The sequence below is a fragment of the Castor canadensis genome, chromosome 9 (assembly GCF_047511655.1).
Source record: "Castor canadensis chromosome 9, mCasCan1.hap1v2, whole genome shotgun sequence".
In the NCBI taxonomy this organism is placed as follows: domain Eukaryota; kingdom Metazoa; phylum Chordata; class Mammalia; order Rodentia; family Castoridae; genus Castor; species Castor canadensis.
In genome coordinates, this window is record NC_133394.1 from 118,061,676 (window position 1) to 118,205,854 (window position 144,179).

General features: G+C 35.6%; 1 long non-coding RNA gene across 1 annotated transcript; it reads left to right on the plus strand.

Moving 5' to 3' along the window:
* Positions 1–4,585: 4,585 nt before the first annotated feature.
* On the plus strand, positions 4,586–66,926 carry LOC141410771 (uncharacterized). The gene is made up of 3 exons (XR_012435554.1): positions 4,586–4,633; positions 5,625–5,706; positions 66,695–66,926. It is a non-coding gene; the product is annotated as an uncharacterized lncRNA (long non-coding RNA).
* The last annotated feature ends 77,253 nt before the right edge of the window (positions 66,927–144,179 follow it).

Sequence of the window (144,179 nt, forward strand, 5' to 3'; positions counted from 1 at the left end):
AAAAGGAATACTGTGGATATGTAACAAGGACAGAGAGGCTGAAAATGCCATCTCTTCTCTTGGGCCTGGAGATACCTGCAGATGCCTATGGATAATGAGAAGCAGGAAAATAAAATTTGCATCTGTCTCTTTTGCTCTGAGTCATTCTCAGAGCAAAATCCAAGATGTTCAGTCATCTTGGATTCCAGGATTCCAGGAACAACAAGTCTGATGGATTAAAATCTTATGAGAAGACTCTAATCTACACCATCTCCAGTAGCCGAATGAGTTTCTTATCTCAATGCATCCCATCTGATGAATCCTGAAGACCTCATCAACTAAACAACAGTATGACCAAGACTAATGATAGCTATGCATGTTCCTGACGCCATCCCATTTCCCTATGTAATAAGTCTTGTCAGTATCACTGAAGACAAAGCTACGGAAGCTGATCTGCTTTGTCTTCCCAGTATGGATAGACTGAAAAGTCCTTTCCTGATTTTCACTATTACTTTTTCCTTTTGGTCTTTGACTGAATGTCTGAACTGATTTTCTGGGGCTCCCAGAATCAGGCATCTCTCCTACAACTCTAAGAATCGATACATCCCACAGATGAAAAATAGCAATACTAAAATACATTACATCTGTGCAGTTAAAGGATAGAACAATATGAATTGAAAGTTGTTGAATAATGTGGATGGGAGGGAAAGTGTAAGGGAGAGTAACAGAAGAGGATGAAAGCTTACCAAAGTAAAGTATACTCACAATAGGGTACATAGAGAAACCCCTTTAGAAATTGACTTTGGAATTTATACTAAAAGAATTATAAAACAGGTACAATGCGTGTGTAAGTAACTTGGTGTGGGGGGAGGAGTGAATGAATGAGATAAAGGTGAGGAAATACGGTTGATGGACTTCATATATAGACATATATATATATGAAGTAGAATGATGAAACCTCTTGCAATCACTTTAAATGGGGTGGAGAGAGGGTAGGGGTAAGATGGTAGGGGAGTGATCTAACCAATGTACTATACAAGCTTATTTGGAATTGTCACATTGAATCCCTGCCCCGTACAATAAATATATCCTAATAAAAATGGGAAAAAAGAACATTTCTGCTTCCGTATATCCAAATATTAGAAAATTTAAAGGTTCGAGAAATACTAAATTTTAATGAATGGCAGCTAACAGTGTACATGTTGATCCTCCTTGGTTCCCAGAGTATCACATGAAACCAGTAACAATTGCTTCAGTTTAGGAATGTTTGGAGTATCTTTACACACTTGAGTTAAATTCAGAGTCAGGTAAATCCATCACAGGACTGGGATTCAAATATGTGAATAATTGAATAGCTAGAGGAAAGGCAGACTGTGAGACAAAGGGTTCAATGCTTTGGAACGTTTCTGGGTGTAGAAAAATAATGATGGAATAACCATGATGTCAAAGAGAAAGATTCAAAAATAAACTGTACTTGGAGAATTGTGTTTAGAGATGTTGCTTATCCTGTTCAAGTAATGGATAAAAGCTATGTATAAATGAAGGTCAGACTTAATTTCTAGATAGGTTGCTAGAAAATCAGTGTTCAAAAATGAAGAAATACTGGAATCAAATGTATTGGATTAGTAAAGATGGAATAAAATTAAATAATACCTATTTAAAAGAGGTGCCATGAAAATACATATTAAAAGTTGTCTCAGATGCTAGCAACTCATACAAGAATCTACATGACTACATGACTGGGGAATTTTGAAATTAATTTCAAAATCTATCCTGCCAGAACATTTCTACCAAGGGGATATTGTTCCTCAGCATGCAGATACTGGGGAACATATTATTTGTCAGTTCATAGGACAGTTCCTTATATTAATTTCAAAAATATCCCAAATGTCCAACATACACTGACCCTGTGAGCCATCTGACCTCATCTTTGAAATCAGTTGAATTATGGAATTTGCTTGAATTATAACATCCATAAGTTTCTCAAAACAATTTTTTATTTATGAAATCTTCTTGAAAGACTGGAGATTACCTTTTCCTTTTAGAACATCATTTCCTTTTAGAACTAAAACAACACTAGGTTGTAAGAAACAAAGAAACAAGAAAGGCCCAACTAGGAGAACAATTTAATGTAGAGGTGACTTAATGGAATATGCTTCAGGTGTAACTGCTTATGTGAGAAAAGAAAGGAAGGAAAGAAAGAGAGAGAGAGAGACAGAGAGAGAGAAAGAAAGAAAAGAAGAAAGGGAGGAAGGAAGGAAACAAAGGGAGAAAGGAAGGAGGGAGGGAAGAAAGAGAAAGAAAGAAAGAAAATGAGAATCAAAAAAATAAGCGCATAATTATTTTGAATTGCATGATATAGTTGAACCTGAGCAAAATAAAAAATTAAATTTATAAACAATTTATTTGAACTATTTATATATAGGAGGAAGGACTATTTAATACTTTAGTTCTATAAATTTAACAAGAGGGCAATGCATATTGTTGAAAATTAGGAATTATTTTATTGCTTGTATAATATGATTTAAGATATTTTGCTATACAGTGATTCCTGGTGAGCTACTGAAGAACATGGCTGCTTTTCCATGAGAAGAAAAACAGAATGCAAAGCAAAATCATGATGTAAAATTATTATTCACTTTAGGTTTCTGGAGACAACAGCCAAATATTACTACAGAGAATGTGAAAGGTAAATAAGTGGAAGGAGAGAGAGTGTAAGTAGCCTCACAGAGGCCGGACAGGACTCTGGATAGTTATTATTTCCCTTTTCTTCCTCTGAGTGGGGACAGGATCTGGCCCATGTTGACCTTAGGTTTGATCACTGAGCCCAGGATGTTGAAAATAATAAGCTATGGTGAGTGCAGAGATAATTCTCATTTACTCTACACTAATTTCCCTGGGAGGCAGAGAACTTTTACTTGCTCATCTAGAAAAAGTATTGAATTAAATATTATTGGATAAAACATGTCTATTTCCTGTTTATTCTTATAAAAATGCATAAAGGTAGGCATGGCCCACTTAAGTGGTGATATCAGTGAGAAACTGAATCCATTGTGTCACGCACCTGGTTTTGCACTGAAATCAGACATGAAGGTCTGATTCACAGACCATCATGAGTGAGTATCTTCCCACAGATACTCACAGCCAAAGTACAATCCATGTCCCTCCAAAATATTTTCTTTTTGTACTAAGATATTCCAAGAAAGTATCACCCTACTCCCCTCACAGTGAAGGAAAACCATTCTCTAAACATTTTGCCCATAGCTAAGTAAGTTCAAGTCAAGGGTTAGAGATAGGATTTTCCACACTATAGGTACCAATAACATATGCATAAGCCTGCACACACATGTACACTCACATTCTTTATCTAAGTCTATTAATCACTTGTCATTAGATCATAAGGCAAATCTAGTTAATTTTTGGCACAACCCATCAAGATTTGACTACAATTTTAAAAAAGTTAAAAATGTATTCTACTACATCTAATAGATTTAGTAAGAAAGTATTGAATTATAAATTAAATTACTCAGGAAATAATACTACTTTTGTATTAGATGTTTTCTGTAGAGAATTGCAAACCAATTTGTCAGTAAATTCTCAACAATAATATAAATTGAATGGCTATATATATGCAGCAGTGAATATGAATGATATCCACCAAAGCTGTTAACAGTGAACGTCAGAAAACCCATACAAATCCATTAATGCCACTTCATCACATTTTCCATAAATGCAGAATTCTTTCTTCTACACAAAATTTGTGTACAGTTACCTTAGTTCTCCATTAATGTGTGGACATTTCCTACTGGTTTCCAATGGGCTGTAATTTAAACATACACATATCTCGCGTAAACTTGAACAATTTTAAAAATTGCTTGTCACAGAAAGGAAAACCTATTTTAGAACAAAATATATTTCATATAGTCAAAGTAGGCTGTACCTGAGTTTATGACAATTAAACTAGAAGAAAAAAAACTTCAAACCAACTAAAAATTTATGCAATAACTTTAGTAGCACAAAGCCATGCTTAATTTCCTAATTGGTATTGGTACTATGTTTTAATATTTTTATGAATTTTTAAAACTTTCCAAATAATAACTTAGCCATGTTTATTGCATAAAAATGAAAAAGAAAAGTGATCAAATACAAACAGTCCTTAAACATTAAAAGTGTTTTTCATGAAGTAAAGATAATTTTTTAAAGAAATTTAAAATCTAAGTAAGCTTATCTTTGATCTGTGGATTCCTCTGAGGCATTGTAGCAATCCTCATATCTTCTATGACACTGAGTTTTATTCATGTTCCACATAGTATTTTTTGTTCCAAAATTCAATTTATCAGCCCAGATCTGTAAACTTGGTCTTTCCAAACAAAAACTCATTCCTTGCCTTCAGGTGACTTTCTCAAAGGAGTTGTCCTGTTGCAGAGATAAAAGTTGTACAGCATGTAGCTAAAGTCATTTCATAGCTCAGCAATGAAAATGCACTAAATTTCATTATTATGTCATTGTATTTATTAATGTCCTTTGGAGACTAAGGAACAGTGCCAGGCATTGAACAAATGCCACATTAGTGGACTGATTTCTATTTTGGTCATGCCACATCTGAGTTTCCCTCAGAAGCCCTCGCAAGAGATCATGCCTACCCGTAAGCTACGTGAGTACCCTAGGCTCAGATGTTCCCCAGTGTTTGCCGAAATTTAGAAAAAATACAATTCCTCCTTTAATCAAAGTCATGTATTTATAATGTAAAGAGTTTTGCTCTTCTCTTTTCTCTTTTTCTCCCATTCTATGCCTTCAAGTTTTTCTTTTCTACCAGACACCCTTGTGCATGTTCTTGACTAAGGTGAATTTCTATCTATTAAATTAAAACTTTTTGCTCTCATTATTGGGATGTGTGTGTGTGTGTGTGTGTACTGTCATTCACAAATGTACCTATATACATGTATGCATACAAATACATATATATATAATTTTGTGTTATAATTTATTTGTAACCTTACTTTTTTGTTTTTTAACTTGCCTCTATATTAAGGACCTTTCCCTATAATACATTACATATGATCATCAGTAGGACACACCTTTAGCAAGACAAAGGCAATCATGAATGTAACACTTTCTTGAGATCAAACATTATATTTACTTTTCCATTAATTTTATAAAATTAAGAAAGTATTGACACTAATGCCTGATTAATATTGTCAGATACCTTTCAGGTACACAATTATTAATTATATGTTGATATCATAAAACTATTTGAAAAACATCCTTAGGCTATAACAACTGAAATTGGTCTTTTGTACAGCTTTTGACTTTCTCTGGATTGTAAACATTGCACTTCTCTGAAATTTTCAAACAGTGGCATTTATTAAAATTGATATTTTTAGCAAGACCAGAAAATGAAAACACCTATTGGGAACATAATGACTGAAGTAAACACATTTTTTACAATAAAATTTCAATGTCTGGCATAGCTCATTTACCATTCAGACTTTATTAAAATTGGTCACTGGTAATAGGTGTGATCAGGCAGAAAAGGTTAGATAACAAACAATCTTGACATCTCAGTTGTTCAACATAAGATCTAATACCTATTTGTATCCCCTATAAATCAGTTTTTACTTTTGTGGTTTTCACATTTACTCTAGATCTGGAGGACCTAGGCAACATCTGGAAAGATGTTCATGACTACAGCAGAAGAAAAACAGAACTCTGGAAGGCCTTGCAAAGGTAATCAGATATTCTACATTTAAAGTGGTATATGCAAGCTCTACTACGTCTCCTTGGCCATCACTCATCACATAACCTTACTGAACCTCAAGGGGGCAAGAGACGGCAGTCTTATCCAGTGCCTACAAGAGAGGACAACCAGAATTGTTTCATAAGTGAGTAGCTCTTCATGAATGCTGTACTATAAATATTAACTAGTGATGTGTCAAAACTGGCTTATAGCAGTTTGAGAAAGGTGATTGTGCACATGTCTTCACAAATCCCTATTCAAAGATGATACTTTGGAAGCGTGGGTATTATACCATTATAGCAAAATATCTGACAACATCAACTTATAAGGAAGAAATATTATTTTATTTCACAGTTGCTTGGTTCATTCACTTTGGGCCTGTGGTGGGGAGTGTGTGACAGAGAAAAGCTTCTCAAAGAGCCATAGAAAGAGGAGCTGAGGTTCCAATATCCTCTTCAAGGGCAATAGCCTCACTTTCTTACAACAGGCCCCACCTCTTAAAGGTTCCATTGGCTCCCAGTAGTGCCATCAGCTAGAGACCAAGCTTTAAATACCTGAGCCTTTGGGAAACACTTAAGACCCAAATCACAGCAGATAATTACATCAGGGATATTGATCAGCACTACTAATTAGGGCTTTTTTTTTCTTTCTGAGAGCCAATTATCAAACTATTAAAGTATACCTGGAAGTGTTAATTTATGAAGACAAACAAAACAAGAATATAAGACCATTAAATACAAGTGTTTCATGCTCATACTTTAAAAATTTCAGAGATACTTATACTGTCTGCTGGGTCCCTCTACATTTGCACAAAGTATTTACATGTAGGGAAATGTTTTACTTAAAAAATCCTTTACTTTTGCCTAAGTTTTTTTCTGAGCTAGGGTCCTTAGATAAACAGATGTCCCTGATTTTTCCTTAGTTAAAAACAGCCAATTTCAGCATCTTTATAAATAAAAGTAACATATTGAGACCTTGTTGAAGCCGCACATTTTTTAAACTCCATTGCATAGCAGACTATAGCTATATCTGCTAGCCAAAAGACTTCAACTACTGGAGACCACTTATTTTAAGAGCTGAACTGATATTATCTTCAATGCCTTACAATTTCTATTACAGCATGTTGAGTTATAGTTTAAAAAATTCATTATTCAATTTCCTTAACTTTTATCTACATTCAACTACTGCAAAGTTATTTTCCCTGGAAATAAACTTCATTAAGTTAAAACAAATCTATAGTCCCAACATTGTTTATAATTTATTGTTTCTGAGATAATTTTGTTATTGCTAACTATCCTCTGGCCAAAGAAAAATTTGACTGGACAAGTGAATGGCATTGTAAAGTAATATCATCATAACAATAAAAATTAGTATCACACAGCATAGCATAGAAGGCTTTAATATATATAAAGTACCTCCAGACAAAAAGAAACATTAATGCATACAATGTAGTTCCATTTGTATAGTCAGAGATGGGAAAACTACATATGATTAGAGTATAATACACATATAGTAAGTCTGAAACAAAATAAAAATAAATGTATCAAAGTGTTAGCATAGTGACCCAGTCTGAATGTGGTAAATCAATGTATAGAATCCAGATTACTGGAAATTAACTAATTTGTGAAGGAAATGTTAGGTACATGATTGTTCTACTATGCTTTTTATTTTCCCATTTATGTTTTATTCAATATTTTATGTATGTGATATGTCTCACTGTTCAAATATATGAATAAAAATAAATGACACTCAAAATGAACTGCAGAAAATGTGAAGTCATCTCTATAGTAACGATATAGAAACCAATAACTAAAAATTCTTTCTTGAATGACAGAGGAAAGAATGTTCAGCAAGGAGCTAGGCATGTGTCAGCAAGTGGATGGAGGCAGAGATCAGGAAGATCGAGGTTCAAAGCCAGCCCAGGCAAATAGTTCAATATAGTTCTAGAGGCCTTATCTTGAAACCACCCATCACATAAAAAGGGTTGATGGAGTGGCTCAAGTTATAGGCCCTGAGTTCAAACCCCAGTACAGCAACAACAACAACAACAAAGGTCATATATAAAGGGAAGGCAATTTGTTAAAAATACAAGTTTGCAAGTATAATAATTTTACAATGTTATTCTCTTAAGTTCAACATATAATTATGAATGTCTTTCACAGTAAATCTCAATGTGCCTATAGAGCTGGTAACTAAATTTTTTTGAGATTATAGACTGGATTTAAATTAGATCTCAGCTACTTCTCAAGATGCTTCACCTTGCCATAGCCTCAAATTATTCTAATTTTTATTTTCCTATCAGAAGGATGTATCAGGATGGTATTAAGCACACTAAATTTGGATTTTCATAATTTTATATAATATTCTATGATTTGGTGATTTTTTTATAAAATGGATTTTGAGCTTAAATCTTGAAATAAAACTCACATTTTCAAACCTGTCACTCCAGCATGTTACCTGACAAAGATATAAGTATAGTCTCTGAATTCCTACATTCTATAAAAAAGACAAAGCACATTTATATAATGTTAACATAAGCAGATCTACAAGTTTGCATTTAGTCTTGTGCATATGACTGTTACAACCAACCCCAGAAATAGAACAAAAGAAAAAAGCATTTTTACTTATTTCATCCTGATGAGTGAATTTATGGCAATGTTGGAGGGTTTTAGAAACTCTGAAAGACAATGCTTCTCAATATATAAGTTGAACTTTTTCATTCATGGCAAACAACAATAAAAATAGTGAAAGGTAAAATTTTACCATATGTGTTTTAAAGCCTGAAAATTGCTGTAGACCAAACAATTTGTCATGAATATCAAGAAGACTAACAGAAGAAAATGTCTGGTTCAAAAATCCTTCTGTTTAGGAAACTGAGCTTCAAACCAAATAAACATTTGTACAGCATAACAAAAGCAGTTGGTTACTGAGGACTAGATTCTGAGAATGCTAAATCCTAAGTTTTTTTACTTTCTTTGACAACATATTATATGAGAATATAATATTTTATGAGAATATATTGTTATTTTCCAGGATTAGCATTTTCTCTAAGCTCTAGGTTCCTTCTCTCAGAAACATTTTTTCTGGGATAAAATATGAATGGAAGTATCATTCTGGCATTATATAAAATGTTATGTAAATGATTCTTGTCACAACCAAAGATTCTATTCTGAACTCAGACTTGATGGCCATACAGAAATAGCATGATGACTCATCAGGGCCTCTCTAGAAAGGCTGGGAGCTTGTTTAAAAGTTAATAAAGTTTCTTCACCTGATTCACATTAGTCTTGGCTGACAGTCTCAATCACTGTTCCATGCAGACTAAAATAGAATCATGGAAATTTCAAAGGCTGCAAGACTAGAGGTAAAATCTACCGATACAGACAGTCAGGGCTATTAGCTTGCAGCAGTTGTGAGTGCCTACTATGGAGATGGTGTTGAAACTCCATGACAGAGATGAATGAAGCACTCTTCTGCCACAGAAAAAGAGAAAATGTTTTCATTCTTCAGAGGGAGCATTTCTTGAGATCTTAACAAGTTTACCAATTGACATCAATCATATCACTTATTGTACCTTCACTTAGTGATATACATTTCAACTCCCATTACAATAGGAGGAAATTGAGGTACAGAAGGTTGAATTACTCAAGTCAAGTTAATTAAGTATTTTAATTTTTTGTTTCTTTATGTTTTCCTCATATGTTGAAGACAGATATAAAATTATCAGTTCTGGAAATATTATTTTGTACAATATGATATTATATAAGTTATAAAGATTATTTCTATTTCTCAACAATTAAAACCATCAAATGAGCAATCCAAAATTCTCACTCAAGCCTGCTGGTTCACACCTATACTCCTCAGCAAGCAGGATGCTGAGGCAGAAGGATTGAGAGTTCAAGGCAAGCCTAGGCTAAATAATAAGATGCTATCTTCAACAAAACAAAACAAAATCTCACACAATTAAATACATTCTCCTGCAACTTTCTCTTTTGTGCTAGAACCTCTCTTAAGCCTTTACCAGGCTTTTAGTGTCCATGCCCTATCCCCAGAGCTAAGTATCACTCTTCAGACATTACTTGTCGTACTATGGTATAACTCACATACAAATCTTTAATATAATAATCTCCTTTTGGTTCTTCAGGGGAATACACTGAGCCTGGAAAAGCACCTTTTAGAAGGTGACAGAGGTGGGTAAATAATGGCAAATACTAGAGGAATGAAAATAAAGAACAAATCCAAGTTCTTCACTCTAATCTCTTTCTTAGCAGACATTTGAAGGAACTTTCTGTTTTCTTCTAAATAAATATTGATAGTCTATTTATTAATTTAATAAATATTGATTAATAATGATACACATTCCAAGCATGTACAGAAACATATTTTATTCATCTATTTTAAAATTTGCTGGCTTGGCTGGGTGTCAGTTGCTCACACCTGTAGTCCTACCTACTCAGGAGGCAAAGATCAGGAGGACTGAGATTTGAAGCCAGCCTAGGCAAATAGTTCACGAGACCCTATCTCAAAAAAACCCTTCACATACAGAAAAGGTCTGGTGGAGTGGCTCAAGGTATAGGGACTGAGTTCAAGCCCCAGTACTACAAATAAATATAAAACAAAATTAGCTGCCTTTATTACTCCTAGATATCAATTCATAGTAATAACAGAATTTATTTAGCATATAATTCATGTTGAGAAAATGATAAATGCTTCAAAATATTTTCTAATTTATTCTCAAAAAAGCTTATAAGATTGGTACTAATATTACTTTCAATTTATAAATGCAGAAATTATGATTTCACGAAGTTAAATAATTTGCTCAAGACCACATGTAGCTTACTAAAATGTAGACGCAAATAACCATTTTAATAGAAAAATCAAACAGCTCACTTTGTTTTATTTCACCAAAGGTAGTTGGCTATTTTTCACAATGCAACGTTTACTGAATTAAACGTTTATTGCTACTCTTAAAACCATGAGACCAGAAGTGCTTTCTCGAAACACAGTGCATCATGCGGGAATATAAATAAATAGTATTACATAATTTAGTAATCTAGATTAATTATATGTTGATGTTGCAGAGAACCAAAGTCATTGAAAAGCCATCCCAACAAGCTCACTCTTAGACCCAAGCCAGAAAGAGAAAAGTTTTAGACTCATATATATCACATATCCTTGCAGAACTAATTTCAATTACTTAAACAAGATTGACTAAAAAGTAGACATGGATAAGCTAAGCACGCTTAATACCTGCATTTTAAAAACTCTTGAGTGATATTAACCAAATTGTCAATTACAGTATTTTCCAAGATACACCACTCTTTCTGTAGCCAAAGATCTTCAATACAAGATTTTAGCTTGATGGTTAAAAATACATCTTGATAAAATATTCATTTGATAAAAAATGCTGCAAAAGTCATGGAGAGAACAATTCATATTTAGTGGATTTTAGCTTCAGGCATAAGGAATAACAATTAAGACTTAGTTAAGTTGCTATATAAGAGTTGTTAAATGGAGACACACTACATGTTAATAAAGTTTTAAAATTACACCCAAGAAACCACCTGGTGCTTTGTATGCAAATAGTCCTGTGATCCTTGAACATTAGACTTCTAATATCCCTAAGTCCCTAGGTTGCAAGAGATGCAGTGCACAACAGAGAAAGGTTGTATACAATGGTGTGATTTAAAGTGAATGACAATAGTCTCAAATTTAAATTCTTTCTGATTCTCACATCTGTGTTTATTTATTGTTTACAAATACTTCACTAAGATTAGGATTTGCAGGTAGAATTGGGAATTTTGTTGTGTAATGAAAGTGCTTCCCTAGAAGCTATCTTATATGATCATTTTAAAAACTCTTTCAATTTTGAAAGATCAGGGCTAATAAATCCATAGGAAAAAAAAACAAAGAAGAAAGACAGAAGGATGATTGATAAAAGTAAAATTGTCCTATATGACTGTAGAAGACACATTTTTTTCTCACAGAACTAGAAAGAAAAAATCAGACTGGTGTGAGTTCTTGTGATGGAAAAATAGGTTATGCCTAAATTAATATCAGAAGTTAAAGAAGCAGCTCAAATAACTGTGCTAAATAATTACAAGAGTCTATGGTCAGGATGTTGATAAGGTGTAGGAACACTCCAGGTTTGAAATGAAAGCTTACATTATCTATCTCAGCAGCATATCAGCTCTCTTTTAATATATTATTTTTAGAAATTATAGAAATTGTAGAAGTAATATTTACTTACTATACCATTTCAATCTTAGTCAAGAAAAATGAATCAAAGTTAAAATATAATATGAACAATTTCACATCTGTCCTACTATTAATATTTATTTCATATTGTTAGGACCCAGAATCCTATTCCCCCGAGAGACAGAGAGCCAGGCGTGAATGCAATCAACAAAGCAGAGTTTATTGGGCTGGCTAGCCAGGGTCGAGCTCCCACACAGACACGCAGGACCGGTTAGGAAAACATGACCCTGAGCCTCTTTAGGGGAAATCTTATATAGACCGCGGTGGCATGCGTATTTTCGTTATCAACATTGGGCAAGCAGGCAGAGCACATCTTGCGTGTACCTCACATCTTGCACGTACTTCACATCTTGCATGTACCCCCCGCTCACATTCCCCACATTCTATATGCCCTAACTGAGCCCTGCCGCATTGCTTATCTTATCTACATGGGGTGTTTGGTACTGGTTTCTCCAACAAGGGGGTTGGGGCCTGCTGAGACCTCTTATTCCTTTCATTCCCCCCTTTTCTTACGGCCTAAATTGAGGAATCATTCTCAAGGGGATGAAGAGCCTGATATTGTTGGCGGAGGACCAGAAGTTGGATAGTATTAATTCGACTTTTGACAAAAGTCATAAGTCGGTTTAGAATCCAGGGTCCTATGGTAACAAGTAATAGGATGATTATTATTGGCCCTGCCAATGCAGATAAAAGGGTAGCCAACCATGGGGACTGGTTAAACCAAGACTCGAACCAGCTTTCCCCGGCCTCTTTTTCTCGTTTTCTTTGTTCCAGGCTCTTTCGAAGTTTAGACATGGAGTCACGAACAACTCCGGTATGGTCAGCGTAAAAACAACATTCTTCCCCTAGAGCAACACATAGTCCCCCCTTTTGGAGGAACAACAAGTCCAGACCTCGTCGGTTTTGAAGTACTACCTCAGACAGGGAAGTGAGGGATTTTTCTAGGTGGCTAATGGAGGTTTCTATTCTCTCTATATCTTCGTCTATGGCTGCACGCAGCGAAGACATCCCTTTCTGCTGGGTGGCCAAAGAAGCTATGCCAGTTCCTGCTCCCGCTAACCCTAGGCTGAGTAGGGTAGCAATAGTTACTGTGGAAATAGGTTCTCTCTTTTTCCTTTTTTCAACCATTTTTGTATTCCAGTATGAATATAGACTCTCTTCCGAATGATAGAGGATGCGGGGCAGCACAGTCACTATAACACAGAATTCTTTAGAGCTGTTAAACACCTTAGTTGATAGGCATGGGGTGAGTCCAGACCGCGAGCATAGCCACCACCCATTGTCCTTTGGAATTACCCATTTAATAGCATTTTCCCAGGTAGAACTGGCGTTAATAACAGTACATAAGTCCCGTCTGTTCTTTGGCACTTTTCCTAAGCAGGTTCCTTGGCCGCTTACCTGCTGTATGGTCAGACCTCTCTTACGGTCTCCCCAGGAACATTGAATAGGGTTTTCCTCAGATGAGGTATCGTGAGTGGTGTTTAGCCCTATTGCCTCATAGAATGGGGGCCTCACATCATAACATAACCAACAGGAGTTAGTCATGTTAGGGTTGGTGTGGTTTAACGTCAGGAAGGCAGCACCCACTAGCTCCCAGAGGGGGTCTTTAGATCCAGTCATGAGACTGGGCCTCACCAGGGGAGGGCTGGTTTCTGATGGTCTTGGAGTTGTAACATTAGCCCGGGCTATGGTTGAGGGAAGGTGATGAGCTGTGGAAGGTCAGGGAGGTGGCTTTACATAGGGTGGCCTAAGTACCTTATTAGGGCCTATTGTTAGAGTAGAGACTGGTTGTTGCACACGCCGAAAAGTAAAAAGGGCTCCTGGATGATTTGTTTTGTAGAGTCTGACTCCCCAGGATTTACCCAATTCCCAATTCGTTGCCTTTTTTCCTAAATCAGTGAAATTTATCATAATGGGATTACAATTGGGGGGAGTTGGGCATCCCTTATTTATAGGTCTAGGTTGGTGGTATGTAATGCCAGATTGAGAGACTCTACTTAATTGAATAAGGTCCCCCTGTTTGGGGGATGGCCACCATATATCCCCTGAGCTCTCACAATCCCATGACTTACAATAATAGTCTGCGATTCCTCCACATTTTTTTCTGTGGTTGGGTTGGGGAGCAGGGCAGACATAGAAGTAACTTTGGCGCAAATCCCATTGTCCCCTGCCAGTGAATAAGGCCCTTAAGTCAAAGTATAATTCTGGGAACCAGGTGCTGGGAGGGGTCACCTTGGAGGTCTGGTTAAGAATGTCTCCTGTGGATACATCTACAATCATCCAGGTCAGGTTAAAAGGTTGATGTGGATTTGTATGCCCCCAGCAAGTGGTGGACAGGGTTAGAAAAAGGAATAAAGTTACCGAGGTCCAGTATGAAGTTTGAGTTTGAAAAAATTTTCCTTGTGGTGGGACACCCTTCTTGTTGGCAGGAAGCCTTTCTTCATAGCTACCGGATCTGCCGGTCTGATGTGGGTGTAGTGGACCCAGGTGATAATCCCATTCTAGGAGGGCTGCGGAGCATCTGGAGTGTTCTCGTTTTTCGGAGCATCCCGTATCAGCCAGAGCTTGAGTGGGTTTGTTGGATGCTTCCGTGCAGACCAATTTTCCTGTTTTTTCTCTGGAGGGTGAGCCTGTCTTACATGGGAATGGTGTAACCATGCTGCAATCCCGTCGACCTTGAGGGTGGTAGGGGTAGTAAACAGTACAACATAAGGTCCTTTCCATCTAGGCTCTAGGGTTTTGGACTGATGTCTTTTAACCCATACCATATCCCCTGGGACTATGCCATGCTCCGTGTTCGGGGTCCTCTCTGCAGTATGGTATGCTTGAATTAGGGGCCATATTTGTTGTTGTACTTTAGCTAAAGCCTGTAGAGTAACACGATAATTTGGGGCCAGATCACCTAGTCTCGGGCTTAAGGTCCTCTGAATGATGGGGCGTGGAGCCCCATACAGGATCTCAAAGGGAGTTAGCCCGTGGACATATGGAGAGTTCCGGACCCGGAAGATGGCCAAGGGAAGGAGCGTCACCCAATCACCGCCAGTCTCCAGGGCCAATTTGGCTAAGGTCTCCTTTAGTGTCCTATTCATCCTTTCTACTTGCCCTGAGCTCTGGGGGTTATATTCGCAATGTAGCTTCCAATTGGCCCCCATAGTCTGGGCTAGTCCCTGCAGGACTTTACTAACAAAAGCCGGACCGTTATCTGACCCAATTGCCTCGGGCACCCCATATCTGGGTATGATTTCCTCTAGCAAAGCTTTTGCCACTACCTGACTCGTCTCCTTCTTTGTAGGAAAAGCCTCCACCCAGCCTGAAAAGGTATCTATGAATACCAGCAAATATTTGTACCCAAACTTTCCCGGTTTTACCTCAGTAAAATCCACTTCCCAACTTCTTCCCGGAGCCCTCCCCCGTTCCCGAGTACCTGTATGGTGCCCCTCCCTTCGTCCTGGTTTCATGATTGTGCAGCTGGCACAATCTTCCACAATTTGGTGGACTGCTATGGTCTGGTTCGGAAATCAGAGCTGTGCAGATGTCAACAAGTCTAGTAATTTTCTCCGCCCCAAATGGGTGGACTTATGTAAGTTAGCCAACAGGAATCGTCCGAGTTTTTCAGGCAGAATTAACTTGCCTTCCAAGTCGCTTTTCCATCCGTCTTCCCCTTCTCTAAAGGGGGAGTGGGCTCTCATCCAAGTGAAATCCTCTGTGGAGTATTCTGGTCGGGGGGGTAGCGGAGGGAGCTCTGGGACCGGCACGTCTATCGCCGCAACCGTGGAAGGTTGCCCTGTCTCCATGGGAGGACTCACCATTGCTACTCTCTTTGCTTCTTGATCTGCTCTGTTGTTACCGACAGCTTCCGGTGTCTTGGCAGACTGGTGGCCTGGGACATACATCACTGCCACTGCCTTCGGTTTTTCCACTGCCATTAATAGATGCTGGACTTTGGCTAGGTTCTTTAGATGTTTTCCTTCTGCTGTGCAGAATCCTCTTTTGCGATAGATGGCCCCGTGGACATGGATGGTACTGAAAGCATAGCGGCTATTGGTGTAGATATTGACTCGCTTTCCTTTTGCCCTCTCCAGGGCCTCTGCCAAGGCAATTAATTCCGCTTTTTGGGCTGATGTTCCGGGTGGGAGGGCGCTGCTCCATACCGTATTTCCTTCTTGGTCGACTACAGCTGCCCCTGCCCTTCGGGCTCCATCTTGGAAAAAACTGCTTCCATCCGTGTACCAGTTTAATTTGCAGCCGGACAGGGGGGTATCCTTTAGGTCAGCCCGTACCTGTGTAACTTCGGAGAGGAATTCTTTGCAGTTATGGACAGGTGTCTGCAGTTCCGGGTTAGGCAACAAGGTGGCAGGGTTCAGGATTACGGGATCTGTGAATGTGATCCGAGGGGAATCCAACAAGAGCCCCTGGTAGTGGGTGAGCCTGGCATTCGTCATCCATTTCCCAGGGGGTTGTTTAAGGATTCCCTCCACCGGGTGAGGGGCCGTTACCCAGAGGGCCTGTCCAAAGGTTAGTTTATCGGCTTCTCTCACCAGCACAGCAATGGCCGCTATGATGCGGAGGCAGGGGGGCCATCCTGCCGCTACTGCGTCTAATTTCTTGGAAAAGTATGCCACTGGTCTCTTCCAGGGACCTAGCTGTTGGGTCAAGACTCCTTTGGCTACCCACTTTTTCTCATCTACAAACAGAGTGAATGGTCTTGTAGGATCTGGCAAGGCTAAGGCAGGGGCCTGCAAAAGAGCGTCTTTTAGCTGATCAAAGGCCTGTTGTTCTCTCTCTCCCCAACTCCAATCTGGAGCTTCTTTGGTGGCCTCATATAGGGGTCTGGCTATTTCCGCAAATCCTGGAATCCAGAGTCTACAGAACCCCGCGGAGCCCAGGAATTCTCTCACCCCCCTAGTGGATGTCGGGGATGGGATAGCCAGAATAGTCTGTTTCATGGCATCAGTCAGCCATCTTGCCCCATCTGCAATCCGATAACCCAAATATGTCACTGACCTTTTACAGATGTGAGTTTTCTTGGCACTTGCCCGATACCCCAGCTCACCTAATTCCGTTAGCAGGTGTTCAGTAGCCTTGATGCACTCCTCTCGGGTTTCTGCCGCTAACAGTAAGTCATCAACATACTGTAATAGAGTGACTCGTGGGTGGCTCTGACGAAAAGGTTCCAGGTCCTGGCTCAGGGCCTCATTAAACAGGGTGGGAGAGTTTTTAAATCCTTGCGGCAGTCTGGTCCAAGTGAGCTGTCCGGATTGGCCCCCATCTTCTTGCCATTCGAAAGCAAATAGCGGCTGACTAATTTCTGACAATGGAATGCTGAAGAAAGCATCTTTCAAATCAAGGGTTGTATACCATACTTGCGAGGGGGGTAGGTGGCTGAGCAAGGTATAGGGATTCAGAACGGTGGGATGAATGTCCTCCGTCCGCTCGTTTACCTTTCGTAGGTCTTGCACAGGCCTATAGTCCCCGCTTCCCGGCTTTCGGACAGGGAGCAGAGGAGTATTCCAGGCAGACTGACAAGGCCGCAGTACTCCTTCCTTTATTAGCCTGTGGATATGAGGGGCTATGCCTCTTCGGGCCTCCTCAGGCATAGGATACTGTTTCGCCTGAATGGGGAGAGCAGAAGCCTTCAATTGTATAACTACGGGCGGGAGGTGTTTGGTGAGGCCGGTTCCCGCAGTCTCTGCCCAGGCCGTGGGAAATCTTTTTACCCAATGAGTCATGTCCCCTCCTGGTTCCTGTTGACTCTCAAACAGACGATGCTCATCAGCCAATGATAGGGACAAGACATGAATCGGGCTCCCTTCTCGATCAGTCACAATTATTCCAACTGGTTCAAAATGGATATGGGCCCCTATTTTGGTGAGTAGGTCCCGTCCGAGCAGGGGAGCGGGGCTCTCAGGGACGACCAAGGAGTGTGTGACCTGGTGTTTTCCTAAGTTCACCTTTCTTTTGGTAGTCCATGTACATAACTGCGTACCGGTGGCCCCCTGAACAACACTTGTTCGTGCCTTGTTCAAAGGTCCATGTGCCTTGTTTAAAACCGAATATTGGGCGCCGGTATCCACCATGAACCCCATCAGCTTCCCCTCCACATGCATTGTTACCCAGGACTCGGGGAGGGGGTCCGAGCCCCGTCTCCTTCAGTCCTCTTCTCCGGCTAGGAGGACTCTGGCCTGCTCTACTGCTCGTTCCCTTTCCCTGTTTTCCCCCGGTCTCCTTCCAAACCCTCTTCTTCCCTTTAACTTAGGACATTCTCTCTTCCAATGCCCCGTTTCCTTACAGTAAAAACAGTGTTCCTTATCCGGGGTCCTGGCGTGGCCCCCTCCCCTGGGTTGGTCCCGGACACCCGCTAGGAAAATACGAGCCATTTCTCTCTGTTGCTTTCGGTTTTCCTTAGCCTGGAACTCCCGGTCCTCCTTTCTCAATTTCTCCTGGGCCTCCTTGTCTTCCTTTCTCTGTCTTTCCTCCCTTTCTTCTGGAGTTTCCCTAGCGGTAAAGACCTTTTCCGCTACCTGTAGCATTTCCCTTATAGTCATCTCCCCTAAGTTTTCCTGTTTATTGAGTTTTCTCCTAATGTCTGGAGCTGCCTGATTAATGAATGAGAGTACCACAGCAGACCGGTGGAGGTCCGCCTCAGGGTCAATAGGGGTGTACTGATGGTATGCCTCATAGAGGTGCTCTAAGAAACCGGCCAGGCTTTCATTTTCCCTTTGAACGACTGCTTTCACTTTTGCAAAATTGGTGGGCCTTCTAGCGGCCGCTCGGAGACCGGCCATAAGAGTCTGGCAGTAGATCCGAAGACGCTCCCTACCTTCTGCGGTCCCGAAATCCCAATCAGGGCGGCGTAGGGGAAAAGCCTCGTCTATGGCCAGTTGGAGAGTTGTGGGTCTCCCATTATCCCCCAAGACGTTCTTCCTCTCTTCGTTGAGGATGCGCTCTCATTCCTCCGTCGTAAAAAGAGTATTGAGCAGCTGATGACAGTCATCCCAAGTGGGACGGTGTGTATGCATGATGGACTCCAAGAGATCTATGAGACACTTGGGGTCTTCAGAAAAGGGCGGGTTCTGCGTCCTCCAGTTATATAGATCACTGGAGGAGAAGGGTCAGTACTGAAACTGTTGCCCTCCTCCCGGTCCCCCTTGGCCCACCATCCAGACTGGAAGTGTAGGGACAGTTTCCTCCCCCTGTGTTGATGAGGGGGGCCCGTCTTCCCCCTCCCTTTCCCAGATCCCTCAGGGGTGAAGTCTTCGACCCATTCCTCCTCCTGCTGCCAGTCCTGTTGAGGAGGATGAGGAAATTTCCACCTCCGGGGCACTGGCTTGGCCAGGGGGAGTCACGTATGGAGGCGGCCGATCTTCCTCTGCCCCTGCGAGGGATGGGTAAAGGGGGGAACTCTCTGGTAAGACCAGAGATGGTGAAGGAGATGCCCTAATTTGAGGACCGGTCAAGGTGGGAAGAGGAAGTTTTTCCTCCTCCTTTATGACCAAGGCGGGCATGACTGGGGTTTTAGTCCCAGGGGCCGAACTGGAGGGGTGGGTCAGAAAAACTGTTAACCAAGGGGGAGGGTTCCTCACCAGATCCTCCCAAACCAAAATGTAAGGAACTTGGTCTGGATGGCCTCGATTGTCTGGCTGAAAAATGACTGCTTTAACCTTAGTGATCAGGTCTAGGGAGAGGGAACCTTGAATGGGCCACCCGACTCCAAAGGTGGGCCACTCTGCAGAACAAAAGGTGTCGAACTTACCTTTCTTGATGACCAGACCCGCATTTAAGGCCCTTTCTTTAACTTCTGAAAAGTGAGAAAGGATCAGAGACTTTGGGGTTGTTTGTCCCTGTCCCATTGTGGAAGGAGACTCAAACACCAAGAGAGATAGAACAAAAAGGGTAAAGGCAACAATAATTCCACACACACACAACACTCTCCAGCACTCGCTCGGACCGGTCCTTCTCTCACACTGGTGCGCACCCCATTCAACCTCCTCACCGTCCAACTGGGATATCAGGCTGAAAGGCGTCCACTTGATGGGTGGTCGGTCGACTAGCTCAATTAGTTCTTCACCTGGCGCCAGGGTCCCTAAAATGCTCGAGCCCAAATGAGAGGAAAGCCTCTCCCAATAGGACCCTGTGGTCCTCCTTGCGAGATTCCCAGAATGAATCTCCCTGGGGATTGGCCGAATCCCCGCTGTGGCCCAAATGGAACACTCAAGTTCCTCCAAATGAGGGTCTGGGATCCCCTCCCAACGCCTAGGACTTGGGATTGCCCCTGCTTTCTCGCAGGCAGGTTCTGTCTCTCGAGAAAATGAAATCTCGGTGGGACCCCCAAATGTTAGGACCCGGAATCCTATTCCCCCGAGAGACAGAGAGCCAGGCGTGAATGCAATCAACAAAGCAGAGTTTATTGGGCTGGCTAGCCAGGGTCGAGCTCCCACACGGACACGCAGGACCGGTTAGGAAAACACGACCCTGAGCCTCTTTAGGGGAAATCTTATATAGACCGCGGTGGCATGCATATTTTCGTTATCAACATTGGGCAAGCAGGCAGAGCACATCTTGCGCGTACCTCACATCTTGCACGTACTTCACATCTTGCATGTACCCCCCGCTCACATTCCCCACATTCTATATGCCCTAACTGAGCCCTGCCACATTGCTTATCTTATCTACATGGGGTGTTTGGTACTGGTTTCTCCAACAAGGGGGTTGGGGCCTGCTGAGACCTCCTATTCCTTTCAATATATAAATACTGAACATTTGACATTTTAAAATTCAAGTGTTGATAAACTTTGTTGAGACATGTTCACAATTAATACAATAGTAATGATGACAGTCTCCAGTATACACTTTTATTAGAATGAGCACTAGACTAAGTTTCTAGTTTGTGTGTCATGACTTTCCATGCACCACTACTGAATGCTGGACAAGCATGGGCCACTGAGTCACCATCATACATGGCTGTCTCCTTCCCCCACTAAGTATACTCAGTGACACTAGTTTTTCCTCTCATTTCTAAGGAAACTTTGGCAGAATCCATGCACTAACTAGTTACTCTTAAAATAACAATCTAATTAGACTTTAAATCTCAAATCATAGTCCATTTTCAAAAACAAATTTCAATCTCAGCTGTATTTCTAAAAATAACAAGAAGTAATTGGAAAACTCAATTTTAAAAATAGGAAAAAACAGCAAACAACTCTAATTTATTATGTAAATGACATATTCTCTAAACTATTTATCTTCAACAGAAGGAGAATAAGGTAGAATGAAAAAAAATAGAGGGGATGAACCAATTCAGGTTATAATATCTATATACATGGAAATGTCACAATAAAATACCCTGTAGAGCTATCTTAAACAAAAATAAATTCTTTTTTACAAAACAGAGAACAGATTGGTAAAACAGGTCCTGTCTGGGTGTTGATACCTATGGGAGGAGGAGGATATGAGGAAAGGGTATAGATGAGTGAATGTAGTAGAAATATTATGTATTCATTTATGAAAATGGAAAAATAACACATGTTGAAGCTATCAGGAATGTGGGCAGGGGAGATTAAGGATAATGATGGAGGGAGTGAATTCAGTTATGGTGTATTGATATATCATAAGAACTTTTGTAAATGTCACAATGTACCCTCAGTACAACAATGATGTGATAATAAGTAAAAAAATCCCTTAAAAGGTGAAAACGTTCACAGAACATGAGAAGATCTACCAATACACATATTTGATTTAATATTTTTTCAGCTAGAACTATTCCCAACACCAAATTCTGTCTTGTTCTGGTTTCTTAGGATTCTTCATAAAAACAGAGCCAACAAGTAGATAGATGATAGATAAATACATAGATACATAGATAGATACATAGATACATAGGTAGATAAGACAGTCAAACATATGAGGATATTTATTTTCTAAATCAGATTACAACATTGTGGAGATAAAGAGTATTTTATGCCATTTAGAAGACAGGGAATCAGGAAAATCAGTGGTGTAATTCAGTCCCTGGTATAAAAAGGCCAAGGAATGTGAATCCAATAGCATAGTCTAAGTTCAAAGCAGAATAGCTGAGAAATTGAGGCAAGGAACCACTTGTATAACCAAACTTTTACATTGCTGAGAACAAAGGACCAGTAGGAGCTCCAGTGTTTGAGATAGAAGACAAATGTCTCATTTCAAGGATGAAGAAAGAGAATTCATTTTTCGCTACGTTCTCATTCTATTTGGGCCATCAGTGGTTTGGATGGAGCTAGCCCACAGTGGTGAAAGGAAATTTTATTTACTCATCTATTGATTTAATGCTAATATCTTCCAGAAACATTGTCACAGACATATACTGAAATGATATTTTACCAGATATCAAGGACATCCTTGACCAGGTCAACTTCACATAAAATTAACCATCACTGGCTTTACCTAATATGTCTGTTGTCAATATTAAAAGGATTAAAGAACTAAACCTAAAAATTATACCTTTAAGCTCATCCAAATAATTTATAGCTAGACTTCCTTGTAGTAAAAGCTAAAAACAATTTTTTTCCTAAAATATGTGTATTTATTTTATTTAAAATTTATTTTGTGGTTAGTTGGGTTCTAGATGGAGAGAAATCAGGATTATTAGTCTTTAATTCATTCTGAAATTATATATTTATATATATGCATATGTAATTTTTCCAAGTTATGACTGGAAAATTTAGAAAAAGGGAGAAACAGTAGTGACTATAGATGTTCTTCCATATGGGCCATAGTCCCACAGCAAATATTACTACATGAACTATACTGCTACCACTATGAAGGGTAAATTCCATAAAATTAGCTAATTAAATTAAGTATGTAAATTATAGTTCTGTTTAATTGTTAAGACAAAACATGGTGTACTAGTTTTCTATTGCTGCATCAACAAATTACCACAAATCTATTAGCTTAAAAATAGCACAAGTATATTAACTAACAGATTTTGTATGTCAGAAGTTAGGGTAATCTTAGATGTCATAAAGTCAAGGTATCGTCAGGGCCACCTTCATTCCTCTGGGGAACAAAGTATCTCTAGGGAATAATCTAGTTCCAAAATCATCCATGTTCTTGACTGAGTCAATTTCCTTGTGGTTGTAGGACTGAAATCCTCATTTCTTCACTGGCTGTCTATTCGCTCAGGATTTCCATGTGGTCTCCTTCAACAACAGTGGATATCTCTGACTTTTGCAAATTTATCTTTTTTACTTCCATTTAGAGAATGTTTTGCCTTTAAGGGCTTGTGTGCTTATATTGGCTCCAGTGTGACAATCTAGCATTATCTTTCTATTTTAAGATCCATTATCTTAATCACATTTATGAGATCCTTTTTGCCTTATAATAGGTTCTAGAGATATTCTTATAGACATCTTTCAGAGTGTATTTCAATATTATATAGAAAAGTTCATAATTGTACTTTTACAAAGGTAATTTAATTATCTGAACTACTTTAGTTAAATTAGAAAACAAACTATTTGCATATGCATATGTACTTATATTCATATAAATTCACATGTAATGCATTGCTTCCAATTTCTAAATCCTTGGAGAAGAATTATTTCCACTTAATATTTCTTTAGTGTGTAAGGAAAAAAAATCAAACCATAGTTTTCCAACATGTATGAATGAATGATTTTGGTTTAGAAAGGCACAGAACTCATCTTATTAACAAGGAAACAGGAGGCACTCATGATGTCTACATTTAATTTCCTTTCTCTTGCTCACCATAGACAGTGGCTGCTAAAAGATACATTAAATGTTTCTGTATTATGACTATATTTTATGGGAAAGCAACATTGTTTTAAAAATAGGTTGCATTACCTTGCATTTCTCTTTGAGAAATTCTAAGAAGTGAAAATTACTTTAGCTACTATAGCACTGCCTACATCAAAATAGAATTATAATTATGTTGCAGGTGGCAAAATATTCAAGGTACCTGCAGAGTACAGATAAATTGGTTCATTGGCCATCCATTTCCCAGGCAGTTTAGCTTAATCTGTACAGTATGTATAATGCATATTAATCCAAATAGTCCTGAACCATAGCAATTTGGAGAAAGTACACCTGAATCCATCTTTAAAGATACAGATATGTTTTTTAAAATGAAAATTTAAGGATGTTTTTTCTGGTTCTAACTATTATCATTGGATATTTTTAAACCTATCTGGAAACCCACATTTCCACTCTAAAATGTTCATCCCCAATTTTCACCCTTCTGAGATTTCCTTACAATAGAGGAGTAATGATGTCCTACTTGTGTGATATATCAGAAGATCTTCAAAGTCATAACTTAAAAATATGTAAACTCTCAGTCTCTGTAATTATCGTGGGCAGCAGATAGCTCAAGTTAAGTTGAAAATTTCCAAAGTAGGAGACTTCCTTCTTTCTTTAAAGAAAAGTGAGTATCAAAAATAAAAGCATAGATTACCCATTCCTATAGAAACATTTATAATGTATATACTAAACTTTACATATATTTTAAGATTTGTGACATTATGGCAGATGGGCTTGTTCATTTGCTCTGTTAATTGTACATCAAACAGGATGAGTTGACAAGTAGCTTGTGACTTGAGACACAAATATCCATCTAACAAGCAAATATGATGCCAACTACATCTTATTAAATCAGTGCTTTCTCAAATTCATTAATGTTCACAAATTGATAAGATCTTTGTCACAATTTAGAATTAAATTCTAAAAATTTAAGTAAAGTTTCTTTGAAAATTGAATACTGCCCAATATGTTTTTTCACTTAAAATTACATTTATTGAATCAAATATGTAGCAACATAAAATAAAATCAGTATTAAATGTATTTTATTTTGAAGAAAACTGATAACATAAGAACTTTACGAGATTAACAAGCTTATCAGTAATTTCAAACATTATTTCATTATTTATAGTCAAACTAAAAGCAAATGATTTAAATTTGGCAAGCAAGAAATATCTTGTCTTACATCAGCCTGCAAATCATATTCAAAAGGCAGAAAATATTTATATAGCCTCGAAACCATCCATGATACTCACCAACACAAACCAATGATATTATTTGCCTAAGTTTACCCATTCTTATTTCCTACTTGAGAGTCTTAAACTAGAAGGAAACAAAGTACATTAGTTGTTAAAAATATACCACATTAATAAATGAATGTAATGAATGAAAATTGTCAAACTGACAAATATTAAAATGAGACCCTGAGAAATCCTTGTTTTTAATGGACCTGTGATAAGTCTCCTAATAAACCTATTATGTTATTTTTATATTATACTCTTAAGCTTATTTTCTGATATGGTATAATTTTTACCCAGAAAATGAACAAAACAAAAGCTGCAGTACATCATGTAAACTTTTTACTCTCTGTTTATAAATTCAAGAAACAAAATTAGGGTAATGTTCCTTTACAAAACCAATTTTTAAAGAATAAATTTCTATAAATGACACAAATATATGCTTTTAACAGGAAATAGGATTTCTTTTTTGTTTTAATTCTATAACTGGAATAAAGCAAAAATGGTCTAATAAATAACCCTAGGTAAACAGTGCTACATATGAATTAACTCAGGTCTTCTCTGGTGTAGAATTTTTACTTTCATCCTTCTTGAATAATATAAAGAGAATCTCTCTAAAGTGGGCAGTGAGCATTTTTGTGACTTACATGCTTTGTCAAAGTATAATTTGTAATTTTATCCATGTATTACAAGAATTTTGATTGCTTAGGATACTTGAGGAACAAAGAATGGGCTCCCACTCTATCCATCTAAAGCAGCCTCTAAATAAAAAAAAAAATAAGCATTATTCTCTTTACTCTTAAGGTATTTGGCATTTTATTTTTAAGAAAACTCTAATAACATACTAATTTTTAATGATTAAATTATGAGAGTAGATATTCTTGGTAGAATTTATTTAGGGAAAACTTCTAAATTCTAGAGCTTTTGTGGACACAATGAAAAAGCATAAATATATGAAAAACACTAAACAAATCAGTAACAATTGAATTGCAATCACTGCTGTTAATATGTCTCATGGTTTATTAAGCAATGGTAACCTTTCCTTTGTTTTCTTGATCATCTTTCAACACTGTCACTAGGTTTTGGATTTTTGTCCTGGCTTTCTCTTAGCTCTCAAGGAAAAGTTTTTTAATTCATTTTTTCCTTTTACCTGTAACTATTAATAAGATATACTAGCTTAGATACCTTTGCAACATTACATATACCTAGTTAAGATGAAAAAAGTTTTGCATTCTTAATATTTGTCATTTCTGGATAGTTTCAATGCATCACTATTTAGTACACAGTGCCTGGACTTGTTGCTATAGAACCACCAATGGCCGTCAGAGGACTCATTAGAAGAGCACCTTTAAATGCGGCTTTTTTGTATTATTTCTGTTAAGTATGACTATTTAAACATTATCTCAGGATTATATCTCAAGATATAATCTTGTCTGTACCTTTTATTACCTTCAAGGTTATTCATAAACAATTCATGGTTGTTAATCTACAGTTGCCTTTTCTAAGTATTTGTATTTTGTTCTACATGATTTTCTAATTTTCAGTATTTATCACTTTATTACATGACTACATTTTCCATTGTTAGACTTTAAAATTTTGATCTGCATTAATATAAAAAGTCTTGTTTTAAGTTTAGTTTATAATCCACAATTTTGGTTTCCTTCTTTTTCTGTTTGCATGATTTTTATTGTGACAGGATTAGGGTGTGGGAGTTATAAAAGGAAGGCATTGAAGCAAAGTTAATATTTTTTTCTCCTGCTTCAGCCACATACCAGCTGCAGCACAGAGTGAATTTTGTGAGGATTTTCAGTTTCTGTTTACTCAGCTTGTACTTGTATTAAGTCCAAAATATTGTGTATAGCCCAAAGTAAGTGGGCCCCAAAATTCCAGATGTCTCCCACTCCATTAGAAAAGGTACTTACAGAGGAGAGATTATAATATTTTTATGATATATTTTTAATAGTGGATCTAGTGATTCCAAAATTTATCTGATAGTTATTTCCTTTATTCTCAGACATGTAGTCAGGAAAGACACTGAAGTAGCAGACACAAGTACTTTATCTCTTTTGATTTGCAAAGGAAAGCCCATTATTGTAAGAAAGACAATATGGATGCTTTCAAAACTGACATACTGCAGTCCAAGAAAGTAAATCCAAAGTAGCATCACATTTGTAGAGTAGTAAATACTTGTGTCACTCTCAAACATTTGAAAGATTCAGAGATAGTGATCTCTCATGAAGTCTCAATTAAATTTACCATTGTGGTCTCTTAAGAAACCCAGATGTGGGGTGGATATGGAAGTGAACATCTGTAATCTAAGCTACCCAGGGGATATTATTTGAAAGGATTTCTATTCAAGGCCAGCCTAGAGAAAAGATACCTAGAACCCATTTCAACAAACAAGCTGGTTGTTGCGGGTCATATCTGTAATCCCAGTTATGTGAGAGGTGTAGGTAGGAGGATTCCAGTCTAAGCCTGGCCCTGGACAAAAGTGTGATAACATATCCAAAAATTTATTAAAGCCATAGAGGGCTGGGGTATGGCTCAAGTGGTCAAGTGGTATAGTACATGCTTAACAAGCACCAGGCCCTGAGTTCCAATGCCCATACTGAGTGGGGGGAGGGGGAGAGAGAGAGAAAGAGAGAGAGAGAGAGAGAGAGAGAGAGAGAGAGAGATGTGTAAGATAGATGGCAGTGATCTCTTGCAAACTTAAGCAAATAGTAGTCACCACCATAGTTGCTGTGCCAAAAATATCCTTGCTAGAACTTCTCTGCATAGCCTCTGGTACCTGGTATAGGGCTAGTATCCTGGAAAAAATATCTTTATTTTTCGCATATTCATTAAGAAAGAAGAAGAGGAGCAGAGTGTGTTTGCCTGGATAGACATATGAATGCATAAATTCCTCATCTCCTGTGACACTATGTTCACTTTTCTTATGTGTAACATTAGCAAATTGATCATTTGTTAATTCCACAAAATATCACATAGTAGTTCTCCTTATTGGTAAAATTATGGTAATTGGACTTAAAAGAAGCTATATTTTGATATTCTGTTAAGATCTGTGCATTCCAGGTGGTAGGAGATAAATTTTACAAAAATGTATGGGCATCTTCCCTTAGTTAATATTTTACAGCTACTATTTTAGAGAAAAATGAATAGACATGCCTTCTAAGCTATAAGACTACTTATTGCATAGTTTAATGTTCCCATAAAGACATTGGTACAGTGCTTGGTAACCCCTCTAGATGTGGAAGGTACATGAAGAGTATCTGGGAGTACTTATTCAATCTATTTATTGGATGACCTGGCAGCCTGCAGTTCCATGGAGTCCAAGTAATATGGATCTCTATTCTAATCCAGACAAGCCATATGATCATTTATGCTATCTATCCTTGTAGACTTCACTAGGCTAAAGATAGCTGTGGTAAGGACCCCGTATAGACTTGTGGGAAAGTCTCAATATGATATTGGTACTCACTACCCCTAGGGTTTTATAATCTGTATCAGAGAACTGTACATAATTTGAACAATGCTACTGAATGACGGTAATGCTTGAGTGTCTATCAAATGACTATTTGAGTAGAATTATCCATTGTTACCTGGGTGCATTTGAACATACTAAGTCATAAGAGCAGGCAGAACCAACAGCAAACCATATAAAATGGAAGTGATAAATCAGAGAATGAGGTTGATTAAAATTACACATTCTATAAATAGAAGGTCCATACCACCATGTCCTCTATTGTTCCCCAACTTTCAATGATACCACTATTTGGGGAAGGGGAATTTCCTATGGCTAGCTGATGCAAAAGGAAAAAAGTAATGATTAGCTCAACAAAATTTAACTAGGTATACTGCAAGTCAAAATTAGATTGTCCCTTTAGTTCTCTTCATGCAGAACGACCCCTAAATGATTATGGTAGGGAATACATCACTGTCAAAATTTCAGGTCTTGTACCAGTGAATCCATTTTGAGTAGATAGAGTAATGACTCAAGGAAGGAATATAACTGGTGCATAATTCTAGGTTCTCCATAGAAATAGAACTATTAGGATATGCTATATGCAATATAAAGAAATTTATTGTAAGAATTGGCTTATGTAGTTCAGGAGGATGAGAAATCCCAAGATCTATGTCAGATCCATATGGGTAAGGTGCTTCAAATTAGTAGACTGTGTAAAGTATATTCCCACACCAATGTGGGTAGACTTTATTCATTTTCCTGATGGCCTAAATAAAACTAAAAGACTAAGAGTAAGAATTTTTTATAATCTCTGACAGATGGTCATTGAGCTAGAAAGACTCTTCTCTTGGCTTTGAAATTGAACTTGCACTGGAATTACACTATTGGCTCTCCATGATATACCCAATTTTATCTGTCAACTTAAAAATTAATTAGGAAAATGACAACAAAATACATTATAATTAGTGATAAATCTTAAAAAATGTTGGCTACTTTCAAAAATAATAAATCTTTCAAGAACTACTCAAAATAATTTGGAAATTATAAAGTCACTATACTTTTAGGATATTATGATGTATATAAGTATCAACTTGGATCCTTTAACTTTCATATTGAGGGGAATATTTTTCCCTCTCCTTTGTTTTTGGTATTGAGACTTACTCAGACCATTTAGTTTTATGCCACTCTACCAATACTATAATTTGAACATAGTATCTTTAGAGATTATCTTACAAGGTAAGTTATTTTATATGCTTACATTCACTTTACTGTTCTTCTCACAATTGCCTATGAATGAAGCATAGAAAGCTAATGTTTTCATGAAGGATAATGTGAGACAATGGAGCAGGTTCCAGAAGCAATTTAAAATCAGCTCAATGTGAAGTGGAACCACACCAGACAAAACCCATCTGTATTCACAGAATGTGAGTTCTGCAGATTTATAAGAATACGTTAATATTCTTAGGGTTGAGCTCAAGACCTTGTGCTTGCTATGCAGATGCTTACTACTTGAAACACTCCACCAGTCCTTTTTGTGTTGGTTGTTTTCTGAGATAGGGGCCTGCTTTAATTATGAACAGGCCAGTCTGGACAGTGATACTCCTATTTGCACTTCCCCATGTTGCTGGGTTGACAGGTGTATACCTCCACATCCAGACATTAATTGACATGGGAATTTGGCAAACTTTTTGCAAGTCCCAGATTCTCCAAATATTCCCAGGCCCAGTAGAAAGGATTATAGCCTTGAGTAATTAGCAATCAGTTGTCATGTGGTTTTTTTTTTTAACCTACTGAGAATAGAGAATTGTTATGTGATTGTGTCATAAGGATTGAAGACCTACTTACTTGTCTTCAATGAACATGATCCCAAAAAATAGCAACATTTTAGAGTGCCTCCCTAGAAAACTTAGTGAGCATGAGGCCCCAAATCCAAGCCCCAGTACCACCAAAAATAAAAAAAAAATTTTTTTAATATTATTTTTTATGACACTTGGGTTTGAACTTTGGGCCTACACCGTGAGCCACTTCACCAGCCCTTTTTTTGTGATTTTTTTTTTTCAAGACGGTGTCTCAAGAACTCTTTGCAGGACTGGCTTCAAACCGCAATCTTCCTGATCTCTGCTTCCTGAGTAGCTAGGATTACATGGGTGGGTCACCAGAGGCAAGGTGTGTTTCATTTTTGAGGTAGTGTTTCTAACTGGCAATGCTCCTGTGTCAACCTCATGAGTGCTTGGATTGCAGGTGTGCAGGGCCATGCCTAGTTTAAAAACACCAATCTTTAAAAAAAGGAATTAGAAGAAACCAAGCTAATGTTCATATGGGAAAGTAATGAACTCAAACTAAAAAACTCAAACTTTCCAGTGAGTTTTCAAAAGAAGAGTACAACAGGTAGATTAGTCCATAACATGTGAAAATATAATTAAACCAATGATTAGAAGAGTGAAATTTCCTTCTAAATAAGTAGATAGATCAATGGGGTAATATGAAATTACAAAGAAGTATGAATATATATATATATGAACATTTAGGCAATGTCTCAAATGAGAAGAATAATTAATTTTTTAAAACAGAAAAGAAAAAAATGAGAAAGTACTTCACATCACTCATCACAACATCCATCTGGACACAAAGCATGAAATCTGTAATTATGACACATTTGTTAATAAACTGCAGTCTACTTTGCACTGTGCCCATTTTTACTTGCCATCCTTTTTTCTTTCCCTACTATCCTTTGACCTTCCCTGAGATTATACTTCTCCTCTAAAAATAAAGTGTAGGTTTATTTCATATTTTTAAAGAAGTACAGGTTAAGAATATGAAAATTTTCCTTTTATCTTTATATAGAGAAAATATTTTACCTTGTTTTAATACTATCAGACAGAAAATACTTTCATTAATTAAAATTTAATTCAACCCTAATTTTAGGAATTTTATTTTTCTTTAAGAAATATTTGGATTTTTTATTTTATCAAATATCATATTTTATTAAGAAAACATTTTTGTGTACATTAATTGTAGAGGGGGTTTCATTGTGATATTTCCCTAGACATATACATTGTTTAAACAAGTGCATACCTCTATCAAATGTTATTTACAGCAATGAGGAAGTACTATGGTTTTTCTACTTTGACATAGTGGAGGCAATTAAATTAATGGATTTTATGATAATGAATTATTTTTGTAATCATGTAATGAGCTCATCTTCATTGTGATGTGTCATATAGTATTCTTTTAATACATAAATAGACTGCAGTGGCTAATATTTTATTTTAGGAGTCTGGTGATGTTACATATAATAGAATTATTTTCTTTGTCTGTGAATTTCCAAGTTTTATCATTAATATCCTAGATTTACACAAAAATAATTTGAAAGACTTCCATTTCCTATACTCCAGAAGCATTTGAATAGAAAAGAATTACCTATTTTGTTTTTTTGAGAAACTGAATAGAATTCACTTACCCAAACATCTTTGTCTGGTACTTTGGTGGTGATGGGTTGGTTTCCTTGATTCCGTTCTGAAATGCTTTGTTCAAATGTCTTAGCTATTTATTTTAATTGTTAAGTTATTGTGTATTCAGTATTACTATTTTTTATTGTTGTGCTAGGTGGGGGTACATTTTGGCATTTACAAAGTTCCCGTAATGTACCAAATATATCATACTTGAATGCACACTCTCCATCCCCTTTCCTTCCAAATATTCTATTTCTCTTAATTTAATTCTTGCCTGAGAGATTCTATATGTGTCATTTGCTTTCTCAAAAGGCCTTGACCATAAGCCCTCATTAACTAATCACCTCCCACATTTCCCAATACTATCACCTTGTAGTTAGGGATAAATGTATCAATTTTGAGGGGACATAGCACTATTTGTCCTTCTTTTCCAGTATCAGGTAGCTTTCAGCCAACTGAATATCCTACTTATCTTCAAGTTCTCAAGGCTGGTATATGGTTTTTGCTTGAATTTTTTCTTTTTGTGTTTTGTGATTCTAAAATGAGAAAAAGGAAAATGAAATTGACACAAAAGTGTTAAAGGCACTGTCCAATGAACAAGTTGTAATAAAACTGTTCCATATTTCTTACAAACACCTAGTCTAAATTGAAAAAAAAAATCATGATGTAGACCACTCTATTGTTGGAGTTAAGACAAAGAAAATTGCTTAGGATGGCGAGGAAGAAAATAAAAACAATTGCTTCTGGGCAATTATTTCATGAGGGGAATACAGAAATCATTGTGTGTCTAAACTGGAAACCACTTATCTGGATTCACATCTCAGAGATATATTTATCCCAAGTACTTACCAACGTGTTCCACAGAGGCACTCAAATAACATTTTTGCTCATAATTACATATTATAGATAAATGTCTAATTGTCATGTGGTTTATACCTATGTGGAGCATCTCTACTTGAAGTCAGTTTTCATTGACAGTGGCAGGTTTTATTTCTACTTTAAGCAAAATTTCATTGTATAAGAAAAACGTTCAGATAAAATATATAGCTCTTAAGTCCACCATCTGATAACCTTTAAATGACAAAGTAATATATTTGTTTGTGGTTACAAAAAAGTTTCAACCTTATAGAAAGGAACAAAATTAAATGTAAAGCTCTTTGTTCTGTGTATTTGCCCTCCTCCCACTTAACTTTCCTTGGAAATTACCATCAGCAGCAGTTTTTTTTTAATTTTTATTTTATTCATATGTGGATACATGTTTGAGTCATTTCCCCCCCATTACCACCACCCCACCCCGGCTCCCTCCCTTACCCCCCCCCTTACCCCTTGCTACCTGGCAGAAACTATTTGCCCTTACCTCTAATTTTGTTGAAGAGAGAGTATAAGCAATAATAGGAAGGAACAAGGGTTTTTACTAGTTGAAATAAGGATAGCTATACAGGGAGTTGACTTGCATTGATTTCCTGTGCATGTGTGTTACCTTCTAAGTTAATTCTTCTTGAACTAACCTTTTCTCCAGTTCCTGGTCCCCTTCTCCTATTGGCCTCAGTTGCTTTAAAGTATCTGCTTTAGTTTCTCTGTGTTGAGGGCAACAAATGCTATCTAGTATTTTTGGGTGTCTTATCTATGCTCATATCTCCCTTGTGTGCTCTCACTTTATCATGTGCTCATAGTCCAATCCCCTTGTTGTGTTTGCCCTTGATCTAATGTCCACATACGAGGGAGAACGTACGATTTTTGGTCTTTTGGGCCAGGCTAATCTCACTCAGAATGGTGTTCTCCAATTCCATCCATTAACCTGCGAATGATAACATTTCATTCTTCTTCATGGCTACATAAAATTCCATTGTGTATAGATACCACATTTTCTTAATCCATTCGTCAGTGGTGGGGCATCTTGGCTGTTTCCATAACTTGGCTATTGTGAATAGTGCTGCAATAAACATGGGTGTGCAGGTGCCTCTGGAGTAACCTGTGTCACAGTCTTTTGGGTATATCCCCAAGAGTGGTATTGCTGGATCAAATGGTAGAGCAATGTTTAGCTGTTTAAGTAGCCTTCAAATTTTTTTCCAGAGTGGTTGTACTAGTTTACATCCCCACCAACAGTGTAAGAGGGTTCCTTTTTCCCCACATTCTCACCAACACCTGTTGTTAGTGGTGTTGCTAATGATGGCTATTCTAACAGGCATGAGGTGGAATCTTAGTGTGGTTGTAATTTTCATTTCCTTTATTGCTAGGGATGGTGAACTTTTTTTCATGTGTTTTTTGGCCATTTGAATTTCTTCTCTTGAGAAAGTTCTGTTTAGTTCACTTGCTTATTTCTTTATTGGTTCATTAATTTTGGGTGAGTTTAGTTTTTTGAGTTCCCCATATATTCTGGTTATCAGTCTTTTGTCTGATGTGTAGCTGGCAAATATTTTCTCCCACTCTTTGGGTGGTCTCTTCAGTTTAGAGACCATTTCTTTTGTTGAGCAGAAGCTTTTTAGTTTTATGAAGTCCCATTTATCTATGCTATCTCTTAGTTGCTCTGCTTCTGGGGTCCCACTGAGAAAGTTCTTGCTTATACGTATTAATTCCAGAGTTTTTCCTACTCTTTCCTGTACCAACTTTAGAGTTTGGGGTCTGATATTAAGATCCTTGATCCATTTTTAGTTAATCTTGGTATAGGGTGATATACATGGATCTAGTTTCAGTTTTTTGCAGACTGCTAACCAGTTTTCCCAGCAGTTTTGTTGAAGAGGCTGTCTTTTCTCCATCATATATTGTTAGCACCTTTGTCAAAGATAAGTTGATTATAGTTGTGTGGCTTCATATCTGGGTCCTCTATTCTGTTCCACTGGTCTTCATGTCTGTTTTTGTGCCAGTACCATGCTGTTTTTATCATTATTGCTTTGTAATATAGTTTGAAGTCAGGTATTGTGATACCTCCAGTGTTGTTCTTTTGACTGAGTATTGCCTTGGCTGTTTGTGGCCTCTTGTGTTTCCATATAAATTTAATGGCAGATTTTTCAATCTCTTTAATGAATGTCATTGGAATTTTGATGGGAATTGCATTAAACATGTAGATTACTTTTGGTAGTATAGACATTTTACTATGTTGATTCTACCAATCCATGAGCATAGGAGATCTCTCCACTTTCTATAGTCTTCCTCAATCTCTTTCTTCAGAAGTTTATAGTTTTCCTTATAGGGGTCGTTCACATCCTTTGTTAAGTTTACACCTAGGTATTTGATTTTTTTTGAGGTTATTGTAGATGGAATTGTTTTCATATATTCTTTCTCAGTTTGTTCATTATTAGTGTATAGAAATGCTAAGGATTTTTCTATGTTGATTTTATATCCTGCTACTTTCTATAGCTATTAATGGTGTCTAGGAGCTTTTCAGTGAGTTTTTTGCATCTTTAAGGTATATGATCATATTATCTGCAAATAGTCATCAGCAGTTTTTAATCATTGATCTGGTCTGGATTTCCAACAAACAAGGAAGCAAACAGAAACACAACATATTTTGAGTTTTCCTATTTGATTTGTGATTCTCAACTTATTTAAGCAGGAGTTGTATGATGACATACTGACATATTCATAACCATTAAGTTAATATTCAATGAAGACTTATAAACAAATTAAAATATTGAAGTGTAAATTTTTTTTTCTGTGCAACTATACTATTAATAATTATGTATGGATATAATTAGTCTAAAATCAAAACATATTTATATATATTTAAATTGATTTCATGTTTCCTATCTTATAAATCCACCATTGGTGCTATGTGAACTTAACTAAATGTGACAAATATTTTTACAGTTTCTCCTTGACATCCTTCCACACATCATCTAATACTGAAATAGTGTTTCTTACTTTTAACGTATTATGCTGACAGAATACCATGTTAGATGGTTTTCAGTGAATTGGGATAACATTCCTTAGTTTGCTCTCTGAGGAAGTAAAAAACATATTTCCCATTGTGTTCTTTCTGGCCAAACAATGAATGGTTTAGGTGTATGCACTGCACGCACCATAATGAAGCTGGCACATGATATTTAATTCATGAGTGAATACGAGCAATGTCACCTGGAATACAGTGATATGCACTTCAGCCTTCAAAGCAGTCCTCACAAAAAATCAGAAAATCCCAGGCTCCGGCCATAATCTTCTATGGAATGCAAATACCACACTGAAAGGTTACTATGCTTTGGGAAAAACCTATTTTTGTCCAATGTTAAAACAGAACTTCAATACAAAGGCTGCAATGAAGCCTTTTAACTAAATATATATCAATAAATTTCACGGGTTCTGCATATGCCTTAAATGTTTCTATGTGTCATTCAAATGTGACTGTAAATTGTGCAAATATGCCTGTTCATGTCATTTCTGTACTTCCAGTAGAAGGCACACAGTCCATATTTACTTTTCCTCTAACTAGTAAGCCTTAATATTTTTTGAACTTTGAAGTTATTCTGAGTTATACTGTATATGTGAAACATATGAAATTATAGATATACTTGTATATTTAACTAAAATATTACTAAATTTTGACACCAAATTTGATTTTCTCTAATATACATACTAGTTAGAATATTTCAATTATAAGTGACAGCATTAAATTTTTTTTAAAACACAGGACTTCCCAATTGTGAGCAAGTTCTCTCCTGCTTGAACCACACTGTTTTTGCCTGGACTGGCCTGAAACCACAATTCTCACAATCTCATCTTCCCATACAGCTAGAATTACAGATGTGAGCTATTGGCACCCAACTGACAGCATTAAATCTTAAACTAGGCTATCAAAATCAATTTAATTTCTGAGTAATGATGGAAATGGCCATGACAGTCTTCATGCTGACAATGTCCTTTAGCTCACATGTAAACAATAATAAAAGCTAACCTATTTCTGTCTTCAATTTTCAAATATCTCTACTTCTCCATCTGTCACAAATCTACCTCTGACTAATCATTATGAGGGGCCAGCCTGGGTTGCAGGATCATTTTTCTATGCATATGAGCTAAGTACCATGTCAAGTTGGATGAGTGACTCTTTCTGGAAAAAAAGGTTTTGCATTATGAGAAGAAATGGTAATAAACATTCAGCATTCATAATGATTTATGCTTCCAGAGCCTGATTTCTGCCTTTAGATTTCAGCATCATTTCTTTAGGATTTGGCCTCAAACTTATACAGTATAACCTATGACCATCATGGGAGCTCTGTAGTCTTCCTCAGTATTCGTAGGCTGCTTTCTGTCTGCTAATGCTGGGAATGAGGAAGTGACTGCTCTTAGTCCGGAGTTTCTAATTCTCTCAGCTTTTCCATTACAAGGACACTTTCTGAACATTTAACTCTTTTCTGAAAATCCATGAACTGTCATTGTTCTTAGGACAAGTCAATTTATAATGCTTTGTATGATTCCTTTCCTTGCTATCCTCAATATTTTTCCAGCTGTATTTTTAAGAATTCTTCACTCTAAACTTTATTTTTCAGTGATACTGTTTTGCATTGTTGTTCTTTAAAAGTACTGTACTCTTTTACTATATTTTTTCACTTGATTTTTTTTCTTTTATGTTATCATTTTTTACATTTACTTACATGCGTATACATTGTTTGGGCCAACTCCCTCCTAACTACTGGGCAGAACCTATTTGGCCCTCTTGTTCTCCGATTTTGTTGAAGAGAAAACATAAGAGATAATAAGAAAGAAGTAGAATTTTTGATAGTTGGAGATAAAGATAGCTATACAGAGTGATTCCCAGTGTTGCTTCCATTGCACTTGTGCATTGCAGTCCACATTAGTTCATCTCTGCCAGACCACTTTGCTACTTTCTGGTCTCCTTCACAGAGTGTCCTCTGCCATTTAAGATTACTATATTCACTAATCTACAGTGAGCACATCAACCACATTCAAGTTTTAGGTTTCCTTTCCTTTCCATATTCCTCCAGGTGCATTATCCCTTTAATGTGTGACCCATGTCCAATAATATTACTGCATTTGTTTTGTGTCTATAATCTGCATATGAGGGAGAACATGTGATTTTTGGCCTTCTAAATCTGTCTAACTTTGCTTAATATGATGTTCTCCAGTTCCATCCATTTACTTGCAAATGACAAAATTTCTTTCTTCTTCATGGCTAAGTAAAATTCCATTGTGTATAAATACCACATTTTCTTAATCCATTAATCATTAGTGGGGTGTCTTGGCTGTTTCCCTCTGTTGGAATCTACCTGCCTATGTGTCCTCACTATACTAACATCTAATCAGTTTTATCTTTTCTCATCTTTTATCATAGATCTTTTACTCTGTGAAACATGTGTACCTAGAATAAAGTCGGTGTCCAATTAATCAGCTCTGGCTGCACCTTAAGTCTGATTCTGTGCCATTTTTTCAAACACATATGTGAAATGTGAAATTTTAAGTACGTATACATATATTAGGTCCAAGATATCAAAATGCTAATGAAAAGTCAATATACCTAAGTCTAAGCTCTAGATACTAAATTTAGGACATTGATCTGCATGTTATCATTTGTGAAAGTTATACCATTTCTGTAGTTGGGATTTTAAGTGTACTCCAGAGACCCCTGTGCTGAAGATTTGGTTCCAAGCCTGTGGCAGTATTGGGATACAGTGGGATCTTTAGGCAATGGGGTCTAGTGGGAGTTAGGTGATTTAGGGAATGCTTTCAAAAGTGATATTAGGACCCTAAATCTTCTTATTTTACTTTTAGATTCTTAGCTGCCATAAAGTTGGGAATTTACTTTGTCATATACTCCCACAATGATATATGGTCCTATGAAGTCCCAAAAGGATGGAGTCAAGTGATTATGGACACCAGTTTCTGAAACCATGAGTGAAAATAAACCTTTCCTCCTTTTATTTATCTCAGATATTTTGCCACAATGACAGAAAGTATGTATACACAAAAAATCGGTACCAAGAAGTTTGGCTGTTGTTGTTACTATTCCTGACAATTTGATTTAGAGGCCAGTAGAAGTGGTTTACTGGGCTAATTTGGGAAAGTTTGGAGAAGCAAAAGCTAGAAAATGCTTAGAATTCTGTAAATGGACCTTATGGGCAATTGTGGTGAGGGCTTAGAAGAAGACCAGAATGCTGATAGGAATGAGGATTGTAAAGGCTATGCTAAAGAGATTTCAGATAGAATTAATTACTCTATCAGGTACCAACTAGGTCACCCATGTTACACTTTGTCAAATACCTCATTATTTTGTATTTTGTCCTTGCCCTGGGACTTTGTGTGAGGCTGAGTTTAGAGATAACAGAATTGCTTATATGGTAGAGAAAATTTCAAAATAGCATAGCATTCAGGAAGCAACATGAATATTATTGAACATCTTTAGCCAGATTTATAGGGAAAATAGTATTTACAGGAGCAAATAGAAGCTGAGTGGAAAAATTTGGAAAACTCATTACAGTTTACCTAAAAAAGGCCAACATTTAAATGGGCTGCTAAGAAGGTTGCAGTTGATAGTGACATGAGCACCACTGAAAAGGAGCTAATTGATTTGCACTCAGAAAATAAGAAAGATGCCTTGAGGGAATTGCAGGAATGGGCAGATTGCCTACTTCACAGGTTTGGAGGTATAAAGTATCACCTCAATTCAAAGGCATTCATTTGAGAAGAGACCCTGGGGGCTTTCCTGGTCTCACAGGTCTGCCTGGGGAATTATTTTCTGAAGATATTTTTCTTTGTGTTCATCCATTAATGTACTGTGAGCACTCTGTGGCCACTTTACAAGTAGACCCAGAGAAAACTCATACTGGCTCATACTTGGGATCATCTATGTGATCTATGTGATGCTGGTTTTGCAAGTTCACAAAATACAGGAGTCATAGGCTTGTACAGGGTTCCACCAAGATTTCAAAGGAAATCCTTGGTCATGCAATGCAGCACAGGCCAGAGTACTTGCAAATGGTCCCAGGCAAGGTGATGAGTGAAGCTGTGAGAGTGAACCTGAAGTTGCTGTGGAGACTGCAAGAAATTTTAAATGACTAAATCACGTTTATTCTCCTTCCCAAATCTGGGGTTGAAGTAAATTTCCTGGTGAGGGTGGGATGCCAAGTCACCATGTCTATATGGTGCTGGGTAATGTGGATCCATCCAGGTGGTGTTTACATTTGATTTATTTAGGACTTTACTGAGTAATGTAGTTGAAAGATACTTCTTTTATTCTGAAGAAAATAGGATTCAGACTATGAATTTAAAGCTGTTTTTATAAACATTTGTGATCAGTGATAATCTCCCACCATATTCAGCCAGCTCAGCAGTTCTGAAGTCTTAGCAAAAATCTCTTTCCTCAGTGTACTTTGTTGAGTATGGATTTTTCACACATTCAAAACATTAACCATAGAACAGAACAAGAGCACTTACATCCTTCATTCATTTGTACCCAAGTCCACTTTTTTTTCCTCTAAGCTACAAATAAAGGATGTATCAGAGGCCTTTTGATAAATATGGGTATACTTTCCATGAGAATTGAAATGTTTCTTTCTATTATGTAGAAATCCCCAAAGGTAGCATTATTAAGAGGCTAAGAATAATGACTACCCATGGTATTTTTTTGTGTGAATAGGGAAAATGCTACTTTAAAATATATTTATTTAGATTAATGCAAGTTTGAGAGAGAAAATTATGTTTTTGCAAAAAACATAATTGAGCATTAAAACGATGGCTATGCCTATAGCTTGATCAGGTATGAAAGCAGCTTTAAATTCTTATATTCACTGTTCTCTGAACAATAGTCAGTAAATAGTTACAGTTCACTCAGCAAAAGCTTGGCATTTGTTACCAGTATCACAGTCACGAAATGGTAGGCACAGTAGGCATCCATGTCATTTTTTCAGTTCGCAGTGTTAACCCATGGCTATTTTATTTCAAACTAGTGTTTGAATACTGGAAATCATTGCTGAGTGATTTGTAATTTGGTACTTGGACTATTTATCTAGGGATATTTGTATATTTGTCGGTAAGTAATATTGCGATGCCGTCCTGGTGACTGTCACTGTTCTGTATAAATGCCCTCCATTTGTCCCTCTGATGTTGCATGTTTTCAGTGGTTTGGAAGTTTTGTATATTTATTGTAATAACGCAGAGTGTCATAAAATAAAGTACTGTTTACTGAAAAAAAAAAAAAGAAATTTTAGGTGCCAGTCATTTGGAATACCTTCCAGTGGAAACATTGCCTGTACTTTCTCTTCCTGTGGGCAAAAGAAAATCCAGCCCAAGAGAATGACCATGGGGGTTGCAGACTGTAAGGTTATAAAGAAAGAGCTTTCCAAGTCCCTTTGGAGCTCACATTATGCCACCCTGTGCCCTGAATACTTGACATAGAGCTATAGGATTTATTGCTTGTGTTGTGTTTGGTCTTGCTTTGGTTTGATCTCCCCTTTCTATAAACCTATTGCTGTCTTTTGGAATAGTAATGTTTATCTCATGCTACTATACCCTGGAGGTAATTTTCTTCATATTTTTTACATTTTTTCACAGTCAAGTATTCTTTGAGCTTTGGATGAGATTTGAACTTGCATTTTGAGCAATGCTGGTCTTATTAAGACTTTGGGGGTGTCTTGGAGATAGAATGAATGTGTTTTGCATTGTGAGATGGACACAAGCCTTAGAAGTCAGAATAGAATGTCATACATTGGATGTTAAATGTCTCCCCTAAGACGTAGTGTTGGAAGCTTGGTCCCCACTTCATGGCTCTGTAAGAATGTAGCTAAACCATTAGGAAGAGTCACCTAATTGAAAAGTGTTAAGTCATTAGGATCATTTCCTTGAAGCTCTATTGGGACCATGGAACCCCATCTTATGTCTTTCTGGCTGCCATGAGGTGATCAGTTTCCTCTGCCACATGGTCCTGCCATGATGCATTAACCAGCTCACCATAGGCGCAATCACAACAAGAGCCAACTGACCATGAAGTGATACTTCTGAAAATAAACTCTTCCTCCAAATAAGTTATCTTAGATGTTTTATCATAGTGATGGAATGATGAAATGATGACTAACATTACTAAGCTGATTTCCTTCAGGGAAAAGTTTGCAAAAAATTCCATATGGCAAGCTATGGAACTTCTCTCCCATAGTTCTGCTTAATGATATGACTGTCTAACTTATAAAATCATTAAAATGAGTCACTATTCTTCCACTCACAGCATAATATGTTCAGAAGCTAAAATGAGGTATAATAAAAATTTGGCAATAATAATACAAAAATAAAGGAAGTAAGTCGTTAGAGACCGAACAAAGAATACTTCTGAGGACAAGAGCTGTTGTCCCATGTAGTTCTTTGAGATTTAAAGTAGTTTTGGGAATATAGTGAGATCAAAGTGTCTTTACATGACTGGACCAAGTGAAAAAGCAAATTTTTCTTCCATCTCTGCATTTTATGCTTTCACATTTCCTTTAAGCACTGTAAAAATGATTAGTTTATAATATTAAATGATTAAAAAAACTCATGAAGCATATGTTAAACTGACTGACTATAATCATCATTATTTTAATTGTATATTTCCACTATTGTGACAAATATTTATACTTGTGTTATCATAACCATGATTAAGATAAATAATATTTGTCATCTCCCCCAAAATTCTCATATGCCACTTTACAGGCAACCAATCCTTAATCCTTATTTTAGATAGTGTCTGTTATCTGTCTCGTAGTTTCCTGACACTGTGGTAAAAAATTAATACAAACTTTGTGACTTAAAACAACAGAGATGTGTTCTCTTCTAGGTATGAGAATGTGAAATCTAAAATCTAGCAGAACTATAACTGTTTTGAAAGTTGTCTGCTAACATGTTGAACATTTTAAAATATGAGTTGTATATTTTATTGGCTTAGAAGAATTCTTTAAATATTGTACATACGATTGTTTTGTCAAGACGTTGGGCTTTGTATTTTCTCTGACTTTGTAAATTACCTGCCCAAAATTTCATATAATCTTTTGAACAAGATTACTATAATAGATGTCTACTTAACTTTTTCCTTTTTTTGTACTTACAGTGTCTTAAAAAGAAGTTTTTGATTACTGGAAAATTCTGAAGATTTTGTTTTTTTCCTGGAAGAAATTTTATATTCATAAAAGTTACTTTTAAATCAAGAAATTATTTGCATATGTGTATGTACAATGTGAGTTAGGTATCGATGCACATTTTGCCCTATACAGGTAGTGACTTATTGAAGCAGTGATATTTCTTGGAAATATTATTGAATTATATTGGCATCAGGATAATGAAACTTTGACCATAAATATATGAGACAATTTCTGGATTCTTTGGCCTAATTTATTAACTTATATGACTGCTGCCATCATTACCACTCTGTGTTGACTTACATACCTTCATAGCTTTATTGTAAATCTTAAGTCTAGTAGATTTTATTTATTTTCTCACATTGCTATGCTGATAAATTTCCTGTGTAATGTAGAATAAAAAGTGATAATAATGGGCATGCTTGCTGATTTTCAATCTTAGTGGTATATAATTCAGCCTTTTATTATTGAATATATATATATTATATACTATACATTCAGCCTTCTCTCACTGAATATATGTAATCATGATGTATACTATATATTAACTTATTTTCTAATAAGTTATTTTCTTATTTTTGTTTTGTGGCAGTGGGAATGGAACCCAGAGCTTTATGCTTGCTAGGCAAGCACTCTACCACTCAATCTGCACTCTCAGACCTTTTATTATTGGTCAGTTGTATTTAAATAGTGTGATCTGTTAAATGTTCCCATACCCTTACTTTTGTGAAAATACTCCTCCCCAAAAAGCAAATGGTGCCTCAAAAGGAAAGTAAAAGTTATGGTAAACCTCCCAATCCAAAAAAGATATGAAATGTGCTTAATTGATAAAGTGAAATTTTGAGATTTGCTGAAAGGTGACAAGTCTTTAGTGAAATTGGGCTGTGTTATGTAAAAAATGAATCAAACATTCATAGTACAGTGTTGAATTCTATGAATTGTGAGCATTTGAAGTTTACTGTCAATAATAGTCTCCTTGGAACTATATTCCACTTGTGGCTAAGGTTCTACTGTATAACCTGTAATATAATATAGGAATCATTATTTCTCTAAAAATAACTCCCAGGTATTAACAATGATATAAATTTTTTATAATCTTTTATTGAAGTGAATTATGTTCATATTTGATTGTTAACTTAAGTGAATCTGCTATTTTAAATTACACACAAACATCTAAACATTAATGCTAAATACTATCAATGATAAATTAATTGTACAATGATAGCCATTAATTTCTTAACAGGCTATATGATTTGCTTTTTTGCATGATAACTGAATATAGCATTTGACTGTAGTAATAGAATATTTTCAAAGATGATTATAATAATTAAATGCAGTACATAAAAGGAAATCAGTCATACATGTGGCAATAATCAAAAAGAGGCCAGAGCACTCAATCTAAAATAAAATTATTTCAGCTTTCACATTCATTCTAAAGTAAGCATATATAGCTAAAGATTATACAAAAGTTGTTTCTTTCATCAAGGTTATTGCTAACATTTCTTTAAAATTTCCCCTTCATATATCTACAGATACCTTCTGAGAGACCTATTATGTAAACCTAATAATCACACCACTGCCAATATTTATAATTGAGGTGACCTAATGTGTTGTACCAGCACTGCAGTTGACAGTTAGAGCTGACAAGGCTAGTGTGAAATTTGTGTCTCCTGATAGAAATTCCTATATGTTGCCAATTGAAGCATAACTTTCTGCTTAAGCACAGATCTTTAGGAAAATGGACAGAAAAATGAAAAGCAAAATAAGAGAAGGAGAAAAGAATAGAAGGTGAGAAAGTAGTGTAAATAAGAATAAGAAATCTTCAGATTATTCAGGTAGGGATAATAGAGCAAATTATTTATGGGCTTCAAAGAATGATTGCTGCCATAAATCCACATAGATTCTATCATTCTAAAACAGATTACAAATAAATGGAAGTACTGGCCTTAGTAGACTCATACAATGCCAATATTTCTGATATAGAAGCACTGAATTATTATTATTATTATCATTTAAAAAATAATTCAAAAACTTAAGATTAAAATCCTTAAAATGTGTTTTTAAACACGGCTTAAAATGATACACTGAAGCATAGCACTAAAGGTTAGGTTTTAGATGAACTTTGGGATTAAACATAACATTATCAGTTCATTCAGCCAATTCAAATTTTGTATCAAAGCCTTTCTATCATAAACATTTTATAATTTCATAAAATTATATTACATTTAATATGCACCTCTAACAAAGGAATAGAACTCCAGAGTAAGTGGAATCTTATGTACTCAAGATGAAAGCTGGTAGGTTTCTGGTTTCATATTATTTCACAAATTTTCTGGGAAAATCTTCACAAATTTGATTCTTCCATTCTGTTCAAATTCATGTCCAGTGGCTGAGCATGTGTGTCAGTGAAAGAGTATTTATCTGGTATGTACTAGGTCTTGGGTTCAATCCATAGTACCATAAAAAAACAAAACAAAAAAATGCCTAAACACAACATATTCATCTTTGAATGTTTCTTTAAAATAATGATGTTTGTACTTTCTTCAAGACTAAAAATTGTCATTTTAATAATCTAAAGTATTGTGAATATATTACAATATGAAAATAATGAATCTTGATAATATCACATACCAAATAGGGATATACTGTAAAGATATAACAGATGCAGATTTTAATGTTTTAATATTAACATTCAAAAACTATCCATGTGCCAACAACACTAATCTTACTAAAAGAATGGTCAGATAATGAATCTTGTCTAGCATTATCTACAAGCATAGTCTCTTACATAAGAATTTCAGATCTCTGTCTCTGTCATCACCACTTTTTTGGTTGCATTCATGGGATTTAACATGAGAAAGACCCAAATTTATATCCAATTTATGCTATTTATTGAGTCTATGAACTTGGTCAAGTTAGTCAAATGCAAACATTGTTTAATAAAAACTTGAGCTATGAGGAGGATTAAGTATGTGAAGAGATGGTATGAGTGAAATACCATCGGGATGGAATGAAGAAAGGAAAGGAAGAAAGAGCTCTCATAAATCAGAGAAGGGAAGTACTCCTTTGAATTTATGTGGTCCTTAACACAATCTTAAAATATTCACCTGGCATGGGTTTTACCTTACTACTAAGGAAATAATCAAGTCTGGGAGTGTGATATAAGCTAATAAAAATGATCTGATTTAAGAATAAAGTGAAATATTAGGAAAATAATCAAAATATCCACTGAATGGATAAATGAACATTTCCATTGCTTTTTGTAGCATTGGAAGACCCAAGCCATATATAGTCACCTGCAGAATGTCTTACATATGAAGATTCTGGGTCTTATTCCAGACTTCTGACAATATGGAGAGAAGCAAGTGTCTAGAAACTGCCTATTGAATGAAAATCTGCAACTTTAATGATCACAAAAAAAGGGAAAAAAAGAGGACCAAAACTTGAAATGCTTAGATAAGGTGATTCCATTCATTTTGACTCCATATATGCTGCTCCAGTTGTGAGATTTACTTTGGAGAATGATGTTCAAGCTAGCCATTTGGTGGAATTCCTAAAATAATCTGATGTAATTCCCAACTCCTTTGATACAAGTTTATATTTGAGAACCACTGGTCCAAATATGAAACTGACTTCAATTTAAAAACACATCTGCAGCTTATATTTTTCTGGATAAGATGTTGTCAAAAGTTGACAGTTTAATCTCAGAAACAAGTCTTCAGTGAATGATGAAAAGAGTCCATCAATTCATATAAACATGTACTTTTAGAAATGTTGTGATAGATCTTGTTGGATGAAATTGTTAACAAATCAAATTTAGAAGAGGAATTTCAGACTCCTATGGATGCTCAGCTCACTGAATACCCTGCACAATACCTCTTTAGGAGGGTTTGATTTGGTTCCTTGGAGCATATTTACTAATGCTTCACACAAAACAAACATAGCCTAATTAAATGTGTTTAGAAACATTTTAATACAAGATAAAAGTCTCACATCTACTCTATATCAGCACTTTATCATGAAACAAGAGCCTGGAATAGAACACATAGTTATAAACTTGACAGATTTAATTTCTATTTTAAGAAATTTGAATGCACTTCTATTCTTTATTTGGAGCATAAAAACATTTTGAAAAAATTGGAAAAGATTATTTAATAGATCTACCTCATTGATGATCAATTGGTCAGGATATGGTAGTCTACTTTTAAGGCCATATAGTAATCACTTAGAATGCAAATGAACTAAAACTTGACAGTAGCTTTGCTCTTTCAGTACACTGTTATTTTTAGGTAACAAATACACAATTAGGTAAAAACTCCCAGATTTTGTTGGTGTAAACTGTAGGTAGTTAACAGGATATGCTTACTCCTTCCTGTTAGAGGGCTTCCAAATGATGTCTACTCAACTTTATGAAAAACTATGCTAAATACAAGTATACTATAGTCTTTGTAATCAGAGAAATTTAAGAACATGTGTTTTTATAATTAGCAAAGACAAAATAATTTTATGGTGTGTATGTTCCTATACCTATGTGGTTTTATATTGTGTGATATTTACAGATTCCTAATTTTTTGTTGAACTCCTGAAGACTTATTGTAAGATTGTTTTGCTTAATTAACAAATCTGAAAAATACCTATGTTTCAGCAGTTTTTCTCTGTCAACTCATTATTCTTTATCTACTCCATCCATCTTCTACACATAAAATAAAAATGACAAATGATATACCTTAATGAGACTCACCAAGAAAACCAAATAGCTCTTTTGAGACTATGACTGCAAAGCTCAGGTAGAACATGAAAGGTTTTGGTGACACCAATGGGACTCAGCCAATTCTACATTCTCCATATGCAAATCAAGACATAAAGTGTTCAGCGAGTGCAAAAGTTGCTCACAGTTTAAAGGAGAAAAATTTGTGACGGTTGAAAAGATAATTAATGTGTAGTATGAAGATATGCACAGGAAATGTGATTTTGGATGGAAATATAATTTAGAAAAAAGCCACAGGCCTATAAAAAAATATTTCCATATAACCACAGGTGTTGAAGTTACCAGCACAGCATTTGAAGCAACCAATTTTGTGAGCAAAGATCGGTTCAAGAATTTTAAGAAGCATTTTCATTTGCATAATGTGAACTTAATGGGAAAGGAGGCATCAGTTGAATTTGTAACTGAGAAAGTGTTCCCTACCAAGGCAGAAAACGCAAAAAGATGAGCCATAGGCAGAATAAATTTCACATAAAATTAAATCATTCAGTAATTGAAGAAAATGTTTCTAAATGTAGAAACATCCATGTCAAAAGCAACATTAATCTCAAGCAGGTACTGTTACTGTTTTAGTTACCCTTGCTAATTCTGCATAAGCTCTTAATTAATGTTACCATACAGTGATACACTAAATTGTAGGATATATTTTATTTTAGTAGGAAAAAATGTTAATTTAATACCAAACAAAATTAATTAAATATAATTAACATTAATATTTTAAATCTGTCTGCTTTGAGACAACTGAAATTTCAATTAAAAGAGCATAATTTTTATGAAGTAATTTTTTTATATTTTAGTGGTTTTCACAGATTTGTAGACCTACAAATGTCTTCTAAAGTATTGCTCACAAATTCTAATTTTCAACATATGTGCTTTGGCAAACTTGGTATATAAAGATTTCTGGTAGTTTAAAGTTGCACATACCTAATTTAAATAGTGTGTTATTATACTATCATTTATATAGAAAAATGTGACTTCCAGAGGGACATAAGAAACCTTCTGACTCTAATTATATTATGAATAGTTTCTTTTATCCACTATGTAATATTCCATTTAAAAACACAACCACATATTTGATAGGATAAAGAGGATTGTTCATAAATGTGCAATTTCCCATACAGATTCCAAATAAATAAAAATCACAGCATCTTAAGAAGATTTAGGTTTTTGATACCTTCAACAAACACTTGAGAAAGGCAATAATTAGTAAGGAAACTTCTCCATAACAACATATTATGGCAAGCTCAAACTAAGAATCTTAGTAAAGTTACTGTTAAAATTTTTTGGCAGATGGAAACTAACCAATAGCAATTTTTATAAGTACAAGAAATTATAATATGACTTTCCAACATACACTAATAGCACTAAAAAAAAAGCTGGAAAGCTAATATGAATCAGAAAATCAAAAACTCATTCATATAAATGTACCAAAATAAGACAAAAAAGTAGGAAAATGAATTGGCATTCAAAACAGTATGCTAAGTGAAAGAAAACAGTCACAGAAGACAAGCTACTATGTGATTGCATTTAAATGAGATGCCCAGAACAAGAAAGATAGACAGTGGATTAATGGCTGGGAAAAGAATAGAAAAGTGACTACTAATTGGCACAGGTTTCTTTTTTGGGTGGTGAAAATGTTCTAAATTTTTATTACAGTGATGGTTTTAGGAATCGGCAAATATCCTAAAAAAATTGACCAATATGCTTCAAATTGGTGAACTTCTCCATAAAGTTGTAAAACATATATACATAAACATCTATATCCACACACATACAAGAAAATTTGAAATCAAGTTTCCTGAACCAAGGAAAGAAATTAAAGAAATAAAAAACCACCATAAAACAAAGAGTTAGTTGAACAGTTCTCAAAGGAAAAACATTCAACTAAAAGCATAAGGGACTTCAAGGAGCAAAGAAAAAACTAAAGAAATAGAAGATAAAAATGAAATAAAGCAATACATTAAAATAGAATTAATAAAGACCCATTGTAAGATTGGAATCCCTGGAGAAGAAAAATCACAGCAATAAAACAAAACTATCATTTAGATTTATAATGAGAGAAAATTTTATTGAATTTCGATGACTTGAATCAACATTTTAAAAATATAATTATGTTTAGGTAATTTGAGTCAGAAAGAACAACCTTGAAGCATATGTTTGTCTACTTGACTTAAATAACTCATAGAAATCATTGATCTTCTTGGTAAAAAGACCAAGTTATTAACAAAGAAAAGAAAATGAATGTAACACATTTGGTTACATACAAACCTAGTAGAAGGGGAGCATTACTCTCAAGAAATGCAAGATAAGATAGAAAGTGCAAGGATTTTATACTTAGTACAGCTATCTTTGAACAACCAAACTGTAGGAACCCTGAGTTAATAGGATGGTAGATTAGCAAGCTCCACCCTCTTGTTTCCCCACAGAAACAAATAAACTAACAAGAACAAAATAACAGAAACAACAATGACAACAGCAAAAAGCAATTAGATTTTCCAAAGTAAATTTATAAGAACTTTGGAAATTAAAAAAAAGTCTATATCAAGTAAATGTCCCATTGACCAAAAAGGCCACTTTCAAAATGGTAGGAATCATAGTTGTGTTTTTTATTCTCTCTTGTCCCAGCACCTGCCCATGAAATTGTGGTTTAGGGAAAGCAGAAGCCTGTTCCTCAGTTAATTCCCTCAACCAGAGAGAGAAAGAACAAAGTAGAACTAATTTGCAGTATACAACCGTCTGACATCCTTCTCAGATGCTGCTTCACTCAGAGCTTAGATATCCAAAAGAAAATGAAACAAGGTATTTAAAAGTAACCACTTATTTTGGAGAATTGTGAGGGGGACACAGACACAGCCCCAGGAAAGATGTAAGCTCAGAATGGACTAAATTGAAGACATCAGCCTTCACATCCGGTGGATCCCAAGACTTAGAACATGTTTGCTAACTACTTTCCTACCACTTAAGACTCAGTCTACAAGACTGAAAGAGGTATCTTTTTAAGTGCCCAGTATTCACCAAAAAGTTAAGATATGCAAAGAAACATGAAAATATTGTCCATTGAAAGAACAAAATAAATCTTTAGAAACTGTTCCTGAAGAAACAGAAGCATTAGATTTACTAGCCAAAGACTTTAACATAGCTGTCTTACATACCCTCGAGGAGCTAAAGGAAAGCATAGAAGAACCAACGAAAATCAGGAAGATAGTGCATAAATGAAATGAGAATATCCATTGAGAGACAGACATTATAGAAACAAATTATCAGCCACACTGGTGGCTCATGCCTATAATCCTTGCTAGTTGGGAGGCTGAGATCAGGAGGTTCATGGTTCACAATCAGGCAAATAGTTTGCAAGACCCTATGTTCAAAATAACCACAGCAAATAGACTGGAATTGTGGCTCAATCAGAAGAGCACTTGCTTTGCAAATGAGAAACCCTAAATTCAAACCCCAGTCTCAATAAAAGAAGCATATGTAATAAGAATGTAAATAGTGTATTTTGACAGAATAAAAACACAGCTGCAAAACTGAATAAACTGAAAGAAAAAACACATTCCACCTATTTATAGGAAAATTTTTAAATCATGGAAAAATTTTCCTGTCAATCCAAATCATAGAAACCCATGCAATGAAGGAAAAAAAGTATAAAATTGGAAAATTAGATTCTAAAACAAAAAAGATATAATGTAAAAAATAAAGATAAGGAAACATTGCATACACAACTTATGCACATATTACAAAGTACAATATTATTTAATAGCACAACTCAGCAGCTTCACTAACCCATGAAAAGGAAAATATTTATACACTGGAAAACAAAGCAAAAACACAACTATATGCAGGATATAAGTGACATATCTAAAACATTATGATGCCAAAAACAATAAAAATAATGTGATGAGAATCAATAGAAGGTAGAAACTAAGATTGTGCCTATAGACCAGATGGAATTCAGATGGGTAAAGAAGTATAAAAGGGAAATTTGGAGTGTCAGGTCTCTTAATTCTCATTAAATGTAACAGTTTTGAATATTTAAGCACCAAATATTAAAAGCATCCATCAGGAATAAGCAAAATCTATAAATCAAAAGAGAAATTATACAAAAATACAACCCAAGTCATTGACAGGGTATTATAACATGCTACATAGTCCAAGATAAATCAAATAGAAAAGCATTTTGGGGAGAGATGAAAGACTTATAATCAATGAAATTTAGCCTATGAATATTGTGATAGCTGATTTTACATGTCAACTTTGCTATTGTCAAACACTATTAAACATTTTCTGAGAAGTTATTTTTAGATGGGTTTGAGATTATAATTAGTAGACTTTGAATAAAGCTTATCACTCTCCATAGTATGAGTAGGCCTTATTAAATGTACAAAAGATAATAAAACTTGCCACAGTGAGGGAATTCTGCTAGTGTACTATCTTGTGATTCCAAATGCAGTTCTTCCCTGGATGTCTAGGCTGCCACCTATCTTGCAGATTTGGGACTTGCCAGACTCCATAATAATACAAGCCAATTCTTTTAAAGTCTATCTACCTACCTCTGAATACATGATCAGATTAGATAGATAGATAGATAGATAGATAGATAGATAGATAGATAGATAGATGATAGATAGAAAGATAGATAAATGGATATCTACATAGAGATAGACGGATGGGTAGATAACTGATAGATAATGAGATAGATAAGATAGATAGATAAATGGATATCTAGATAGATACAGATGGATGGATAGATAATTGATAGATGATGAGATAGATAAGATAGATAGATGATAGATAGATCAATAGACGATGATAGGTAATAAACATGTCCATCTATATACACATACACACACATACTTTTTTCATGCCTTTTCTCTAGAGAACCATAAATAATACAAATATTTTCTTGAATTTATGCTCTAATAAAGGAGGTTATATCTTCATTACTAGTGCACAAAGAACAGTTACAATAGTTACCACTAAGGTTGCAAAAAGAACCACTTTAATCCATAAGTCTATTTCTAAACCACTTTTTTAACTGGAAAAATAATAAAATAATAATATAGTGGCAAAAGTAAAACAAAATTGTAAGTTTTATTTAAAGGTAGAATAAAATGAATCAAAATCAAAGGAATAAATTCAGAAGAGTAGGCAGAGAAAACTGTAATTCATAAAAAAAGAATTATATAAATTTTATGAATGCATAAATGTAAATAAGCAAAATGTCAACCCAGAATTTATAGGCACACACATAGGAACACAAAAATAAAAAAATTAAATTAAAGGGGGGTGAAATAATAGAAAATAATTAAAAGAGAAAAGTAGAACTACAAAATAAAATTAAATGCTATTTTTTGCCTAAATCTGATAAAGATTGTATGAGACAAAAAAACATAGTAATTCTGTTTGTAAATAGCAATGTGAAATTCTCTAACGAAAAAAAATCAGACTGCAAAAGAATATAAAAATATATTGTATCCATAAGAATGATCTAGCTGTTGTTATAATTTTATTTCCTGAGCACTGAAAGTCAGTTTTACTTTCCGTCTCATACTATATTCACAAGTGTTATACCCTATCACGCAACCAATGCATCCAAGCTAAACTTGAAGATTTCTGGTTGATTCCTACTCATTTTCTTCATAAAGAAAATTTGGTAGTATTTTCGATTGCATAACCTTGCACAATAAAGAAATATTACTTGCCTTTTACCCACCTCAAAACATGTCTGATGAAATTGCTTAGTTGGAATAGGATAAATGCAATTAAAACTTACATGGAGGAGGAAGGAGGGAAGGAAAAAAAGAAGGGAAGGAGGAGGGAGGAGAAAAGAGAGAGGTACGGAAGAAAGAAAGAGGAAGGAAAGAAGAGAAAGTGAGGGTTCAACAGTCATTGAACCATAGCAATACTAAATATCTACCAGACTCAAAATGGAAAATTTCAAAATCTTGGTGTGATTGGGACTTAATTCTGGTTTGTTCTATATAAGTAGCTTCCCTATAGACTACATTCCAAAGATTCCCAAATCCATGCTCTGGGATTTTTTTCTTTATATTATTCTCCATAGAAATATACTTAGTGGTTACTGGGCTGTATGCCTTCTTTCCAATTTTTATGATGCACTTATTACTGGCTCAAGTTTGGAGGCTGAGGGTTAATTTAAGTTTAAAATAATAATAGCTGAATATTTAGTCTACTCTAATTTATTAACAAGACAATGAGCTTTGGATCCATTTGTGTCCTATCTATTCTATATGCCACGCAATACTTAACCACACTCAAACTTTTTTCCTAATTCTAACTCTAAAATCTGCTTTACTTATTGCTTTCCTTAGGTGGTTTCCCCAATTCCTTGCCCAGAGCACTACTTGCTCTCCTTTCACAAGTTTCTCTTTCTCCCCTATGCTGAATATCTTTCAGTATCTTGAGGTTATCTGAACTAATAGGATTACCTAGGTCAGAAAAATGTAATCTGAGCTTTGTACAAGGCTATGCTATTTTGTTTCCCTGAGAAATCTGTTACTTAAATCTAACTATTGGGTGTCCAGAAATGGCCAGATGTTTCTAAACTTTTGAGAATTTCCAATAAAATTAGAACTATCTATTTGATTTCACTTTATTGGTAAACTGTCAAATTCATTTCTGAATTTTGCTATGAACATAATGTAAAACTCAATAAAATATAATTTTAATTCTTGCATTTTCTAAAACTATAGATTTATTCATCACAGACATCAATTTTAATGATCTTTTGCTGATCCTAAAGTAATTCATATGTTTCTAACCTTTGGCACCTATTTCATAGACCTACTATCTGATTGCTAATCTGAGCCTATAGAGTGTACGGTTATACTATGGAATCACTTCACTTCAAATTCACTTCTGTATTAATTAAGGAAGTGCTACTGTTATGTAACAAACAAAAGTATCAATCATGTAAAGGCAAGCCGACGTTCTTAACCTATTAATTTGCCTCTTCTAATAAGTGGCCAAACACTAAACTCCTTGCATTGTGATGGAATGTGACTATGCTATTGTTATGTGTTTTTTAAGGTCACTGTGCACATTTATCTCACAAAAACAAAAGAACAAAAAAGGATGTGACCTTTCTATGATCCAGTGGTAGAAGTGGCCCCATCCCTTCTGTTAATACACTGTTTCAGTTTGTTAAGATTGGTACAAGAAATCATCATGGTCTAGTTGACTTAAAAAAAAAAAAACTTCCCACATTCCTGGAGCCCCGAAAGTCCAAACTCTTTGCCTGCTTTCTGGTTCAAATATGACTGCTTTCTCACTGTCTCATCATATGGTAGAATGGGAGACAGTTTTCTGAGGATCTCTTTTTAAGAATGCCAATCCCATTTTAGAGTTTCACCCTCATGATTGAATCATCTCCCAAAGGTCCTACCTCCAAGTATTATCATATTAGGTGTTAGAATCCCTGGAAATGAATTTTGGTGGGGGAGGGTGGTTAGATACATTCAGTTCATTGCATATACTATGACCCCAAATATTGCAGCAGCAGACTTATCACCCCGCTGAGAGTTCAACCTCAGCTCACTCAAGACTGGTGTTCTTGCAGCACCCTCAGCTCTAAGTTGCCTGGGCACAGTCTTTCCTCAGAGGCTGTCTGACCATGCTGGTTCCTACGCAGTAGACTGCTCTAATGTGTTCCTCTGTGCAGGGTTTATAATGCAGACAGTTCTTCTGCTCTGGCTACAGTCTTAGGAAGGGTCTGGGTCCCTAGGCTTTAGGATATATGGCCCTCTTTTAGTGTTTCTGTGTTTTAGTGTTTCTTTTCTGTGACAGCAAACATTTTTATCTGTGGTGAATTTCAAAAAGAGAGTTCCCAATGCCTTCCTAAGTATGAGAGACTTCTGGGTTTTATCAGCACAGGTTGCAAGGTCCAAGAAGTTTTCCTGAGCCTAGATGCAAAGGACTTATACTTTTACCCTTCCTCCAGAAGCTGGAGACATTTGCCTGATTTATGGTATCTTCAAAGAGAATTTTCCAACCTTCTCCCAGATGGGCTGTGTTCTGATGAAAATGAAACAGTTGGTTTTCCCTTTTCTCTTAGGAGGGCTGATCATGTCATGAAATTCAGTTCCCTTGGTTGTCTTGAGACAACAGGTCTTTGACAGTTTCAAGAAAACTTACACTTTTTCTTTAATGATCTGAATGCAAATTACATTCTCGAGTCTTTGTCTGGGGCGGGGAGCTGGAGAAGGGTGTGCTGGGGATACAATATACTAATCACATTCTCAAGAAGATAGAAGAAAAATAAAATAATAAGGTTTTTTTTGTTTCAAGCATAACAAAATGTTTTCGGTAACTATACTTGAAATAGATGTTTGAAAATTACTTGTTTTAAACTCTTTGGTGTATAAATGAAGAAATTAAGGGCAAGAGAAATTAATTGACTCTCCCAAAGTCACAGAACTCATTAGTGGCCAAGCCTAGAATAGAAACTAGGTCTCCTACTCTAAATCTACTGCTGTATTGATTACAGTGCTTTGAGTAAAACACTATAAAACATTTGTTTATAGAATTAAAAATGTCCATGTTGAGAAACAGAGAAAGCGGAAGATAGATTTTTAAGTCTGTCTCCACCATGATACCTAAACAGATGGCTGCTGTATTGCTCCAAGTCTCTCAGGGAAGTTATATTCAGAAAAGTCACTGCATCACCAGGTCTCAAGGTCCCAATGGATAGTCAATGATTTCACAGTGTCAGATAGTGCAGCAACTGACATTCCAATATCTCCTTCTATGGGGAAGATGAATGTAAAATAGTTCTACATTTATGCTCAGTGGTGATTTCCCTGCTGTGTCCTTTATAACATTGCAAGGGAAAAAAAGAAGAGCATAAATAAACCCTACAGGCTTATTCCATAAGCATCAAATTATAAAGATTATGTTAGTATCAATAAAATCTTAGCTGACAAATACAATTTCTACTACAAATGAAATTACATAAGAATTGATTAGTACCTAAAATCTCAATCAACATATAATATAATAGAGGCTTTTTAAAATTAACTGATGAAAAACAGGCTTAGAGTAAAACTTTAAAGATCTCAGGAAGAAGGCTGGTGCGGTCACTTGAGTGGGAGATCACCTGCCTAGCAAGCATGAGGCCCTAAGTGTAAACCCCAGCACTGCCAAAAAATGAACCCTAACCTAAAAAGCCGTAACACAACATTTAAATACCTCGTTATAGTAAAATCCACCTCTGTCCTGTGCTTACTGCCGTATGAAGGTTCCTTCCATGCTGGCGAGTCAGAGTTCTGACTCATGACCAAACTTGGGTCCAAATGGGACAAGATCACTCCCCATCACCCTCTCCAGCACTATCAAATTCAGTACTGCAAAGGCCACTTAAGTTTCTATTACTCAACCCATCACAGTTTGGGGGTTCTATGATCTTTGGGTCTTCTCATGAGAGATGAATGCCAGCTATCATGCATCTTGAACTATTTGTGGGAAAGGGTCCATTCTTTCATTTTAAGCATTTGTGATCCACTCACTACAGACTAACATTTGAAAAGTATAATAAAAATAAAAAGTGAAATTAAAATAAATTTTTAAAAGCTCTTAGGAAACTAAATAGGACTAAAATTAAAATCTAAATAGTTACACTTACTGCAATGTATATAGATAATAGAACATAATATTAAAATTAATCATTTTATAAAGCTCTAAAATATTACATATAAAACTTTATGAGTTTCTTCATCATGATCATTCATTGTCACTGTTAAAAAATTATTTTTTTTAAAGTACATGAAACCATTTCTCAAAGAACTATATGATGGTTTGAAATTCTCATCTCTACCAGCTTTATCCACTATAAACATGAAAGATGCTTATGTCATTTCCTGTTTTTTGTTAGCTACATTATTCAAAAGTAAAAACATACAGATAAAATTAAGTAATATGTATTATTTTAGGACATATATAAAATATTTTCAATCCAACATGTAATGCAATTGATGGAATGTGCTGCATTTCTTCATATGAAATTTTTGAAATCCAATATCATTTTTGAGATTGTCTCCTCGCGTTTTAACTAGTTTCCAAGTTAGTCAGTCTTCTCTAACACATTATTCCTATCAATTTGTGTAGCATTTGTACTTTAAGCATTATTACAGTAGTGATGTCATTAAAATGCAAACATTAGTGAGAAAATTCCAAGTATATAGCTGTTTCTATATTTGCCAATAAGTGATATTTCAGTTCTTTTGATTTGAATGTTATAGTGTTCACCAGAATTTTCTAGGGTAAATTGCCTTTTTCCCTTTTTCCCCAGACATTTTACAATTTAAAATAACACAGATTTTTGAATAATGCTTCTTCTCTCTGTTCAATTATATAGAAACCCCCGCCTACACTGCTGTCTGCTATTAAGTATAACTGTTTTCTCCATTACCTGATGTTTGTGTCATTTTCTGTCACTATTCACTAAGGACTGTGAATACTACCTTCATTACCATCTGTTTGAATTTATTTAACATTGCTTCCATGCCTGATTAATTTTCAAACTAAATAACACACTTATTTCCATACCATGAAAGTTTTCCTTCGTTACTATTTACTCTAACTAGTAAACACAAATTACTTTGACAGTAATTTCTTTCCAAATTGGTACATATTACATGAAGTTGATTGTTAATGGTCATCTGAAATCCAATTTTTCAATTATTCCTGATGGTCTTTACCTTCAAGTAACTCGATACTGTCAATTAATCCTACTTTATTACATCTTAGGATTGCTTGCAAATAGTTTTGTCATATTAGTACTGAATTTCACAAGGAAAATGTTATATTGTTATAACCACAGAAGAACCATATCTTCCAACATTCTGGAATGTAGTTTTTTAACAAAATCTCCCCAAGTGAATTCCTCCCACAATGTACTTTAAACTATGCAAATAAAGAATCAATTTATAGCAGATGACATTTTGCAGCTATCAAAATTACTAAATAGGGACAAATAAATTGCATAAAATGTTATATTGCCTGTACTGACCCTGTTGTGATGCTGAAATTGCCAACTCAAGTGCCACCTATAAGCAAGTGACATCAATTCAATAATAAAAAAACACAGGCATTTCATCACTGTGCTGTTGAATACCATGATTATTCAACACCTGTGTGATGTGTGTCAAATATTTCAGAACTTGAATTATGAACCCATAAGACTCCATGAAGTTATTTAATCACTCTCCATGTCTGTTTTGTTTTTTCTGGGCACTTATTTCCAGTTCACTTTTGTCTTCCTTCTCACTCTTTGCCTATTTTTCCTTCTCTTAACTTGTGACTTTTATCTCACAACATCCGAAATTTACCTTCATCTATACTCTATGTCTTAAGGTAAAGAAGAGGGAAATCAGTGAATAGGGATAAAATAGGAAATTGGGGAAAAGGGACAAAGGAGGGAGATACAAAAGCAGAGATGGAGAAAGATGGGCTTAAGGGGAGAATTTCCATTTTTCTGGGTAATTTTCCTTGCTTAATGGAAAATTTCAGGAGCTAACATGTATTATGCAATAGCTATATGGTGGGCACTACTCAAAGTCTTTTATAAATATTTACTGGTTTAATTCTTGAAAGTCCATGAGATAGGTAAACTCATTATTTGTTTGATACAACAATCTAAATTGACTAAGCAATATTTCCCAAGTAACACAGATACTGAGTATCAGCACTAGGATGCCACAATCCTGAGTACGTAATAAGCAAGATCTTCTACTTTTTAGCTGCTTTTGAGTTGGGAAATTGCTTATATGAAAATAGAGTATTGTGTAGTGACAATCAATTTTTATGCAATTCAATATTTCTTTGTTAGCTATTTGGTTGATACTTAATGTACCTAGGCAATATTATTTTCCAACAAACACAATGTTGTTTTCTAAAAAAGTAGTTTAAGTAGGCTCAATAATCCTGTCATTTCAATCATCAATATTTGTTTTTCTTTTCTCATATTTTTTTTCTTTCTTTTTTCCTAGGCAGGATCTTACTTTGTAGCCTAGGCAGGTCTCAAACTCTCAATCCTCCTGCCTGTACACCTTAAGTGCTGAGATGATTGGAAGTGTTTATCACCATGTCCAGCTCTTATGTGCTTTAATTAAAGTGTTTTCATTTCCAAAACTGTAGAAAATAGAATTATTACGATTAGGATGTTCTCTAGAAAAAACATGCTTATATTTAAAAATCAAGAATTAGCGATGTAACTCCAGCACAACAATAATATTAAAAAAGCAAGAATTACAATTCTATTCAAGTAAGAGTTTTTTAATATACTGTTTTAGGTCGGGTTTACTCCAGCATAATTTATAGACAGTAATATTAAATGTTATAGAAGTACTAAGTCATAAAGTAATTAGAAGTTGATGTATAGTTAACACTAGCAAATTAATGCTACTGATGGGAATGTGAAGGATAAGTTTAATGTAAAGGTCAAAATGAAATCCATTCGGTTTCCTCAGATAAGGTAAAATCTTCCTTGATGGTCTCAAGCTTTTGTTTGTGTAGTATTTTGTACTTCAGTCAATCACCTTTGTGTGTACTTATTCTTCTTGGATGCATATTTATTCCTATAAAATGCTCACAATAAGACCTCTGAGTTTTTTGCTACAGTTTTTTCAGTTACCTTTTGTATGAACAGACCTTACCCTCTAGACCACTCATCAAGAAGTTTGAGCCCAACGCCAGTGGCTCACGCCTGCAATCCTAGCTACTTAGGAGGCAGAGATCAGGAGGAGCATAGTTCAAAGCCAGTCCAGGCAAATAATTCACAAGACCCTATTTAAAAAAAAAAACGCTTTACAAAAAAATAGGGCTCATGGAGAGGCTCAAGGTGAAGGCCCTAGTTCAAGCCCCAGTACCAGAAAAAATAAATAAATAAATTTATTTTTAAGGGTCAACTTGACTGTACATAATTCTTTATTCACAATTTTTTGGGTGTTTTATTTTCTTTTTACAATGTCCCATTGTTGCTTTGCACTACTATTCTTAGTTTTATATCTATTCTAATATTTGAAATTATCCGAATTCCAAATGTTTGTCTATCTATTTGGTATAAAATGCCATGACCTTGTTTTGACATGCATTTCCCTAGAAAAAGAGCTTAAATATTTCTTTATATAGTATGAGGTTTTCATGTGACCACTTCTCTATTGCATTATTTCATATGACTATCTGATTTATTTTTCTATTTTGGGTCCAAAACCTGACTTTACAAAAATACTATTCTATCAAAGTATTTAGTATGATTCAATATTGAAACTGACAGTTTCCTACAGTTGATTTCAGCAACACTGACAGAAATCACTGTTAACTTCCTTTGGCTTCTTTGAATTTCCAAGCTTTTCTTGAACTCAGTACTTTATATGATCTTCTTGCTGCCCGGAACTCTCCTGTATTTCCTTAGACACTGCTGGATCTCTTGATGCATATGTTCTGCTTAAGTTAGAATGCAGTTGGGGGTATTTTGCTGTTTCTTGGGGGGGGGGATGTTTGATACTGGGAATCAAACCCACGGCCCCAGCATGTCAGGCAAACACTTAACCACTGAGTTACATCCCCAGCCCCTGCAAAGCAGTTTTCATACGCTATGGAATTCTGTTAACTGAGCTTTGTATGTAAGATATTTGAATATATGTTGAAAAGTGAAAAGAACTAATGATTTTCTACATAGATCAAAAAGGGCATATATAGCCCTAAAGTAATAATTAAAATTCACCAGGAAAAAAGAAGCATGTAAGATTAAGGAATTTTAGTGTGAATGTATGGAGTTTTAATTAATTTGTCTATTTTTGTCAATTTTTATATTTTACATATCTGCAAATTTATAAGGGGGAAATTTATCATGGTATTTCTGATCATTTTATAAATCTCTGATGTCAGAAGTGATTTACATTATTTATTCTGAATTTTCTTCATTCATATTTTCTCTTTTCTCCTTATATTTTCTAAGACATATAAAATTGCATCAGTCATTTCAATGAACCAATCTTGCTTTTTTACAATTTCCCTATTTTTTCCCTTTTACATTCCATTTATTTAACCATATAAAAATTCTTCAAGAGTTTTCTGAACTTGAAATTGCTCTTCTACTCATTTCAGAAGATCCATTATGTAATGGAGTGTATCACTATCAGATAATTAAAAAATTTCAAAGTAACAAGTGTCCTCATTGTCAAATGCTGTCAAGTAGAGCATATAATTTCTACAAACCACCTTAACCACGAAGTTCACTAAAGTAAACTTTTTTCCTTTTCATGAAAAGTCATATACTCATTTGTCTAGTCTATTTCTCTGTACTATTCTGTCCATTTTGCTGCCTCCTATTTTATGTTGATTCCAGTACAATAAGACCTTTAGCCTCAATATTACAAAGAAATATACTTTATGAATGTCAATAACAACATATTTTGTAATATATTCAATTTCAGTCTTCATTTTATATACCTACCTGTCATAAATGAATAGTTGCTCATTCTTGAAACAAGTCTGTAACTTGGCATCTTGACTGTGACTCAGTACTCTAATAATACTCAGGTTTTCTCTCGGTAAGTCAGTGACTTCTTCCTATCTTCTTTACATGCAATGATGTTCAAAATGACATTATCAAGTCCTATAGTGTATCATTCGTGAAGTGATGTGTGCCTGCATCATCATCCTAAATTTCAGACTCACATTCAAATACCTATTCAATAATCCTTTGACCAAAAAAGTATCTTGTGTTCATATATTCTTGTACAGTCGTTTGTGACTTGATGACAGGGTTACAATCTGAAAAGTACATCATTATGTGATGTGCTACTTTTCATGCTATGACAAAATAAAAACAACTTAAAGGAGTAAAGATCTATTTTGGCTTACAGTTTCAGAGCTTTCAGTCCATGGCAGCTTGACACTACTGCTTTGGGCCAGAGTTGAGTCTGAACATTGTGGATGAGTTTGTGGTGGAGCAAAGCTGCTCACCTTATGGTAGCTAGGAGACAGAGAGAAAGCAAGGAGACGAGATGTCACATTTAAAGCAACATACCATATATGAGGGAGAACATATGATTTTTGGTCTTTTGGGCCAGGCTAACCTCACTCAGAATGATGTTCTCCAATTCCATCCATTTACCAGCAAATGATAACATTTCATTCTTCTTCATGGCTGCATAGAATTCCATTGTGTATAGATACCACATTTTCTTAATCCATTCGTCAGTGGTGGGGCATCTTGGCTGTTTCCATAACTTGGCTATTGTGAATAGTGCCACAACAAACATGGGTGTGCAGGTGCCTCTGGAGTAACCTGTGTCACAGTCTTTTGGGTATATCCCCAAGAGTGGTATTACTGGATAAAATGGTAGATCGACACAACAAGGGGATTGGACTATGAGCACATGATAAAAGTAAGAGCACACAAGGAAGGGGTGAGGATAGGTAAGACACCTAAAAAACTAGGTAGCATTTGTTGCCCTTAATGCAGTGAAACTAAAGCAGATACCTTAAAAGCAACTGAGGCCAATAGGAAAATGGGAACAGGTACTAGAGAAAAGGTTAGATCAAAAAGAATTAACCTAGAAGGTAACACCCACGCACAGGAAATCAATGTGAATCAATGCCCTGTATAGCTATCCTTATCTCAACCAGCAAAAACCCTTGTTCCTTCCTATTATTGCTTATACTCTCTCTACAACAAAATTAGAAATAAGAGCAAAATAGTTTCTGCTGGGTATTGAGGGGGGGGTGAGAGGGAGGGGGTGGAGTGGGTGGTAAGGGAGGGGGTGGGGGCAGGGGGGAGAAGTGAACCAAGCCTTGTATGCACATATGAATAATAAAAGAAAAAGGAAAAAAAAAAAAGCAACATCCCCAGTGACCAATTTCCTCCAAATAGGCCTAGCAGCCTCTTCAGCTATTTGGTTAGCACACTTGTGATCCAATGACTTCTCAATAATGCCACAGTCTAGGAACCAAGCCTTCAATATAAGAACCATTATTTCATATCAAAACCACAGCAGATGATGTCATCATAGAAGGTACTTAGATGGACTAGGTGGCATAGCCTACGACACACTCAGACTATACGGCATAACTGTAGTTACTAGGCTACACACCTGCACATAATGCTACTGCACTAAATACTCCAGGCAATTCTCACATAATACTAATCACTGGTGTATCTAGCAATATCTAAATATAGAAAAGGTATAGAAAAAATATGATATAAAATATTTTTTAAAATGATGCACCTGTTGCTAATGAACCAAGGAATGAACAAAGGAGATGTGGTAGAGACACAATGGAGTTTTAGTCAGTCATTCAAAAGAATGCAATTTAAAAACAGAAGAATGAAATTATATTATTTTTTGGAAAATGGACAGAACTGGAGATAATCATGGTAGTTGAAACAAGCCAGTCCCACAAAGACAAGTATCATGATGTGTCATTTGTGGAAGTTACATGGTAAAACAACACAACAGAACAAACTAGTCATGATCATGAAAGTTAAAGGTCTTCTAGAGAGGTAGAAGGAGAAGTGGAAAAAGTACAGAGAGTGGCGATATAAGAAAGAATAATAGAGGGTGTGAATATGACCAAAGTGCATTATATATATGGGTGGAAGTGTCCTGATGAAACCCCTTAATATGTACAATTTAACACACACCAATAAAAGGGACACCTGCGTGTGGCACTTGCCAATATGTGAAGCTTGCAGGACTGGAAGACACTTTACATGAATCAGTAAGTTAGACGAGAGTGACTGTGAAGATCTGGGACATGACTGTTTACCACTATACACTTTGTAAACACAACAAATATATTAATTTTGTTCATTTGTTACTTCATAAATTTTAAATCTTTTAACTCTACTATAATAAATTTAAAATACAAACACATAGTACAATTGTGCCTCAAATTTTTTCTTTATATCCTTATTCTATAAACTTTTTCTAATTTTATTTTACATTAACTTTGATCAAACTGTCATGATCAGTCTAGCACTTGCTAAACATGCAGTTCTACCACTTGAGCCACTCATCCTAGCCATACTTGCTTTTATTTATTTTTCAGATAAGGTCTCAAGCTTTGTTGCACAGGGCTGGTCCTAGACTCCAACCCAAGGCCTCCTACGTAGCTGGGATCACAAGGGTGACCCCATGCCTGTTTTTTTCTGTGAGTTAGGGTCTCACTAACTTTTTCCCTGTACTGGCCTTGAACTGTGATACTTCAATCTTCACCGCCCCCCAAGTAGCTAGGATCACAATCATGACCCAGGTGCTCAGTCACTTCTAATTTAGATTTTTAAAAATCGTTTTGTTTTAAGACTTTTTCTGTGAAGAAGTAAGACACAAGCTTTTTTGCTTTTTTTGTTTGTTTGTTTGTTTTTGGTGAAAAGTAATACACAAACCAACTCATTATCCCTGGGCTAAACAGGATCATGATCGCCAGTCTCACTGCCTCCCCATAGTCCCATCTTGTCCCTTTTGAAATTCTGCAGGGCATCAACACAATGGGATTGTCATCTCCTATGATGACAGCTGCTTCTGCTGGAACCCCTCCAAAGGACTTGCATGCTTTGTAGTTAACTGTCTTTCTTTTTTGCTTTTTTTGGTGGGATTGATGTTTGTACTCAGGGCTTCATGCTTGTAAAGCAGGTGCTCTACTGCTTGAGTCACATTTCCAGTCCATTTTGCTCTGGTTATTTTGGACATGGGAGTCTCACAAACTATTTCTCCAGGCTGTCTTGAACTGTGATCCTCTTGATCTCAGCCTCCCAAGTAGCTAGAATTATAGGGACCACCATTGCAAATGTTGCCTTTCACTGATGGGTATCTTTAGGGTCAACATGATCTCATTTAAAAAGTCCTCCGACCAATTATAGTTGAGTTACAGAGTCATGATTTGATCCAAGATGACACGAACAATTTTTATATAGCAATGAATGGAAATTATGTTTCTTCCCATATACAGCAAAGTTTGGATTATTTTAGTATAGTTATAAATGCAATTTAATCTTCTATGTATAAACTGAGAAATCAGCTATTCTGGGTCCAATAAAAGCTACCTGAATACATTATACTGTATGAATTCAGGAAAACAATAAAAATTTAACATAACTGACTTATGTAATATAATTTTACTCTAAAATTCAATTAGTAAGTACAGTCAAGAAATTAACAGTGTTGGGCAAAACAGAAGGAAATGTATAAAGTAACTACAAAAGTATTAATTTCTGTATTACTTACAGCTTGTGTTTCTGACTCTTGTTTCCATTAGATTTCAGTATTTCTATGTAATTATTAAACATATATCTGAAACATGCAGTTCTAGAATGTCACTGGATGAAAAATATATATTCAAAATTGCAGCAAAATATAAACTGATTACAGTCTTAGTTTTCCAAAGTCTATAACAATAATCAAGCAATTAAACAAAATTTTATTATATTTTAATATAAAAATGCTCATAAAACAAAATTTAAGACTTTAACTACCAATATCAGTTTTGTTTCCTGCCACTTTCTACTAGACAAACTTTAAATTTTTTCACAAAATAATTTGTACCTACTGGATTGCAGAGTCTTGTATAATTTTCTCCCATTGAGTGTGGTCTGGTCCTTGTGATTCATTTCAAGTTCAGATATTTTTTGGTAATACAGTTGTTTGAACTCAAGGCCTTGCACTTGTTAGGCTGACACTCTATCCCTTAAGCCACACCATCAATCCTTTTTGCTTGAATTTGTTTTTGATAGGCTCTCTTGCTTTTGCCCAGACTGGTCTTGAACAAAGATTCTACTATGTCCACCTGCTACGTAACTAGGAGTACAGACATGGGCTACCAAGCCGAACTCATTTCACTCACTTCTAATGAAGGTAACAAGTGGTGAGACATTACTTCTAAGACAGGTAGTTAGGTTTCCAAAACCTCTAACTCTGACTTGTTCTTTCTTCTTTCATTTCTCACTTTAAAGGAAACCTGCTGTCATGCTGTGAGGCACTCTATGGAGAGACAAATCTGGCAAGGCACAGGCATTCCTGGCCTGCACCTGATGAAACCCTAAGAACTGCCAACAATTCTGCATGGAAGTGAGACTGCAGAGAAGAACTCAAGCTTGATTATTGCAGCCTATGAGAGAACGTGAGACAGAGCTAAGCTGTTCCTGATCAAAAGGAACTGTCAAGTAATAAATGTGTGATGTTTTGAGCTAGTAAGATTTTGAGTTATTTATTATACAACAATAGTAATACATTAAGCCACAACCAAAGAAAATGTCAATATCTGTAGTTAATCCTTTAACTCAAGATAAGTATATTTGTTTGTGATGTTTCAGATAGTGTTCTACTTTGATTCACACACATATTCCATGACACAGTTCATTCTCAATAAATAGCATTGATATTCACTGAAAAAGTCATTGGTACTAAATAACATGTTATTTAAGCTAATGGGTAAGAGGGACAAAGCTGTTCTTTCCTAGGTGATAATTCCTCTGAAATACAGTGTGGCATTAAAAGGCCTAGTCAGTATGACATCAAACATAATTAGAGTATAGAATAGAAAAATATTTTAAAAGAACCAGTGTTGTTTCTAGGAAAAAAGTAACTAAAGATCAAATTCTATTACATTTAGGGTGTCAATAATAAAGAAATGCCTTTAAAATTAAAATTTTGGTTTTCTTTTCCTAGTACATTTTTGGAATTATGTTTTTATTGTATTGTATGGTCTGGTTAAAACTGAGTAACTTAGAATTACAGTCTCCTGAACTATAAGTTTAGATTCCTTTGCCTTTTATTCTTATTCCCCTTTTATTCAAATTCATGACACTTTTTGAATAGCAACAAAATAAATGATTTTAAATGCATTTTGAAAACATAATTTAGAAAACCAGATTGTTTATTGTCAGTATAAATCTTTCTGGGTGTCTTACTTAAACAAAGTGATTTTAAGTTTTCCTTATGTATTAGGGAACAATCAGTTCTAACTTAAAGCAATGACAACAAATGTAAATGGGAAAAGTAAAGATAAAAATAAATACAACTTCCTACGTATGACTTATTTTTAAAATGTAATTGATGCAAACATGCCTTATGGATAGTAATCACAGGTTTAAATAGTTTTCTTTGACTATGTCAAACTGTGAACCTTATCCTTTAAAAATTACTGCCAGTTAAACAGAAATAACATTGGTATGGTAAAGAAAGGAATGTCTTCACTGAAATCTGCATCAGATTCTTCTTAGATTAGATTTCACACAGAATGAAAGTCTAATGTGAACACATGGCCTTTAATTTCCATGAGAGTTTCAATAGTCTGAGGAAAATATGGCAGTGAGTAAAATCATAAAATATAAGTGGAATGGCATGACAATAGTGTCCTACTGGGACTCAGGCGGCAGCAGTGGAAGGAGTGTTCCAAGAGCATCTGTCTCTTTGGCAGAATTCAAAGGCAGCTGCTCTGGTTACTTTCATAATGCTCCTGAGATTTCTCTTTGATTGCAGAAATGATGACTGTCCTCTACTGCTAGACCTGGAGTGATTTGTATTAGCTTTACCTGTGCTGCTGAATTACTCTTTTAATTGCATTTGATGAGAAAAAAAATGCATCCTAAGAAAATCTTGATGAAATGCTTTAGCAATCTCTTATAACTTAAACCTGGTGTTGCCTGTGCATATCCTTTTTCCAAATCTCATCCTTATTTGTATTCCCAATATGATGGATGGCAACAGTTACAAGCTCATAATATCGCTATTCGTATCATGCCACGGTCTCTTGTAAATGCTGTCCTTTTTGAGGTGACCTATTATATCTCTCTCTGCTGTCCAATTATTTTCTTGTAAGGGACTGATAAGGTAAATATGTTCTTGTTATTTTTCTTTCCAGGAGCAGTTGCTCTTTTTCTTTTACAACTATTTAGAAACCCAGGACTTTCTTATCATACCAATATGGAAGAATTACTAATATGTTTATCTCTGTCAGATTGTAAGAATCTGTGTACATACACTGTGAATATTTATAATAGTGAAGTGTGGGCTAATTGTGGAGCCAATATATCTGGATGGAATTGATATTTTGACATTTTCTAGCTGATGGTCTTGAACAATATGCTTAGAAATTTCAGGTCTCACTTTGTTCATCTGCAGAATATTGAGACAAGTTAACCATATTTGGGGGAGATATAATGTACACATACACATTAAAGTTTCTACACAGAGATAAAATATGTATATTAATCTTCTGACATTAACTGTCTTCAAAGACACTAAAAATACTAAAATATTACATGTACTCAAAATACTAAATAATGTATTTTACATTACACAAAATGGTTGCTTTTTAGAGTACATTTTTTATATCAGTATTTCAACCCAGTTATTTAGTAAAAATGTCTGAGAGAATATAATCTCTTGACATAGTTGTGGTTTTTATTCACTCATATGTGACAAAAAGAAAAAAGTACTGGAGAAACTATCATTTGTAAATAAGCCAGTACAAATAATCAGAAATAAAGACAACATATTATCCAAGTGAGAGAACAGAAAGTTAGTTATGGAAATTGAAGGAGCAGAATTGTCACACAGGTACAGAGGTTAAGTGGAAATTATGCAGCCAAAATTTAAAAGGAACACACAAGATATGTTTGAAAAAAAAAAGAGTGTTATGGCAATTCAGAGAGCCAAGAAGCGTATGATCAGTGAACTCATATTATGTAAATTAAAGCATAATGAATAAAAGAGGCTTCTAAAAGTAGTTTATTTCTGAAGAATCTAAAAGGTTGTCTTTGAAGGATCATAAGAAATGACATCATGAGTGCAAAAATGTTCAGGATATCACAGCCTTTTAGGTTAGCTGTTGTATTGAATATTTTTCATTTGCTCTCTCAGCTTCCCTTTCTGCTATTCTCCTCCCTACCCTGTGCCCTGGGAAGGCAAATCAATGGAATGGATTATAAGAGCTCCCTTGCTCACTTCCAGTTGGGTTTGGAGAGTATCAAAGATGGGTGACAGTGAAGTCAGAGTGTGATGTTTCCACATCTCTTTCCCTACCATACTACAGGTTGGTAGTGATTTCTTTCCTTGACCTCAACCCTCAGCTTCACTTGAGCCGCAAACTTGTGAATTATGTGCAAAACAGGATAAATAATCATCCTTGACTCGTCTCCTCCTTCCCTTTCCTATAGCCAGCTAACTATAACTGGCTCCCTCCCTTTCCTATAGCCAGTTAACGGTGTGTTGGATGTGAACATCCAGTCTGCTAATCCTCTCACCAAAATACCTTTTGAAAGTGACCACGCTCCCTTCTTTCCCCTATTTCATCCGATATCCCACTCTCCATTTCTTCCCTGAATTAAGCCTTTTGCCTTCTAGTTAGTGTTCCTGCTCCAGGTTGTGTGTACACTCAAATATCCTTGACATAGTATGTTATTTTCCACTTGTCTTGTTTTGTTTTTATAATTCATTTTGAATTTACAGGAAGCCATTATTTCAGTTCAATATCTCCAGTTATTAAAATCCACTCTGACATCTATGTAGAGAAAGGATCAAGATTCATTTCTAAAATAATACAATGCTTCTTCTCTCATGTGATACCATAAAACCTATCTACAGGCTGCTGCAAGTGATGTATGGTGGTGACCAAAGATTCTGACGTTAAAATCTGAGGCACCCAGATCTTAATTCCTTACTCGTCAGGGTCAGCTGTGTATTTATCTGCATTACACATCACCATTCTACCTCATTTTTAATAAAGGAAAGATGTGAGAATGTTAAGAAAGTATTGAAATGTCATTTTCCCCAATAATTATTTTTATTTATTGCAGATGCAAAATAGACATCCTCAGTACAGAATTTTCTAATGAAAAATCTGTTGATTATGTCTTGAACCCATAGGAACGCTTTTGATTACTATGTATAATGTGTTCAAAAATTCTACATTACTAATACTTGCAACTTTTTCCGTGAATGGTTCCTGTGGCTTTTTTCTTAACTCCTGTACTCTTTTATGCTATGCCAGAGAAGTTGGTTATGTTTGTGCTCCCACATTATGCATTAGCAACTAAGTCCAATAAAGGTAGCCCTCAATTACAAATCTTTTTTCCATTCTCGGTCAACTTTAAATTTTTGTATCTTATTTTCTCCACACAGGAACTACATGATTTCTGCATTACCTTCTACTAATAAGAGCACATTCAAGAAGAATTTTCTCATTTGTAATATCTTCATGCCTGCTTTACCTTCAATCTCTCCATCTTTTACTAGGACAAAAAGTTAAAGAGAAGAAAGATTCCCAAAGATGTTTGTTCTCAATGGCCTGTAGAAGTTCTGAGATCTGTTTCTTTCAATCAGCTCCAGAGTGAACAATTCTTGTTACTATGGCAACCACCTGCTTTGAGTTCAGATATTTCTACTCTGATTTCCATTAGAGACTCTATTTTGCTAATTACTTACTAAATTAAATCTACCATATTTAGCATGTTCTGAATCTGAATACTCTTGTTTCTTAAATCTGCTACTTTCTGATTTTAAACAATTTTAAATATAGTTTCAGCAAAGTTAAAAAAAAGAAGAAGACTTTTTAAAACACTAGAATTTTGTTTTGTAACACTGTGATATGTTACAAAAATAGTTGGTAACATGACTGAAAAATCAAAATAAAGTCAATGTTCTATTGAAATGATGATGCCTTAAATGACTTCTTTTGGTTTCATTAAACGATCCCATTAATTCCTTCCCCATTTTTAGAGTACACATTGGCTGTATCTTTAAGTTTTTTGAGTAGATTTCTTGGCTACTTATGCATTAGTTCATAACTGAAATTTCCAAATCATTCTCAGAAGGAAATTATAGTGCTTTTTGGAAACCACAAAGCAAGTCTTAACCAAGTTTAAAAAAAGAGTGGGTAATAAATTGTGTCTTCTCAAAATATTTGATGGTATAAGTAGGCTATATTTTAAAAATAAAAACAGGTCATGTATGCGAAATTTTATTTGAAGGGCAATAAAGAGATAGTAAAATACAGGAATTAATGGGGTTTTGTTACATTTATCCTTTATAAGATAATTTCCCTTGGTTATTGTAGTCAAAAGAGGGATTCTTGGGTCATGTGTTAGGGTACACCAGTGTAGAGGTCTGCTGTACCACTTGAGGAATATAGTCAAAACAACTGAACTTTTGCTAAAAGTTTAGATTTAAGGTATTCTTATGACACAAATTAAAAAGGATAACTGTTAGTTTGGTGATAGTTACGATTTCACTACTTGTCTATGCACATATTAAAGCATGATGTTGTACATCTTAGACATAAAACTGAGATAAAATAATAATTTATCATAGGAATCTCCACTTTCAGAGATTTTCTGATTTCAGAATTGATAATATGAACTTATCAGCAATTTCTCTCTCACAGTGTCTCTGTTTATTTGCATTATCATGAATGATCATGATTTTATATACCATGACTCTGTTATTCAATGTTTGAAAATTGAAATGCCTAATTCAATTTACTTTGGGATTTTCTTTGCTTTATGACAGTACCGGGGTTTGAACTCAAGGCTTCATGCTTGCTAGGGAGGAGCTGTACCACCTGAAACATGCCCCAGCACTTTTTTTTTCCTTTAGTCATCTTGCAGATCCTGTCTTACGTTTTTGCCCTGGACTATCCTTGGACCACAGTCCTCTTACCTGTGACTTCTGAGTATAGGCACATACACCAGGCTTGTTAGTTGAGATGGGGGGGGGGTGTCTCACTAACTTTTTACCAGGACTGATGTCAAATTTAAATCCTATAGATCTTCAGGATTATAGACATAATCATGACTCTCAATTCAACTTGAAACTTTTCTTTTAAAAACAATGGAAATATATGTATTTTTACATCAGGACATGGATTAGAGTGCAATTGAGCCACACAACTGCAGGGTAAGGTATCTTTTCTTTATAATTTTGATATTTTTCTCTTCATAAAATTTTTGCATTAAATTTGAGTTTAAGAATATTGAATTAAAATACTCATTTTGAATACTGAATTGTTTGTACACCTGAGATTCTTCCTCTTTTTTGAGTCCCCAACTCATCTCACTAACTGTGGCTCTTCTTCACAAGATTCCTTAAAAGATTTGACATTTTCACTCGTAATACTTAATTTTTTTCTCTTTCCATTTTCTTTTCTTCTCCTCTCCTCTCTTCTCCTCTGCTTCACTCCTCTTCTCCCTCCCCCCACCCCTTTCCTTTCTTCCTTTTTATAGTACCTGGGTTTGAATTCAGGGCCTCAAACTTGTCATTCCATGCTCCAGCCCTTTTTGCTTTTAGTTACTTTTCAGGTCAGTCAGATCTTGTGGTTTTTTTTTTTCCCCAGCCTGGTCTAGAGCGTGATCTTCCTACCTACACCTCCATGTCACTTGAAACACAGGTGCTTACCACCACACCTTGTTTATTTGTTACCATGGAGTCTCAGTAACTTTTTGCCCAGACTGATCACCAAGGGCAATCTTCCTGATCTCTGCCTCTGAGAAGCTATGACGACAGGCATGATGAGCCACCATGTCCAGCTCCATTGTAAATTATCTTCCAATGATCTCCTAGAGATATGTGAATTCAGAGTAAGCAAATAAGTAAGTTTGCCTACAAGAGCATTTTAAATATTTAAATTCAAATTCATTCCATCTGACACATTTTCTTAAGGAAAGGGGAATTTACTTAGTTGTACAAAAGGTGTATTGTTGTCTGAGATGTACTTTCCAAAATTAATGAAAATCTAGATTTTGCATAAATATTATAATGCCACAAGTGATTACTGGAGAAATACAGCTTAAAGCATATATGAGGCCCTGGGTTCAGAATCCAGTGCCATATAAACAAAAAAGAAAAAAATAGCAAAGACATATATATTGGACTAACCATCCCATAAATAAGATAAATAAAAACAGCTTAAGGGGAGGTTAGTATATGATGAATTATACATTCACTGTGTCCATGCTGCTCCAGTGATGGGGAGAGAAAAAACACATTTTATTTTAAATAAATACTTCCCTCTTGTGGTTAGAAATCAATAGTTATTGAAAGATCATTGTACCCTGCTGAATTATATCACACTAAATATTATACAACTTAATTTTAATGCTATTTCTTGTCATACATTGCTCAAGTTCACTGAGAAATTCCTAAGGGCATCAATACATTTTTAGCAATTTTAGTTCTTAGATGTATGTATTTAACTATTTAACATTAACAGCTGGAAGGATACCATGGGCAAATGCAAGGAGGGGAAAACATTTAATATCAAGTAACAAGATCATTAAATTTTCTTTCATTTGATATGCTGGACTCAATAGTAGAAACTGTCTTAATATTTAAGTGAACTATGACCATGAATGCAATTTTCTTCAGCATCTAACTTGTACAGAATTAAATAAAAATATGTGTTCTTATGCTTTTCTTCAATGGTAATGTGAGTGGAAAGAATTAAGTCAGTGTGAATATACTTCACAGCATGGTGTGCTACAGAAAATAATGCCAATACATGACAAGTAGAATTAGTAATTAAAATTAGGCATATACTAATTATCACAGCAGGGAGAAGTATATCCTTACTGACAAGCATCACTGAAGATAGAACTCTAAAAAGAGAGAAAAGTTTCCTTCATAATTGACGACAAAAGTAATCTTCTCTGAAGATTTTAATTCTCTCTCTCTCTCTCTCCTCTCCTTTCCTCCCCTCTCCTCTTTCCTCTCTTCTCTTGGTTTCCAAATAGGACAAGAATGACAGTAGTTACATGATTATGTTTATTTATGAAACCACTAAAGACAATCCCTTTACACAAAGAAGACATGCATTATGAAAATTTTGATGCTGTATGTTCACTCATAAGGTAGGAAGCAACTAATGAAATTCCAGCTCCTGTCATCTATAAGCCAAATTACTGATCAAGACTACCGATCACTATAGGAAAAGAAACTTTGAAGTTTCACAGTAGTCAAATTCATTGAAGGTTAAATATCTAAACACCACAAATGACATCTATCCTCACCTCTTTGACACTACCTTAAAACATGATAACTATCACATGATAGATATATTCATATGTGCAAGTGAAGTCAAATTAATTTTGTAGCTACATAAAGGAATAGTATTAAATTGTTAAAATTTGGGAGTGTATAGAGAACAGTTATGAAAAACAATAATACAAATAACACTAATGTGAACCGGAGTAAGGATAAAGATTTTTATATTGAAAAGGTATCTCTGCTTCTATCTATATATATATATCATGTATTATGAATTATCTCCATGACATAAAGCTGTACAATGCAAGTGACCATTTATATATTCGTCTTGTGTATACATTTTTCTATACAGATAAACAGAAGAAAAATCAAAAGAAGGTATCTACAAAACCCAAAACTTGAAAGGTTTTCTATTGCATAGAAATCTACATTGCACTTTACTGAAAATGCTTTGTAGAAATGTTGCATATTTACTAGGATCTTTCAGACTTGAGTTTCCCTTAATTGACTTGGCTGATCACATCCTACATCAGATATAACCTGCTCTTCCAACACTACAACCTTTTAACCTTTCCATTAAATGTTTCCTATTAATTCTTTTGTCACATTTTGGTCTTCCAAGATGTGACAATCTTGTATTAAACACATTGTTTCACAAAATTTCAACATAAGATTTCCAACATAATTTCTCCTAATATATTCCATCTTTGCAATTGTTTTATTTCCATGATTTTTCCAACCCTACTATTAGCTGTTAAGTTTCTCAGTGCAGACTTTCTAGTGAGTCAGTAACAAATTTCCTACTATTAGTGTTTAATACTCACTTCAAAATTCTTTGTTCAAAAGTCTACCCCTGAATTCAATGTCTTATCCACCTATTTTTTCCTCTACTATTCTATTGCTTTGAGCATATTTATTATATTTTCTCAAATTTGAAAAGGACTTATATATAGATCTCCAAATGACAGAGAATTAATTTCTGAGTGAAGTGCCTGTGTTTCGGGTCTATACACAAGTCCTAGAATTTGTTGTTATTAATCATTTAAAATTAAATGATTTTCTTTAGTAAAATAATATTGGTGGCAGTAGTCATTTAGATAAAGCATAAATTCTCTCTTTTTTTTTTGGTGATATTGGGGTTTTGAACTCAAGGCTTTGTGCTCTGTCACTTCATTCATACCAGCAGTTCAGTTTTCTCTGGTTATTTTGGAGAGGGGGGTCTCAAGAACTACTTGCCTGGGATGGCCTCAAACCAGTATCTTCCCCATCTCAGCCTCCCAATAGCTAGGCTCACAGGCATGAGACACTGGCATCAAGCAATTTTCCTCAATTTCAATAAAAGACTTAATGATTAGATTTTTCCTTGGGGAGGTAGCTGATTTTGTTATATATATTACAGGTAAAAACGTGCTCAACCTAATAAAACCCGGTGCAAGACATTGAAAATCTCACCAAGGAATCTAATGCATACCATATGATGAAACTAATCACTGAAATAAAATAATAATAAAACCACGCAGCATGAAGAAAGACTATTTTATGTGTAAAAATACTTTAGTGCAAGACCTAGCTTGAGTTACAATCTCAGTGAAACTCTAAGAGAAAATAAAATTTGAATCTTTGAACATTGGAAAGGAAGAAATAAGATTTGAACATATAGTGTATAAAATTTATGTTTTGTGAAGAGCTCACCCTTTGAAACACAGTGGCTGCATTCTGCTGTACCTCCAAACCTGGAGAAGTCAAAACAGTTGCTATTAATCTGCCAGCTCCCACTCTCCTTCCCCTGGTTCTCGCTGGATGACAGGAAAGAACAAGGAGGATGTGTGATGTTAGAAATGGACTGATAGCAAAGGAATAACCGTGTCTAATACTCTGCTTCCTGGTAACATGAGCCAAAGATAATGGTCCATTAGCTGCCAAATAAAATTATTTTTAAATGGATTTGTGTGTCATTTATAATGGAGAGTTACATAATAAAATAAGTACTCAAATAATAAGAATAATCAACTGAGAATTAAGGATTACTACTAGAACCTATTGAAGGACAGATAAAATAGGATCATAAAGCAGAAAGGAAACATCAGCACAAAATACCTCACTGTCAATAATATTTTCAGACATTCTAATCAATTTTCCTTATGTATCATTCTGGTATACATTACACAGACAAAATGAAGCATACAAAAATATGAAGTGATCCTTTCACATTGTGGGTTTATTATTCAGTCATCTTTAGGATTTTATGAACCATTACATTCAAATAAATGATCGTGAACACTCAAAGAAGTAAAAATCACTCAGCCCTATAAAGAATGGCTATGTGCTCAGACAATAAAACAACCTCCAGACACAGTAAAACAAGGAGAAATAGTTTTGTTCACCTATCTTCATGAACAATTTCATGAATGTTAAGAAAATCAAAACAACATTCATATAGTCTTAAGTAGATTCATTGTCGAAATATTTCAGAGTTCTGTTAGCTCTGCTGTAAGCATAATGATTAAGAGTAACAGAATATCTTATGGTGCAGCCAGCAGTTCCTTTACACTGTGTTTGTTTATGTGTTTAAGAATGTAGAGTTAAGTAAAATCTTTTTTTTCTTGTAGAACAGGATTTATATTTCCTAGATTAGATCATGTGAAGAATTATATGCATTTTCTTCTTCTAGCCTTTTCAGAGTAACCCTAATGCAGTATCAGAAAATTTTCTAAAGTTTTTGTAGTTTTATTAGACAGAAGGTACCATGTACACATCACTTTGGTAATTATTAAAGAAATAATTACTCTGACACTTGGTAAGGGGCTAAAAAAAGACTTTATCTATGACTCTCAAGATAGTTGTCTAGACTTGCAAAAAGGAAACAAGACAGTGATCAACTAACTCTAAACACAGCAAATATATCTAGAGATTTGTAGCCAATGAACAGAATGAATGGTCAGTGGATAGAAAATTACTTAGATGACATGAAGTGCTGGAGGTTCTTGCTAAAGTATTTTAACATGACCCTTATTGAATGCACAACAAGTATTTCAGATATCAAGGGTGGGAGATGAGGAATTTTTAATATATTTGGCTCACATCCTAATAATCAAAATTTTTGCTAAAACTAGGCTACACAGGTCAAATGTAAGGCTTACAGATAAAGATCTATAGAAAAGAGGGCTGAATGGAGACAAAGTTTGGTCAAGGAGTAAGTCATTGTTATGATCAACACTTGTCAAAGGCTTGAGGGGTTTAGATGCCCTGGCACTTCTATTCTTTCATAATATTACAATGAAACAAATTTATTCCAACAATGTTTTTTTTAAACAGTTCCATCCATACCTGTATCCCTATATGTCATTCTATTTCTGTCTTCCAGGATACACATCTGTCAGATTTTCCAAAAATTTGCTCCTTCACCTGTTTATTCAGCTGTCTCTCTTTATGTTCTCAAGGATCACTTTGTAGTTTCTACCATTTGTTATTTTTTTGGATTACTGCTTAATTTGATCTCTAGCTTGGACTTTTCCAAGCTGCTGTAATTCTACACCATAGTGTCATATAGCAATGTGTTTATGACCCAAATTCTCTATAATAACAAATCTGATTCTGATAAGATATGTTGGTTCATTTAATCTAATAGAATCATTATGGTAGTGATTTTTAATTCTTTAAGTACACTTTACATTTTATTTTACTTTTTAAAAAAATCTTGTTAGCTGACTACCTTGATATAGCATGTTTCATTAGCTTTTAAATTAATTATAAAAACAAATAGTGCTTTTTATTCCTGAATGTTGTAATTTTATAAATTTCTCTATCACTTTATAATTCTGAATGATTTTCTATGATCTCAAAGCTTCCTGGTTTCTAAAAATAAAAAGAAAGAAAGAAAAAAGCATAGGATGAAAGAGCTGGTTAGGAACATAGTAAGTCAAACCTGGAGTGAGGGAGTGAAAACATGGTTCATTTCTCATTGCTCCTGTAGCAACTCATAGACATGAGATCTGTGCCCGGTCACCATTCCTTTTTCCCTCCCATGTTGAGTTAACGTCTGCATGTAACTTTCCTATCAAGGCCCTCAACGAACACCGAATTCTTATTAAGAATGAACTGACAACCACATGTTTAAGACCCTGACTGGATTCTTTCTCCTATAAAACCGAATCTAGTCAATAATCAAAATAAATTCTACCTGGAGTCTGGCTACATTATGGAGCACAGATCTAGATTTATATGGCTACTACTCACCTGTTCATGTTCTTTTAGCCTATGCCACTCAGTTATAAGGGCCTATCTCATCCAGTTATTTCTCAATTTTATTGACAGCAAAGTATTCTTCTATAACAAAGCTTAATCAAGAAATAATAGATTGGCGAGCATGGTGACCCACATCTATAATTCCGACTACTCTGGAGAATGGCTGTTCAAGGCCTACCTAGGCAAAAATCTGAGATACTTTCCAAAAATAACTAAAACACAAATGAGCTAGGGTGTAACTCAAGTGGTAGAGCACCTGCCTAGTCACCATGCAGTCCTAAGTTCAAACTCCATTATCACCAAAAGAAAGAAAGAAAGAAATAATAAATACTGGATACTCCTATAAACATTCAAAAAATTAAGTCAATATGTTCAAAACTTGAAGAAGAAAACTTTAGGTCCATATGCTTAGATTAGAAAATTTTACCAAAGAAGAAATAACCCCCATTATACACATCCTCTTCCAGAAAGTAAAAGAGGAGTGGGATCACTAACTTTATGAGTTAACTAAAGGATTCTGTATGAAAGATTAACATTTGCATCAGTGTACTGAGAAGTAAAAAGGATCACTCTCATCATTGTGGGTGGACATCACACAATACTTTGGGGGGCTCAGTAGAGCAAGAAGGAAGAGAAAGGATGAATTTACTCTTTCTGACATTGTATATCCTTCTTCTTCTGCCCTCAAATCTTGGGATTCTTGGTCCTTAGGCCTTCAAACTCAGGATTTACATCACCCCTTCCTCTCACATATTCAGAAGTTGGGCTCATTCTTGATTAAAGGCATACAACAAAACAACAAAAATCCCCAGACTTTCAGCAAATCTATTATAGACCCTTATAAAAACAAACAAACTTTATAGTAATTATTGTACTCAATAGTGAAATATTGAATGCCTTCTCCTAAGACTGGGAACAAGGTAAAGATATTTGCTCATAATCTCACTCAAACTTACAATGAACTTTTGTAATAAAAATACAAAGTCTAGGAGCAGAAAAGAGAAAAACAGAATAGACAAAATCAACCAATTAGGGTTATAATACATACATACATGGAAATATCACCAGAAATCTTCCTGTATAGTTATCTTAAACAAACAAAAATATTATTTTTTTAAACAAAATCAGAAACAGGAGGGCAGAACACATCCTACCTGGGGAGGTTGGTGCTAGTGGGGAGGGGGAGGATATGGGAAAAAGGTATAGGAGGGTGAATACAGTGCAAATACTGTGTACACATGTATCAAATGGAAAAAAGAGACCTGTTGAAACTATTCCAGGAATTGCAAAAGGAGAATAAAGAAGAATGATGGAGGGGGTGCATTAAACTACAATATATTTCATATATTGTAAGAACTTTTGTAAATGGAACAATGTACTCCTAACAAAGCAATAAAAAACAAATATAATATAAATGAGAAAAATACAGAAAAAAATATATGAAATCTCACAAATTAGTAATGGTGAAACACATTTTCTTTATTGAAAATATTGGTTAAAAGCTAAAAATGTTAATGAAATGTATCAATGAAGACCTAATTAAAATGAATATCATGTCCATGTACTTCAAGGTATCTTAGTTACAATATTATCTAAATGCATAATGCAACTCTAGTAAAATTTCAGGAAACTATTGGAGTTGTCAACATACTGAATCCACACATTTCTATTGAAAGTAAAAGAAAATAGACTAATGAAAATGATTCTGAGAAAGAAGATAAAAGTTGGTGGAAATACACAATTACTTAAAAGAGGTAAAAATTTGAAATAATAAAAGCAAAAATAATGATAAATATGCTTATGTATATAATTATGAAGGTTAATAACATTTTGTTTTATTTACATAATTATAATTTTTATAATTTAAAACTTCAAGGTGCTTGAAGAGTTACAAGTACTTTTATCTGTGTGACTTTCAACATTTTAAACTAAATATAATTGTATTTTGTTATTAGCAGGTAAAATTAATTGTTCAAAATCAGATCTTTTTTGAAGATTTTTACTTCTAAGTCTACCTAAAAACCATTTCTTTGATATTCTTAGAGATACATCTTTCCAATTTGGATGCTAATAAACATTCTTGTTTTGGAAATGTATATTCCTTTTCCACCAATGCTTACCAACTGGAATAATGTATTTAATATCTATAATATCAAAAAATAAATTTTCTTTCTTTTTTTCTATCCAAAAGACTGACACTCTTATAAAGGTTTTTCTAGTAAGTACAATTGAGAGGTTAGACAGAGATGTGAAGGAAATAAGGAGATCATAGAGCTGCTTGTCTTTTAAAAGTGACGATTGGAAGAGATCAAGTATTTGTAGAAATGTTTATTTTTCTACAGAACTTTTTCCTCAAATCTTATATATAAATAAAACATTAAAAAATGATTGCTTTGTAGGCTTTGAACAAACTAACATTACAGAAAATTTCCAAGTCTTTTTTCTTGTGTATACTAACAGCTTGTTTCTCTGTGATTGCACTGGACAGGGGTGATGAGTGTGTTCATGTACTGTATAAAACCATTGACCTGAAACGCAATAGTAAAACTCAGCTTTGCATCAAATAATGTTCCTTTTGTGTCTTTTTCTTTCTCTGCAAGATTGATTTCCTAAAGTAGGAAAGCATTTGCTTTATAAAATACTGCTGCCCTGTTTCCACAATAAGACTTTAAATAGGATCCTATGGAAAATCAATTTCTTGAATAAGAGGCCCAGACAATATTTCTCTTTACTAGATAAACTGCTGTTTATCTAGTGCTGATATGGTGCATTACTGCTAAAATAAGAATCTTCCATCAACATAAAATAATCAAATACCCACACACACCATATAGGTCAATAATGCCATTTTTATTAAAGATCGAAATCATTCATTTGGAGATTAAAAAGTACAATGCACCAGTAATAAATCCCAAATATATAACTGAAGACATTTTTTCAGTATCATGTTTTGAATATATTAAAAGCAATGGATTCCAAATCCATTAGAACAAAAACCAGAAAAATGACAATGCAAGCTGACTAGTGAAAGATTTTAACCGCTGGTCCTTGGTTTCTGTTAACTATTTGGTTCTTTTTTTTTTTTCTTTTTTTTTTTTTTCATTTTTCTTTTATTATTCATATGTGCATACAAGGCTTGGTTTATTTCTCCCCCCTGCCCCCACCCCCTCCCTTACCACCCACTCCACCCCCTCCCGCTCCCCCCCTCAATACCCAGCAGAAACTATTTTGCCCTTATCTCTAATTTTGTTGTAGAGAGAGTATAAGCAATAATAGGAAGGAACAAGGGGTTTTGCTGGTTGAGATAAGGATAGGTTCTTCTTGAATTCTCATGCTCCTGATAAATAACACTAATACCAGCAGTCAATATCAAATCTCTACTCCTTTCTAATATCTTGAGTCCCTGACACTATTGGTTAAACTTTCTAGCTTACTCTAGCTCAGTTTGACAACCTACCAGTTCACGTGAATCCTAAGCTCATCTTTTTGACTGGTAGGAGTGACTACTGAAGAAACTACAGCAGAGATTCAGCATCCAAAGAGATCAGAGCATTCAAAGTCAAAAATAGTACCAGCCAAAACTTGCAGGAAATTGCTGCAATCAAGATTAGAAATAATGTTCTTTACCTACGAACTAAACTGATTGCACAGCATGTGATTCATCTTAAAAATACAGATGAATTTTAAGCATATCTTATAAATAGGCATTTCTATATTATCATCTAAAGTACCCAGACACTTTCTATGTGGACCTCCTCTGTATGGTCCTAAAAATTCTCTAAAAATTTCTTTTATTATTGTTGTACTGAGTGTATGTGATATTTACCAAAGTTCTTGTAAGGCATCATAGCTGAATTTACATCTTCTATAATTCTACTTTCTCGCCCTCCCACCATTCCTGGAATAGTTTCAATAGGTCTCATTTTTCCATTTACTACATGTGTACAGAATATTTCTACCATATTCACCCTCCTACACTTTTTCTTTGTACCCACCACCCTCCCATTGGTACCAACTCCTCAGACAGGACCTGTTTTTCCTTTTTGCTATCCATTTTTGTGAAGAAAAATGACATATTTGTTTGTTTAAAATAGCTATACAGGGTGTTTCATTGTGTCATTTCCATGTGTATAACTCAAGTTGGTTCATCCCCTTTAATTTTCTCCTTTCTACCTTTGTCCCCTTCTTATGGTGAGTTCAACAGGTTTAAAAATTCTATATTCATTCTTACATAGGAAGTACAAAACACATCGTTTCTTTAGATCTCAATCTTTATACATGTGAAATGTTGACAAATCATAATCTTTTAAATTTCCTTGGTGTTACTATTCATTAATTCTATGACTTTGTATCACACTCAAGAGATGTACAATGAGGACTAGTACAACCTCCAGTGATACGAAGTGTATTAGGGAAAAATCTAATGAATTAAATCCCTTATTTATCTTGAAGAGTGAATTATATAAAATTGTGTAGAGGATCAAAAAAAGAAACTATAACTGTTACGAAGAGGACAAAGTTTTTTTGTTGTTTATTTGGGTTTTTTTTTTTTTTGCTTTTATTACTACAATAGAAGAGATTTTGAACAGATGATACATCACCACAAAAACTTTATCAAGTTCAGTAGTTTTGATTTAATATTTAACTAATATTTGTCACTGAAACAAACAAGCTTACTAATTAGTGGATCAAATAACATATTTTATAACTAATTCTTGGAAGTTTTGTCAAGATATCACATAATCCAAACTTTATGGGCATTTTCAATTTTCTCCTGAACTTCTTCCCCTCTGACTATCCTCTCTCCTCCTACTCCTTGCATCCAGCTCCATCTCTCTCTTTTTCTCCCTCTCCCACATCACTCACCTTTCTTCTCTCCTTCTTCTTCCCTCTTTTTCTCACTCAATCTTGACCTTTTAGAAACAACTAAATGCTACATGATAGTATGAGATCATGTCTGTTTTAAATACATTCAATTAGTAGCACACAGAATAGATAATAACCACATATATTCTGAATTAGTGAAGTGCCTACTACATATCTGTGGGTATTTTTTAACAAAGAATTTTAAAAGCTTTTAAATGCATACTAATATGTCCATCCCCATATGGGGAAGAGATACACTTCTATTTAGGAGAACTTATTTATTAGGTCTTTCAAATTTTAAAAGTTCTTATCATACCAACTTCTAAGTCAGTTTGTTTTTTAAAAAAATAAATTTTTATTCCTTTAAACAAAACATTAAAATTTTTTCCATGTCTTGCCAGGAAATAAGATTTAACTAAGGCCAATATTCAAAAAATTCAGGTAGAATAATGTAGACACTTTAATATGTACAGAATACCATCTAAAGATGGGGGGATATAAAAAAGATAGTTAGGGATCCATTACTTTTATCAAAAGACAAAAGCTCAAAGTTTAGATTGAATTGGACCAACAAATATTGTATTTGCATATGGATTACACAGTACATTAAAATTTTTTAGATAGCATGTAAAATTAGGAAACTAGACTCTGGACCTAGAATTCTTAGGTATGAATTCAACCTTCTACATATTACATATTTTACCCTATCAATTCATCAAACTCTGTTTGCATTTAATCTGAAGTGTGAACAAAATGTTTTTGTTAGTGTTGAATTCACAGTGAGATTGAGTTGTCATTAAGTGGTACTTGTAAAGAACTTAGTAGAATAGATTGCATAAAACATATACAATATGTTTAAGTCACTCAAAATTCAACTCTTAAAAGAAGCATGATTATATTAGGAGTAGGATATTTGAAGATAAATAGGACTAAACTAGATCATGAGGGTAGAGGTTTATTGTCCTGATAAAAGTAGGAAGACACTACCACAATGTAAAAATACAGCAACAAGGTGGTCATTTGCAAACCAGAAAGGGAAACTACCAGCACCTTAATCTTGTACTCCCTAGCCTCCAGAAATATAAGAAAAAATTTTTTCATTACTTAAGCCACTCAGTTTATTTAAATTTTTAGTAGTAGTGTCAGCAAAATAAAACAGGGTTCAATCTTTGTTAATGATTAATATTGTTTTCCATTTTACTTGCATGACTCATGGCTTTCCAATAATACTGGATGCCATGCTAAATTGCAGAATCAGTTTTACTTTTTATTATCTTTAATTACTTTTTAAATATTTTTCCCTCCAGGATTACAATTAACTATATGTTGCATATTTTCTTAGGCATCTACACCTATTATCCCTCTTATTAATGAATTCAGCAATTTTATTCTTTCCTTTGTATTGAAATGATATCCCTTTAAGTTTACAGTGTCTCATATTATTTTTTATTTATTAAATAAAATTTTTGCTATTTTTTCTAATGTTGATATTTTAAAGTGCTTCCATGTATTTTTTTATTGTATTCCCATACTTCCTTATATCATAGCCCACTTTTTATTTCATAAAATGCAGGTCAAATATTTTTAGTGCTCCTCAGATTTAAACTAACATTTTTTTTCCCCCTTGGGTATTGTTATTTCAAGCACATGCTGATTCTGTGGCAGCAGTTAGTTCATAGACCTCAAAGAGATTTCAAAATGTGATTTCCATATGCACCTACCTCCACATCTGTTCTTCATACTTTCATATGAGTACTTCTTTATTTCAGAAAATACTTGCATCAGAGTAATTTCCTTATAAATCACACAGGCACAAATACTGATTTTGATATCCTCTGACAAAAGAATTTTCAAATAAAGTGTTGTTTATCTTTTGTTTTGTTTTGTCATTTCCCCAACAGCTGGCCTCTAGTCTTTGCTCTTCCAGTTTGAACAATGTTAGCAAGATGCCTCTATGTTTTCTTTTATTGTCTCCTGTACCATTAAAAAAAAGAAAAAAAATAGAGTTTTACATGAGAAGTATAGCTATAATTATGCATACTGAACTCTTATATGCTCTTCCTTTGTTATGAACTCAGCAAGAACTATTCAATATTTTGCATGATTGTGTAGCCTTTTCTTATGTTCAATGTGGGTGATTTTATTTTCTTGCTATAATTTATATTCAGCATGTCTGTCAAGTTTTGGAAAGGCCACATTGGAGAGCAGGGCAATTTGCTTGTATGTCAGCATTTTTTCCAAAGACTTTTTCTTAATAGCAATAGATTCTATGGGTCTCAAAATAAATGGTCATGAATATTGCTAGAAATATCTTATTGAAATATATCTAGAACCCACACTACATGTGAGAATCCTTAATTGAGTTCTGAATGCAAGTAACTAGATATAGAATATCACCTCTACCAGAATTCCTCTTAGAAATTATGCTGTTTTTATATTGAAAGACTACTATCAAAAACTGCTGAAGACAGATGGAAAGACCTCAAGATGTGGTCCAAGTTCAAAATGCAATGACCATCTCCACTACCTCATTCTTAATACAAGAAGAAAGTTTTAAGTAGAACAAATAATTTGGTAAGTGGTAAATGGTCTAAAAGTATGGGAAGACAAAAAATATGACATGTGAAATTTCCATTTGATCTCAGATCTTCATTAAATTAATGAGAGAAAGATGGAGGAGACTTTATAATGATTCAAGATGCAGGGAAAAGAAAAAGACCAACCAAATAGAGTCCTTCAAGTGTTTGGGGAAGTTGTGAGGAAGACTAAATATTCTCAGATCATGTATCTAGCTATTTTAACCTAATTTATATACAAATGCAGAGCAGTGTTGTGATTTCAATGTAAATTTTTGGAGAAAAACAACTTGTGTTTTAATTTCATTTTTATCAGATATTAGCTTTGAATGTAATGTTACTACCTTGTATGTTAGTTTCCTTGGGTTTTTCTTCCTTTGAAGCTAGGGAGTAAGCCCCAGGCACAATAAGCACATGCTCTACCACTGAGTTACAGTCCCAGCACCTGTTTCTTCATTTGAAAAATAAACATAATATTAACAGTCACCTCATTGTGACTGTTTTGAGGTTGAAATGGGTTACCATAATCAAGTAATTAGAATAGTTCCTTGAATTTACAAGTAATAAATAATACACAAAATTACTATATCTCTAAGCAGGAGAATTCTAACACACATACAAGGGAGAAATGCATTCTTTTCATCAGAATTTCCAGCTTTCAAAAAACATTAAATTTACATTATCCTTGACTACAGCAAACTGTACTTTGTTAAAAATATAACTCTTTACCATCTCTTCCATTTATGAAAAACTGTATTCAATTATTTAAAAAATATAATATTGGGGCTTATTATGGCTTAAGCATTATTTCTGAGATGTGGAAAATATAATCAAAATAACATAGGCAAAATGTTTCTGAATTTATGAATTCAGGAAAGGAAAAATAACATAACAAATAGGCAACAAAGAATGCATGAGGAAATGGGAGATTCCAAAGAGAAAAACATTACAATAGAAAAGTATGAAAAAAGGTGTTAGGGAATTGTGAAGTTTTATATAGAATGACCAAGAAAATACTTCTTAAATAGATAATTTATATGTTAAAATTTCATTAAAGTGAAAATTTAAATGGCTCCACAGGCATGTTTGGGGAGAAAACATTCCAGGAAGATGGTACAGCAAATGCAAAGCCCCAAACAGAGAAGTTGTGCCATGAGTAGAACAAATGAGTGGGAGCGTAGAATATAAAGTCAGAGCAGTACAAGAGATCTCCGTGACCCAGGGCCTTGAGGTAATTTTTTAAACTTGGATTTTTACTTTAACTAAGATGGGAACCATTCTTGAATTCTGTATAGAGAAGTGCCATACCGTGACTTATATTTTAAAGATCACTCTGACAACCACCCAAAACTGAACCAAGAGGAAATTAATCACCTGAATAGATCTATAACACAAAGAGTAATTGAAGCAGCAATCAAGAGTCTCCCCAAAAAGAAAAGTCCAGGACCTGATGGATTATTTGCTGAATTCTATCAGACATTTAAAGAAGAACTAATACCAACTCTCCTTAAACTGTTCCATGAAATAGAATGGGAAGGAACCCTGCCTAACTAATTTTATGAAGCCAATATTACTCTCATCCCAAAACCAGACAAAGACACCTCCAAAAAGGAGAACTACAGGCCAATTTCCCTAATGAGTATCAGTGCAAAAATCCTCAATAAAATAATGGCAAACCAAATCCAACAACACATCAGAAAGATCATTTACCATGACCAAGTTGGCTTCATCCCAGGGATGCAGGGGTTGTTCAACATACACAAATCTATAAACGTAATACAGCACATCAATAGAAGCAAAGACAAAAACCACTTGATCATCTCAATAGATGCAGAAAAAGCCTTCAACAAAATCAAACACCACTTCATGATAAAAGCTCTAAGAAAACTAGGAATAGAAGGAATATACCTCAACACTGTAAAGGCTATATATCATAAACCTACAGCCAATATCATACTTAATGGTGAAAAATTTAAACCATTTCCCCTAAAATCAGGAATGAGACAAGGGTGCCCACTATTCCCACTCTTATTCAACATAGTACTGGAATTTCTAGCCAGAGAAATTAGACAAGAAGAAGAAATAAAAGGAATAGAAATAAGTAAAGAAACTTTCAAAATATCCTTATATGCAGACAATATGATCCAGTACCTTAAAGACTCAAAAAACTCTACCCCAAAACTCTTAGACACCATAAACAGCTATAGTAAGGTGGCAGGATACAAAATCAACCTACAAAAATCATTAGCTTTTCTATACACCAACAATGAACAAACTGAGAAGGAATATATGAAAACAATTCCATTCATGATAGCCTCAAAAAAAAATCAAATACCTAGAAGTAAATTTGACAAAGGATATGAATGACCTCTATAAGAAGAATTACAAACTCCTGAAGAAAGAGATCAAGGAAGAGTACAGAAGATGCAAAGATCTCCCGTGTTCATGGATCAGTAGAATCAACATAGCACAAATGGCTATACTACCAAAAGCAGTCTACATGTTTAATGCAATTCCCTCATCACTGAGATTGAAAAATCTACCCTAAAGTTCATTTGGAAACACAAGAGACCGTGAATAGCCAAGGCAGTACTCAGCAAAAAGAGAAATACTGGAGGTATCACAATACCCAACTTCAAACTATATTACAAAGCAGTAGCAATAAAAGCAGCATAGTACTGGCACAAAAACAGACATGAAGACCAGTGGAACAGTATAGAGGACCCAGATATGAATCCACACAACTATACCCACCTCATTTTTGACAAAGATGCCAAAAATATACGATGGAGAAAAGACAGCCTCTTCAACAAATGTTGCTGGGAAAAGTGGGTTACCTGTCTGCAAGAAACTGAAACTAGATCCATGTCTATCACCCTGTACTAGCATCAACTCAAAATGGATCCAGGACCTAAATATCAGACCTGAAACTCTGAAGTTAATACAGGAAGGAGAAGGAAACACTCTGGAACAAGTGCTGTCAAGGATGTGGAAAAAAAGGAACCCTAATCCACTGCTGGTGGGAATGCAAGCTGGTGCAACCACTCTGGAAAAACATTTGGAGACTTCTTAAAAATCAAAACATAGACCTGCCATATGATCCAGCAATCCCACTCCTGGGGATATACCCAAAAAAGTGCAACACAGGTTTCAACTCCAACTCCAGAGGTGCAACTCCAGAGGCACCTGCATACCCATGTTTATTGCAGCGCTATTCACAATAGCCAAGTTATGGAAACAGACAAGATGCCCCACTACTGATGAATGGACCAAGAAAATGTGGTACTTGTACACAATGAAATTTTACTCAGCCATGAAGAAGAATGAAATCTTATCATTTGCAAGTAAATGGATGGAACTGGAGAACATGATTCTGAGCAAAGTCAGCCAGGTACAGAAGACCAAAAATTGTATGTTCTCCCTCATATGTGGACTTTAGATCTAGGGCAAATGCAACAATGCTGTTGGACTTGGATCACATGACAAGGGGAGAGCACATATGGGAGATATAGGAATAGGTAGAAAACCCATAACATGAAACCGTTTGATGTCCCCACTCCAGAGGAACTAATACAGAAACCTTAAAATGACAGGTTATCATGAGCAGGGGATCAGGAACCAAGGTAAAGATCAGTTAGAGTTGAATCAACATGTACACATGGGTACATGAAATCAATAGTACGAATCTTTCTGTATAGCTATCCTTAACTCAACTAGCAAAAACGCTTTGTCATTGTTATTATGTATATGTCCTTTCTTCAACAAAATCAATGATAAGGGCAAAATGGGACCTGCCTGAAACTGAGGAGGGGAGAGGAGGAAGGGTGGGGGAGGGGGGTAGGGTGTGAGAAATAACCCAAACAATGTATGCACATGTGAATAAATTTAAAAAATAATAAAAACAAAAAAATAAAAAAATAAAGATTACTTTGGCTGCTTAAATGAAGATGGACAGTAAAGATACACAAGGAAGAAAGTAAGAACACAATTAGGAAACTATTGAAGGTGGAGCATAATGATACATACTGTGGGAGACTGAAGCAGAAGGATTGTGAGTTCAAAACCAGCCTGATATAAGAAGCAAGTTCAAGGACAGCCTGTGGTACATAGTTAAATCCTTTCTCAAAACAAAATATGACAAAACAAAAAGGAAGGCAATTACAACACACTAGGGAGAAACAATTGTCTGGATTATGGTGGTGGCAATGGAGGGAGGCAATGGAAGTGTTGGCATGCTAAACTATCTTGAACTTAGAGCCACTGTTGTTGGTGATGGTTCAGATATAGGGATGTAAAAATGAGAATGAACAAATATTACTCCATCAAATATTTTACATAGACGTCAGAAAATTGTGTTACTTTAGTCAACATGATAGCCCTTGGTGATGTTCAGTATTTTATAACATAATAACAAAGGAATTGAAATATACATTTGTTTCTGGTCAGTATTGCTAAATGTGCTGTCAAATATCTGTGGAGGACAGTGCATTATGTAGCAGCATCAATAACCAAAATGAAAACAGACATATGGGCATATGAATTAATACCTGAATCCACTAAGAAACATCAGTGTAATCCAAAGCCAACTCCTCCCTGAAACTTTCTTTCTGCTGGTATACCAAACATACCTTATTATTCCTCCTTCCAGAGGAATATAACTCATATGTACCTTAGGCTTAGAAACCAGCTTCCACCATTGATCTACATTGTTTCCATATTCACTTCTACCATCTTGATCTCCTCTAGACATGGTCTCATCTTAAAATATGTCTTGACTCAATAATTGTCTGCATGCTATGAAGACACCTTGTACATACTTCCATTTTAGCATTCATCATAAATTCCAGAAATAGTTTCTTTTTTCTTACTAACGAGAGATTTTCTGAGCCTTGAGATTAAGTCCTTGTGCTGTGTTAACCTAATTTAGTACTAGGAGAAAAAATGGCATTAATTTTAAACCTAAGTTATTGGAATTTTATGGTGGAACTGGCACTTGGAGTTGTGCTTGTTAAGCAAGTGCTCTACCACTTGAACTATGCCCTTAACCCTATTTGCTTTAGCTATTTTTCAAATATGGTCTTGCATTTTGCCTAGGCTGGCCTGGATGACAATCTTCGTATTTGTACCTCCTGCATAGCTGGAATAACAGACACATTCCACCATGCCCTTGAGATGGGAGTCTCACTAACTTTTGCTGGTGCTGGTCTGAACCACAGTCCTCTTGATCTTTGTCTCCTAGGCAGCTGGGATAACAAATATGAACTACTGTGTTTTGCTAAGTTATTGCAAAAAGTGGTAATAAAATACTGTGGCAGGAAGGCAGGGAGGGGGAAGGGAGATAATGAGTGCAACAATGAAACAAACCAAAAAAACAGATTTGAGGAATGTCACCTGGGGTGAGACCAGAGAAGGGTCACTTCGCCCCAGAGGTTAAAACAGCCAATGAAATAGTATGTGACCATGTATGGGACAGGCTCTACCCCTCATTTCTATAATCCATTCTAAATGATATATAAGGAAAGCCCCCTCTTTGTTCTTGAGGCTCAGAGTTTAGATGTGAATTTGCTGAGTTGCTGCAGCCTGCTTAATAAACTTGCTTCCAGAAAGCTTTGGTGCCCCATCTTTCTGTCTGAGCTGTCCTACAACATTTCTGAGCAGTTGTCTGTGATTCAGAGTGGTGTGTTTACCTCCTTGTCATTGGCTCAGCATCCCCGCCCACCAGGATGGCTGCCCCTGCCAGGTGCTGATCTGAGGGGAGGGAGCCTCCCTGTAAACCAAGGAGATGAGTTTTAGTAGCACAAAGGAACACAAAAAGGCTTGGGAACCAACTTGGGAGCCCCACTCATCACACTGGCAAGAATTTAGGCCTGCCCCTAAGTGGCAGCAAAGACACCCTAGCAACCACTTTTTGGAGTGAAACCATGTCTCTCAAGATCAGGCAGCAGGGTGAAAGTACTGTGCTGTGTGAGAGTATATGTGAAACTGCAAGTCTGAGATATAGCCCAGTTACAAAGTAAGCTGAGTCCCAATCTGTGGTTCCATGGTGAGCTCTTACGGTCTAGGGTGAGCCCTAACAGGACCTCCTGTCTGGGATTTATATGAACTCATTATGGCTAAGAGATGCCTGAATCCACATGAGAGGAGCCCAGAGATGGATGAAGCAAGTGGTGTTATTTATTTTCCTCTATTTCTCTTATCTCCTCTCTACAACCCTCATCCCTTCTGTATCTGTCTCTGTCCTGATGTGTGGTAATGGGAGGAATGGGTGGAGCTCAGAGTAAGTACACCACCCTGGGTTCATGTTTAAGAACTTTAAAATGGGATTTAATGAAGATTATGGAGTCAAGCTGACTCCTGACAAGCTTAGCACCTTCTGTGAAATAGACTGGCCTGCTTTTGGTATAGGATGGCCCGCAGAGGAGTCATTAGATAAGGTCATAGTCAATAGAGTTTTTGAAGTGGTTCTAGGGGATCCTGGACACCCGTGTCAGTTTCCTCATATTGATTGGTGTTAGGATGCAGTCCTCAGTCAGCCTATATGCCTAAACCCCCACCTAGTGGAAGCATGTACGGTCATGGTAGCCAGGGTGGCAGCAGCTTCCAAGGTCAAGGAAAAAATGTAAAAAGACAGAGAAACCCATATTAGTTGGGGACCCCTAGTAGACCCAGCCTCCTAATGTGCCACTCTACCCCTTCCTTCACAGAAAAGCCCCAGGCTCTGATTGATCTAATGCAGTCCATCATCCAAACTCATAAGCCTACCTGGACAGACTGCTGACAGTTTCTTCTGACTACTCTGATGGCATGGCAACCTTAAAGCTGAGAGGGCCTGAAGCCAAGATTCTAACTCTTATGGTTGCACAGGAGGAGCAATGGCTACTCTGTTCCTCTAAAAAAAGAGATTCCAGAGATGCCTGAGCTCTCTTTAAGATTCCAGGAGTATGGGCTGAGGACAATCCCCCTGGACTGGCTCAGAACATACCTCCAGTTGTGGTAGAATTAAAGCTGGGAGCCATTCTTGTTAGCCAGAGGCAATACTACATTCCTCACAAGACCCAAGTTGAGATCCAAAAGCATCTTGGCAGACTACCTCCATGTGGTCAACTCAGCAACTGTTATTTAACACCCTATGGTCCCAAACCTGTACAGACTTTTGGGTCTTATCCCAGCTGAGGCAAAATTCTTTACCTGCCTGAACCTTAAGGACATATTTTTTTGCATCTGCCTGGCCCCATAGAGCCAACCCATCTTTGCCTTCCAATGGGAAATTTCTTGTACTGGAGAAAAAGGACAATTGACTTGTACTTAGATGTCACAAGGCTTCAGAAACTTCCACTGTCTTTCGGACTGCCTTAGTGTCTGACCCAAAGGCTTTCTCATTCTACCAGCATGGCTACACATTTCTCCAATATGTAGATGACCTTCTGTTGGCTGGACCAAATCAGGAAGATTGTATGAAAGGAATTCATCTCCTTTTCTCCCTTTTGTCAAAGACAGGATATTAGGTTTCCCCCCCAAAAAAGCTCAAATTTGCCAGGATTCTGTCAAATGCCTTGGGGTTCACCTGTCACAAGGACAGCGTAGACTGGGCCTTGAGAGGAAACAGGCCCTCTGTTTCATTCTGGCCCCCAAGACCCATCAACAGATTACAGAATTTCTAGGGGCTGCCAGTTTCTATCAAATCTAGATCCCCAATTTCTCTCTCAGCAAAACCTCTTTATGAATCAAGAAAGGGGGGTAGAATGGAAACCCCTGGTATGGAGAAGAACAGAAAAGGCCTTTAAAGAAATTAAAAGGCCACTCATAAATGCACGTACTCTGAGTTTGCCAAATGTGATGAAGCCTTTCTTCCTGTATGTACATGACAGAATGGGGACAGCTATAGAAGTCTTAATCCAACTGCTAGGTCCCTAGCACCACCCAGTGGTTATTTACCAAAGCAACCTGATGTCGTTTTCCAAGGCTGGCTTCCCTGCCTGTACTCCCTGGAAGCCACTGCTGTCTTGGTGGCTAAAGCAGACAACTGTTAAGCTGTATGAGCCCCTAAGCAAGTAGTGGTTATGTACTGCTGAGGGAACTAGAAGGAGGAAACAGTAGCTGTTTAGGGAAACTGAAAAGCTAATAGGGATGCCAAACAAGCAGTCCTCAAAGGAGGACAAATCTTAACCTCACTGACAGCTGCCTTGTTCCCATGCTCCTTACCTGAAAGGGACCTATGGTGTACTTCACAAAAACAGTCTTGGTTTGAGAATGAAAGAGGAAGTTTCCTGCCCGGTGGGTGGTGGAAATTTGCCAATGGCCATATTGCGATTCCAGAATTGCGAGCTCCCACATTTGTCAAACAGTTCCATGAAGGAACTCACTCAGGGAAAACAGCTCTCAAGATCAATATTTTTATGTCTCCAAGCTCTCCAGCATAAGTAAGACAGTAATGTAAAAGGTGCAGTCTGTGTGCCAAAAACAATCCCCAATGAGGGCTAAAAGTGCCACCCTAGGTACAAGTGTTGGAGGAACTCCTTTTAAAAACCTGATTGTGGATTTTACTAAGATGCAATAGGCCAAAGGATGCAAATATTAGATGGTGTTTGTCTACAACTTCTCAGGATGGGTGGAAGCCTTCCCTACTCAGACTGAGAAAGCCTGGGAGGTTGCCAGGTGCCTGTTAAAAGGAAATCATCCCTCAGTTTGGGATACCTGTATTTATAGGATAGAATAATGGGTCACCTGAGTGGCTGAGGTGGTAAAGTTGGTGGCTCAGGGCTTAGGAATAACTTGGAAGCTACACATCGCCTACCACTCCCAGAGTTCAGGGAAAGTAGAACGTATAAACAGGACTCTAAAATTGCAATTAAAAAAACTATGCATGGAGACCCATCCTAATGGGATCAGTTACTGCCCATATCCTTGCTCAGGATTAGGTCTAGCCCCAACAAGTGGATGAGTCTCTCCCCTTTTGAAATTCTTTTTTGGGTGCCCATCCCTTTAGTCAAGGGCCTGCAAGGGGACCTTAAGGAAATAGGTGACCTCACCCTGAGACAGCAGATGAAGGTCCTTGGGTTGACTCTCTCAAAAATCAATGACTGGATAAGAGAGAGTCTCACTGTTAGACTGACAACTCCACACACCATTGTAAACCACGGGATGCTGTTTAGATAAAGGAATGAAATGTTCAACCACTAAAGCCCATTGGAGGGGCCTTTTGTTGTTGCTTTATCCACCCCTACCATAGTTAAGGTAGCAAAGATTGTTCCCTGGATCCCCCACAGCCAAGTGAAGCCAGCTTCCCTTGAGTGGGAGTGTATCCCTGACCCAGCCTCACCACACAAAATCACCCTCCAGAATGCCTGTGCCCTTTCCTGGCAGGACCCTGCTTCCCAGGAGACAATGGGAGACCATGGATGACAAGATATCAGCCCTGCTGTAGTCACTTTGAAAGCTGACTAGTCTATGCATGGCAGAAGCTTTAGGAGTCATCCATCTCACCTTTGAGGATGAGTCCCTTCTGTGTTTTCTTCTTGCTGATCTTGGTCTGCTCTCTACCTGGGGACCCCTAGGCCTTGGACTGTGACTTATGTATGTACACTACCCAAGCAGGAAATGTTACTAAAACTCTGGTTTTCTATACTTATTATTCTTGTGCAGGCACAGTTGTTAGGTCATGCACCCACAACAATACCACCTACTCAATGTATGCTCATGATGGTCAGTATATCTGTTTTAACCCCATCTATTGCCTTCGGGAACAATGGCTAGAGGTCTGAAGCTTCACTAGCACTGGGAAGCTTATCAGCCAGACACAGGTTTATAGCCCCAATCTATATGCTCAACTACATCATTCAGCTTTAGACAGAAGTTGAGATTATAACTAATGAAACAGCAAAAGCCCTAAACATAATATTCAAACAACAAACTAAAATACACAATGTTATCTGCAAAAACCATTTGACTTTCAACTATTTGCTAGCCTCAGAGTATGAGGTGTGTGGAAACTTCAATCTGAGTAACTTACAGATTGATGATGAGGAAAAGGTAATTGAAGCAATTACCAAGTGGGTTCAAGACTTTAACAGGGGCAGCATTCCTTGTCTTAGGAGCATGCCTGATATTACCTTGCCTAATTTCCCTGGTGTTACAGTCCTTCAGGACCATTATGAAAGCCACTATAAAAAATAAAGGACAGCTGCTCATGTAATGATGTCACTTTGCCCCAGAGTTTAAAATGGCCAATGAAATAGCATGAGACCATATATAGGACAAGATGTACCCCCATTTCTGTAACCTGCTCTAAATGGTATATAAGGAAAGCCCCCTTTGTTCTCAGGGCTCAAACTTTGGATGCAAATCCACTGAGTCACTGCTGGCCTGCTTAATAAACTTTTGGTGCCCTGTCTCTCTGTCCGAGTCATCCTACAACAATACATGACAGAAAAGTAGGAGTATGGTCAAGTTATTTTAGCAAATATTGTTGGTTCTTGTCCATAACCCCTCCACATTCATCCTCGACACATGTACACTCTAACTCCCATTGTGCCCAGGTATGCTCTCTATTGTTGAGGATATATATATTAATTTGAAGGACAGATGGTATTGGTTTCAGGCTATCTTCACTAGGAGGATGTCACAACAGTTACAAGAGTTATGGGATAAATGCGTTTTTCTCATTCCTGAGTGGGACAACTCTCAGGCAACTTTTACATTATTTCCAGTCTCCAAGAAGATTGAATTTCAGTTTTTAACAGTGGTAATATACTCTTTAGTATCTTAATGATGCTGTGATAAATTACACAAACTGGACTAAAACAACAATGATTTATTATGCTACATTTCTGAGAGTCAGAAATCCAAATACTTCTCACTGGGCTAAAATCAAGATGTTAGCAGAGCTGTATTCTTCTGAAGGCTCTAAGGGAGAATCCATCTCTAAACCTTTCTTCAGCTTATAGAAGACCCTTTCATTCTTCAACATGTTTCCTTTCTCAATTTTCAAAGACACCAAGATAACATCTTCAAATATCTACCTGAGTAGTAACACTTGCCACCCTTTTATAAGGACCCTTTTGATACATTTGACAAACTCAGATGATCCTGTACAACCTTTGCATTTTGAAATCTTAAAGTTTATCACATCTGCCAGGCACCAGTGGCTCTTGTCTGTAATCCTAGTTACTCAGGAGACAGAGATCAAGAGGATCATGGTTCAAAGCCAGCCCAGGCAAATGTTACCATGAAACCCTATCTCAAAAGACCATTCACAAAAATAGAGCTGGTGGAAGACCTTGAGTTCAAGCCCCAGTACTGCAAAAAAAACCCAAAAAAACAAAAAAACCCAAACAAACAAACAAACAAAACCACAAGTGTATCATATCTGCAACGTCTCTTTTCAAGTGAGATAATATACATAGATTTCAGATATTAACATGTGGACATCTTTTTTTTTTTTTTTTTTTTCATTTTTCTTTTATTATTCATATGTGCATACAAGGCTTGGTTCATTTCTCCCCCCTGCCCCCACCCCCTCCCTTACCACCCACTCCACCCACTCCCGCTCCCCCCCCTCAATACCCAGCAGAAACTATTTTGCCCTTATCTCTAATTTTGTTGTAGAGAGAGTATAAGCAATAATAGGAAGGAACAAGGGGTTTTGCTGGTTGAGATAAGGATAGCTATACAGGGCATTGACTCACATTGATTTCCTGTGCGTGGCTGTTACCTTCTAGGTTAATTCTTTTTGATCTAACCTTTTCTCTAGTTCCTGGTCCCCTTTTCCTATTGGCCTCAGTTGCTTTAAGGTATCTGCTTTAGTTTCTCTGCATTAAGGGCAACAAATGCTAGCTAGTTTTTTAGGTGTCTTACCTATCCTCACCCCTCCCTTGTGTGCTCTCGCTTTTATCATGTGCTCATAGTCCAATCCCCTTGTTGTGTTTGCCCTTGATCTAATGTCCACATATGAGGGAGAACATATGATTTTTGGTCTTTTGGGCATCTTTGAGGGACCATTGTTTTACCTAACATCATGCCCTTTGTTGGTTTATTTTCTCTCGAATCCCCCATTTCTTGAAAGTTGCTTGCTGAGATTTCACGTAAATGGTGTTCTGAGCATGTGCTTCTGGAAGAAACTAACCTAAGGAAAATTCCACTGAAGAACTAAGTTATTCAATATTCAATCATTAAATATGTATTAACTGCTAAGGCATGAGAACATAATGAAGAATAAAACAAAATTAAGTCCCTCTACTACTGCAGTTTATGTTCGTTGTATATGAAAGGAAACTATATGTAACTTTACAAAATACGCCAGAAAATGTTCCAATACTGACAGACAGTTTCCAAAGAATTGAACATGAAAATTTGACTGCAAGTAAATAGCTACTTTAGATTGAGATGTCAGAGAAATACTCTCTGTGCAGGTAGCTTTTAAGCTAAAATCAAACAATAAGAGGGTTAGATTCTTCTTGCATTAGATTAGATAACCTTGCATTGTTAGATTTAAGGGGAAAACGACTCAAGGCCAAAGATACAGCTACTGTAAAGGCTTCAAAATACAAGTTATATTGCCATCTTCAAGGACCAAGTTGGAATTTGAAATTAAAAATGATACCATTTATTTTAGCACCAAGAAATGAAGTTGTCAAGTAAAAATCTACAAATACATGTTGAATCTGTATGTAAAATAACAAATCTCTTATTGAAAGAATTCAAAGAGTAATTCCTTATTTATTATTTGCCCGACTTGTTATCATTCTAACGTCAATTCCCCACAGTTTTCAGATTCAATGCAATCCCAAACAATACCCCAGCATCAAGTTTTGTTAACATAGAGAAAAATTATTTTCAAGTATATTCAAAAAGCCAAAAATATAGATTACTCAACAAAATGCTGAATAGGAAAAACAACGTTTAGGACTCAACTTGATTTGAACATCGTAAGTAGGAGCTTGGTATTGGTGAGCAAACAGAAATGTACATCAGTGGAACAAAATAAAGAGCAGGAATCAGCCCTACACATACTTGGATGACCTCTGCAAAGGCGTGAAGGCAATCCTATGGAGATATGATCATCTGTGAAATAAATTAGATATCCATGAGCTTAAAAATGAAAAAAGAATCTAAACACATACCTTGCACTCTTCACAAAAATTCACTCAAATTGGAACATAGACCTAAATAGATAGAGCTAAAAAAATAAAATAGAATAAATAAAATATACATGACCCTGGAGTTGGTGGTGAGTTTTTAGATACATCAAAAACATAGCCCATAAAACAAAACATGACAAAAATTTATACTTTATCAGAAATACAAATACCACTCTGAAAAAGATGTGTTTTTGGCACATAATTTTATGTATGATATAAGATTTTATAATATTCTTTATTATTATAGAGCAGAATATATTAATACATGTATTATATATAATCAGTGATATATATGTATATAATACATAGTGGTATGATATATTAAATAATATAACTACATACAATTATTTCATCTTACTATAACATTAGAAAATGATCTATTAATATTATCTTATATATCATTACATATACAGATGGTAGGATTTTAAGTTAAAATATTTGAAGAGTGAGTAAGAAAAGAAATCACCCAATTAGAAAGTAGACAAAAAGATTTGAGCAAATAATTCACCAAAGAAATTCTGATGGCATATATGCTTGTGAAAAGATATTCAACATCATTAGTAATTAAGAATGAATTACAGGCCAGGCACGGTGGCTCATGTCTGTAATCCCAGCTATTTGGAAGGCACAGATTGGGAGGAAAACAGTTTGAGGCCAGTAAAGGTAAGAAGTGGGTGAGATCCCATCTCAATAAATAAGCCAGATGTGCTGCCACATGACTGTAATCCTACCTATGTGGGAAGAGTAGGTAGGACAATTTTAGTTAGAAGTTGTTTTAGGCAAAAAGCATGAGACCCTATCTGGAAGATAAAGTAATAGTAAAAATGGCTGGGGCATGTCTCAACTGGTAGTGTGCTTTTCTAGCAAGCATAAGACCCGTACTTCAAAGTCCACTAATGCCCCTCAAAAAAGAGAGAATGAATTGTATATTAAAACAACCTATTAGAATGTGTAAAACTGAAAAATCTGACACTATTCACTGGCAAGAATGCATAGGTTCAGGAATCTCTGTTTCTGGTAAGAATACAAGATGATGTAGTCAATTTGGAAGATTGTATGGCAGGTAATTACAAAGCCTTGCCTTCATATTTTATCCATTGGTATTTACCCAATTTATTTAACAACTTATGCCCACTTAAATGCTCTCAAAAAAGTTGGGTTTTTTTATTATTATTCATTTATTCACACGTGTGTACATTGTTTGGGTCATTTCTCCCCACTGCCCCCCTCCCCCTCCCTCTCCTCCCCCCCCCCCCCCCGCCACTTCCAGGCAGAACCTGTTCTGGCCTTATCTCTAATTTTGTTGAAGAGAAGTCATAATAAGGAAGGCAAAGTGCTTTTGCTAGTGAGTTAAGGGTAGCTATTCAGAGAGAATCCTAGCATTGCTTTCATATGTAAATGTGTTATAACCCAAGTTGATTATTCTCTAACTGATCTTTACACTGGTTCCTGGTCCCCTTCTCATGTTGACTTCTGTCACTTTAAGGTTTCTGTATTTCAAAGAAATACAGAAATACTCCTCTGGAGTGAGGACATCAAATGCTTTTATATTTTGGGTTTTCTTCCTATTCTCATATCTCCCATATATGCTCTCCCCTTGTCATGTGACCCACGTTCCAGCCACATTGCTGTATTTGCCCTAGATCTAAAGACTGCATATGAGGGAGAACATACAATTTTTGCTCTTCTGAGCCTGGCTAATTTCGCACAGAATGATGTTGTCCAGTTCCATTCATTTACTTGCGAATAAGATTTCATTCTTCATCATAGATGAGTAAAATTTCATTGTGTATAAATACAACATTTTCTTGATCCATTCATCAGTAGTGGGGCATCTTGGTTGTTTCCATAACTTAGCTATTATGAATAGTGCTGCAATAAACATGGGTGTACAGGTGTCTTTGGAGTAACCTGTGTCGCATTCCTTTGGGTATATCCCCAGGAGTGGGGTTACTGGATCATATGGCAGATCTATGTTTAGATTTTTAAGAAGCCTCCAAATATTTTTCCAGAGTGGTTGTACCAGCTTGCATTCCCACCAGCAGTGTGCAAGGGTTCCTTTTCCCCCACATCCTCGCCAACACATGTGGTGTTTTGGATGATGGACCATCTCTAGCCATAAAGGAAACGCAAATCAAAACCACACTAAAATTCCACCTCACCCCTGTTAGAATAGCCATCATCAAAAAAGTTTCATATTAACTTTATTTATAATCATCAAAAACTTTAAACAAGTATGATGCCTAATCCATTAAATGGATTGCTATTGAACTATGAAAAGAAATGTGCCATCAAGTCACAAAAATGAATGGATATGAAGAGTATACTGCTAACTCAGGAAATTCTTGGGGAAAAAGCTACTTGTACTAAATTCAAATTGTGACATATTCTTGAAAAGACACTTCTAAAGGGACTTTATGAATGTTATCTGGGGACTGAGGTAGAGGATTGATTAGGTGAACCTCTGAGGAAATGTTAAATAAATGAATCTTAAAAGTATTGTTCATGGTATATAATTGTAAATATATGACACAATATATTGTCAAAGTCCATAGAGCTTTTAAGGTACAAACACTGAAAGAGTGACTCTTATGATGTGAATTTTATAAAGAATCACAGGATGGAATACAGAATGTGAACCAGAATATACAGGGAGATCATAAAGCTAAACTCCCCAAAAATCAATGAACTAATAAAGAAGTAGGCAACTGAACTAACAGAACTTTTTCAAAGGAGGAAGTCCAAGTGGCCCCAAAACACATGAAAAAATTCTCACCATCCCTAGCCAAAAGGGAAATACAAATCAAAACTAAGATTCCACTTCACTCCTGTTAGACTACACACGCCACCAACAACAAATATTGGTGAGGATGTGGGGGAAAAGGAACCCTCATACACTGCTGTTAGGAATGTAAGCTAGTACAAACACTTTGGAAAATAATATGGAGGCTTCTTGAAAGACTAAACAGATCTTCCATATAATCCAGCAATACCACTCCTAGGGATATACATGGAAGAATGCAGCTTGGATTATTACAAAGGTACCTGCACACACATGTTTATTGCAGCACTATTCACCATAGTCAACCTTTGTTTTTTTTTTTTCATTTTTCTTTTATTATTCATATGTGCATACAAGGCTTGGTTTATTTCTCCCCCCTGCCCCCACCCCCTCCCTTACCACCCACTCCACCCCCTCCCGCTCCCCCCCTCAATACCCAGCAGAAACTATTTTGCCCTTATCTCTAATTTTGTTGTAGAGAGAGTATAAGCAATAATAGGAAGGAACAAGGGGTTTTGCTGGTTGAGATAAGGATAGCTATACAGGGCATTGCATAGTCAACCTTTGGAAACAGCCAAGATGCCCGACTACTGATGAAGGATTAAGAAAATGTGGTATGTATACACAATGGAATTTTACTCAGCTACCAAGAAGAATAAAATTTTGTCATTTGTAAGTAAATGGATTGGACTGGAGAACATCATTTTAAGTGAAATTAACCAGGCTCAGAAGACCACAAATGTTCTCCCTCACATGTGGATTATAGACCCAAAACAAATGCAGTAATATTAAGGGAAGAACACACACAGGAGGAATAGGGAAAGGGAAGGGAACCTAAAGTTGAATGTGGTTGATGTGTTCACTGTAGAGGAGCTAATAAAGTAATCTTAAACTGGCAGAGGCCACTATGGGAAGGGGCCAGGAAATAATGAAGAGGTCTGGCAGAGAAGAACCAAGGTGGGTTGTAATACACATGTGCATAGAAACAATGCTAGGAATCTTTCTGTATAGCTATTTTTAGCTTAAACTAGCAAAAATGCTATGTCCTTCTTATTATATCCTATGTTTTCTCTTCAACAAAATCTGAGAACAAGAGAGCAGAACAGGTTATGCCTGGAAGTGGAGGGGGGTAGAAGGGGGAGGTGGCCCAAAGTATACACATGTAAGTCAATGTAAAAATGACAAAATACAAGAAAAATAAATAAATGCACGTGTGTTGGCTTTTAGAACACTTCTGTTGGTTTTCCTCCTTATTCTTTGAATATTTCTTCCCATCCATCCTGTCCTGGAAAACAAACAAACAAACAAACAAAAGATCAAGGAAACAATCTAACTTTATTACCAATATATAAAACAACCCTACTGGAAGTGGGCATGTGAAAAATTGTTGAACTAAGTAACTTTGGAAATGATGTGTTCTGTAAAATTAAATGGAAAATAAAGTGCACATGAGCTGTGCACAATAATAAAACTGTTTCCATTGGGACAGCTTTTAATAATTCTGATACTGCTATTCATGTATGCCAGAATTGATGAATTTTTAAAATAATTTTATTAGGATATATTCATTATATAGGGAGGGATTCATAGTGACAATACTGATTAGATTTATATTGTACATTAGTTACTTTGTCCCCATTGTCTATCCCCCTCAAGCCACTCCGTGCCCCACTTAAAGCAACTGCAAGAGGTTTCTCAGTTTTGTTTCATATAAGTGTATGAAGTCCATCTACCATATACTGTCACCTTAATCTCCTTCATTCACCCTCCCCTATCCCAGCGGTACACCCCCACACACAAACACTGTACCTATTTTACAGTCCTGTTATTCATTATTAAGATTTAAGTTGATGTTCAGAGGGGCATCAAGGTTTGTTCACTGTGGGTGTACTTTATTTTGGTCCATTCAACCGCTTCCATTACTCTCCCTTACCCCTTTACCTCCCATCCCCCATTTTCAACAGCTTTCAATACACATCCTTATATCCTCTATCTTCACATCTTATGGTATGTGAGTGATGCTCTAGCACTCTCTTTTCCTTTCCCCCTTGTCCCGGGTTTCACAGAGTAGCTCCATTATTACAAACATGTTCTACATCTGAGTTTGTATGTGGTCATGCTTGTTTTGTGTATATGTTTGTCTTTGGATCCATCTTCTATGTATGAAAGAAAATGTAGCTTTTGTGTTTCTAAGCCTGGCTTACTTCACTTAACAGGCTGTCCTCCAATTGCATCCATTTACCTTTATACCACATGTGGCTGAGTAACAATCCATTGTGTATATATACCACATTTTCTTGACCCATTCATCAGTTGTAGGGCACATGGACTGTTTCCAAAGCTTGGCTATTGTGAACCGTGCTGTGATGAACATTGGTGTATGTTGTCTCTATTGTATCTTAATTTACATTCCTTTGGGTAAATGCCAAGGAATGATATCATTGGATCATATGGCAGTCTATCTTTAACTTTTTGAGAAATCTCCATACTGCTTTCCACAGTGGTTATACTAATTTGCATTCCCACCAACAGTGTATAAGGGTTCCTATTTCTCCACATCCTCACCAACTTTTGTAGTTGTTATTACCCTTGATTATGGCCTTTCTAGCTGGGGTGAGATGAAATCTAAGTGTTGTTTTGATTTGCATCTCTTTTATAACCAGGAAAATTGAACCCTTCTTCATGTATTTACTGGACATTTGTACTTCCCTTTGAGAATTCTCTGTTTAATTCATGTTCCCATTTCTTCAATGGGGTGTTGATTTTTTGGGGGTTGAGGTTTTTGAGTTCCCTATACATTCTGGATATTAGTCCCTTATCAGATGAGTAGTTGGCAAAGATTTTCTCCTATTCTGTGGGATGTCTATTGAGCCTGGTGACTATTTCCTTTGCTGTGCAAAAGCTCTTTAGTTTGATGCAGTCCCATTTGTTCATTGTTTCTCTTAGGTGCTGAGCCTTTTAAGCTCTATTTAGGAAGTCATTCCTTATACTCTGTTCCAGTATGTTTCTTACAGCTTCCTGAAGTTGTTTCAAAGTTGCAGGCCTTATATTAAGGTCTTTGATGTACTTTGAGTTGATTTTTTCACAGGGTGAAAAACAGGGATCTTTTCAGTCTTCTGCATGTGGATATCTAGTTTTCCCAACAGCATTTGTTGAAGAGGATGTCTTTTAGCTGTTGTGTGATTTGGGCTCCTTTGTTGAAGACAAGTTGGTTGTAGATGTGTGGGTTTATGTCTGTGTCTTCTATTCTGACCCATTGGTCTTACTGTATGTTTTGTGTCAATACCATGCTGGTTTTATTGCTATGGATATGAAGTATAGTTTGAACTTCGATATTGTGATGCCTCCAGCATTGGACATTTTTGCTCAGAAATGCTTTGGCTATTCAAGGTCTTTTGTGTTTCCATATGTATTTCAAGATTGATTTTTTCTATTTCTGTGAGTTATTAACAAAATGGAAGATAAGTAGTGGATGCCTGGTGTCTCACCATTGGTGTGGCAGTTACAGAGAAACAATGAGAAGAGACTAGAATGATCCATGTGGTAATGGATTACAGCTGGAAATGTTAGTATGAACTCTTTTAGTTTAATAAAGTTACAGATGATTTAATATGGAAATTTATAAATATATGCATGTGTATGGATTAGAGTATGTGCGTGTATCCCTTTTTTCTCTCTTCAGACAATTCTAAAACAATGACATGCTCACAGCAATAAGTACTTCTAGCACCACAATCTTGTTTTGCATAGGCTTTTAGAGTTCTCACTCATTATATGCATTATTTGACCCCTAAAAGTGCCTTGGACCTCCACCTTGATTCCATATGTAAATAATGTGCATGTACTTACAAATGGTGACACTTAGCCAGGTACATGTGGCTTGCGTCTATAATCCTAGCTACTCAGGATCTAGAGATCAGGAGGATGATATTCTGAAATCAGCCAGGAAAATAGTTCACTAGACCTTATCTCAAAAATACTCAACTCACAAAAGTGATGATGGAGTGACTCAAGTGTACATGCCTAGCAAGTGTGAGGCCCTGAATTCAAACCCAGTACCACAAAAAAAATTTTTGAGCCATCTTCAATAAACAGAGATTTCTATTTTTTGTACATCTGCATTTGTGAAAGATGAAATCTCTCACGATCTCTGCAGAATATTCAATAGCAACCCATTGTGGTATCTGAATATCTTGTCAAAAGACTTGGGTTGTTCATAATGGCATTTCAGATGACCACACATAAAAGCTGGTTGCACACCAGATTGTACACTGTATTTTTTCTTTATTTCTTTATGATTATGGCTCATCTGCTTGTAACTGTTATACACATGCAGCAAATATTAGTGTACTTGAACATTTATGTTTATAAACGTATCAGGTATTATTGTCTGTTTTGTTGTGTAAAGTGGCCTATGAAGTGTTTTGTCATGATAGGTTTCTGAAATAAATCATATTTTTAAAATGTAAATAAGTGCCTTTTCAGTATTTTAAAATCATTTTTTCTGGAATTATACATTTAGGATTTGATCTTTTAGGATTTTTAGAAGTTATGGATTTTAGCCTTTATGAATTTTAAACTTTTGGGATTTCAATATTCAAGTTTATTATTCAAACTAGTTTTCATTCAATCCTTGGTATTTTTCAGAAGAGTCCTTTCTTTGTAACATTGAGACTCCCTTCATGGAGAAATACATCCTGCTCCTGCTTCAGTGAGAATGCATCAACCATTGCCACTTGAGCTTCCCATAGGAAATTGGGTCAGTGCAATTTTCTGTCTCAGCTTTCCCCACTTAAATTACTGCTTCTAGTTCCAGTATTGCTATAACCATTCACCTGGAGAATAAGCTTAACCCTCCTGGTTAAAAGCACTCCAGGCCATTGTTAAGATACTAACAAGTGACCACCAAAATGTATCTTTATTAATATTACTAGCTCCATAGCAACAGATTCTCATCATGCACCTGGACTATATAATTACTGTATTCATTTTTAACCATTCAAAAATAAATCAATAATCTCTTATGTGTCAAGAACTTCTTAAAAGTGCCACTCATACTTGATTTACAGTCATTAAAAAGATAATCAAGAATAATCCAATACATTTGACTATTTAAACAAAAGGGCTAATTTCTTGGAAACAGCAAAAATCCTTACCAAAACTGACACAAGAAGAAATAAAACTGGAAAGGAAACACTTGTAATATCTGCCTTTAATAAGCAAAAATATCTGATCACACATTTTGTAAAATCAGTGTCAATTTTAATCATAAATCTACTAAGTGAAGGAAGTATAATAATACAGGTTCAATTTGACACCTTATTAATTCTTAGCTGATCATATCTCCCCAGAGTGAATGGTTTCTCTTTTAATATTCTATATTATCTATTATTAATACAGAAATGAAATATGGGTTGAAACTCATGGCACTTTCTATCAGAATGATAGTGGATATTTGTGGCATTATGATGATTCTTCATCCATGTAGAGTAGGACAGAGTCATGAATGATTAATTATATGACTGCAGAGAATAATACAGCATGAATATACTGTCCTTGTAATAAAATAGAGGGTATTGATATAATATTTCACCTTATTATGCACCTATGTAATTTCTACCAACTTTATTGATATACAAAGATTTATTTTAATTTTCATAAGTCCAAGATGAATAGCCCTAGTTAAATATTGGTAGATCAGACATAAAATATTAATTATGTTAAAATTATATGAAAATTACAAGTAAAACCCTGGACATTATACAAAAATAAATATAAGAAGACTGAAATATGAGGAATAGTTCAGGTTTAAATGAATAAATGAAGTGATTAGTAGTTATTAAGGTATTACTTTTACTCATATATCCAAGACTATGTTCTGGAGAAGGCAACACAGGAATACAAATGGATACCAAAGCAACAACAACAAATAGACTCCCAAAAGCCTATGCTTTTTAAACAAAAGAATAGGAATAGAACCTCTTTGCAAAGCAATAAACTTTAGATAACTGCTATACTCCAGCAAAATATCACAGAAAAAAATCGTGGTCCTCTGTATCCCTCCCAGCAAAGCATAAGTAGAGATCCTGGACCTCCAGCTTCCCTAGACTGCCACTGGGAACCACAAACCCTTCCTGGGGTGATGTCAGAGATGACTGAGAGGGGAGCAAAGACTCTTGTCCCTGATGTGCTATAAAAAGTCAATCTTCTGAAATGGAATATGTGCAGACCACGTGGGAATCCTGAACTTCTTCCCTTACACAGGGGTAACAAAGACCACCCACCTTCCTCATTGGGGCAGTCTTAAGGAGACTTGCTAAAATACAAGATTGAAATATGATCCACAGACCTATACCATACTGACTACAATGTTCAGGACTCAATAAAAACTTGACTTGTTGTAACAAAACCGGAGTGATCACCTAAACTGGCAAATGTAAATAGAGCAAAAATATAATTTAAAGAATAAATATTCAACATTTAAAAAATTCCTCTAAAATATCACTGTGATAATAAAAATACTGATAGTTTAAAGGTTTTTTTTAAAGAATATGAATTCTGAATCTTCAGACTTAAACACCTGCAGATAAAAAACATCAAAATATTTCTTTCTACTGAAAATGTATAGACTTTTAGCCTTGCCATTAGTTCATAAATAATATAGCATAACAACTGTTCATATAATGCTTATATGTTACCAGATATCATAAACATTCTAGACATTGAAGTACACAGGAGGTAAACAGACCATTTCTAAATAATCTATGGGCTAAAGGAATCTTGAGGAAAAACATTAATAATTTGAATTAAAAGAAAATCAAAAATACAAATATTCATGTCCTCCATTAGAATGAAGCAAATAGAAAACTGAGCAGAATGATGTTATTGGAATATTTAAAGAAATTATCTTTACCAACACATAAAAAACACAAAAGTTGTATGTATGACTGCAGTATCCCATAGTGTTTCAATACATGCATACTTTGTGTGATATTAAACAAATTAAATATATTTATTTCATCACTTACCTTTCTTTGTAATGAAAATTGCAAAATCCTTGCATGTAGCTTTTGAAATATGCATTATTCTTTTCCTATACTCGCTCTACTGACGACTTCTTGCTCCTAACTGTAACTCAATTGCATTAATCAGGCTTTTCCCATCTTACTGTCCCCAGGTTCTAGTAACCACCAATTTATTCTCATATAGTATGAATTTGGCATATTTAGATTTCTCACATGAGTAAGATCATGCAGTACTTGTTTTTCTGTGCCTGCCTTTTATTCTTTATTATTGGGATGTGTGGGGTACTTTGTGGCATTCATGAAGTTTCTTATAATATATCAAATATATCATACTTGAATTCACCCCCTCCACAGCTCTACTTTATTTGCCCCTCCACGGATTCCTGGAAGAGTTTCAGTAGATATCATTTTTGCATTTACATACATGTGTACACATTTTTTAACCATATTCACCCTCCTGATCCCTTTCCCCACCATCTCTCCCTTCCCACTGGTTCCACCTCCCCTCCCCCCACGCAGGACCTGTCCTGTCCCTTGTTTTCCAATTTTGTAGAAGAAAAAATAGAAAACATAAAAAGCAAAATATGACACTTAGGCTTGATTGAGATACAGGGAGTTTTCTTGTATGTATGAATTTGTAACACAATAAGTTCGTCTCCTCTAAGTTTCTTCATTTTACCTTAGTCCCTTTATTATAGTGGTTTCAGCTTATTTAAGATTTCTGTATTCATTCTTGTGTAGAGGGCACATCAACCATATTCAAGTTCTTAGTTTCCTTCTTTTATCCTACCCTTCTTGTACATGATGTGCCCTTAGTGTGACCAGTGTTCCATAATATTGCTGCATTTGTTTTAGGTCTATATTCCACATATGAGAGAGAACATATAGCTTTTGGCCTTCTGAGCCTGGTTAACTTCACTTAAGATGATGCTTTCTAGTTCCATCCATTTACCTGTAAATGACAAAATTTCATTCTGCTTTGTGGCTGAGTAAAATTCCATTGTATGTAAACACCACATTTTTTTAATCAATTCTTTAGTAGTGGGGCATCTTGGCTGTTTCCATATCTTAGCTATTGTGAATAGTTCTGCAATAAATATGGGTGTCCAAGTGTCTTTGTTGTAACCTGACTCACATTCCTTCAGGTATCTTCCTAGGAGTGGTGTTGCTGGATCTTATGGAAGATCCATTTTTAGTTTTTTGAGGAGCTTCCATACTGTTTTCCAGAGTGGTTGTACTAAGTTAAATTCCTACTAAAAGTGTATCTGGGTTCCTTTTTCCCTGCATCCTCACCAATACTTGTTGTTTGTATTCTTGATGTTACTATTCTAACAGGCATGTGGTGGAATTTTAATGTGGTTTTGATTTTTGTCCAAGCATGGTGAACATTTCTTCATGTGTTTTTTTAGCCATTTGGACTTCTTCCTTTGAAAAGGCTCTGTTCAGTTCATTTGCCCATTTCTTCACTGGGTCACTGATTTTTTGGGAGTTTAGTTTTTTGAACTCCCTATATATTTTGGTTATCAGTCCCTTGTCTGATACATAGCTGGGAAAGGTTTTTTTCCCATTCTGTTGGTAGTCTCTTCAATGTAGAAACCATTTTTGTTCTACAGAAGTTTTTTAATTTCTTGTAGTTCCATTTGTCGATCCTTTCTGTTAGTTGCTTTGTCAATTAAGTTCTACTGCAGAAGGCTTTGCCTATACCTATTGCTTCCAGTGCATTCCCTGCTCCTCCCTGTACTAGCTTCAAGGTTTCAGGTTTCATCTTAAGGTCCTTAATCCACTTTGAGCTGATACTTGTACAGAGTGACAAACATGAATCTAGTTTCACTTTTCTGCAGTGTGCCTGCCTTTTTAAATTTAACATAAGGTACGCCTACCTATCTTCAGTTATTCTGTCATAATATTTTCATAAATCACTTCCATTATAAATAGTCACTAAGAGATGTTAGTACATAGCTATTAGAAAAATCCATGTTTACTTTCAAGCTTTTGCTCAAAGGTGTCTACTCCACATGAACTTTCCTGAGACTACTCATCCAGAAATGGTCTTTCTTTTCTCCAAGTTACCATCATTTTTTTGTGTGTGAATTTATATGAGTGCATCTGGTTAAGGTGCCTCTATAGCTCTGTGAATCCGATGCAATGCCATGAACTCACAACAAACGGTTCTGTATGATATAGTAACAGGGAATTTAATCAGGTGTCCCCAAGTTTTAATAGTTGATTCAAAATTTTCCTTTTCATTTAAATGACATAAGTTTGCCTACCTTTTAAATTTGGGGGGGTTGAGATGAATTATCATTACCTATCATATGAATTCAAAAAGTCAAGGTGACAAATTCTTGCTATACTTACACACTTTTATTCTCTCAACAAAGAAGTTGCCTTATTCTGTTTTCTCCTTCCAAAAGAACAGAAATACACACATGTTAAAGGTAAGAAGTAAAAAATGCTTTTTCCTCAAGGAATAATATAAGCAATTGTGTTTCATGTCACACATTTTTGTCTTTTTTATTACTTTTCTTTTTGGTGATGATCTGGGAAAATAGTGAAATAAAGATACATTTTACACTAACATCAAGGGTGGCTTGTAGAACACTAGGAAAGAAGATACTGATATGTAACACATAAAATGATTTTCAACCAAAACAACAATAGTTTGTTCTCCAAAAAGAAATGATTTTCGTCCTAAATCATTGAAAACTAGGCAAATTGTAAGCTCATTTCTGTTTATTAGTAATGTTAATTTAACAAGAAATTTTTTCCTGCTAAATATTATTTGTGTATAAAGTGTGGCATGCCTAGATTTATTCATGTATATTATGATTAATATTATTACTATTATTAGAAGTACTGAGGATCACACTCAGGGCATCGTGCTTGCTAGGTAAATGTTCTACCACTTGAGCCACACTTTCAGTCTTTTGTTTGCATTCTTGTTTTCTGCTTTGAGGTTATTTTTCATAGATGGAGGGTCTCAAATATTTTCTCAGATTGGCCTCTTGTGAACTTTCTGAGGTATATTCCTAGAAATTCGTGTGCCTAAATTCCTTTATTGGAAATCTGCATAGTAAAAGACTAAACTTACAAGGTTTGACATACAATGTGCTTCACAAAAACTCACATAAGTGCTCGAGAAAAGTCAGTTACTTTTATCTCCAAGATTAAGAGAAAGTCTTCTGAAATCTGCTATTTACCATTCTGTTACATCAATTGTCAATGAAAGCAAAAATTTAATTAAATATCCTCAATAAGCTAGTATTTCACCAGGCATCACCAGCCCTTAAGAATCTCTGAAGGCAGCAAATGCTGCATGTCACACTGGGCATTATTAATTTGCCAGGATCAACGAGGACAACTTCTTAGAATAAAATCATCTCAACCATATTGCAGCTCTGTGGGCTGCAGCATAGCATACCTTCCAGGCAAGGTATGTGTGCAGGTTCAGTGCCAGTATGATATCCACTTACTTCCCACATGTGTAGCTACCGTAGAATCACTGGTGTCAACAAAGATCAACAAAACAGTCCAAAGATTCACTGTAGAAGAATTTTAAACAGGAACTTTGACCACTAGGAAGCTGTACCTTTTGGGTGGCCAGTGGAGCAGGCAATTGCCATTTGAAGTTAAGTGTCTCAAGGCTGATGAAAGAAGACATAGCTTACAACCTTAATGGATTGTATCAGTATACCATTAGAGGGATGAGCACACCAAGGTTAGGACCACTGGAAGATGTTGTAGGCATAAGATAAAGTGAACAGAGCTCAGATCTCAAGAACTTTCAGAACAATTTCAACTAGCACTGCCAAAAGATGTCATGTTTGTCATACTCCTAAATATAGTGGAATGTCTATGGATTTTATGGATAATTTTGAGGTAGCCATAAAATAAACACTTACTCATTTTGAAATATTTAGTTGGCATCAACTCTTTTCCAGTTACTACGCTAGATATATGAGATTGGATATCTACTATAGTAAACAAATCCAAAACTGTATTCTCGATTGGATAGAAGTTCACATCCCTCCCAGCAGTGCTAATTGGACTTGAAAGGTAGTGGACTTCCTCAGTGCATCTAAGACTGATGAAGGGTCAGCCATTGTCCACATGTGACTTCAAAGTCACCTTGAATATTTAATATATTCCTGGCAAGCTGGAAGGCATTTACAGCAGAGTATTGGTGCTTAAAGTTTTAAGGGATTAAGTATTGAAATAGTACACATATCTTTCACTTGCATTCCATTGGCTATTGTTCAACCCCAGTGCTTATACTTTACTGTGAAGAGTATTGGATAACCAGGAAGAACAAGTAGTTTAGACTATTGGTATGTATTACTATCCTAGTCCAATAATAAAAATAATTTTAGTAAAATTTTAAAATAAAGGACATCAAGTCTGATGTTTTTTTATTTTATACACCAACATTCTAACCTTTAGAGTCAAATTTAATTTTGTTCTTCATGGAAATTTTTATGGCATTACTCCTGCTCATATTAAAAGACAAAATCCTATTTACTTGGTACATATTTGATAGAAAAAAACTAGAAGAAACCCAAATATGTCTCCAGCAGAGATAGAATGTTTGAACAGAAAGGATCAACTCTTAGAAAATAAGTCATTACACTTAACATTAGGTCTCAGAAGGTTGATAAAATCCTCAGAGACAAACAATCATATTATGAATTTTCTTGACAATTAAATGGTGAGATATCAAGAGTCAGATGATCCTGATATCAAGAAGCAGCAAGAAGGAAAACTGTCTTTTAGTACAGGGGCGATTCCACATAATGCCTGCTGAATAATCCCCAGAAAACCATCACATTTTGGTCAAAATGACCTCTCTCAAAACATTTTTTTAAATTTTTTTCTATTTTTTATTCATTTATTCATATGTGCATACATTGTTTGCTCCATCTTTCCCCCTTATCCCCTTGTTTCCAGGCAAAACCTGTTCTGCCCTTTTCTCCAATTTTGTTGAAGAGAAGACATAAGCAATAATAAGGAAGACAAAGCATTTTTGCTAGTTGAGATAAGGATAGCTACACAGAGACAGTCCCAGCATTGCTTCCATGCACAAGTGTATTACAACCCAAAATGATTCATCTCTACCCGAACTCTTCACTACTTTCTGGTCACCTTCCCATAGTGACCTCTGTCAGTTTAAGATTACTATATTAGCTCCTCTATAGTGGGCACATCAAACACTTTCAAGTTTTGGGTTTCCTGTCAATCCCTATTCCTCCTGTATGTGTTCTCCCCTTTAATAGTGACCCATTTCCAATTATATTATTGCATTTGTTTTAGCATACACCATTTTTAAAATGTCACTTTATTCTATCTTGAAGCTATTAATTGTGCATATTTTCTACGTTTTTTAAACTCAATTCTCAAAGCAATTTGAACTGAAATGCAAGTAAGCCTACATAATCTAGTGAATGAAAGGAAGTTTGCAACACTGTGAGTAAAAGAGTCCTTATGAAAGAAACAACTCATAAATTAGAGTAAGTTAAAATCGACTAAAGAGGCTTTTTTTCAGAAAATGGATCTAGCCTATATGTTAAACCACGAAGTCCCCCAGGTTAACATCCTACCTTCCATTAGCTCTAAAGGTTACACTTTTTAAAATATAGATGTAAAGATGTTCCTAAAATTCAAGAGTTAATAATCCATCATTTCATTGTTCTTGTCAGTCTTTGTTCTCTTCTTACTTTTCCTTCTGTTCCTCCCCTACTTTTTTAGTTATTTGGGCTACAATTGACAGATCCTATTACAAATTGGATATTACAAGTACCCAATTTGTTAATCATCGGTATATGTACACATCCATGAAATCATGGCCACAATGAAGATAGGGAATATAATTATTGGATTCATCCGTGTTGCATTTATCAATAGTCTTTTCTTTGATTGCTGACTAGTATTACATTGTATCAGTCCATTAATTTGTGACTGCATTGGCCAGTTAGACATGTATTTCCAAATTTTAACTGTTGCCCATAGAATTACCGTTTACAATCATGTATAAATCTTTGTATGGCTATATACTTTGCTTATAAAAATACCCATGAGTAATAGGGCAAGATCATAAATGAGGCATTTGTTTACCTTTTTAAGATTCTGCCAAACTGTTCTCCAATTTGGCTACACTATTTTACATTCACAATGAGAGTGTTTGGAAGTACCAGTTCCTATGCATCTTGACTTGCCACTTCTTAAGGTTACCCATTCTAATAAGTATGTAGCATTATCTCAGGGTGATTTTTAACTTTGTTTTCCTTGTTACTTACAGTAATGTTCATGTTTTTCATATATTTGTCATTCTTTTTATTTTCCTGGGTTAAGTGTCAGTTCAAATATTTAGCCCATTTGTAATTGCTTGACAAGTGTACTTATTTTTGAGTTATAAGAAATCATTATATTTTAGCAGTTACTCATCTTTTCCTATATGAATATTAGAATCAGCTTGTAAATTTTTACTAAAACACTTGCTGGATGGTACTGAATTTATAGATTTATTGGAAGAATTAACAGCTTAGCAATTTGAATCTTCCAACCGTGAATTCAGTATATCTTTCAATTTAGATACTGTCTTAATTTTTCTCTTAAATGATTTTTAGTTTTCTATGTGCGTGCTTTGTATATCTTTTGTCAAAAGTACCCTGAAGTATTTGGTATATTGTTGTCATGGTATGTAATTTTCTTCAGACTTTATATATCCTCACTGAGCTTCTGACCCTTATAGTGTCTGATGTCAAGAAAGAGGAATTGAAACCACTGACAAATTTGTAAATTCATGCACTTCTTTCAGCAGTGCTTTTGAGCAATATTGACAATATGTGTATGGAATGCCATTTCTTTTATTTCAAACTATTTTATGTCTGTATATATGTGTACATATGTGCATATATATGTATATACTTGCTGTGTTTAGACTTTGAAATTTAATGTAATTTTTGATGCACTTAATTTTATCATTTTTTCCAATTTGTTTTGAATTTTGTCTGTCTACTCACTCATTGTTCCTTCTTTTTGCCAGTTTGATATATTTTATGTGTTTATTATATCTCTTTTACTGGCTTATTAGCTATAACTTGTTCACAGGGTACTGGTGTGGCTTTAAATCCTCACTTCTTCAAGGTTTTCACCAAAATTCTTATGAGAGGTTGAATGAAAAATGCTAAAGAAAGTTCTATTAGGAAACAGGAAAAAGTAACTATGCTAAAAAATGATTGAGTTATTAATTTTTTCTAAGTATGAAAACTGAATCATGGTAAGCACTTCCTACATTTCCATCCATGACTCTCTTCTCATGTTAATCTTGAATCTCCTTAGTGTGTTCTTCCTATCCATTCTGATGACAGATTCACTGTTCATGACTCTATCACTGGAAAAAGCCACAAATTTGGTAATTTGATAAATTGCCTTCCAGTTCACACAGCCTGGTGTTTATTGAAGGCACAGGCAAAAATTCAGTTCTCTGTAAATACTCTGGGAAATCAATGAATATTGGGACTATAAAAGGAATATAAGCACACAAAAGAAAATGAATCTTTTTATTATTATTATTATTGTTGTGCTGGGTGGAGGTACATTATGGCATTTTCAAAAGTTCTTAAAATATATTGAATATATACTTGAATTCAACCCTTCCTCCACCATTCTCCTTTATCTCTTCCCTCCATTCCTGGAATAGTTTCTACAGGTATCATTTTTCCATTTACATACATGTATACACAGGATTTGCACCATATTCACCCTCCAGTGCTCTTTCCCCACATCCTTCCCCCTTCCACTGGTACCAACCCATCCAGTCAGACCTGTTCACCCTCCTCTTCTCTGATTTTGTAAAAAAAAAAAAAATGTTAGTTTTGCTTATGTAAGATAGCTACACAGGGATTTTCCTTGTGGCATTACCATGTATCTATGTATTATAGCCCAATTTGGCTCATCTCCATTATTTTTCTTATTTTTCCTTAGTCTCTGTTATGGTAATTTCAGTAGGTTTAAGAAGTCTATATTCATTCTTGTATAGAGTATGTCAAGTATATTCACCTTCTTAACTTCCTTCTTTTACCCTCTCCCTCTCACACGTGACTTCTCTTTAATGTGACCTGCTATAATATTGCCATATTTGTATTAGGTCTACATTCCACATATGAGAGAAAACATGCAGCTTTTGGTCTTCTGAACCTAACTTGAGATGATGTTCTCCAGTTCATATGTTTACCTGCAAGTGACAAAATTTCATTCCTCTTTATGGCTGAATAAAATTCCGTTGTATGTAAATACCATTTTTTCTTAATCCATTCATCAGCAGTGGGGCATCTTAGCGGTTTCTATAGCTTAGCTATTGTGAATAAGCATGTGTGCTCAGCTGCCTTTGTTGTAACTTGACTCACATAACTTTAGACATATTCCTAGGAGTAGTATTGCTGAATCATATGGCAGTTTTAGTTTTAGTTTTTTGAGAAGCCTCCATACTGCTTTCCATAGTGGTTGTGCTAATTTACATTCTCATCAACAGTGTATGAGGGTTCCTTTTTACCACATCCTCACCAACATTTGTTGTTGTATGTGTTCTTTAAGGTAGCCATTCTAACAGGAGTGAGGTAGAATCTTAACGTGAGATTGATTGGCATTTCCTTTATTGCCAGACATGCTGAGCATTTATTTATGTGTTTTTTAGCCATTTGGACTTCTTCCTTTGAAGGAGATCTGTTCAGATATTTTGCCCATTTTTTAATTGCGTCATTGATTTGGGGGAGTTTTCGATCTCCATATACAATCTGGTAATTAATTCCTTGTCAGACATGTAGCCAGAAAAGATTTTCTCCCATTCTGTGGGCAGCCTCTTCAATTTACAGACCATATCTTTTGTTGGACAGAAGCTTTTTAATTTCCTTTAGTCCCATTTGTCAATCCATTCGCTTAGTTTCTGAGCCATTTGAGTTTTATTTAAGAAGTCATTGCCTATGCCTATTAATTCCAGTGTATTCCCTGCTCTTTCCTGCACTAGCTTCAAAGTTTTAGGTATTATATTACAGCCCTTAATCCACTTTGAGCTGATACCTGTACAAGGTTAAAGACATGGATCTAATTTCAGTTTTCTGCATTCAGATACCCAGTTTTCCCATCAATACTTGTTAAAGAGGCTGTCTTTTTGCCATCGTATGTTTTTGGCTCTTTTGTCAAAAATCAGATTGGTGTAGCTGTTTGGATTCATATCTGGGTCTCCTACTCTGTTCCTCTGGTCTTCGTTATCTGTTTTTGTGCTAGTACCATTCATTTTTAGGGTAATAAAAATTAACCATCTTGCCAATCATGTTTGAACAAGCCAAAAAATAAGACCTACTCTGTAGAAGACTTTCCATTCTATTAATTTTTAGAAAATGTATTCTTATACAATGTTTCTGTGGTAGGAATACAGGTGCCATTGAATGATATCCAATCAGATAAGGTTTCTGTTTCAGCTACATGAAACAGAAAGAGTGAGACCCTTAATCCATATATATAATAAAAATTAATAAAGAAAAAAATGTAAATGCCAGATGCAGAAGAATAATGAATGATTAAATTAATCAGAAAGCCTTCATCCATTAGATTATTATTTTAAAGAAAATAAAGCACTGATGAATAATGGAAGTGAAATATTTCATTTATTAAGGTTATAAACTGTGAAATCATCCATACTCTTTGGATCATTTCTTTCTACTAAATTTATTTTCCTGGAGTCATACTATTGTATTTCTTTATTATGAGCCAATATTCTGAAGCCTATAATAATGCTAATCTGTTTGGAATTTTCTATTATTTTGCAATAGGCAAATAGTCTCTTTTGTTTAAAACCTGATTCTGTTAGTGCAAGAAACAAAGCAAAATAAAACTCTCCTCAAAAGTAACCCATATTCCCAATCACCTCCAGGATTCTTTCCTTCATCACAGCTTTGGAGTTCTCTTCTCCTCCAACCAGTCATGTATAAAGTTATCTTGAGCTTTTAACTTTTATCATATTTGCTTACCTGTGGTTTATAAACACATACATACAAATTAAAAAAGAGCAACCATATGCACATAATAAATTCAATGTATATTGAATTGAAAGTTACAATAAAAATTGACTTGATTCATGTGTGCACAAATCAGAAATGCAGCATATGATAGACTAAAAACAGAGCATTTTCATCTATGTTAAAGATAGTACTACATCTTATGTTCTCCCCTTATCCTCCCAACACAATTACCAAATATAACACTGATTAATACATTGAAGTTTTCTGTGACTATAGTAAAGAGATTTTATCTATATGTGTTGAAAAGTGAAGGAGTCCCTTTTCCATAATTAAATCATCTAATTAAGAGAAATTGTGCAAAACTTTTCTCTTGATTTGTCTGCAATTAGAAATGTATGTTTCTTAATTGGATTTATGTTCTGAAACTTATCTTGATTATCTTTCTCTCTACATTTTAGAAGTCTCTGAGAGTTACAATGAGATTGCTCTGACATTTAGGATTTCTATTTGCTTGTGTGTTCCTTCTCTAAAAGCCATATGGTAGATGATTTCATTTTATCGGTAACATGTGGCCCATGAAAATTGCTGTGACCTTTTTTACCACTAAATTTCCCAACTAGACCAAAACCCCATCACACACTGAGAAGTATTTATCTTTCATGGTAGACTACTTGAGCAAAGTAGAAAAGTCGATGTTGAATGTAATCGTTTTTATTTAAGCAGCAATGGCAAACCCAGTTTCTGAATCTCAGAACGAAATCCATCACAGGTGCTGAAGGGGTTAAGTACTGTATTGTAAATTATTAATATAATTTTAAACATCACAATATGAAATATTTTAAAAGTTACAATGCATTCCCTAGGAAAAAAATGAAATTTACAAAAGATTCAAGGTGTAAAAGTCAGCAGGATCTGCTGAATTCATTTATATTTAAATATCTGCTGACACTTGTTACTACATCCTACACTTAGGAGATTCAGAACACAATTTTCTCCTTAAAAATCAGAGTATGATGCCTGCATTTAGCTTCCTCTGGCTGTTGTAGTAAACTGCCACAAAGTGGATACCTTGTAACAACTGAAACTTATTCTTCACAATTCTGGAGTGCAGACAAGTAAAATCTGTGTGAGTAAGGCAGCAGTCGTCTGAGAAAGTTCTAGGGGAAAATCATCCCTGACCTCCTCCAGCTTCTGGTGGTTCCAGGTGTTACTTGGCTTGTGGTTATAAAATTCCAATCTTTGTATCCATCTTCACCTGGACTTCTCTGTGTTGATGCTTTCTCTTCTTCTTCTCATAGAGACTTTAGTCATTTTTATTTAGGTACTACTCAGATAATTCAGGAAGAGCACATCTCAAAATCCTTAATTTAATTGCATCTGTGGAGACCTTTTACCAAAGAAGGTCACATTCATTGTTTCTTCATGTTAGGACCTTGACATACCTTCTGGAGGGTCACAATTCATCAACCAGTGATACTAATATCTGCATATACCCTTATAGTCAGACCTCAATAAAAGTTATAATTATCTAAAAAACAAATTTGATAATGCTTTCTGCATGCCTCAAAGATAGGAAAAATGTAAATTTATCTTCCTGTAGTTATCAATTTCTGATGAATATCTGGTTTCCTGTGAAGGGGTGAACAATTTTAATGACATTTAATAGCATTATAAGCTCATGCATTTAAACACATTTGATGTCTCTTAAGCCATTAAATTTACCTAATTTGAAATTCAGATTGTGTCATCTTTGGTTCAGAATTTTCAGGTGGATTCCTGATTCTACTTTGACAGTCTCATGTTGTGTGATACAACAAGGTGCCCCAGGCTCAAACATTTCTCCCTGAAGATTGGTTCATATTAAGAAATGGTTATTTCAAGAAAGAAATCTAGATGCTGGTGTTGCTCTTTCTTATGAGGAGCTCATTGTTTTTAGGCTTCTTTGTTGGACAGAGATAGAAATTGTGTGTGTGTGTGTGTGTGTGTGTGTGTATAAAATACCTTAGGAGAATGCTTTACTATTTTAAGTTCAATTTTAAAATTATGGAATTTTTAATTAACCACCTTCAATATGACATCTATATATTTTTTTAATTCTGTCCCAAGAATCCTGGTATTTAAGGACAACAGGAATAATAACATCAAAGCTTCCAATAGTGACCATTAGTTTTATTCCGTGTGACACTAGACTTTCAGAATGCTAGTATCAATTCTACCATTATTTGCTTGCTAAAAATACTTTCAAAGGTTTATTTGTAATGATTTCCAAATTTTCTCCCATTTAATCAATTGCATAGTATCTCCATGATCCATGATTGTACTAGAAAGCTATTGCATATACTACCTCTAACTTAGTTCTTATTCAGTTTTAGTTTTTCAAGTAATGACATGAGTCCTCAATAATGACTCTTTGGGCATTATCTCTTATTCATTCTGATCTTCATCCTCACTGTGGTAGATTACTTAAGGATGGAATGATATCTGAGTCTTGGATGTTAGTGATAATTTGTCAGTGCCAAAAAATACTTAGAAAAATACTTGTTTCATACAGTATATCCTTAACTGTCTTAAATAAGTGATTCCATTTTCATTTGATGTAAAATATTGTAGTTAAGTGTCAATGACAATTTAATTTTGTTGTATGCACAAATAATTTTTCTTTTTCATTGAAGAAAAAAATTTTTATGGTCTTGGCAATTTTAAGTTAATATTTTCACATTTATTGTGTTCATTAAAAAGCATATCCTTTTTATTTACATAAAATTTCCTTGAATTATATTTTAGTATTTTTATGGTGCCCTTACTTTGTTTTGCTTTAGGGTTCTTTTTTTTTTTTTTTGCTCTTTTTTGTCTTTTTTCTTATTTTCATTTTTGTCATTGTTTAAAAAATACTCTGTATCTTTTCTTAAAAACTTTATTTCCTAAATAAATAAATAAATCTTCGTTTTCTTACTATTTTGTTTGTTTTTTTATGTGGGGATTGGAGGAGACTGAAAAATTGTGCAGCTGCTACTACTGCCTTCCCCAAATGTCACCCATAATTTGCATTTTTCACTTTACATTACATTTTTTCCAGTTTAATAACCTCATGGATAAATATATCTATGTTCCATTATTTTCTCTCAAATATAGTATGCATTTATATAAGTATGTAAACAATGTATTAATAGTTTTGTCAGGTTAATTATCATTAAAGGATTTATGTCTACAGTGTTTCTATAAATATTCTTGTGCCTCTTTACTAGTGTACACATGGAAAAGTATTTCTAAAATACTGTCCCTCAAAGTGAGGTTCAAGATGTGGAGACAGAAAAATGAAAGAGAGTTACTGAAAATGTGAAAATATATGGTAGTACACCATGTACATAAAATATGTTAGCATTTTCCATCATGAGATTGAGTATCACCTAAAAGGGATTATTTCCATTGTTATATTTGATTCATTTTAAATTGGGTAAGACTATATGTTTTTTCCTGATTTCCTATAGCAGGAACTTATAAAACAGAGTCCATACAGTATAGACAGTAATGAAGAGCCAAGTCTTCTCTGTACATCTGAATACTACTGTCAATACACTTTCTGATAATATTATGCAAAGTTCCTATCTTAGTTTTTTATTCTGTTATAACAGAATATCACAGATTTGATAATCTATAAAAGTAGAAGTTTATTTGTCCTACATTTCTGGAAGCTAGGAAATCTAAGATTAAAGTGCTGGCAGATTCAATGTCTAGGATAACATGCTTACTATGTAATCATGGTAGGGACTCTCAAATAGAAAGAGAGTGAGAGATAGAAGACTGAAATCTCTCTTCATGTTTTTAAAGTCACCTATCTTGCCCACAGTTGACCCATGCCTCAGAGTTGCTCCACCCCCTCTTCCCCAGAGCATTGATTTATCAACAGGCCAATCTGTACCCAGAGGGGAATTGCAGGCAGACCAATGCCCAGATGGGAACCAGCAGGGGAACCAAAACCAAATACATTAAAGGACCCATAGGTAAAACTCTGAGGGCCAGAGATTGGAAGAAAACACCCACTGCCCTAACAAGACCCTGCCTGTATCCATCTTCCTCTTCAGCAAGGAAAAAAAAAAACTGTTTTTTCACTTCTTTTTCATTCCTTTTTTCCTCTTTCCCTGACCATTCCATTTTTCTCCATAATAATTTAATGCACTGTCTCTCACTGGTATTTCTTATGCCTTTTTCACCTATGATCTCCTCTCTTTATCTCACTTCTTCCTTAATATCCCCATCACCATTCTTTGTGTTACTTAATTTTTAATACCTATACTTTTAATAGTTATTAACAATTATTGTTAATAACTGTTAACTCACAATAAACTTAGTTCTTTTCTACTGCAACCTTATTGGGGATACGGTTGATGTTTCCAATTATTTTTGCTGCATTTAAATATGTGGTTCATTTTTTATTTGTTGAGTTTAAGAGAAATCTGCCCCCAACAGATGCACAAATTGCAACATGGAAACACAATATGAAAAAGCAATGCAATTTAACATCTGCAAAAGTTCATAACAACTCACCAAATGAAGATAAAGATAATGAAGTGACTAAAATGGAAAATAAAGTATTCAAAATTGTACTTCAAAAATGATCAATAACCACAAAGAAGACTGACCACAAAGAGCATTCAAAAAAAAAAATAGACAAAGGAAGTAACTAAATCATTTGAAGACCTGAACAAGAAAGTCAGCAACATGAATGAAAAATTCAGAACAAAATTGAGATTCTATTTTTAAAAAACATACAGAAATGTTGGAAACAAAAAGCTTTATAAATCAGTGGAAAACACAGTAGAAAGCATCAAAGCAGACAAGATCAAGCAGAAGAACATTAGGGATGGAAAATAAGATCAAGAAAATATTATATTCAGACAAAAATAAAGAACAAAACAAATAATAATCACAACCCTCAAGAACTCTGAGGTACAAATCCAGAAATCAAGTCTAGGAATCCATGGGGTAGAAGGCACCTAAAACCTATTCAGTGCAATTAGAACAAAAATTTTCCCCAGTCCTGGGAAAGATAGAGACACGTTCATACATGATGAATTTAAAACCCCAAGTAGACGTGACTAGAAAAGAAATTCCCCATTCCATATAATGATTAAAATGACAAGTCTAGAAATAGCTGTATATCTATATATAGATATCCATATATATCTGTCTGAATATAGATATATACATAGAGAGAGAGAGTTCTGAAAATTAAAATAATTTAAGTCACTAGTCCCATCATGAGTCTTACCCTCATGAATTCATCTAGTCCTAATTACCTCCCAAAGGCCCTACCTCCAAATACCATCAATATATGAATGTAGAGATTAAGTTTTAAACACATCAAATTGTTATTGGCAATCATTGTTCTCAGAGGACCTTCGACCTTGTGCTCCAAATGGAAGAATCCAAGCAGAACACGTGGATGGGGTGAGGTAGAATAGCTTTGTTGAGGGAAGGGAAGTCACCCATTCTGCCAGGTGAGGGTAAGGAAGAAGAAGAGCCAGGTTCCCTTCATAGGTCATTTTTATGTCACCTTGAACTTGAGGTGGGGAGAGAATATGTTATCATCTGTCTCCTCTGACCTGCGGGTTAGGGGTAGGAGTCCTTGAGCCAAGAGGGAGGGCAGTACCAAACTATCTTTAACCTAGACTGCCTCAAACTTCCCTTGAGGGACAATATTCCAAAACTTCTTTTGGGGGGTTGTTGAAGAGGGGTGGTCCATCTTCAGTAGCTGCTTTGAGCTGACAAGGGGCTGTAGACTCTACCTATCAGAAATATTATTCTTTACCTATCACTGTCCCCCAGGGACTTAAACAGTGACTTTCATTGTTTGAATCTTAGTCCAGCCCAATCAAGATTGCTCATGGACATCTGTCCACCTCCAGAAGCTGACAGCCATGTCGTGTTATGGCTTGGGTTTTAAAGGCTTTTATCGTGGAAGAGATAAAGTTGGTTTAGATGGCATGACCAGAACATCAATAATGATAGGAGCATCAGAAGGGGCCCTGCCAGGTGTGGAAGAAAGGATAAAGTAATTTTGAGAAGTGACAAGGAATCTCATGGTTAATTTGTCTACAGGTGTTTTTATCTATGGTTATTTTTACTCTCAGATGGCCCTCTATTTTGGAATGTTATTTTAGTGGGCAGGTAAGGGCTGATTACATTAGGGACAAGGTGTACCAGGGCCAGGTGTTAAACCAATTAGAGAATAAACATCAATGAGTCAGTTCTGGGCAGAAAGAAGACACACAGCATCCTTAGACGGAAGTTAGACACCATTAAAAGGTATGTTGCCTTTATTCAAACAGAAGTCTTTGGCCAAAGACATGACTTTGTCTTTTGCCAGAAGCCTAGGAGGCTTAAATATTAGAGCACACACGTAAGAGCCCCCTTTTGGAGGCTCTTGGCTTTGGTTACTTTTAGAGGTTTGGCATAATTGACTCCATCTGTAAAAGGAGAAGTCCCCTCACTTGTGCAGTCCTTTTGAAATGTTTTAGGTGGCTGAATGCCACATGTTTTGCTAGGAAGTTGGGGGACACTGACTGCTTAGGGGTCACCCTCCCAAACTGTTTCTCTGAACAGTCATCTCTGAAGATTTTGCCAGTTTGGCAATTTGGTCCCACAGTGTGGGAATGGCTTCTCCAAGAAAGTCCCAAAAGTCTGATTTTGTCTGGAGGGGGAGTAACACAATGAACAGATCAGAAGGCAGTGCCAAGGTGACCTTTTTGGCCAAATTAAGCAACAAGGTGATTAAATAATGGCTCTTAGGCTGGGCCTAATTTTATCTAATTGTTTGTTCCATAGGGAATGAACTGACACCTATAAATTGTTATAAAATGTTAGCAGGTAACAGTTATAAAGCCTTTACAAGGAAAACACAAAATGACCCAAATACTTAAGAATGTCTGTTTTGGTTGATAAATAAGCACTTGTAAGAGTCATTTTTCATGGGCTTACCTGTAAATGTGCTTGAAGGATTAGAACTGTAATAACAAAATTTAAACTAACCATGGTTAATTACAATTTAAACCTTGAATTTTGGTTAGGTAAAGTAATAAGTTAGTGGTTGTTAAAAACCTTACTTTTCCAGTGACTAGGGGAAGGCAGTGTTAGTAATTTTAAATAGCCCCTGTTTTGATACTCAAGTTTATGTTATATTTGTTATTTAGTCAGTGTTTATCTGACAGACAGATGTCAGGACTAAATGGTAGAACTTTTAGCATTTGTCATAAACAACAGAAATGTTAAAGACCTTATTAGATAGAATGCACCTTAGGCAAAAGAACTATTGCTATTTACATGTATACATTGTTAACTCTGTTAATAATTTTATAACATTTAGATACAAGGCACTAGCAGTATTAGAGTGATATGTAAGAATTTTTACTTAGTTTAAACTTAGGTTTTTTTTTTAATGTTATCAGAAAAATACCTAAGGGTTTCAGCAGGATGTAAAGAATAGTAAATAATTTTAAATGGACTATATATAGAGAGCTAATTATCTTATTTTTGATTAGTAGGATCAAACTACTTAATGATACAGCCAAGTGGATATATTGGTTTCCCCTGTGCTCATTAGTGAAAAGAGAGAGAGGGAACGGAAAAGGAGAAAACCCATTCACACCTCCACCTGTGTAGGAGAGCTCCTGCATAGAATTCCCTATGCTGTCTAGTGGAGAGTGACAGAGGAAAAGGAAAGGAGGAATGTTGCCCTTCCAGAGAGAGAAAAATGAGAACTTTGTAGGCATCCTTTTTGAACCTTCTGAAAGCCTCAACACAGGTCCCTCTGAACTGTTTCGATCAGAAGTCTCTGGAGCAAGCATGTGGCAAGGTACCCTGTCTCATGAGTCCACCATTCTCCTAAGGGTCCTTCTCTTCCACCTCGCCAAGTGTTTTTAGATGGGATGTTGATCCTAAATGTTGATGCAACTATTAAAATATCGAACTATTATGTAGTAGAAAAAGAAGCTAATACCAAAACATGTAAAATGAAAAGATAACAATATGTAGGAAGACAATCTGTTGAGTGTTAAAAGGAAAACATCTTAACATGAGCTGTTGTAACCAGTATAAAATTAACTATTAATTCAAATTGAACCAGGGTAGGCTGGGCTGATACAAACTGATAGCTTATAGTTAGTTTTTATATCAGGTCATGGGATTGTATTCAGCTTGTAAACTGAGAAAAATGGGAGAGCATGTATATTTTCTAATAATAAGCCAATTAAAATTAAAGTTGTAAATGATTAGATATAGAAAAGACATAAGGCCAGAAGCAGAAGCATAAAGTTAGGGGACGCAATGACTGAGAGCCATTGCTTAGATGTTAAGCAATGAATCCTAGACCACTGATGTGAACTAACACATGACTCGGGACCCATGGCAGCCTCTGGAGCCCAAAAATAACATGCTTGGTCATTGGGAGTTAATGACATATAATTTAGTGTTTAAGGATTAATCACCTTTTTGTAGAATTTTAAAAACTTAAGGTTCATTATTCTTCTGCAGAGCAAGCTTTTGTTTGGTTTTGGTAAAATTTTGTATTAGCCTCCAACACCAAAGGGTCTTGATAGTAATTTTGATAAAACAGAAACTGTTTTTAAAAACATACATTTGTACCTTAAATCTTGACCTTAGAGAACTCTCTAGGCAACTTTAGAATATAGCCAACTCAATCTCACATGTATAAATTTATAAGTTTTAAGATTTTAATTTGTATCTTGAAATAACCTTTATAAAAACCCAAGTTTAGATAACACTGTTTTAAATAAAACTCTTAGTAACCTTATACCTTAAAAGACGTAGGAGGAAAATTGAATGAAATCATCTTTTTAATAAAAGCAGTCTGTAAGAACATGTGTCAATAAGCTTAATTATAAAAGTTAAATACAAATTACACTCATGATAGAATGAAACAGAATTATTGTTTATTTTATATTTTTTTTAGTTTTAAGGCAGAGACTAGTTAGACCTTGGTGGGATTAGAACTTTAGCTAACTTTTGAGACAGTTGTACATGTTAACTTTATAAAAGCAGCTTGAGAACCACCCTAAAGATTTCTAAACACACACACACACACACACACACACACACACACACACACACACACACACACGTTTCGATATAGGCCTGCCAAAGAATATAAGTGCACATAATGAGCTCAAAGAAGTAAAAGTTAAGTGGCCACAATTGTTAGGAAACAGACACATACACAGAAAGCATGCACAATGACCACACAAAGCAATTACATTAATTTAGAGTTTTCTCTTACTAAACAATCATTTTTGTCATTATCTCTAGTAGATTAGTCAGCTAGACTCCTGAGTAGTTCACAACAAATGCCTGATACAAACGCTCTATCTTCATCCAATTCTTAACAGACCAACACAGTAAAAATATGTATAAAAACTATATTAAACACAAATTAGTTGTAATTTTCCTAGAGGATGGCAAGATTGCATCGCCCATGAGTTCCTGTTCCTAGGGAGTGAAAGATGGTGCTGTACACATGGTGGCTCCATCATGGCGGCAGCATTCCCTGTGACCATGTGGTCCCTCCAAAGGTTCTCTCAAATGGAACACAAAGACATGTTACCTGCAGCATACAGGCTCAAAATAGCAATCTGTTATAGTAATAAAAGACATCTCCCCCTGAGAGACAGGTGTCCATATGAGTTAGGCATGCTAATGAAAAGCCCAAACTGAAACAAACTAAGGTGGGATTTAAAAGGTTTTTTAGCCCCCTGGGATGTGACATCACTTGATAATTTTAGAGAATTAATCATATGTTTGTGGAACTTTTTTTTTTTAATATAATATCCTGTCTTTTAGTTTTAGAGGCTTATCTAAATTTAAGATTACTAGGGCTAGGGCAAATGGCAGTAAACCTTTAAGCTAAGGGGCTATGTTATTGTCCAGTTTTACTCCAAGTGTTTAGAATTAGATCCTGGACTTCCTTATAAAGGGGCTTTTTTATTACCTAGAAAGCCAGTAATCCAAACCCTGTAGAACCCAGCCATTTGCAGATCTACAGGACCTTACAGATTACAGGAACTTAAACAAGTGTAGAATCTGACATACTGCATTGAGCTTTAGAGAACAAAGTTTTATTAATTTTAAAACAAAATTGCTAATAAAACCTCTAATTAAATTGCCTATTTAAAATACCCACAAATAAGGATGCATTTTTTTTTCCATCTCTTGGCTGAAAGTAAGCTTAATTTTATCAGTAGAGAAAAGTTAAAGTTAGAATTTTTTAAATGTTTATTGCAGATAGCATTCTAGAATAATAATTATAATAGCATTAATTAGCACTACATTTTAGTATAAAAATGACGTTTTATGAATGGAATAAATTTACCCTTTTAATTTTGTCATGAAAGTTATATATATATATATATATGTGTATATATATACATAATATATATAATTTTTTTTTCGGTACTGGGGCTTGAACTCAGTGCCTTCACCTTAAGCCTCTCCACCAACCCTAGTTTCTTAAAGGGTTTATGGAGATAGGGTCTTGTGAACTATTTGCAGGGGCTGGCTTGGAACTGCAATCCTCCTGATCTCTGCCTCCTAAGTAATAGGATTACAGGCTTGAGCCACCGGGGCCTAGCAATGTTATTTTATTATAATGTTTTTATTATAGATACACTTTTATGGGTAACCAAGGTGAAATCCTTAATTAAATGGCACTGTTTTTCATTTTAGAAAACAAATTTAAGAGAATTTAAATACATTTAACATTTAAGGACAGCAACAATTAACATCACAGCTACACAGATGTAACCTACATGTTAATTTAGATTTTACCTTTGAATGGAATTTAGAATCTTTAGCTAAGATAGGCAGACAAGTCCTTGTTAGCCCTGGGATAGGGAAATGTGTCCTCATGAGCGTTTCTGTGACCCCTGTAGGCCACAGGGTTAAGGAGAGTTGGGATGGGTGTTTAGGGCAGATAGGCATGGCAGGTAGGCAGGCAAGGGAGTGGGTCAAAGGAGGAAGTCAGATGGGAAAAAGGTGGTTTGGTTATGCACAGGACCTTGGTCACCAGAGCTGGGAAACCCTACCTCTGTTTAATTTTTTTTTCTTTAGTCCTGGAGCGGGGCTGTAGACCCAAGGCTTGGGGGCATGTAGGCCCCTCCTGTGGCCACCGTTGTCATGGGGTTGAAGAGCTGTGCATGGGGAGAGCACGCGTGGTCCTGATGGCCTGCCTGGCCATCACCCACCTTGACCTGGTGCCCCATGCCTCCCTGGCCTCCCCACTGGTGGTGGAGCTTCCGTGCCTTTGCACTCCCTCTTTAACCAGCTCAGGCATGGCACAGCACGGGGAGCCTTTTAGCTGGTGGCTACTGGACAGAACCTGCGGGCCTGTGAAGCAGGCCTGAAGATGCACACATGCAAATGCAGGTGCTGTAGCCCCTTCTGCATGTCACAGCCCCAGCTTTAACTGTTACAGCCCCTGCTGTAACTATTGCAGCACATATGCCTCTGCTGTTGCTGCCTCCGTGGTCACGGTCAGTGCACTTTACCACAGCGCTTCGGGCCAAGTACGAGTTCCAGAAGTTCTGCGTGAGCAAAGGTCCCACCAGCTGGTGCCTGATGTCCAGAGGTCCCGCGCCATTGGCGGCAGGAGTTGTGGAGGTCCCAAGGTGTTGGCCTGCTCAGGTTCTCTGGGCTGGAACTTCTGTCCTCTGAAGGCAGAATTTCCGGTTCTCTGGAACCAGTAGGTCTCCAGGGTTGGGCTGGAAAAAATGTGTGCGTCTGCCCTGAAGGGCGGGCTGGGAAACTCTTGCTTATCAAGTGGTGTGCACCGTACCTGAGTGGTGGGCCGCTTGTGCCCGCCCTGAGGGGTGGTCCAGGAGGCTATATGTGCAGACGGGTCCCCAGGAGTTGGCAGAGGTTGGAACGTGGCGTTCAGGATGGGGCAAAAAGTCTCCATTCCCTTTACCATTACTGTATTCCCTGACAGGTGTAAAGCCTGTAGTTTTATGCCCCTTGGGGGCGATTGCAAGGGGTATGCCCAACCCACAAGTAGCAGTTTATTTGCTCTCTGTCTGCAGGCTCCCTCACTTATTTTTCCAAGCAGCCTTGCTTTCCCAGGGCAGCTGTCAGCCCATAGGGAACCAGTTTTTTTGTTCTTTTTTTTTTTTTTCTTTAAAGCCTATTGCCAGATGGGCTGACTGAGGTGTGCCTCCCATTTGTTGTTTTAAAACTTCCAGTTAGGGGGAGAGAGTGAAGAAGAGAATAAAGAATTGGGGTGGGATGGAGAGAACCAGACCAAATGGTGGGGACATTTCTAATTGTCCTCAGCTGTTTGAGGGGGTTAGAGACCTTGGAGTGTGATCCCCCACAGCACAGAGAAGGAAAGGACAGGGTTGGGGATTAAGGGTTAGGGAGGTTAAAGTTAGGAAAGGGGCATCTAGCTTTAGTGCTGTCCATCCCTTGGGGCAGGATAAGGGAACTTGGACTTGAACCCTGTGCCTTAGGGTACTCATGGGAGTTCATGAGTTCTGTGGGTAAATTTTTGCATCCTGCCGATCAGGGTGCGGCCTGTCTACCCTGGGACTCCAAGCGAGCCCCAATCATTGGATAACTGTCCCAACGTGAGGGTCTCATACCACCCAGGCAGTGAGTAGTGTTTGGTTCTGAAACATAAGGTGGTAAAGGGTGGGACCAGAGGACAGAGAAAGATGGATTGAAATAAAAAGGATTAGCAGAAAAAGCATTTTAGGCCATCACCCCTCAGTTGCTCCTGGCTGGCATTGCCACAAATGTTATTGGCAATCATTTTCTCAGAAGATCTTGGTCCTTGTGCTCCAAATGGAAGAAACCAAACAAAACCTATGGATGGGATGAGGTAGAATAGCTTTAGTGAGGAAAGGGGAGTCACCCATTCTGCCAGGTGACGTTACAGAAGAAGAAGGGCTAAGTTCTCTTCGTAGGTCATTTTTATACCACCTTGAACTTGGAGGTGGGGAGACAATAGGACATCACCTAGCTCCTCTCACCTGTGGGCTAGGGGAAAGAGCCCTTGAGCCAAGAGGAACAGCAGCCTCAGACTATCCCTAACCTAGTCTTCCTCAAAACCATGAGTGCTCCCCAAGCTCTCCCCTAATATCCATTATCATGAAAATTCCCCAAATTTCTTTTGTTTCAATGGACCATGATTTTGGTACCATTCCCTTGTCTTTCATTTGAAGAAAAGTATCTGTATGTGAGTAATAGGCAGTCAGAGATTTGGTGTGTCTGGAGATAATAGGAATAAGGAAACAATAAGATATCTATAATGTGCATGATAATACACAGATGCCGCTACATAATGGAAATCATATTTTTTTCTTGTGTAAGCTAGATAAAACAGAAACTGGAAAGAGTCCTGCCAGGATGAAGGTGAAAAATGCATTCAGTTGCTTATTCATTATGTTTCTAATGCTTTGCAGAGGGTGTTAAAAAGATAGAAGCCGATCCAGGATAATAGATTGTTTTCTTTTACTGTTGTGATGGCTGAGGGGTACATAGTGGCATTTACACAGGTTTTTACAATGTATCACATATAGCATACATGAATTCAGGTCTGCAACCATTCCCCCCATTCCTGGAGTAGTTTCAACAAGTAACATTTTTGCATCTACATGTATGTGTACACATTTTATTGCACCATATTCACCCTCCTACCCTCTTTCCTCATCACCTCTTCCCTGCCACTGGTGCGAGCCCTCCCCATCCTGGGCAGGACTTGTTCCTCCCTCCTGTTCTCTAATTTTGTAGGATAAAAAAGAAAAAAGATAAAATGAAAAACATGACATTTTAGCTTGACATAAAGGTAGCTACACAGGGAGTTTCCTTGCGATATTTCCATGTATATATGTATTATAACCCCAATTGGTCTATCTTCCCTAATTTTCTTTATTCTATCTTAGTCCCTTTCTTATGGTAGTTTCAGTAGGGTTAAGATTTCTGAATTAACCTAGAAGGTAACACACACGCATAGGAAATTAATGTGAGTCAACTCCCTGTATAGCTATCCTTATCTCAACTAGCAAAAACCCTTGTTCCTTCCTATTATTGCTTATACTCTGTCTTCAACAAAATTAGAGATAAGGGTGGGGGGGAGAGGGAGGGGGCGGAGTGGGTGGTAAGGGAGGGGGTGGGGGCAGGGGGGAGAAATGACCCAAGCCTTGTATGCACATATGAATAATAAAACAATAAAAAAAAGATTTCTGTATTTATTCTTGTATAGTGAGTATATCAACCCTATTCAAGTTCTTAATTTCCCTACCACTCTCGTGTGTGACCAGTGTTTCCTAATATTACTACATTTGTGTTTGGTCTATATTCCACAAATGAGAGAGAATATGAGGCTTTTGGCCTTCTATGGAATTTTACTCAGCCACAAAGAAGAATGAAATTTTGTTATTCTCAGGTAAATGGATAGAACTGGAGAACATCATCTTAAGTGACATTATCTAGGCTCAGGATAATAGATTGATCTAGCATGTAGAAATAGATGACAGGAAATCTCCTGTGGTTTTGCCTATGATAATTCTCTCCATGCTTTACCTGTAAGAATTTTATCATGCTCTTCTTGCCACACCTCTTATGGAAAGAAACACACCTTACCTCATTGAGTTTTGACCTGGTTGTGTGACATATCCATCATTGGTTCCTGAGTACATATGATGTACAATATGTCTAAGTACAAGTTTAAGATGCAACACAAGCTTCAAGATTTGACAATGAAAAGAGTATCACGCACACACACACACACACACACACATTCTAGGGTGCTGGAATGAGAAGATATCTGGAGCAGGTATTCAGTCTTTAACAGAGTCACAGGATTTTGGTCAGTTTTCTGTGGCCGTGACGAAATAGTTATGATAATCAATTTATAAGGAGGAAAGGATTATTCTGATTCATGGTTTCAAAGGGTTCAATTTATGATCATTTGGCTCTATTGCTTTGGGCTAGTAGCAACACATTATATCATAGAGGGAGGATATGGCAGAATACAAGTGTTCATCTCATGTCTGCTGGAAGCAAAGAGAGGAATAGGAGATAGGAGGGGCCAGGGTCCCTCAAAGGCATGCCTAATCACCTAACTTTCTTCCACTAAACCAAACCTCCTGAAGCTTCTGTCAGCAACCCTTAGCCCACAGACTGGAACCAAGCTTTTAACACACAGACCTATGGTGGAAATTAAAGACAAAAACTCTACCATACAATCAGCTGAGAAATTAATGTTATTTAATGTAAGGCACTTAGAGTTGAGAAACATTTGTTTTTTGTAGAAAAATTTACCAATGCTGATCACATAGAAAACAAATATAACTTACATGCATTGTAGGTCCCAAGTTCATATTGCTATACACACAATGCACAACTGTTTTGAAAAATGTTGCTAATGGTAAAGATTGGTCTTCAAAACTAGAGAAAAGAGAGCCTGGAAAAGAAAGGCAGGAGATCTCATTTGTAGGTGGTGAAGGAAAGCAGTAGTTGTTAAGAAAAATGCATAGAGATGTTCCCTGTTATTTTATTTTATGCTTCATAGGACCTTGGATTTCTGTCCCATAAAAACGTATCTATATCAGCTTCCAAAGCATGAGTGTTCCATGACAAGTGATTGATTAATTTTTTTCCAAATAAAATATGCTTTTGCCATTCTGTGTTCTAAAGAGTTCCAAAAGATCTCATTCATCATTTCTTCATTTCATCTGATACTATAACTCTTGTTGGCTCAGGAAAAAAATTTCACCTAAGAAATCTTTCAGCTGCAACCCACAATTCTTTAATTTGACCTGATAAGAATTCTCTTCTACAATTACTTTTACCATTTCAGAAACTACGTTTTAAACAATAATTGTTCACAATTTTTGGAACTTTCATTTTAATGATAGTCTTAAAAAATTCTTCTAAGAGGGAATACTTATCCATTCTTTTTACTTGAAGAAAGAAATATATGCAGAGAATTGGGTGACAACCTTTAAATACAAAACTGGTATCAAAATCTCTACTAGAATCTGTCTTCAAACTCCAAAGAATTTCTTTCACAAAAAAAAAGATGGTTTAAAACAACCTAATCTTTTTTGTCCTTCTGTTCACTAAATTCTTAATGCCAATTCATCTAAACAGTAATTTCATAAGTATCAATTGCTATTATTATAGATAACTGTATAACTGATATATTTAGAAAGTAAGGTGGAACAAATTTATAAACAAATGAAGCAAGACTCATCACAAAGATTTTATATTTTAAATTCAATGGAATAAGGAAGAGAGAAGAGTAGATATTGAAAATCATTTCAGTGCCATTGAAATTTTATTTCTGTTGAATTTTAAATCTTTAAATTTCACCTAGAAATCTTTAAATTTCACCTAGGCCTTAGAAGTCTAATCAATAGCGCAGTGAGCATGCATGCACATTAATACCTTCTGGCTCTGTCCTTTGATTTATGCTTTCATGAATGTTCAACATGACCACCAACTATTTTCTCTTGCAGACCCATTTAGTTTTCAATTTCAAAAGCCCATAGATTCAAAAGATCACTGACAATTTTGGATCATGTTTTTCTTCATCAAATAGTTATTTGCCTTACTCAAAATATTAATTTTGGCAACAAATATAGTAATAATGGAATTAAAATAAGACCAAGAATGTGAAGTTCATATTCTCATGAGTCTCATTTATATAAGAATAAACCAATGCACATGGACACACATAAGCAACTCACACAGGGTCGCACATACAGAAAGTGGCCCAGCTGAGGTTAAAATACATGCAGCCTGTTTAAACATCTGCAATAAGGGAAATTCCATTGTCTTTCTTTTAAAGCTTTCAGAACTGGTTTCTGATCCTGAGAGTGAAAGGCACAAGGAGGTATTATAGAGTTGCATATATTCTGTACTCATAAGGCCTGACGCTCCTAGGATGTCATTTTTTGAGTCAAAATGATTATAATCCCATGAGATTCTTTACATTTATAAGAATGGATTTGAAATCTAATTAGTAATATCAATATGTAAACACAGAAAATATCAGTTTAAAATCTTTCATTATAACATTCTGTAAGACTCAATATTTTTTCTTCAGTTTTTGTAACAGTATATCATTAAATATTCTTATGTCAGTTAGGCAGGCACATGGACACTGTGTGAGTTATTTAAACAGAATTTAATATAAGGAACTGTAATGTATTTATTGAAGAACACAGAGTTCAGAGATAGCAATTTAAAGAATAACATACTACTCCTGTGCTGCAGAAAGAGAAGAAAGTCTATATCAGATTTATCAGAATCTAAAATCCATACTCTTAGGAAGGATAATTGCTTTGTGTGCACTTCAGAAGCTTAGAAAATGGAGTCCATTGATGAAGTCGTAGATCTCTGAGAAAATGACATTGATCTGCTGGTGCTGGTATCTCTAGTAATCCTAATGTGGCAGGAAGTAGAGATATGAAAAAACTCAAAAAATGAAAACAATTCCTGATGATCACAATTTTCTAGAATTTTGTAACAGGAATAGTAAACAGAGAAAGAAACAATTAACTTCTCTCTGCGATGTCATCAAGTCCCCTTTGTGCACTGCATTAGTATAGGCTAAAATAGATCAAATTCACAGTGAATAAATGTGGTCATCCAAGTTGGTACCCAGGAATCAAGATACCATAAAAAGGTGGATTTGTAAAAGAGAGACTGGCCTAATAGCAAAACTAGCTCTCATTGTGTTCTATGAGTTCCCTTCATTGCATTTGCAGCTGCTTGCAATTATGTGGCTTGCAGTAATATACAGTTATATATGGTTTTTAAAATAAATAAGTAGAGATAATCACCTGTCATAATTTTTAGAGTGTAAGTACCATCAGAGCAAAAAGGTTTATGTACTTTGATTTTTCATGTATCTCCAGTATATAGCATTAAGTCTTATCTGTAGTAAATTCTCATCATTTGTAGTCAGTTCTTGCTTTACCTGTGTTGGAAGACCATATGTGAACATATGCTAAGGTGTGATATGATCTTAAGTATAAGTAGGAAAGTTATAATTGTCCTGTGATATTTAAATATTTTATTAAAATATAAAGATTATCTTATTGTCATTGGTAAATGTGGAGAGAATTGAAAACATGGTAAATACTGCACTCTAGTTTAAAACATTAGAAATAATGAAAATTAAAACTTTATTTCTTCACAAAAATTTATTATGTATGGTGTGAACATTTCTTGCCTTCTTACTGTGTAACTAAATACACAGAGCGAGTACCTTTCCTATGCCTTGGGGAGTTGTTATACTCCTTGTCAAGTTTGGGTTAACTTTCCACATTTTATCCTTTGTACTTTGAATGTAGTGAAATATTCTTCAGGTTTCTTGAATGTGAAGTGATTTTGCAGGCATCACTTCTTCTGGGACATTTTTATCCTTTTCTCCACCAACATGTTGCTCATTTATGTCACTCTGTTCACTTTCACAAAGTTACTTTAACTACATAACTAGCTTCACTCCAAACATAACAATGTCAACATCACCAGGTTAACTGTTTCTTCTATAAGCCCATTTGTGGTCAGTTTGAATTTTCTTTCAAGATCATCATTGTTCACCTCCCTACTGAAATTTGGCTCATGGTATCCACCAAATCACCTTTGTGTATGTGTGTGTGTGTTGTGGTACTGGGGCTTGAACTCAGAGCCTCGTACTTGCTAGACAGGTTCTCTACCACTTGAGCCAGTCCACTAGCCCTTCAAATCACCATTTTTAATGTCACAGAGAAAAAGACAACACATCATACACAGACTATCAGTTGCAGAGTGCAAAAACTACAGACACTTTTTAAGAAATAATATGATCTGTTACTCACCAACATCAGCATCTGATATTGACATTAGTTATTTGTGGATAAAACAGCTAGTTCCCCTATTGACATATGTATGTATATTTATAGTCTTTAAAAGCTTTTAAAAATGGGCATTTAATATTTTAAAGTTTATTTTATTAATAAAAATTTAATAATGCAAATGTGTAAAAAGGAATGTAATGTAATAATATAAAATATAAATAAATCAAAATAAGATTTGTCATTTATTGATTTTCATCTTAAACAAAAATTTAATAATAAAAATAAAGTAGAATTTTATAAGAATAACTTACAGAATTTCTGTATATCACAGATTGACAAACTAGTACTTGTAGATACAATCTGGCCCAATGCCGGTTATTTATTTATTTATTTTTATTGTTCATATGTGCATACAATGCTTGGATTATTTCCCCCCCCCGTCCCCACCCCCTCCCTTACCACCCACTCCGCCCCCTCCCTCTCACCCCCATCCCCTCAATACCCAATGCCGGTTTTTATAAATAAAGTTTTCTTGCAACATAGCCACATTGGCTTAAAAATAAGCCAAACGTAGAAGGAAAATTACTGAATGTTCTCTTTCATATGTAGAAACTAAAACAAGCAACCTGCTAACAGAATTGTGATTCTTAGTGTTGGGATCAATATATGGATGGCCATGAGGAAGAGAAAAAGAGTAGTTGGATATGATCAATACACACTGTATGTAGGTATGGAAATATATCATACTAAACCACATGAATTATACAACTAATATATGTTAAGATTTCCAAAAGGAAAAATACATAAAAATTTAGTGTTTTAATTTTAAACTCTGGAATTTACAGCACAGTAAAACAGATAGTCACTGATTGTTATTATGTGCTATTAAAACAGACTGCAAAAACAAGCTGAGTAGCTGCAATAAGATAGTATGGTTCTGAAAGCTGAACATAGTTATCATCTGGTTTGAATTAGTAAAGTGTGCTGGCTATTGCTCTGTATACAGGATGACTGAATTGGAAAAAAGTCAGAAAACCTAAATATTTTTCAGAGTGCAAGTGTAAAGAAATAGTTTTCTGTCAATTCCACTAGGTAGTTCTAAACCTTCAGAACTGAAAAATTCATTACCTTTGTAAGAAAAGACTTTTTCTAATTTTTATTATAAGACATTGTAAAATTTGAGAAATAAGGTTAAAGGGCATAGAGTTTTAATATATATGTTCAAAACCTCTTCCTCAAATGTAAAACCTATTAACATTTTAATTCAGAGTAAGAAATATGTAAGCATGGTCATCTCTTTTCTTATTTGTAATTTTTATTGACCAACTTAATTCAATGAATTGTTTGGGTGAGATTGACATTATTCTATAAAAGGAAGAACACAGGATTTTTAGTGTAGCAAAGCTACTCTGGATGATACTATGATAGTAAATACATCTGTCCAAACATACATAGCTTGCAGTGTTAAGAGTGAGCTTTAAGTTAAACCATGGACTTTAGATGATAATAATGTGTAAGCATAAATTCATCAACTGTGACTAATGTACCACTCTTGGGGGGGGATGATGACAATGGGGGAGTCTGTACATGTTTGGGCAAGAGCATATATATAGGGACTATATATTCTGCTCATTTTTGCTCTGAACCAAAAACAGCTCTGAAAAATGTAATTCAGTTTTTAAAAAATGGAAAAGAAAAATTATTTTAAAACTGGAATCTTCTTGTTCATATTTTCCTTTCTATGTCATATAAAAAGGCATATTTATACTTACATGTAACTTGAAACACCAGGTATATGTGTGTGCACAGACCCAAGAGCACAGGTGTGTGCGTGTGCATGTGTGTGTGTGTATGTGTGTGCTTAGTAGAATCAAGAAACCTTGATTGTCAGAATGCTCGTTTTTTACTTCCTATCCTCTGCCTCCTCTCTATAAGAGATGCCTCACATTACTTCATAACATAGGTCAGGTAACTGCATTATAAGTTCTCTCTCAAATTGGTGTAGAAAATGAAAGGCCACCTGATGAACAAAGGACATACCAAGTGGGAAGCCTGCTCCTGCATAATGAAGAGATACTTATCTAGCTTCACTCTAACAGTACAAGCTGAGAGGATGCCTTCTTCCCTGTTTCCTCTCTTCAGTTTGGTTATACTGCTCTTTCAAAATCAAAACATAGGTAAGAAGTCAACAATTTCTTAGTTAGCAAGCATTATTTCATCCCAAGTATTTTTATGTCATTAACTGATTGCTAGTTTCCTATTTTACAAAGTAACCTATCTTTTATCGATATGTTTATACTACTTCAAAAGGAAGAGTGAGAAAGCCAAATAAAAGTTGCTGGCTAACAACCATCAAATAAAAAACTTGCAATCTATTTCATTCATATTCTGCCTACTGGATTTCACATGCTTATGATCGCAGCTATGCTGAAGGCTATAGGTAGAAGGATCACAGTCTACGACCTGCCCCAGGCAAGAAACAGCAGCCCTTACCTGAAAAATGATTAAAACAAAAAAAGGCTGGTGGTATGGCTCAAGTGGTAGAACACCTGCCTAGCAGTGAGGCACTGAATTCGAAACCCAGTACTACTAAAGGAAAAAAAAATAAAGAAGTTTCCAATACCTATACTGAGTTATAGAAAATGGAAGAGGGGATGGGATACCCTGGGAGGAATGGAAAAGTAGGAAGATTCTGATGTTCAGGAACTTCAGACTTTTGTGGTATGATTAGATTCAGCGGGCAAAGCAAAGAACTTTTTACAATAACACTGCAGTCCAGGAATAATTGTGAATCTCAAATACTATTTTTATATTAATGAACCATTCTCTCTTGACTTTCTAGATACTGTATGACATAATTAAGAGTTCAAGCTAATTTTAATTTATTTTCTATTCACATCACATTTCTTTCTCTTGTTATTATACAGATGCCCTGCTAATAATTTTGGCTTTGTCCAAGCTTAGCTCTTAGTTCTTAGGGCAGGAATTAAGATCTCACACTTGGGTCTCAGCATGAAGAAGGGTGAGTCATCAGTCCATTAATTTAATAACTACTATTCAATTTAAGAAGAAATGGAGTTAATGGTCTTGAAAAGAATTCTCTTTTTGATAATGGAAAAATTCAAATAGATTGTTTTAGAAGCAATATTATATAATGGCATCTTTATGAAATTTTATTCTGTACTGTTTATGAAAGCATGCTTTTGTCAGAATGAATTTTGTACCAAACACTGTACTTAAGAGACTGTGCTAAACTTTACAAACATAAAGATAAATAAATAACTGAATATAAAGATTAAATAACTGAATCCCTCTCCTCAAGAACCTTTATTCCAAGGAAGGGCATAGATATCTAAAATATTAATGCTTTCCAAAAATAATTATAGTTCAACAACAAGATTTTAAGAGGCCAGTGGTTCTTTCAGACAAAATGTTTCCATGCTTCTTGTTCTCTCCTTACATTACACCAACTTAAAAACTTGTCCATTAAACACCAGAGGGAGCTGACCAATTCCTCAACCAGCTCAACCAGCATGATGTAAGGGTTTTCCAGTCTCCCACCACTTTATATTTTATGAGCAGGAGTAGAAGGGGCTAGATAAGGCAAACTGCAAGAACAAGCAGCTAAGTTTCCCTTACTATGAACTTTGGCCCAGAGAAAATAGGAGGTGGGGTGGGAAACTTTGTTTCTCCTCATTATCATGAACTTCTTCAAAGTATTCCTACTATGTAGCCTCTTCTGCAAAATCTTGTACAGGAGCAAACGCATCTGCTAAGTGATCTGTTGTGCTTTTTCACGAATCACAGTGAAATAGTACCCAGTAAGATAACATACAATTTCCAATTGCTTCATGTCAAGTATCACTGCCTTAACTGTTGTCTCGACTTCTGTTTTTTGGAGGAACTAAATTAAGGTAATTAATATCAGTATGGTTCTATATAATACATTCTCACGATGAGATTTTATATTTATATTGCCCATATATCTGAAAGATATAAGAACTTCATTAACATTGACAGGAAGGATTCTAATAACTCTTAGCATGTTGTTACACTGTACTTAATTGTTCACCTGTGAAAAAATTGGATTAATTACAGGAGTTGAGCATGAGAGATAAAACAGCAACTGAGAGTAACACTGAATAGCCATGGAAATGTAAGATTATTGAATAATCTAGCAACTTCTGAGACAACTAGAGATTTAGAGGAAAAATAAGTGCCAACCGAAAGCACACTTTGAGAGCCAAACGACCCACTGCAACAACTTTAGGGCGATTTCTAACTATTGCAGCCTCAAGAGACTGTTTTAAAAATTTAGACACAAGATCATATCATACTGATAACAAAGCTTCAGATCAGACTAAATGTGCAACCTCAACAGATACTGTTTGTTCAATTTAGGCATCTGATAAAGAAAGATTACAACTAAGAAATATGGGATAAAGATTATTTGGGTGGACAGAATTAGCCTGAGCCTGCTTACAGGCAGATACAGCAGCATAGTCCTTGTTGAAAGAGTTTAAACTCCCCGTGTGGATGAACATATCACTGAGATTGATGTTTGCAAGATGTGCTTGCTGTCTTTCAGAACTACCTCACTGACCCTCACTGTATTCAGGCCCATCATCAAAGGCGAGTGTATGTTCAACTGGGTAAAGAATGTAGGAAATTGTTATAAGAAAATAAAAACAAAAAACTATATACAGAAGAAAAGCTAATCCCTGTGCTGGGACAAAGTTGGTAAATACATATGAACATAGGTATATGTGTTTTCTGAGGACCTAGTACCTAACTAAGGGTCTCATGGGAGTTTGGAAGGGATCTCCTTCACCAAGGCAGTTAAGGATGCATTGACAAAGACGAAATCAGTATTTCTGGAAAACCATGGTGGTTGCTATCTATTGTAGAGTTTTTGAGAGGTATGCTGCCTTGAATCTGGACTCCATAATATCAGTGGGCAATCAATGAATTCTCAAATGGTTTAGCTAGATGACAGTAGTTAATCACCAGAATAAAAGGTATATACAGCAACTACAATGGACACAAAGTCAAGATGACAATCAAGGAACTATGATCAACAAAAATACATGGCACTGGCTAGAGTACAAAGGTATTCTTTGGAAACTTTGAGTACCTCAGGTATCTGGCATAGACTAGTATACCCACTTTGATATAAATAAAGTACTATTTCATTTGTACCACCCACCACTAAAAGAGTGCTTTGGAGCATCTTCAGACTTTGAAGTCAGCATATATTACAATTTAAAATATTTCTTGAAATATTTGTTGTCTGACCAAGAAGACTAGAAAATTTGAATGGGAGTAAGACTTTTTCAGAAAATTTATGCAAAGTTCTCTCACTCATGTGTCATATGACCTAGCATGTCTATGGTCCTAGGTACCAATAATAAGAAAAATAATTAAGTAATCTATCCCTATTGGGAAGGAATAGGTTCCAAGACCCTCTGTGAATCCCTGAAACCATGGATAGCACCAAATTCTGTATACGCAAATGTTGTTCTGTGTTAATTAAGCATCTACCACATATAGTGGCCAAAACTTTGGAAGCTTGAGTTGCAATAGAAAAAGCAGCACAAAGTTCTTTTCCTTCTTCACAGTTTCAAAAATAGAAGATTCATTCTTACTGTAGATCTAATAAAACAAATTTTTCATTCCTTAAATTGAGAAGTTTCAACTTTTCAATAAAAGAAAGCACTTTATAGATTCTCTTTGCCATATCTGAATTTCTAACATCACTACTCTTGTCCTTTGGAACCACAATTAAATAAAATAACAGTTATTTAAACATAACCACTACAGTGTTATAACACTATTTATGATATGAGGTGGCTACTAAGTGACTAGTAGGCAGGTATCCTATACAGCACACACTGGACAATTCATGTTCTCATAGGACAGAAAAGGAAATTAGAGGGTTCATCACACTAATAAGAATTGC